The sequence below is a fragment of the Mustelus asterias genome, chromosome 17 (genome assembly GCF_964213995.1).
Source record: "Mustelus asterias chromosome 17, sMusAst1.hap1.1, whole genome shotgun sequence".
In the NCBI taxonomy this organism is placed as follows: domain Eukaryota; kingdom Metazoa; phylum Chordata; class Chondrichthyes; order Carcharhiniformes; family Triakidae; genus Mustelus; species Mustelus asterias.
In genome coordinates this window covers 77,256,084-77,399,290 of record NC_135817.1, presented here as the reverse complement: position 1 = coordinate 77,399,290, position 143,207 = coordinate 77,256,084, and the positions used below count along the sequence as shown (strand labels likewise).

General features: G+C 46.2%; 2 protein-coding genes across 2 annotated transcripts; both read right to left on the bottom strand.

Moving 5' to 3' along the window:
- Positions 1-23,050: 23,050 nt before the first annotated feature.
- On the bottom strand, positions 23,051-99,306 carry LOC144506090 (uncharacterized). The gene is made up of 17 exons (XM_078231906.1): positions 99,302-99,306; positions 96,555-96,745; positions 95,790-95,854; positions 94,485-94,592; positions 90,504-90,561; positions 87,166-88,003; positions 59,948-60,042; positions 57,401-57,658; positions 51,477-51,589; positions 50,302-50,521; positions 47,120-47,257; positions 46,896-47,030; positions 39,506-39,643; positions 30,223-30,303; positions 28,547-28,659; positions 26,850-27,045; positions 23,051-23,286 (listed from the first exon to the last, which is right to left on the bottom strand). The coding sequence occupies exons 1-17, from the start codon at positions 99,304-99,306 to the stop codon at positions 23,051-23,053; spliced, it is 2,988 nt and encodes a 995-aa protein (XP_078088032.1).
- LOC144506232 (uncharacterized) lies at positions 66,584-82,946 on the bottom strand (the record flags this gene model as incomplete). Its single annotated transcript, XM_078232089.1, has 7 exons — positions 66,584-66,628; positions 68,361-68,992; positions 69,337-69,406; positions 69,495-69,601; positions 70,043-70,675; positions 77,869-77,938; positions 82,212-82,946. Coding segments are annotated over 7 exons (2,292 nt in total), but the record flags the coding sequence as incomplete, so codon positions are not given.
- Positions 99,307-143,207: the final 43,901 nt, after the last annotated feature.

Here is a 143,207-nt window from a genome sequence, read left to right as displayed (position 1 = left end):
GGAATTGAACCTGGGTTCCCAGTGAGGGTGGCACGGCCATGGTAGTACAGTGGGTTAGCACACTGCTGCCTCACAGCGCCAGGGACTCGGGTTCGATTCCAGCCTTGGGTCAGTGTGGAGTCTGCACGTTCTCCCCGTGTCTGCTCGTGGGTTTTCTCCGGGTGCTCCGGTTTCCTCCCACACTCTAAGGATGTGAGGCAGCAGTGCTAACCGCTGTGCCATCATGCCACCAGTAAACCTGACTTTGCTCATTCACGGGATGAAGCAAGCATGTGTGCCTTTCCATCACTTTAACTCATTAACTTTGCAAGGTGCTTTTTACTCAATGTAAATCTTACACAAGAGCCTTACACAAGATTTCTTCTGTTTAACATTTCAGCCAGTGAATATAACCATATTTAAATATCATATGAATTTGAAGGTCAATCTAACATAACCAAATAAAATATCCATTGGCAGACTTACCGAAACTTGCAACTATTAAAAGTAAGCTGAAAATCCCTCTTGGCTCCATATTGAAGTGGAGACACTTCCAATATTGACTCCAACTGAGAGCTCCATTAAAAAAAAATCCAATTTAAACTTTTGAAACTGTTTAATGGAACAGAATAATTAATGATGAGGCATTTCAATCTGCATATCATTAAATCTGGCCATTAGAACTTGATTCACTTTCCGTAACTGTGGCAGCTATAGGAAGGTAAGCAGCTCATGAATGACAAGTATTTAGCATTGCGCAATGTCTGTGGTCATGAGGAAATCATTGGTCAGGAAGCCATCGATCATTAACATTCATTACTTTGAACAAATCCTGCAGGATTTTTCCAATGATGGGGATTTTGGGCCCGGCCACCCGAAGAGTCGAATGCAAAGCGTGTGTGAGCTGCAAGGCTTGCAGAATAAGATAAACCAGTTGAGATGGGAAAAGGTTGCTGCTAGGAACAGCCAAAGTGAGGATGCAGCGGAACCTGAAAGGAGTCACTTAGCTTCCATTTTTCAGACGTGTGGAGGAGACCACTCTCTAAAGACGTGCCTGTGGTAGTGTGGCCCCTTTAAGGGGGTGTTTCCCGAGGATCACATGATCAGGCCGGATCCTATGGAGTGCCGAGGTGGGAAGCTGAGCAAATTGAATGCGAGGGCGCGCATCCCGGGTCATAGAATCCCGACAGTGCAGAAGGCGGCCATTGGGCCCATCGAGTCTGCACCAACCACAATCACACCCAAGCCCTTTTCCCATAAACCCACATATTTACTCTGCTAATCCCCCTGACACAAGGGGCAATTTAGCATGGCCAATCAACCTAGCCTACACATCTTTGAACTGTGGGAGGAAACCGGAGCACTCAGAGGAAACCCACGCAAACTCCACATAGACAGTCACCCGAGGCCGGAATTGAACCTGGGTCCCTGTTGCTGTGAGGTAGCAGTGCTAACCATTGGGTCAGGAAGGATCAGCAGTTGGAGCCAGGGAAGAGTAGCGTGCAGTTTCATAGTTATTCTGTCAGGCCTTTTTGTACATATAGTTAATCGTTGCATTAGCAATAAAGCCATTTTGATCTGAAGCCTCATCGAGTCACCATCGACTTGTTACACTGGCGACAAGAAAATTTTTCCAAGTACACGGCTAGAAGGGGAAGAGACTGCAGCATCGAAGATAAGAAAAAACAAGGTGCATTGTTAAAATGCCTTTGATTGGGAAATTAGAATATTTTGTCCCCAAAATAGAAAACTTGGGACAGTGTATTGAGAGACCGTGTTACTTTTAGGTAGCGAATGAGATAACATCTGTACAAAAGGGAATGGTTATTCTGCTCACAGTTTGTGGCCCACTGGCTTACAGTTTGATCAGAAGTTTAACATCACCTGATGTTCCAGACACCTAATCTTCTGATCAGATCATTGAACTGGTTAAGACTGATTTCCACTCATCCATTGTCCCATGCGCTTCATTGTATAGTTGAAGCTGAGCTCAAGAGACTGGAAGATTTGGGTATCATAAAGCCTGTTCAATTCTCAGAATGGGCAGCACGCAGAGTCCCTATCCTAAAACCGGATCGGACTGTAAGAATTTGTGGGGACTAGAAATCGACAGTTCATAGAGGAGCTCAAAAAGACAGATTTTCAAGTTTGCCGACGATACCACCGTGGTGGGTCGGATCTCAAACAATGACGAGACAGAGTACAGAAATGAGATAGAGAATCTGGTGAACTGGTGCGGCAACAATAATCTCCCTGAATGTCAACAAAACGAAGGAGATTGTCATCGACTTCAGGAAGCGTAAAGAAGAACATGCTCCTGTCTACATCAACGGGGACGAAGTAGAAAGGGTCGAGAGCTTCAAGTTTCTAGGTGTCCAGATCACCAACAACTTGTCCTGGTTCCCCCATGCCAACACTATAGTTACGAAAGCCCACCAACGCCTCTACTTTCTCAGAAGACTAAGGAAATTTGACATGTCAGCTACGATTCTCACCAACTTTTACAGATGCAGCTTAAAAAGCATTCTTTCTGGTTGTATCACAGCTTGGTATAGCTCCTGCTCTGCCCAAGACTGCAAGGAACTACAAAAGGTCGTGAATGTAGCCCAATCCATCACGCAGGCCAGCCTCCCATCCATTGACTCTGTCTACACTTCCCGCTGCCTCGGAAAAGCAGCCAGCATAATTAAGGACCCCACGCACCCCGGACATTCTCTCTTCCACCTTCTTCCTTCGGGAAGAAGATACAAAAGTCTGAGGTCACATACCAACCGACTCACGAACAGCTTCTTCCCTGCTGCCGTCAGACTTTTGAATGGACCTACCTCGCATTAAGTTGATCTTTTTCTACACCCTAGCTATGACTGTAACACTACATTCTGCACTCTCTCATTTCCTTCCATATGAATGGTATGTTTTGTCTGTATAGCGCGCAGAAACAATACTTTTCACTGTATGTTAATACATGTGACAATAATAAATCAAATCAAATCAAATCATTCCGAAAATTGAAGTACTCTACGCCAAACCAGCAGGATGTTTAAATTACATCAAGTTAGACCTCAGTCACACTTACCAGCAGTTGGAATTGAGTGGGTAACCATCAACTGGGATTGGTAACCATCAACACTCGTAAGGGTTCATGACAATATGCATGGCTGCCTTTCAGCGTCTCATCAGCCTGTGCCATTTTCCAACATCCAATGGAAAGTTTATTACAAAGCATCCCGAGTGTAGTGATTTATCTCGGCAATGTTTTAATCACCGGAGCCACACCTGAAGAACAAACTCTCTTTCCGAGAGGCTTGCCTAGCCTCGACCCTCCCCATCAAATTTGGAAATATCCTATCCAACTGTGTCCTTAGACAATGTCCCATTAGCAACTCATCCGTGGTCACATTTGGCGTGGTGTTGTAAGATAACAGAAAGCTGGTGATTTGTAGCAGTAGAGGCCTATTGACTTGTTTCTTCATTGAGGCCTTGAAAGTTTGCATGTCACATTCTGCTAACCCGTTTGAGGCTGGGTGGTAAAGTGCTGACCTAACACGGCGAAAGCCATTTGATTCAAATTTCTGACATTCGTCCGCCGTGAAAGATGTCCCATTGTCTGATAATAAGAGCTCCGGGATCGCATGAATGGCAAAGATTTGCCTCAATTTATCAATGGTGGCTGTGGCAAACTTGGAGGAAGCTTTGAAGTGATTTAAAGAAGCAGGGGTTAGGTTTAAGAAGGAGAAATATACTTTCCAAGCAGACGAAGTTGCCTATTTAGGTTTTAGGGTGGATGCAAAAGGTTTGCAGCCTTTGGAAGTAAAAGCCACAAAAAGAGGTTCCACAGCCAACAAACATCTCTGAATTGAAGTCATTTCTCAGAACTATTATGGTAGGTGTGGTGAACCATTGTTGGTTCCCACCAGGTAGTGCTGAGCCATGGTCTGGCCAGTACTATGAGTCTGTATATATGTTACTGTTGGGGTTAGGGTTGGGCTGTTCTACCTGTTAATATAGTTGTTATGGTACACCCCAGTCGGCTCCGCCTCCTGGGAGAGGTATAAAGGTCACTGCTCTGCCTGGTGACCCTTTAGTCTGGGATCGTATACTGTATATGGTAGCTCTGTTATTGTTGGCAATAAAAGCCTTTATTTCCCGAGTACATAACGCCTCTCGTGTGTTATATCGCGCATCAGTAGGTTTCTACAAAATGTATCTACCACCTTAGCCCCATCCACCATGATGTTAAAGAAACATCAATGTTGGAGGTGGGAGAAGACCAGAAAGAGACATTCACAAAAATCAAGCAGGCTCTGCATTTGCTGGCATTATTGGTGCGCTACAATCTAACCAAGCCATCGGTAGTGATGTGCAATTTCATAGAATCCCTACAGTGCAGAAGGAGGCCATTCAGTCCATCAAGTCTATACCGGCCACAATTCCATCCAGGCCCTATCCTCATACATTTATCCTAGCTCGCCCCCCTGACACTACGAGGCAATTTAGCACGGCCAATCCACCTAACCCGCACATCTAACCCGGACTGTGGGAGGAAACCGGAGCACCCGGAGGAAACCCACGCAGACACGGGGAGAACATGCAAACTCCACGCAGTCAGTGATCCAAGCCGGGAATCGAACCAGGTCCCTGGTGCTGTGAGGCAGCCATGCCAACCACTGTGCCACCCCGCAATGCATTACAGTATGGAGTGAGAGCACTGTTGTCCCATAGAACGCCTGATGGAGCAGAAAGGCCAATTGTCTTTTCCTCAAGAACGTTGTCTGATACGGGGAAAAAATATTCCCAAATCGTTAAGGAAAGTGTGACAATCGGACTTGCAGTCAGGAAGTTTCATTGAACATTTCATAGAACATTTCATAGAAATGTTGGTATATTTGGTACATTTGGTATTTTGGTATATTGGTAAAATTGGTACATTTATGGTCGGCACTTTACATTTGTTTCGGACTATAAGCCAGAGCTGTTAAACCTGACCAACAGAGGAGGATGGAGATAACTTGTGAAGATGGGGCGCCATTGTCAGTGGTTAGGGTTATAATTTGCACCAAGGAAGATGGCAGAGCTGCATGACTCACATCCAGGTCAAAGCAGGATGAAATCACGAGCCAGAGGCTATGTGTGATGGTCGGGCTTTGATGCAGAGATAGAGGGGATGGTTAGTCAATGCCCCAGTTGTCAAGCTCAACAGGCCCTGCTGCCACCAACAAATCTGCACCCTTGGAATGGACCACAGAGACCCTGGGTAATAATACATATCAGCTTTACAGGGCTCTTTATGGGCCCTTATGTTTCTGATTGGAGTGGATTCACACTCAAAGTGGCTGGATGTCCAATTGGTGAAGTCCACGAACGCCACAGCCGTCACTGATAAATTGAGAAAAATCTTTGTGTTCATGGGATCCCGGAAATCTTATTATCAGACAATGGGGGTACATCCATCACGATGGAGGAATTTCAGAAATTTGTAAAATGAAATGTCATTCGCCATGTTAGGCCGGCATCTTACTCTCCAGCATCAAACGGGTTCGCGGAAGGACCTTTCCATTTGCCTTCTTAATTACCTGCTGCATCTGCAAACCAACTCCTTGAGATTCTTGCACAAGGGCACCCAGGTCCCTCTGCACAGCAGCATGCTGCAATTTTTTACCATTTAAATAATAGTCCATTTTGCTGTTATTCCTACCAAACTGGATGACCTCACATTTACCAACATTGTACTCCATCTGCCAGATGCTCCCATTGTACTCCCACATGCCTTGGGATACAATGAAAAGTGTTGTTTCTTGCACACTGTACAGACAAAGCAAACCATTCATAGAGTATAGAACATAGAACATAGAAAGCCACAGCACAAACAGGCCCTTCGGCCCACAAGTTGTGCCGATCACATCCCCACCTCTAGGCCTATCTATAGCCCTCAATCCCATTAAATCCCATGTACTCATCCAGAAGTCTCTTAAAAGACCCCAATGAGTTTGCCTCCACCACCACCGACGTCAGCCGATTCCACTCACCCACCACCCTCTGAGTGAAAAACTTACCCCTGACATCTCCTCTGTACCTACCCCCCAGCACCTTAAACCTGTGTCCTCTCGTAGCAACCATTTCAGCCCTTGGAAATAGCCTCTGAGAGTCTACCCTATCCAGACCTCTCAACATCTTGTAAACCTCTATCAGGTCACCTCTCATCCTTCGTCTCTCCAGGGAGAAGAGACCAAGCTCCCTCAACCTATCCTCATAAGGCATGCCCCCCAATCCAGGCAACATCCTTGTAAATCTCCTCTGCACCCTTTCAATGGCTTCAACATCTTTCCTGTAATGAGGTGACCAGAACTGCGCGCAGTACTCCAAGTGGGGTCTAACCAGGGTCCTATAAAGCTGCAGCATTATCTCCCGACTCCTAAACTCAATCCCTCGATTAATGAAGGCCAGTACGCCGTACGCCTTCTTGACCGCATCCTCCACCTGCGAGGCCGATTTAAGAGTCCTATGGACCAGGACCCCAAGGTCCTTCTGATCCTCTACACTGCTAAGAATGGCACCCTTCATATTATACTGCTGCTTCATCCCATTGGATCTGCCAAAATGGATCACCACACACTTATCCGGGTTGAAGTCCATCTGCCACTTCTCCGCCCAGTCTTGCATTCTATCTGTGTCTCGCTGCAACTTCTGACATCCCTCCAAACTATCCACAACACCACCTACCTTGGTGTCGTCAGCAAACTTACCAACCCATCCCTCCACTTCCTCATCCAGGTCATTTATGAAAATGACAAACAGCAAGGGTCCCAGAACAGATCCCTGGGGCACTCCACTGGTCACTGACCTCCATGCAGAGAAAGACCCCTCCACAGCCACTCTCTGCCTTCTGCAGGCAAGCCAGTTCTGGATCCACAAGGCAACAGCCCCTTGGATCCCATGCCCTCTCACTTTCTCAAGAAGTCTTGCATGGGGGACCTTATCGAACGCCTTGCTGAAGTCCATATAGACCACATCCACCGCTCTTCCTTCGTCAATGTGTTTGGTCACATTTTCAAAGAACTCAACCAGGCTCGTAAGGCACGACCTGCCCTTGACAAAGCCGTGCTGACTACTTTTGATCATACTAAACTTCTCTAGATGATCATAAATCCTGTCTCTCAGGATCCTCTCCATCAACTTACCAACCACTGAGGTTAGACTCACCGGTCGGTAATTTCCCGGGCTGTCCCTGTTCCCTTTCTTGAATATAGGGACCACATCTGCAATCCTCCAATCGTCCGGAACCTCTCCCGTCTCCATCGACGATGCAAAGATCATCGCCAAAGGCTCCGCAATCTCCTCCCTCGCCTCCCACAGTAACCTGGGGTACATCCCATCCGGTCCCGGCGACTTACCAACCTTGATGCCATTCAATAGTTCCAACACATCCTCTTTCTTTATGTCCACATGCTCGATCCTTTCTGTCCACCGCAAACCAGCAGTACAACCACCCAGATCCCTTTCCACCGTGAATACCGAGGTAAAGTATTCATTAAGCAGCTCCGCCATTTCTAACGGTTCCGCACAAACTTTTCCCCCTTCACCTTTTAAGGGTCCTATGCCTTCACATCTCATCCCTTTACTCTTGACATATTTGTAGAAAGCCTTGGGATTCTCCTTAATCTTACCCGCCAAGGCCTTCTCATGACCCCTTCTCGCTCTCCTAATTTCCTTCTTAAGCTCCTTCCTACATCCCGTATACTCCTCTAAATCCTTAACACCTCCTAGCTCTCTGAACCTTCTGTACGCCTCTCTTTTCTTATTCACCAGGTTCATCACAACCTTCGTGCACCACGGTTCCCGTACCCTACCAACACCCCCCTGTCTCATCGGAACGTTGTCATGCAGAGCTCCAGACAAACATTCCTTGAAAATCCTCCACTTTCCTTCGGTACTTTTCCCCAAGAATGCCTCCTTCCAATTTACCCGTCTAATTTCCTCCCTGATGACACTGTATTTCCCTTTACTCCAGAGAAACACTTTCCTAGCCTGCCTGATCCTATCTCTTTCCAATGCTATCGTGAAGGAGATAGAATTATGATCGCTATCCCCAAGATGCTCACCCACCGAGTATATAGGGGAGAAGGAGAGGAGAGAGTGCAGAATGTGGTGTTGCAATCATAGCTCAGGTATGGAGAAAGATCAGCTTAATATATGATAGGTCCATTCAAAAGTCTGATGGCAGCAGGGAAGAAGCTGTTCTAAAGTCACTTGGTGTGTGTGCACAGACTTTTGTATCTTTTTCCCGGCGATAGAAGGTGGAAGAGAGAATGTCCGGGGTGCATGGGGCCCTTGATTATGCTGGCTACTTTTCCGAGGCAGCAGGAAGTGTAGACAGAGTCAATGGATGGGAGGCTGGTTTGCGTGATGGGCTGGGCTACATTTATAACGCTTTATAGTTTCTTGCGGTCTTGGTCAGAGCAGGAGTCATACCAAGCTGTGATACATCCAGAAAGCAATTATTGAGCCGCCTTGAGTTATTACACAAACCAATGGATGACTGCAACATTTCTGCTTGACAGTTGCACAGATGAAAGTGGAATGGATTGGTACTTTCGCAGTAAGTAAGGAAAAGGAATGAGCCATCAGCCTCACAAATCCGAATTAATTGGGGTGGCACGGTAGCACAGTGGTTAGCACTGCTGCTTCACAGCTCTAGGGACCTGGGTTCGATTCCCAGCTTGGGTCACTGTCTGTGTGGAGTTTGCACATTCTCCTCATGTCTGCGTGGGTTTCCTCCGGGTGCTCTGGTTTCCTCCCACAGTCCAAAAATGTGCAGGTTAGGTTGATTGGCCATGCTAACATTGCCCCTTAGTGTCCTGAGATGTGTAGGTTAGAGGGATTGGCGGGTAAAAATATGTAGGGATATGGGGGTAGGGCCTGGGTGGGATTGTGGTCGGTGCAGACTCGATGGGCCGAATGGCCTCTTCCTGCACTGTAGGGTTTCTATGATTCTATGATTAATCAGAACTCAGGCCATGGCTAGCCTTTACCTTAATTCCATTTACCCTGTTTTTGATTCCCTTACCTAATAATCATTCTCCACCCTGGAAGTTTAAATTGATGAAGCATTTACAGCCTCTCTACCCTTTCTGTGAGAAAGAGCAGGCGGAATTTTCACCAAATGATAGAGTTCTAATTTTTAGATTGTGACCCCTTGTTCTTGATTCATATCTATTGCCCATTTAGGGTTGTCCCATAAAGTTGGTCATGGGGCCTTCATCTTGTGTTGTTGCTACTTCCACAAGGGCGTTGGGTTGGGAATCCAGGAGTTTGTCCCTTCAATGATTTAGGAATGTGTTACGACGCAGAGGTGATTTATTTTTCCCTCTGTGCGATTTTGGAACCACCTCGTCTCGTAATCTTGTACGAGTGTGTGTGAGGTAGTAAAAAGTTATTGGTTTTGGTAAATTAAAGCAGGATCTGACACTCTCTATCATGAACAAGTCACAGAACTTTATTTTTTAACTGGTGACAACCTTTTAAAAATGAACAAACTGAATATAATCCCAACAGAATGCTGCTCGAATACTACAAGATTCATTCAGCAATAGTAAAGTAACCTCACATATGCAACTTCATAACAAATGATAGTGAGGATCTGTCAATGACAAGAGTGGTGAATGACTTGAAGGGAACTTAAGATGACCGTTTCCCCAGGGACACACCCTTCTCAGTGGTAGAAAAAGCAAGTGAAGCTAAAATCTCGATGAGTGATTGCATAGCAACCCGTTAATTTAACATGCTACTATACAACCACCATTAAGCAGAACTATGACAACCGCTCAATACAGATGATAATTAGGCTGTTATGCATAACGAAACAAATGTCAAAATTAAATAATTGAAAAGAAAAATCTGCCCCACGAAACATGCTGATCTTTCCGGTCAACGAGGACAGAAAATCATGTGGAGAAAACTCCTCTCATTTCCCTGGTTCCTAAACATCGAAACATCCGTTCAAAAATACCGATGATGTGTCGGGGTGACAAAAAGCATCATCAATGTTTTGTCATCCCTACTATTCGAAAACAAACTAAAGCCCTTCAGCTGCTAGGCCAGCCTGTCTGAATCAATCCTTAATCTCTCTCCTGGGGTGGCCACGAGATGCCCTTAAAGACGGCTGGTCTTGTGTTAACAGCACAAATGTGGGATTGGGCAGAGGTATCACCCCATACCATCCCATGTGGTGCAGGTGCACCCACAGTACTGCTAGTGGGGGGAGTTCCAGGATTTTGACCCAGCGACAGTGAAGGAATGGCAACATGTTTCCAAGTGGTTTCAAGAGGGGGATAGGCATAGTTCGGATAAAAAAAGGGAAAGAGGGAAATGGGGAACAGGTGGGGAGGTGGATTTGAGATCAGGGAAAGATCAGCCATGATCTGATTGAATGGCAGAGCAGGCTCGAAGGGTTGAATTTGCCTACTTCTGTTCCTCATTCCTCTGTTCCCAAGTCAGGATGGTGAGTGGCATGGAGGGAAGCAATTCTCCACTTTCTTTTCATAGAATCACAGAAACCCTACAGTGCAGAAAGAGGCCATTTGGCCCATTGAGTCTGCACCGACCACAATCCCACCCAGGCCCTACCCGCATATCCCTACATATTTTACCCGCTAATCCCTCTAATCTACGCATCTCAGGACACTAAGGGGCAATTTTAGCCTGGCCAATCAACCTAACCCACACATCTTTGGACTGTGGGAGGAAACCGGAGCACCCGGAGGAAACCCATGCAGACACGAGGAGAATGTGCAAACTCCACACAGTTTGTGTCAACTATTTTCATGACAGCTCACTGGTACCCTACGCACACCTAAAAGATATTAAAGTTGTCCAGACTCCAGAGCTGCCTTCCATAAAAGGGGCAGATTAATAATTCTAATTCATCTGAATATGACCACACAAAAATATTTAGTTTTTTTCCACTGAGGTAAATTCAATAGTGTTTACCAGCAATCTCCCATATCAAAAATCAAATGCCACTCATTCTCTCAATCCACAACACATTCCGCACCACTATAAATAACAAAATATTCTCAGGGAAACTGCGTGAGCAGTCTTCCCTGTCATTAATGGTGGCTCACCTCATGCTATGAGTAAGCAGATAATCTGAGAACTCTCAACCACCAGAATGTAGAACACGCAGAAGGAAGAGAGGTGATAGTCTCTTGTTCCACACAGCTAATTTTCGCTTTGCAACCCTTGAGAAACCCAGGTGTTAAAGTCGGACTCTACCACGCTGTCAATGTATGAATGCTTACATTCAACTCTTTTCTCTTATTTTTGAACTGAGGCTCTGATTCCCCGGGGAAGGATTGCACGGGCAACGTTAAATTTGGACCATTTAATTACATCTCTTATTGTCAGCGGGCACGCAACCGGTCCACACCTACGCCCGCTAACTAAAATATTAAGCAAGTGCCCAATGGCTATTAGGATGGCAGTGGTTAGCACTGCTGCCTCACAGCGCCAGATTTAATTCCGGCCTCAGGTGACTGTGTGGAGTTTGCACATTTTCCTTGTGTCTACGTGGGTTTCATAGAATCATAGAATCAAAGGAGGCCATTCGGCCCATCGAGACTGCAACGACAAAAATTCGACCCAAGCCCTATCCCTATAACCCCACATATTTATCCTGCTAATCCCCCTGACACTAAGGGACAATTTAGCATGGCCAATCAACCTGACCCGCACATTTTGGACTGTGGGAGGAAACCAAAGCACCTGGAGGAAACCCACGCAGACAGGGGGAGAACGTGCAAACTCCACACAGGCAGTCACCCAAGGCCGGAATGGGTGTTCCCGTTTCCTCCCACACTCCAAAGATTTGAGGGTTAGGTGGATTGGCCATACTAAATTGCCCCTTAGTGTCCCAAGGTGTGTGGGTTCATGGGAATGTGTGGGGTAAACATGTGGTGTTACAGGGATAGGGCCTCGGTAAGGTGATCTGTCAGAGAGTCAGGGCACACCTGATGGGCTGAATGGCCTCCTACTGCACTGTACGATTCTCTGATGTGTGTCCACACTATGTCATGGTCTTCCGGGTGTGACACTCGCCCTCACAGCTGCTGTGAAATTCTACCCTTAAAGAGAAATGAAGCAAGTGTAGAAGGAAATGTACAAGGAAATTCAGAGAAAAAAAAATCTGCCTTCAAAATTCTTTGAAGCATTTCAAGATTTTTGAGGTGCCCTGAATTGCTTTAGAATACAGCGAAGGTGGGGTGTGCGTTAGTACTGTGGTCACTCTGCGCACAGCAGGAATCCCAAAAAGATACTCGATGAAGAACCACTTAATCCATGGGTGCTGGTTAAGAGAATATTGTAGGGAGGGAGTTCCAGGAACTCCAGAGTATTTCTGGACTAATGCCACCAGACCTTCAATGGCCATTTCCACAATCAGACAGGCCTTAGTTCCGCACCTCATCTGAAAGCCAGAATAATTTTCACCACCTTCACTCCACATTCAACGGCAAGCTTGAACTATGTACTCAAGTATACATGTTCCAAAGCAGCAAGATCTGGCAATATCCGGGCTTGGGCCGACAAGTGGCAATTAACATTCGCGGCACACACTGCCAGGCAATGACCATCACACACTGGACGGCATTTTGCAGTCTCGTTTGTCGCGAAACCGTAAAACCCCGCTTGAGGTCAACAAACCTTTCCATGGTCCGATCCGTGCCCGCTCCAGTTCCCGTGGCATGGCCAGCGTCTAAGTTTAAGTTTAGGATTATTTATTAGTGTCACAAGTAAGCTTATGTTAACACTGCAATGAAGTTACTGGGAAAATCGCCTAGTCACAACACTCCGGCGCCTGTTCGGGTACACTGAGGGAGAATTTAGCCTGGCCAATGCAACTAATCAGCACGTCTTTCAGACTGTGGGAGGAAACCGGAGCACCCGGAGGAAACCCACACAGACATGGGGAGAATGTGAAGACTCCATACAGACAGTGACCCAAGCCGGGAATCGAACCCAGGTCCCTGGTGCTGTGAGGCAGCAGTGCTAACCACCATGCCACCATGCCGTAACTGCCCTTGACATCCAATGGTGTAACCATCACTGAATCCCCTACTGTCAATATCCTTGCGGTTACCATTGACCAGAAACTCAACTGGACTCGCCACATAAACACAGTGGCTACAGGAACAGGTCCGACGCTAGGAATACTGTGGCAACTAACTCATCCGGACTCCCCAAAGCCTGTCCTCCATATACAAGGCACAAAACTTGCCTGGATGAGAGCATCTCCAACAACACTCAGCAGCCCGCTTGCTTGGCACCACATCTACAAACATTCAATCCCTCCACCACCGATGCTCAGTAGCAGCAGTGTGTACTATCTACAAGATGCACTGCAGCAATTCACCAAAGATCCTGAGACAGCACCTTCCAAACCCATGACCACTTCCATCTAGAAGGACAAGGGCTGCAGATAAATGGGAACCCCACCACCTGCAAGTTCCCCTCCAAGCCACTCACCACCCTGACTTGGAAATATATCACCGTTCCTTCACAGTCGCTGGGTCAAAATCCTGGAACTCCCTCCCTAACGGCATTGTGGGTCAACCCACAGCACGTGGACTGCAGCAATTTAAGAAGGCAGCTCACCACCACCTTCTCAAGGGCAACTAGGGATGGGCAATAAATGCTGGCCAGCCAGTGACACCCATGTCCCACAAATGAATAAAGAAAATGTAAATATTCCTTTTAATTTATGACCAATTCCTCTCGTACATCTTGTTTCTATACACTACGTAATGTTTTTATATCCTGCTTTGGACAACATGAGTCCATTTTTGTCATAAAAGCAGGAAATTCAGGATAAATTCTGGCAGCACTTGTGGAGAGAGAAACAAAGTTAACATTTCAAGTCCATAAGTGTCTTCTTCAGAGCTAAAGAGAGGACAAAATGTGATGGATTATATTGAGGGAAGGAACAAGTGAAGCAAAATAGAAGGTCAGGGATAGATGGCAGCTCAGAAGAGATTTGACATGAGCACCGAATAAGGAGATTGTTAATTGTAGTGTTAAAGGCTAAAGAAGGGACTAATGGTGCCAAATGGTAAGACGGAAGAATGTGTTAATAGCAGAATCATCATGGGTGGCACAGTGGCACTGTGGTTAGCACTGCTGCCTCACAGCACCAGGGACCCGGGTTCAATTCCGGCCACGGGTGACTGTCTGTGTGGAGTTTGCGTGTTCTCCCCGTGTCTGCGTGGGTTTCCTCCAGGTGCGCCAGTTTCCTCCCACACTCCAAAGATATGCGGGTTAGGCTGATTGGCCATGATAAATTGCCCCTTAGTGTCAGGGTGGGACTGTGGTTGGTGCAGACACTATGGGCTGAATGGCCTCCTTCTGCACTGTAGTGGTTCTCTGATTCAGCAGGGATTGTATGAGAACAGTAACATCAAAACTGAAGATGACTCTATGTGGTATGCGGATAAAAACAGGTTTTAAAAAAGATTGAAATGGAAGAGTGAGCCCATGGTCTGTAGTTGTTGGACTCACTAAGTCCAGAAGGCTGTAGAGTGCTGAATCAGAAGATGAGGTGCTGCTCCTTCAGTTTATGTTGGGCTCCTCTGGAGCATCGCAGCAGGTTCAAGATGGACATGCGGGGATGAGAGCAAGCTGGTGAACTGAAATGGGTAGCAACAGGAAGGTCAGGGTCCTGGACTCAGCGAGGGTGTTCCGCAAAGTGGTCAATCAGTCTGCGTTTAGTGTCTCCAGTGTAGAGGATATCGTATTGTGAACAGCGAATACAGTAGACCAAATTGACGGAGGTGCAAGTGAAAAACTGCTTCACCTGAAAGGAGTGTTTGGAACCTTGCATGGTGAGGAGGGAGAGGATAAAATGGCTGACGTTAGACCGACAGCGATTGCACTGGAAGGTGCTATGGGAATGGGATGAAAGTTTGGGCGTGATGGAAGAGTGGACCAGGATGTCACGAAAGGAATGGTCTCTGCAAAATGCTGACAGGGATGTGAGGGGAAGCTATGTTCAGTCGTGGTATCATACCGGAGTTGGCGGAAATAGTCGAGGAAGATCCTTTGAATGTGGAGCCTGGTGTGTTTAAGAGAGAGGGCAAGATAGACTCTGTCATGGTTCTGGAAGAGAGGGGAGGGGATGAGGGTAGGGATGTGGGAGATGGATCAGACACATTGAGGGCCCTGTCAACCACAGTATCCTGGGAGGGGGGAGTTAGTGGTGGGAACTTGGCTTCGGAAAAAGGAAGACAAGGCAGAAGCTTTGTTTTGGAATGTAGCGTCATTAGAAGAGATGAGATGGAGCTGGAGTGAGCTGGGAGAATGGAAAGCAGCCCTTACAGGATGTGGGGTCTGAGGGGCTGCAGTTGAAGTAGCTGTGGGAGTCGTTGGATTTGTTATTTTTGTAATTTTACAGAGGTTTACATGCTGTTGCAGTTGCACGTTTTGTCAGTCCCATGTTGGTTCAGCACCCACACATTCTTCAGGATCAAGCAGGGGTGGTGAGGGAGGGTGATGAGAGGTCAGTTGGATATGGATGGGCAGGGATTCTGCCTATCTTGCCCAGCAATCTCAGTAGGTTGAGTCACACTTATGGTGCTGGAACAGGTCTTTGTTGCATTCCTATTTTGAACAAGAGATCTTGTAATGTAGGCCTCCATGGAAGGAATGTTTGATATTTGTCTTAATGCTCGGTGGAGGTTGCACAATCACTTCACTTGGCAAAGATCCCAGCTGTGTGGAATCCATCCTTTAGTGGGAGGTGGGGATGTGGTGCGTTATGGCCAGGATGTTGTTGACACACATAAGCCTTTTTTATGTCCAATATGCTCAACCGTTTCTTGACACAATGTGATGCGAGTTAATTTGGCTCAAGAACATAGAAGAGTACACAGCACAGGAACAGGCCCTTCAGCCCACAATGTTGCACTGAACATGATGCCTAATACCTTCTGCCTGCCCTTGGTCCGTATCCCTCTATTTCTTGCATATTCATGGGCTGATCTAAAAGCCCCTTAAACACCCCTATCGTATCTGCCTGCATCACCATGCCTGGCAGCACATTCCAGACACCTACCATTCCCTATGTAAAAAACCTGCCCCTCACACCTCCTTTGAACTTCCCCCCCCTCAACTTAAGTGTATGTCCCCTAGTATTAGACACTTCAACTCTGGGAAAAAGATTCTCGGTGGGATTTTCCAGCCGCGGTCACCCCAAAACCGGAAATTCCCACCCGAGGTCAACGTGTCCGCCCCTTGCCCGCTATAATTCCCATAACGGGCATGTTGGGAAAATTCCTCCCTCTGACTTTCAACCCTATCTATGCCTCTCATAATGTTATAGACTTCTCTCAGGTCTCCCCTCACCCTTCACCACTCCAGAAACAACAACCCTAAATTGTCCAGCCTCTCCTTATAGCTTGTTGTAGGCCAATATCGGGGATCATGTCTTTTATATTTTAATTTGTATGTCCATTCATATTTTATTTAATTTCAGTATAATACATGCAGGACTACATAGAGCAAGTCCAGAGAGTCAGGCCTCACAAGAGGGAAGGAAAGGGCTAATGCAGGCAGCTGGAGGCCCATTCTGCTGACAGATAATGATTAAAGCATGCTATCAACTTCTGATGTGCAGGAGATCGTTTCGAATTATCACGACAATAGGAGAACCAGCATTAAGACAGCCAGAATCCATATAGTCTGGGGAGGGCATAGTATTCTATAAAACACGATCATCTACAGAGGGGGATGACTATTAACACATCACTGCAAATCGGTTGGGCAAATACAGCGCTTTGACATTATAATCAAGTAAACGGAACTGTCCAAGAAACTGATTAACAAAGTTGGACTGAACAATGCAGTCTGCATAACGAGATTAGAAGAACCATTTTGTATCCAACTCGAGGAATTAATATGCTAATGTAAACCTTTGTGACTCAAAAAAGTATAATACCCTGTACCAAACTAACAGAGTAAGAAGTCTCACAACACCAGGCTAAAGCCCAACCTGGTGTTGTGAGACTTCTTACTGTGTTTACCCCAGTCCAACGCCGGCATCTCCACACCAATCTACCAGAGGCAGGGAGGGCTCGCAGGCCACCTGAGATTTCAGGCCGGAGTCCAGTTCTCCCTCATGCATGTGGAATAAAAACTTTTCTTGAAGTTGGATATGGCCTCCAAGGCTTGACTCATTTTATTTCCCTCCTACATAGCTCATACCCTCTAATCCAGGCAGCATCTTGATAAACGTCTTCTGCACCCTCTCCAAAGCCTCCACATCCTTCCTGTAATATGGCAACCAGAATTGAACACGGTGGCACAGTGGTTAGCACTGCTGCCTCACAGCAGCAGGGTCCCAGGTTCAATTCCAGCCTTGGGTCACTGTCTGTGTGGAGTTTGCACGTTCTCCCCGTGTCTATGTGGGTTTCCTCCGGGTGCTCCGGTTTCCTCCCACATTCCAAAGATGTGTGGGTTAGGTTGATTGGCCATGATAAATTGACCCTATTGTCAGGAGATTAGCAGGGTAAATATGTGAGGTTACAAGGATAGGGCTTGGATGGGATTGTAGTTGGTGCTGACTCAATGGGCCGAATGGCCTCCTCCTGCACTGTAGGGATTCTATGATTTCGATGATTTTTATTGTGGTCTGTAAAACATTGAGGTGCATAGATAAGGTAAATAGTCAACATCTTTTCCCAAAGGTAGGAGAGTCTAAAACTAGAGGCCTTAGATTTAAGGTGAGAGGGGAGAGATACAAAAGAGTCCAGAGGAGCACTTTTTCACACAGAGGGTGGTGAGTGTCTGGAACAAGCTGCCAGAGGCAGTAGTAGAGGCGGGTACAATTTTGTCTTTTAAAAAGCATTTAGACAGTTACATGGATAAGATGGGTATAGAGGGATATGAGCCAAACATGGGTAATTGGGACTAGCTTAGTGGTAAAAACTGGCTGGCATGGACAAGTTGGACCAAAGGGCCTGTTTCCATGCTGTAAACCTCTATGACTCTATGACATGGGTGTCACTGGCTAGGCTAGCATTTAGTGCCCGTCCCTAGTTGCCCTTGAGAAGGTGGGGGTGAGTTGCTGTCTTGAATCGCTGCAGTCCACGTGCTGTGGGTTGATCAACAATGCCGTTAGGGAGGGAATTCTGGGATATTGACCCGTGACAGTGAAGGAACAGTGATATATTTCCAAGTCAGGATAGTGAGTGGCTTGGAGGGGAACTTGGAGGGTGGTGGTGTTCCCAGGTATCTGCTGCCCTTGTCCTTCTAGATGGAAGTGGTCGTGGGTTTGGAAGGTGTTGCCCAAGGATCTTTAGTGAATTGCTGCAGTGCATCTTGTAGATAGTACACACGGCTGCTACTGAGCATCGGTGGTGGAGGGAATGGATGTTTGTGGATGTGGCGGAAAAGTAAACCCCGACATGCTAAAAATCTTGCTCCAGGTCTCAGCGATATTCCAGCTATTCTGGCCATCTGGTTGCCAACATTTTATCAATAAAACATACTAGAATAACTGCCCTGATCCCATTCCCTATGTTCCACTGTAATCTTACTTGTTCTCTATTTTCAAATACTTCATTCAGTCCTGTATGTTCTGCCCGAAGGCTGATCCTTGGATCTTTGTGAGCTGATGCTTCATCCTGAGCTGTTTTCCTTGCCGGTTCTTTCTGTCGGTGGTGGTTTGCCATTGTTTGCCACCCTCATGGGAAGGGGACGGAGTCAGACCCTAAGACTACCTCGGGCCTGGAATTGAACCTGCGCTACTGGCACAACCCATCTCTGATTATCCTTGAACTGAGTGGCTTGTTCAGCTATTTCAGTGGGCTGTCAAGTGTCAACCACATTGCTGTGGCTCTGGAGTCACATGAAGGCCAGACTGGGTCAGGACAGCAGATTTCCTCTCCTAAAGGACATTAGTGAACCAGATGGGTTTTTGCAACAGCTAACAATAATTTCATGGTCACCATTACTGAGACTTGCTTTCAATTCCAGATCTTTTTTAATTGAATTTAAATTCCATGAGCAGTTTTCAAGAATAAGAAATTTTACAGAGCAGGCAGCATTCAATGAATCAAGTTATGCAATGTAAGGAGCAATTTCAGAACCATTGGTATGTGCACAACATTGGGCAAGATCTAAGACTTGAGATGATTGGATTTTTTTCACAGGTGGTTGGGCATATGGAATGCTGAGTGATACTGGTTTGCTATCTAATGTTGGATGAGGTGCCCTCTGCTGAAGTTAAACACTGCGAAGAACAGAAGCCAATGGGTGTCAGGGGGATTAGCTGGGGTAAATGCATGGGGTTGTGGGGAGTGCAGACTCAATGGGCCGAATGGCCTCCCTCTGCACTGTAGGGATTCTATGGGATTCAATGAGTTGAATTTCAACCTCTTCTGAGGTGGGCAGGGCAGGTAAAATCGAGCATAATATCAGGCACTCCTGTTTTTGTTTCAGCAATGACAAGGACTACACTCCAGGGATCGCCTGCACCCCCATTTTATGCACTTGAGAATGTGTTACTCAGCCCGCAGGCCCATAAGCCAATTACGGCCCTTAAGTGGCCAGTTCGTGGCCGCACAAGGGCCTCTACCTGCTCCCAGTGCAATTTCTTCCTGCAGCAGCTGGACACCCGTGCCAAGTGTGAAGCCAGGTAACTTCCACAGCTCAGTCTGACAGTAATGGGTAGGGTGAGGGCTTTTCCAGTCCCCTGGGTTCACTGGTGCCCCTCCATAAGATCTTTGACCCCTCTGTTTCTCTAACCCCCCTTCCCCCCCATCCCACAATCCTCCATCCCTACCCCCATCCCCCTCACCGGGAACTCCCAGCTTGCCCGACCCATCATTAACCCCCATCTACTTCAGCGTCCAGCTCTCAGGTTGATCTGCATTGGGTCTGGATGTGTTCCTGACATCGGCCACCGCTCCTGGTAACACCATTTGCTCTTGCACCAGGGAGCTGCCGGTTATTTGATTCCCTGGCAGATCTCCAAGGCTCTCACCACAAGAGACTTAACATCCTACTGAATGTGAAATAGCTACAGGGGAACATTTTGCTCCTGGTGGACTCGCCTGTCATCTTTACACTGGGGAATGGGGACCGGGGGTGAGGGGTGCAGGTGGTGGCCTTTGGTGAGTTAATGCAGTACATTTTGGAGATGGTACACACTGCTGCCACTATAGATCGGTAGTGGAGGGATGGAGGGATTGAATATTTGTGGAAGGGATGCCAACCAAGTGGGCTGCTTTGTCCTGGATGGTGTCAAGCCACTTGAATGTTTTTGGAGCTGCACCCATCCAGACAGAGGGAGAATATTCCATCATATTCATGGCTTAGTTCTTGCAGATGGTGGACGGGCCCTGGGGGGGGCGGGGGGGGGGGGGGGGGGGGGGGATGGGTGTCAGGAGGTGACTTATAGGATTCCTTTTTTTTATTCATTCATGGGACATGGGCATCGCTGGCTGGCCAGCGTTTATTGCCCATCCCTAGTTGCCTGAGGGTATTTGAGAGTCAACCACATTGCTGTGGCTCTGGAGTCACATGTAGGCCACAGGTAAGAACGGCAGATTTCCTTCCCTAAAGGACATTAGTGAACCAGATGGGTTTTTCCGACAATTGACAATGGTTTCTTGGTCATCAGTAGATTCTTAATTCCAGAAAGTTCCTTTTTTATTGAGTTCAAAGTCCACCATCTGCCATGGTGGGATTTGAACCTGGGTCCCCAGAACATGAGCTGACTTTCTGGATTAATAGTCTGGCGATAATCCCACGAGGCCATCGCCTCTCCCTTTAGCCTCTGACCTGCTCTTTTAGTTACAAGTCCAGTTGAGTTTCTGGTCAATGGTAACTCCTTGGATATTGGTAACCAACAATATAATAACCAATATAAGAGAATCAGTTGAGCTTCATTTATGTTTTACTAGAAACATCACAAATTCATAGAATGAATCATGGAAACCCTACAGTGCAGAAAGAGGCCATTTGGCCCAAGGAGTCTGCACCAATCACAATCCCACCCAGGCCCTACCCCAGTATCCCTACATATTTTACCTGCTAATCCCGCTAACCTACGTATCTCAGGGGCAATTTTAGCATGGCCAATCAACCTAACCCACACATCTTTGGACTTAAATTAATATGCAAGGGTCCATTCCCTTCAAACCAAAGGAATATTATAAACCCTTGCACATTTTTTGAAGTATCCAGGACTTGAGGTGCCTCCAGTTCCCCATTGCTTTCTCCAGAGAAAGATATTGGTCAGTCAGGATTGACTTGCCACCCAGTCAGCACCTTTTTCCCTGTAGTATAAAGTGTTGTGATCGTTTGAAATTTGACATTCTTGCATTTGTCCCTGATGAGTGCAAGATGAAAAGTTTCAGCAACATGTCTCCCTTTTCAACAATCACCAATCATTTATTTATTTCAACCCCATTCCCAAACAACATCGCGAGATCTAGGGGGTTAAAAATTGTACGCACGCACGCTTGCGCTCACGCACACATGCTGGTTAGGTGCATTGGCCATGCTAAATTCTCCCTCAGTGTACCCAAACAGGCGCCGGAGTGCGGCGACTAGGGGACTTTCACAATAACTTCATTGCAGTGTTAATGTAAGACTACTTGTGACACTAATAAATAAACTTTAATCCTTCAAACTTTAAACACACACACATCCCTCCTCCACCACCCCCCCTCCCCATCCTCATGTTGTTCTTTTGACTTTTGCAAAGAATTTCTCAAAGGCAAATTTCAAATTTTACAAGAAAAATATATGTGTTTATTTATTGACTAGAATGATGCAATAATTTAGAAAATGCCTAGAAAAATAAGAAATATACAATTTCTTTCAACATCAGAAGGCTTAATCAAAGTATAAAGAATAATCATGCAATCATCTGTCCATAAAGTCCGGCTACAACAGATTTGTGGCCATTGATAGGTTTTCTCTTTGCGTTGTCCTTTCCTTGCATTTCTTTTTCCACTATTCTTCGAGTGTGTGGGGCATCATCCAAATGGCCATCCTTCACAAACAAAGGGGCGGCACGGTGGCACAGTGGTTAACACTGCTGCCTCACAGTGCCAGGGACCTGGGTTCAATTCCAGCCTCAGGCGACTGTCTTTGTGGAGTTTGCACGTTCTCCCCGTGTTTCCTCCAGGTGCTCCAATTTCCTCCCACAGTCCGAAAGACGTGCAGGTTAGGTGGATTGGCCATGCTAAATTGCCCTTTTCTGTCCCAAGATGTGAAGGTTAGAAGGATTAGTGGGCGAAATGCGTGGGGTGACAGGGATAACGGCCTGGGTAAGATGCTCTGTCAGAGAGCGCAGACTAGGTGGGCCGAATGGCCTCCTTCTGCACTGTCGGGATTCCATGATTTTATAGAGTCAGTGGTATATTAAGTAGGGACACCAGGCTAATCCGTAACAAGGCACATCAGTCAAGCCCAATCCTGCCTCACCCTCTCAAGCCCAGGAGAAATGTGCTGCTGTTGACACCATGCCAAATGAGATCAGTGACCTCACTGCATATCAGGGCCAAGTCTGGATTCTGGCTAAGGTTTGATGGTTCAGTGCTAAATCAGGCAATGCACCCACTGACTACAGCTTCACGGGGAGGCAATGCCTTTTGTTTTAGTTTCTGCACATTGTAAGTCACAAATTCCAATTGGAAACACGACAACTGAGAACCATACACACGCAGGGCTATGAGGTATTATTAATGATTAGTTGACTAAATATCGTTCGATACATTCTGCGACCATTTACAGATTAAACACAATAAAGTGGAAGCGCTGAGTACTGTTCAGTACCCTTTGATTTTTTTTTACATTAAGATAAGTGCAATTTTTGCAGCATTACATATTCTGCATAAGATTAGAATTTTCCAGAAGGTTATAATATATTATAAATATTGCATCCAAATCTTGAGAAAACTGGTAAAGTTGTCTACACTTCTACATTAAGGTTTTATGGAAAATATACAAACATACAAACAAGGAACAGGAGGAAGCCATGTGTATATATATATATGTATCTATAGCTATCCAGTTACAGATTTGAATAGCTGATTTGTTTTACAATGTCAGATGTATCTATGCTGTACTTCCTGGATTTTTTCTTTGTATGAATCATTGCCACAACTGCTGCCAGGGTTGTTAGCAGTGCCACACCAATTACAGCACCCAAAACAATCACAGCCACTCTCCAGCCAAGGTTCTCGGTTCCAGGGTTAGACTGCATGGTGGGAGCAGTCTGCGGTTGGATAGTCACAAGTTGTGTTGTACCTGAAACAGATCATGTGACACTATTAAAACAAAACCTATCATAATTTTAGACAGCGCAGTGAAAGAATTGGTGTTACAAAGAATAAAGGAAACACTATTATGTGTGGACCACACAAGGTTGGTTTCCAAGCAACGTAACTCAATATAAGTCAAAATTCATAGAATCCCTACAATATAGCAGGCCATTCAGCCAATTGAGCCTACATCGCCAGCAATCCCACCCAGGCCCGATTCCCATAACCTCACATATTTACCCCGCTAATCGTCCTGACGCCAAGGCAATTCTGCATGGCCAGTCAACCTAACCTGCACACCTTTGGAGTGTGGGAGGAAACAGGAGCACCCAGAGGAATCCCAGCAGATGCGGGGAGAATGTGATCTATGATCATGGGTTACAGAAAATGCTTCATCATTCATATGTTTCAGTGTTTAAAAAAGGAGGTAGACAAAAGGCGGGTAACTATAGGTCGGTTAGCTTAACTTCTGTAGCAGGGAAAATGCTTGAATCTGTCATCAAGGAAGAAATAGCGAGACATCTGGATATAAATTGTCCCATTGGGAAGACGCAGCATGGGTTCATGAAGGGCAGGTCATGTTTGACTAATTTGGTGGCATTCTTTGAGCACATTACATGTGCAGTTGACAATGGGGAACCTGGGGATGTGGTGTATTTGGATTTCCAGAAGGCATTTGACAAGGTGCCGCACCAAAGACTGCTACATAAGATAAAGGTGCACGGTGTTACGGGCAATGTATTAGCATGGATAGAGGATTGGTTAACTAACAGAAAGCAAAGAGTGGGGGTAAATGGGTGTTTTTCTGGTTGGCGATCAGTGACCAGTGGTGTGCCTCAGGGATCAGTGTTAGGACCACAATTGTTTACGATTTACATAGGTGATTTGGAGTTGGGGACCAAGTGTAGTGTGTCAAAATTCGCAGATGACACTGAGATGGTGGCAGAGCAAAGTGTGCAGAGGACGTTGAAAGTTTGCAAAGGGATATAGATAGTCTAAGTGAGTGGGCGAGGGTCTGGCAGATGGTGTACAATGTTGGTAAATGTGAGGTCATCCATTTTTGTAGGAATAACAGCAAAATGGATTATTATTTAAACGGTAAAAAATTGCAGCATGCTGCTGTGCAGAGGGACCTGGGTGTCCTTGTGCAAGAATCTCAAGGAGTTGGTTTGCAGGTGCAGCAGGTAATTAAGAAGGCAAATGGTAGCACAGTGGTTAGCACTGCTGCTTCACAGCTCCAGGGGCCTGGGTTCGATTCCCGGCTTGGGTCACTGTCTGTGTGGAGTTTGCACATTCTCCTCGTGTCTGCGTGGGTTTCCTCCGGGTGCTCCGGTTTCCTCCCACAGTCCAAAGATGTGCGGGTTAGGTTGATTGGCTATGCTAAAATTGCCCCTTAGAGTCCTGGGATGCGTAGATTAGAGGGATTAGTGGGTAAAATATGTAAGGATATGGGGGTAGGGCCTGGGTGGGATTGTGGTCGGTGCAGACTCGATGGGCCGAATGGCCTCTTTCTGTACTGTAGGGTTTCTCTTCTCTTCTCTTCTCTGGAATTTTGTCCTTCATTGCAAGAGGGGTGGAGTTTAAAAATAGCGAGGTTATGTTGTCACAGTATGAGGCCACACCTGGAGTACCGTGTACAGTTTTGGTCTCCTTACTTGAGAAAGGATATACTGGCACTGGAGCGGGTGCAGAGGAGATTCACTAGGTTGATTCCAGAGTTGAGAGGGTTGGCTTATGAGGAGAGATTGAGTAGACTGGGGCTATACTCATTGGAATCCAGAAGAATGAGGGGAGATGTTATAGAAACATATAAGATTATGAAGGGAATAGATAAGATAGAAGCAAGGAAACTGGCAGGTGAAACTAGAACTAGGGGCATGGCCTCAAAGTAAGGGGGAGCAGGTTTAGGACTGAGTTGAGGAGGAACTTCTTCACACAAAGGGTTGTGAATCTGTGGAATTCCCTGCCCAGTGAAGCAATTGAGGCTACCTCATTGAATGTTCTTAAGGTAAGGATAGATAAATTTTTGAACAGTAAAGGAATTAAGGGTTATGGTGAGCGGGCGGGTAAGTGGAGCTGAGTTCACGAAAAGATCAGCCATGATCTTGTTGAATGGCAGAACAGGCTCGAGGGACCAGATGGCCTACTCCTGCTTCTAGTTCTTATATATCAGTACAACTGATTTGATTAAAAAATAAACGGCATGGTGGCACAGTGGTTAGCACTGCTGCCTCACAGCTCCAGGGACCTGGATTCAATTCCTGGCTTGGGTCTCTCTGTGCAGTTTGCACGTTCTCCCCGTGACTGCGTGGGTTTCCTCCGGGTGCCCCAGTTTCCTACCACAGTCCAAAGATGTGCGGGTTAGGTTGATTGGCCATGCTAAATTGCCTCTTAGTGTCCGGGGATGCATAGGGGAGAGGGATTAGCGGGGTAAATATGTGGGGTTATGGTGATAGGGCCTGGGTGGGATTGTTGCCGGTGCAGACACGATGGGCCAAATGGCCTCCTTCTGTACTGTAGGGATTCTATAATTCATATTCTTCTATGAATGTGTAAACTCCACACAGACAGTCGCCTAAGGCTGGATTTGAACCCGGGTCCCTGGCGCTGTGAAGCAGCAATGCTAACTGCTGTGCCACCATGCTGCTCGCTACTAGATTGTCTACTAGAAGCTCGGCAAAGGCTAGCCAGGTGATTCTCCACCCTCCCATCCTGCCTCCTCTCCAGCTGACCATGCTGGGATCTGATAAACAATGCTTAACAAAAAGCAAGAAAAGTAATACCCACTCCATCATGTGCCACCATCACAACTAGCTCAGGTCTCACCAAGTAAAGTCATTAGGAAGGTTAATTTCTCTAAATTGCCCATCCTGCCCATGATGATGCCCACTATTGGTGGGGCTGGAGAATCCCACCCTTGGTCTTAATGTCCTGGTGAGGAATGGGTCACGGGGGGATTGGATTGTGACTTCAACACATATTCAAAGTGGATGAGAAATGAATGGAACAGTTTTAGCTCATAAAGAAGAAATAAGGGAGGCAGTCCATGGAAGCACTGACCACAGAAGGTTTACCAGGCTGATTCCGGGCACGGTGGGACTGATGTATGAGGAGAGATTGACTAGGTTAGGATTGTTTTCATGGAGTTCAGACGAATGAGGGGGATCTCATAGAGACTTATAAAATTCTAACAGGACGAGACAGGGTAGATGCAGGGAGGATATTCCTGAGGGTGGGGTGTCCAGTCTGAGGATTCGGGGTAGACCATTTAGGACGGAGCTGAGGAGACATTTCTTCACCCAAAGAGTGGTGGAATTCATTACCACAGGAAGTAGTTGATGCCAAAACATTGAATGCATTCAAGAGGCGGCTGGATATAGCACTTGGGGCGAATGGGATCAAAGGTTATGGGGAAAAAGCAGGATTAGGCTGTTGAGTTGGACGATCAGCCATGATCGTAATGAATGGTGGAGCAGGCTCGAAGGGCCAAGTGGCCTCCTCCTGCTCCTATCTTCTATGTTTCTATAAGTAAATTCTTATAATACTTGCCTGTTATGGAGACGGAGCTGTTCCTATCAAGCGTTTTTATTGCAGCAACAACAGCTTTTAGCAGACTGCTTCTGTTGACATTTGAGGTGTTGTTCAAGGAAGCCAGGAAATGCACCACCACACTTCCATTTCGAAAACCGATGATGGAGATATTGAAACTGTTATCATTGAGATTGGTTTGTGTAGTTGGTACAACCTGAAAACAGAATACAAATATTATTTACTTGCTACCAAGACAGACTTCCAAGTTCCATTCATCGCATCCTTCACCCATCCTCTTATCCGTCCAGTTAGGATTTCATCTATCTATCCACCTACTCATCCATCTATCTACCGACCATCCATTCACCCGGTCATCCATCCATTACTCATCAACCATCCACCAACTGACCCATCCAATACTCACCCATTCAACCAGAAACCCATTCATCAATCTATCTATTCACAAATCTATTCTTCCAAAGCACCCTTCAATCAACCTACCCTTCCAAACACTCAGCCACCCAAGCACCTGCACATAGGATAAGTTGGAAAGGCAGGACACAGAGGATCCAATGAGTCGTGCAATCTGTAGAGAGTGTGAGAGCATGTTTAATGCTCCTTAACTTTTAGAAGGATTAGCGTGCTAACTCATTGAGTATAACAATGGGGATTGTTGCTTTTTTTAATGAAAGGAAGCAAACAAATGTGAGGTTATCCAATCTGGCAGCAAAAATGGAAAGGCACATTACTATCTGAATGGCCATAAATTAGGAGGGGGGAAAGTGGAATGAGACCTGGGTGTCATCGTACACCAGACATTGAAGGCAAACGTGCAAGTGCAGCAGGCGGTAAAAAAGGCGAATGGTATGTTGCCCTTCATAGTGAGAGGATTCGAGTACAGGAGCAGAAATGTGTTGATGCAATTATACAGGGCCTTGGTGAGGCCAGACCAGGAGTATTATGTGCAGTTTCGGTCTCCGAATCTGATGAAGGATGTTCTTGCTATGGAGGGAGTGCAGTGAAGGTTTACTAGACTGATTCGTGGGATGACAGGACTGACGGATGAGGAGAGATTAAGGTTTTCACTGGTGTTCAGAAGAATAATGTGAGGTTTATTTATTAGTGTCACAAGTAAGGCTTACATTAGCACTGCAATGAAGTTACTGTGAAATTCCCCTAGTCGACACACTCCGCCACCTGTTCGGGTCAATGCAACTAACCAGCACGTCTTTGAGGACCGATGGGGAATGGTGGGGGTGGGGCGGGGGGGGGGGGGGGGGGGGGGGGGGGGGGGGGGGGGAGGAGGCGGGTCTCATAGAAACCTAAAAAATTCTAACAGGAATATATGCAGGAAGGATGTTCTCGATGGTGGGGGTATCCAGAACCAGGGTCACAGTCTGGGAATACAGGGTAGACCGCTTAGGACAGAGATGAGGAGAAATTTCCTCACCTAGAGAGTGGTCAGCCTGTGGAATTCTCTACCACAGAAAGTAGCACAGGCTTAAACATTGAATGTTTTCAAGAAAAAGTTAGATATAACTCTTGAGGCAAAGGGGTCAAGGGATATGGGGGGGGAAAGCGGGATCAGGCTATTGAGTTGGATGATCAGCCATGATCAGAATGAATGGCGGAACAGGCTCGAGGGGCCGAATGGCCTCCTCCTTCTCCGATTTTCTATGTTTTCTATTTTTATTATGAAATGCAATGTAACTTACTGTGTTTCTAAAATTGTCAGATAAGTTCCTGTAGGCTTCACTTGCAGGGTTTTTCAGATCACTGGAGAACTTTGTGGATCTCAATGTCGCTTCCATTCGGAGTGCGGTCTTGCCTGTACAAACGGTGACAAACCATTAGCTATTTCAGTGCAATGTACGTTGGATCTGCATTGGAATCAGATAGTCAAACAACAGAGCAAATTGCCCTAACTTTACAAGACATGAATAATTCCACAGCACAGTGAGAAGTTATTCACATGCCAAAAGTTCCAGTGCACCGAGGATAACATTGTCCTAAAATCGTTCCAATTCCAATTCTCTTCCCAAACGATTCTAAAATTATGCCAGTGTCTTAATCTGTTTATGCTTAAATTTCACTTGTCCAAATGAAAGGGCTAATTGATGCAGCCAGAGGAACATTCTATGTTAGACCGGGCGTATAACAAATAAGTAATGATGCTGAAGCTCTTTAACTGTGGGGCTGAAAATGAAGTGTCAATCGAGAAAAGGCACTGGGTTAGCAAACTCAAACTAAGGGTGGCACAGTGGCACAGTGGTTAGCACTACTGCCTCACAGCAGGGACCCCGGTTCGATTCCCGGCTGGTGATCAATGAGTAAATGACAGTGCTTTCTTCCACATTGGTGTCATCAGTGTTTGTTAAATTCTTTGGTAAAAGCAAAATACTGCGGATGCTGGAATCTGAAACAAAAATGGAAAATCTCAGCAGGTCTGTCGGCATCTGTGGAGAGAGAATAGAGCCAATGTTTTGAGTATGGATGACCCTTCGTCAAAGCTTTTTTTTCTCTGGCAAAGTGTCATCCAGTCTCAAAACATTAGCTCTATTCTCTCTCCACAGATGCTGTCAGATCTGCTGGCATTTTCTGTTTTTGTTGCATTGTCAAATTCTTTACTACTGAGGGGTATCGACAAGAACTCACTCCACAGACAGGCTTCAGGGAACATTGGGATCTATTGCAGGTCTTACCCGCTCCCCACTCCAAACAACAACTGCCCTCTCAGGGCGGTTCCCGAGCAGATCACCCCACACCCTGGGTCACCTGACCCATTCCCTTAAAGGCGCTATGCCCCAACATACATAACAAACTTGGGCAGACTGTAGCACGGTGGTTAGCACTGCTGCCTCACAATGCCAGAGACCCAGGTTCAATTCCGGCCTTGGGTCACTGTCTGTGTGGAGTTTGCATGTTCTCTCTGAGTTTGTGTGGGTTTCCTCTGGGTGTCAGTTTCCCCCCACAGTCCAAAGATGTACGGGTTAGGTTGATTGGCCATGCTAAATTGACCATAGTGTCAGGGGGTTGAGCAGGATAAATATGTGGGGTTACGGGAATAGGGCCCGGGTGGGATTGTGGTCGGTGCAGACTCGATGGGCCGAATGGCATTCTTCTGCACTGTGGGGATTCTAAGAGCAGTTGTAATCAACAGTAAGCATGTCTGAGGATCCACACTAACTGATGGTCCACTTCCCCTGATTAGAGCACCCGGTCTGTAATGATATTGAAACCTCACATGGAGGAGCGAGTTTCAATTGCCATTGTTGCTTTAAGTGATTGTGTAATGATCACGTGAAACATTTAGCATTGTAGAGACAATGAGAATGGGAGCTGAAGAGCACCGGGATCGCATGACATATCAGCATAGATAAAATCCACTTACTGTTGCAATTACTGACTGTTGATATCATGCAGTCATTCAAACCACAAATATTTCCAGTATTGCTGAAACAAGTAACAGGATCTGCAGGTAAATGAAAACAAGCATTTTAGTCAATACTGAGCAAGAATTCTGCTCAAGAATCAGTTGATTATAGAATGTTAACACTTCTGCACAAAAAACACTTGTATTATAGAAGTTTACAGCATGGAAACAGGCCCTTTGGCCCAACTGGTCCATGCCACCCTTTTATTAATTAATATACATTTCTGTGCTGAAGGATTGAGTGATGAAGATAGAATCATAGAATCCCTACAGTGCAGAAGGAGGCCATTCAGCCCATCGAGCCTGCACCTACAACGATCCCACCCAAGCCCTATCCCCGTAACCCCATATATTTACCCCACTAATCGCCCTGACACTAAGGGGCAATTTATCATGGCCAATCCACCTAACCCGCACATGTTTGGGCTGTGGGAGGAATCCGGAGCACCCGGAGGAAACCCACGCAGACACTGGGGGAATGTGCAAACTCCACACAGACAGTCACCCAAGGCCAGAATTGAACCCAGGTCCCCTGGCGCTGTGAGGCAGCAGTGCTAACCGCAGTGACACCGTGCCGTTCCTGAGCAAATCTTAACTCAATACTTGAGAAGAACTAAACAATGGAGGACTATATTAGATATGTTAAAAGTAGGAAAGGATAATGCTGGTCACTACTTCACGCTCAGCTTTGACTGGAGGATGCAGGAATGTAGGTTTACACTGAGAAATGTCAAGATGGAGGTTGGTGTCAGGACGTACTCTCTCACACTGGGAGGCTGATTGACACTCAGAATGAGAGTCCGCGGAGCAAGGTGGCGGAAAAAAAATAAGCCTGAGGCAGTTTGGTGCCGCGATGGGACAGACTGCCGATTTTTATGAAAAAGGGAACTTGACGGGCTTTCTGACTTCCCTCCCCCGCAAACTCTCCCATCAGAATGTCACCTCGTGGCTCAGTCAGAATGTGCTGGGTTCGTTCCCATGCCAGGAATTCATGGCCGTGGAAGGACTGTGCACAATGCAGCTCAACAAGTTGATAATCAGCTGCCTGACACCTCCTGCACCTGTTACCCAAGGGTATGTGTGTGCGTGTGAAGATATGAGGCAAACAATCCTTGTGGGCAATTTGACGTTAATGGGTTGGTCAGTGATTCATTTTAAGGCACTAATTATCACATGCATGTTGTGGTAATTACTATCCATGCACATTGCATCACTGGGGGATAAACAGGGGATGAAGTCACTTTGAGGAGATTCTCAGGCCCCTTTGTACACAGAATAGTCAGTCATTCAGGCATACTCATCGGTAGCAGTGTATATACTCCACTCATCTCAGCCTTTCAGCACTTCATTAGTGCTTTAAGTTTCTCTCATGTGCTGGTCTAATTTTATTTTGAAAGCATCCAATTTATTTGCCTCAACCACTTGCTGTGGAAGCTAACTCCACATTTTAACTCTCTCTGAGAAAACAAATTGCTCCTTATTTGGCTCCTGGATTTATTAAAATTGTTTTGTGCCCCCCGCCCCCTTGTAGTTTATTTTATATCAAACTTACATTTTAAAATTCCAGTCTTAGGTATAAAGGGAACCCAATAAACTCATAAAGGCTTGTGACTGTTTTTTTTAATTCATTCGTGGGACATGGGCATCGCTGGCTGGCCAGCATTTATTGCCCATCAGTGGTCGCCCTTGAAGCTGAGTGGCTTGCTAGGCCATTTCAGAGGGCAGTTGAGAGTCAACCATAGGGCAGCACGGCAGCACAGTGGTTAGCACTGCTGCTTCACAGCTCCAGGGTCCCGGGTTCGATTCCCGGCACGGGATGGCACGGCAGCACAGTGGTTAGCACTGCTGCTTCACAGCTCCAGGGACCTGGGTTCGATTCCTGGCTTGGGTCACTGACTGTGTGGAGTTTGCACATTCTCCTCGCGTCTGCGTGGGTTTCCTCCGGGTGCTCCGGTTTCCTCCCACAGTCCAAAGATGTGCGGGTTTAGGTTGATTGGCCATGTTAAAATTGCCCCTTAGTGTCCTGAGATGCGTAGGTTAGAGGGATTAGTGGGTAAAATATGTAGGGATATGGGAGTAGGGTCTGGGTGGGATTGTGGTCGGTGCAGACTTGATGGGCCGAATGACCTCTTTCTGTACTGTAGGGTTTCTATGATTTCTATGATTTCTGTGGCTCAAGAGTCACATATAGGCCAGACCGGGTAAGGACAGCAGATTTTCTTCCCTAAAGGATATTGGTGAATCAGATGGGTTTTTCCGACAATCGACAACAGTTTCATGGTCATCCGTAGATTCTTAATTCCAGGTACTTATTTGTTGAATTCATCTGCCGTGCCGGTATTCACACCCGGGTTCCCAGAACATTAGCTGAGTTCTGGATTAATAGTCCAGCGATAAAACCACTAGGGCATCGCCTTCCTTTGAGAGTGCAGAGTTCTCAGAATCCCCAATGAGGAAGCCGTCATGTATTCAGAATGAATCTGGGTTATATGGGCAAAAACCAACGTTTGACCACATGACTCCACTGGCACAATCAGGTCAAACCTTCAAGTAGCCTATTGAGCTGAAAATAATGGAGCGAGCGCAAGCAAAGTTTGAAGACATTGACCCCAGCTCTGTAACAGGTAGAGGAGCCAGGATTCTCCGATACCACTGCGGACAGTGAGGACGGAGACTTTGGCCAAAACTCCATTCACTGCAGCAGGACTGGAGGATCCCAGACGTGGGTGAGGTCGAAGAATTCCGGCCAGGAAGAAAACTATCATTGTAAGCAAAGAACTACTGCAAGGCTCATTAAAATATGAGGGTTAATTTTCTGACTAAGTGTCCCGAGCAGGGAGATTTATGTGGGAGGCCGTTTGAGAAATTTGGGTGTATGCATGCACGTAATTTTTAAACAATTATAAATCAAGAGTCAGAAAATCAAATATTTAATATGAACCCTTAGTAGGCACGTGAACAAAGTGATCCGAGTAGAATATTAGAATCATAGAATACAGTGGAGAAGGAGGCCAGTCGGCCCATTGAGTCTGCACTGACAACAATCCCACCCAGGCCCTATCCCCGTAACCCCACATATTTACCCTACTAATGCCCTGGCACTAAAGGACGATTTAGCATGGCCAATCAACCTAATCTGCACATCTTTGGTAAGAATGTTTTGTACTTCTGTGGGATAAAGAACATTGGAAATCAAGGCTGAGAATCTCACTCCATAAATCTGGAGTGATGGGAGCTAGGGCACTCTGCCACTGCCAGAAATAGGCCTTTAATTATCTCAAGTGACTGCCCATCTCCTTTTGGAGGGCAGCTGATCTGCCTCCATCTCGGGGAAACTTCCCCAGCACTGGAACTGCATCAGGAGCCATCCAACATATCTCCCCTCTATTATCCCAAACTGCTGCCTCCTAGATCCTCACCGTGGGACCGGGAAAATGCTGCCCATTGAGTATTCCTGCACTAATATCCCAAGGCATCAATCCCTGCAACTGAAACTATTGGCTAACCTTAGTGTAACCAGTTGCAGAATGCTAGGCACATACCTGTAGGGGAATATGGCTGATTTTACATTTACTCAAACTTCATATATTCGAATCTTAGAATCATAGAAACCCTACAGCACAGAAAGAGGCCATTCAGCCCATCGAGTCTGCACTGACCACAATCCCACCCAGGCCCTACCCCCATATCCCTACATATTTACCCACTAATCCCTCTAACCTACACATCCCAGGACACTAAGGGCAATTTTAACATGGCCAATCAACCTAACCCGCACATCTTTGGACTGTGGGAGGAAACCAGAGCACCCGGAGGAAACCCACGCAGACACGAGGGGAATGTGCAAACTCCACACAGACAGTGACCCAAGCCGGGAATCGAACCCAGGTCCCTGGATCTGTGAAGCAGCAGTGCTAACCACTGTGCTACCGTGCCGCCCCCACTATGCTACCGTGCCGCCCGTATGTCTGTGATGTAGGAAGAAGGGAAGGGAAGAAGCAAAACTCAGTCCATTACACACTTGATTTGATAAATCTGGACATTAAATTTCAAACATTAACCTGGCAGGTTAAGCAAGTAATGGTTGAGGTACAGAACAATAATCAGAATGCTGCATCATGTTGTTTCTACAACATGCTAACGAATACATGGTAATGGAAGGACATGCTAAAAGAATTAATCAAATTATTAAAGACAACGCAGTTGATGGTGGGAAACAGCAGAATAGAACCTTATGTCGAGTTTATGGGAATTGAATGATAGAGCAACTGAGAGAGAATGTAGAACAGGCTAATCAGGTGAAAATCCCATCTTGAATTAGTAACGTACAATTAGGTTATCTAAGTCGTGGATAAAGATATCCTAATGTGTTTCAATGTCAGCTCTGATGATTGACCAAGGTTTGCTTTGAGAATAATTGTGGTGGAACATAATATAAGGCTTCAGGATGAATAGTAGGGTTTCCAATGATTCCAATGGATGCAATGGAATGGAAAGTATCAGAGGTTCAAGCCATTGCTATCGCTATGGATGGTCAATGGGTGGGATGTGATAAATATTTTACCTTATGTTGTGGAAAGCGAGGAGAATTTGGTGGGGACTACTTTAAGGGAATGCCAACAATCAGAAAGGATAATTGTCCATATTCAATATATTCAAATGAATAGGCTTCTTGTGGTTTTAAAGTTGATGACAATTTAGTTAAGTTAAGAAGTTTAGTTAAGTTAAGCTACAGTTAAGAAAGCCCACCAACACCTCTGCTTCCTCAGGAGGCTAAGAAAATTTGTCATGTCTGCTACGATTCTCACCAACGTTAACAGATGCACCATAGAAAGCATTCTTTCTGGCTGTATCACAGCTTGGTATGGCTCCTGCTCTGCCCAAGAGCACAAAAAACTATAAAGGGTCCATCACGCAAACCAGACTCCCATCCATTGACTCTGTCTACACTTCCCGCTGCCTCAGAAAAGCAGCCAGCATAGTCAAGGACGCCACGCACCCCGGACATACTGGGCCCGATTTTACCATCAAGTTTCTTTTCGGGTGCGATCCATGCCCGCCTCCACGCCGGTTCCCCCTTTACCAAGGCCCGAAAATGGCCGCGATTGGGACCATGCCCCAAATGGCCCCAATCGGCCATTTAAATGCATTTGCGTGCATTTAAGTTGACCTAATGGGCTGCACACCCAACTTTACCGGCAATTCACTAGCGTTAACACCTCGTTCACCCATCCAGAATCGGCGCGAAACAGACATGCTACATAGAAGTCCGATTTGGGAGCTCCAGTTAATGAGGAGGTAAGAGCCTAGCGTCCGACGGCTCTCTGCTTGAGATCAGTTGGCGGGGGGGGGGGGGCGGGGGGGGGCGGGGGAAGGTGGGTCTGCTGCCTCTCTGCTTGCAATCATTGGAGGGGAGAAGGGGGAGTCCGCTGCCACTCTGCCTGAGATCGGTGGAGGGAAAAGGGGGAGGGGCCCGTGATCGGCCTGGGTAGCAGGAGAGTGGGGGGGTAAGGGGATCAGTAATGTTATGGGTGTGGGGCAATGTCTGTGGGGACTGGGGGGAGGCATTACCCAGCCTGGGAGGGATGTGGCAGCGGAGCAGCATTCTATCTTTTTTTTGGCGCATGTGCAGATCGGAGCTGCTGGATTTTGGGCACGATAAGCCCCGCCCACAGGCTTGTACAGCGTGATTCGCAATCACTGATATTTTTTCAGGCAGAGTGTGTATGAGGGTGCCTCAGAATGGGTCTAAAAATCGGATCTGTAACACTCCCAGTTTCAAGTCCACCTAGCACTTGGAATCAAAATGATAAAATAGGGCCCACTGCCTTCCACCTTCTTCCGTCGGGGAAAAGATACAAAAATCTGAGGTCACATACCAACCAACCCAAGAACAGCTTCTTCTCTGCTGCCATCAGACTTTTGAATGGCCCTACCTCGCATTAAGTTGATCTGTCTCTACACCCTAGCTATGACTGTAACACTACATTCTGCACTCTCTCCTTTCCTTCTCTATGAATGGTATGCTTTGTCTGTATAGTGCGCAAGAAACAATACTTTTCACTTCAAAACGCTTCAAAACCATTCTTCTGACCCTCAGGGCAGATTTTAATGACAGCTAATTCACTTGCCATTCATTAATATTTTCCTTCATATGTTGGTGCCTTTCACAAGACCCAGAACAGGAGCTATCTGGTTGGTATTTTGGGAATGTCAAAGTGGCATGGAAGCTTTTCAGATTTGGGATTGGTCCCAAAATGCAATCCAAAGAAAAAAACCCTCTCCCACCCAAATTCCCAAGACCACACTGCCTTTCATTTTCCACGCTGTACAATCATTCCTGCTTTGAACCACTTAGACCTTTACCTCTGCACTGTGTTCCTGGCTTTTCCGGATTGGTATCTATAATTCCCTGGAAACATCTACATGAGAAAGCTCCTGGAGTGTTCGTGCAGATGGATAAATCAGAGCACGTGTTGTTCCCAGTCTGACACTCGTCAAAGTCTGAAACAAGAATTAGATTAGAATTGTCATTTGGAATAAAAGTTTTTGACCCAATAATTTTAAGTCCTGTTAAAAGCAAGCCATGTCCTATTTTCACAAATATCTCCAGGCAATGCTTTTATCTTCGAACCCAGCATTATCCCGACAGGTATATGTTTCATTCAACATTATACTGGTTCCTTTGCCTAAACAGCCAGATGATCCTGTGTCTGTTCATCACCACCCTGCTATAGTAAGCAATTAATTAACTAATATGTACACATTTTTTTACATAAGTACACTGAGGAAACCATTGAGGATCTCTCATAACCCCTACATTCACCATGGCAAATCCATCCAACCTACACATCCCAGGACTCTAAGGGGCAATTTTTAACCTGGCCAATCAACCTAACCCGCACATCTTTGGACTGTGGGAGGAAACCAGAGCACCCGGAGGAAACCCACGCAGACACGAGGGGAATGTGCAAACTCCACACAGACAGTGACCCAAGCCGGGAATCGAACCCAGGTCCCTGGATCTGTGAAGCAGCAGTGCTAACCACTGTGCTACCGTGCCGCCCGTATGTCTGTGAAAATGATGTAGGAAGAAGGGAAGAAGCAAAACTCAGTCCATTACACACTTGATTTGATAAATTTGGACATTAAACTTCAAACATTAACCTGGCAGGTTAAGCAAGTAATGGTTGAGGTAAAGAACAATAATCAGAATGCTGCATCATGTTGTTTCTACAACACGCTAACGAATACATGGTAATGGAAGGACATGCTAAAAGAATTAATCAAATTATTAAAGACAACGCAGTTGATGATGAGAAACAGCAGAATAGAACCTTATGTCGAGTTTATGGGAATTGAATGATAGAGCAACTGAGAGAGAATGTAGAACAGGCTAATCAGGTGAAAATCCCATCTTGAATTAGTAACGTACAATTAGATTATCTAAGTCGTGGATAAAGATATCCTAATGTGTTTCAATGTCAGCTCTGATGATTGACCAAGGTTTGCTTTGAGAATAATTGTGGTGGAATATAATATAAGGCTTCAGGATGAACAGTAGGGATTCCAATGATTCCAATGGATGCAATGGAATGGAAAGTATCAGAGGTTCAAGCCATTGCTATCGCTATGGATGGTTAATGGGTGGGATGTGATAAATATTTTACCCTATGTTGTAGAAAGCGAGGAGAATTTGGTGGGGACTACTTTAAGGGAATGCCAACAATCAAAAAGGATAATTGTCCATATTCAAAATATTCAAATGAACAGGCTTCTTGTGGTTTTAAAGTTGATGACAATTTAGTTAAGTTAAGAAGTTTAGTTAAGTTAAGCTACAGTTAAGAAAGCCCACCAACACCTCTGCTTCCTCAGGAGGCTAAGAAAATTTGTCATGTCTGCTACGATTCTCACCAACGTTAACAGATGCACCATAGAAAGCATTCTTTCTGGCTGTATCGCAGCTTGGTATGGCTCCTGCTCTGCCCAAGAGCACAAAAAACTATAAAGGGTCCATCACGCAAACCAAACTCCCATCCATTGACTCTGTCTACACTTCCCGCTGCCTCAGAAAAGCAGCCAGCATAGTCAAGGACGCCACGCACCCCGGACATACTGGGCCCGATTTTACCATCAAGTTTCTTTTCGGGTGCGATCCATGCCCGCCTCCACGCCGGTTCCCCCTTTACCAAGGCCCGAAAATGGCCGCGATTGGGACCATGCCCCAAATGGGCACGACGGCCATTTAAATGCATTTGCGTGCATTTAAGTTGACCTAATGGGCTGCACACCCAACTTTACCGGCAATTCACCAGCGTTAACACCTCGTTCACCCATCCAGAATCGGCGCGAAACAGACATGCTACATAGAAGTCCGATTTGGGAGCTCCAGTTAATAAGGAGGTAAGAGCCTAGCGTCCGACGGCTCTCTGCTTGAGATCAGTTGGCGGGGGGGGGGGGGGGGGAGAGGTGGGTCTGCTGCCTCTCTGCTTGCAATCATTGGAGGGAAGAAGGGGGAGTCCACTGCCACTCTGCCTGAGATCGGTGGAGGGAAAAATTCGTGAATTCGGAATCGCTGATTTTTTTTCAGGCAGAGTGTGTATGAGGGTGGCTCAGAGTGGGTCTAAAAATCGGATCTGTAACACTCCCAGTTTCAAGTCCACCCAGCACTTGGAATCAAAATGATAAAATAGGGCCCACTGCCTTCCACCTTCTTCCGTCGGGAAAAAGATACAAAAGTCTGAGGTCACGTACCAACCAACTCAAGAACAGCTTCTTCTCTGCTGCCATCAGACTTTTGAATGGCCCTACCTCGCATTAAGTTGATCTGTCTCTACACCCTAGCTATGACAGTAACACTACATTCTGCACTCTCTCCTTTCCTTCTCTATGAATGGTATGCTTTGTCTGTATAGTACGCAAGAAACAATACTTTTCACTTCAAAACGCTTCAAAACCATTCTTCTGACCCTCAGGGCAGATTTTAATGACAGCTAATTCACTTGCCATTCATTAATATTTTCCTTCATATGTTGGTGCCTTTCACAAGACCCAGAACAGGAGCTATCTGGTTGGTATTTTGGGAATGTCAAAGTGGCATGGAAGCTTTTCAGATTTGGGATTGGTCCCAAAATGCAATCCAAAGAAAAAAACCCTCCCCCACCCAAATTCCCAAGACCACACTGCCTTTCATTTTCCACGCTGTACAATCATTCCTGCTTTGAACCACTTAGACCTTTACCTCTGCACTGTGTTCCTGGCTTTTCCGGATTGGTATCTATAATTCCCTGGAAACATCTACATGAGAAAGCTCCTGGAGTGTTCGTGCAGATGGATAAATCAGAGCACGTGTTGTTCCCAGTCTGACACTCGTCAATGTCTGAAACAAGAATTAGATTAGAATTGTCATTTGGAATAAAAGTTTTGGACCCAGTAATTTTAAGTCCTGTTAAAAGCAAGCCATGTCCTATTTTCACAAATATCTCCAGGCAATGCTTTTATCTCCGAACCCAGCATTATCCCGACAGGTATATATTTCATTCAACATTATACTGGTTCCTTTGCCTAAACAGCCAGATGATCCTGTGTCTGTTCATCACCACCCTGCTATAGTAAGCAATTAATTAACTAATATGTACACATTTTTTTACATAAGTACACTGAGGAAACCATTGAGGATCTCTCATAACGCCTACATTCACCATGGCAAATCCATCCAACCTACACATCCCAGGACACTAAGGCGCAATTTAGCATGGCCAATCCACCTAACCTGCATATCTTTGAACTGTGGGAAGAAACCGGAGCACCCGGAGGAAACCCACGTACGCACAGCAAAGACATGCAAACTCCACATAGACAGTCACCCGAGGTCGGAATTGAACCTGGGTCCCTGGCACTGTGAGGCAGCACTGCTAACCACTGTGCTACCATGCCGCCCAAGCAGCTTTCCTTTTGTAATGGACATTCATCTTTGATTTTCAGAAAATCTCCTCATAATACAAAAATTGCAAACCCATTCTGGCAGCTGTTTCAAGTTTGACCGAGGGATTTGGGCAGCTCAAAATTTACTATCTGTTGTGGCGTAACGATCAGCAAGATTCATTTTGAAACATTTTCACATTCCGTAAACCACTCCTGGTTTAATCAGTTCAGATCTTTACCTGTGCACTGTGTTCCTGGCTTTTCCAGATTAATATCTGTAGTTCCTCCTAAACAATGACACGAGAAACTTCCTGGAATGTTTGTGCAGACAGCTAAATCAGAGCATGTGTTGTTTCCAGTTTGACACTCGTCAATGTCTGAAACAAGAATTAGGTAAAACTGTCACTCGGAATAAAAGTTACTTTAGCCAATGATTAAAAATCATGTTCTGTAGAAGAGTCATTTTCAATTAGACCAGAATTCTCCGGCCATTCATGTCCTAACATCACTGCCAGAGAGAACAGAGAATGTGGCGCTCAGCCAAATCTCAATTCACTGCAGCAGGACTGGATAATCCCAGTTGCGGGCGAGATCAGAGAATCTGACCCATTAACTCTGGCCGGAATACTCCAAACTGGCCGTAATTCTCCAATCTCGCCCACAGCTGGAACTTTCTGGTCTCACTGCAGGGAATGAAGATTTGGCTGAGTGCCAAATTCTCCATCCTCACTGACAGTGGTAGCGGAGGCATGAGAGATTGGAGAATTCCGGCCTCTGTTTCTCTTTCCACAGATGCAGCCAAACATGTTGAGATTTTGTGCCACTATCTGTTTTTATTTCAGACCTTCAGCATCTGCGGGATTTTGCTTTTATTCTAGAGTAATAGCGACTCAATGATGCTCAAGCTGGACTCTATCAGGAACAATCATCTCGAGACCTCACTACAGCTTTGGTCCAAACTTGGACATGTTAAGGAACATGAATGTATTTAGTGCAACACCAAGGCTGGGAACTCCAAATTCAGCGACCCATAACTTCCTGGTTTCCCAGTGTCACTGGGGGGGGGGGGGGGGGGGGGGCGGGGAACACCAGTGATGTGCTGGGGAATCTCTAGGATGTTCCCATGTAAAGGTTTACCCAGCAATTGTCCAGAAGTGCTAACATCTTCTGGACAATTACACTGGGCTGGGAACCATCCGACCAGAAGCGATTTAAATTGCTAACTCCAGATGGTTCTGCCAGTTTTACCCTGATAATTACTCTGAAAGAGTTAGGAAAAATGTCAATTCCAACTATTTAAACACCCCAACCAATCTCGCACAGGACGCACTGCACACACACAAACCCCCCCCCCAGCCGACTCCCTCACCACCCCTTCCCACACACGAACCCCCCCTCTGGTCCGGTCTGACTCGGCCCAAACCCCCTTATAATCCGATCTGACCTGACACACCCACCGATCTTCCTGACCCCACCCACTCCTGATTCCCTCCTAAACTCCTCCACCTTCCCCCCCCCCAACCGCCCCCCCCCTAAACACCCCCCCCCCCCCCCCCCCACCCCCCACCCCCTGCCTCCACAGGGAACAGTAAGCTCAGAAGAAGCCCTGGAGATCCAAGAAGGCAACTGAAGGTTGGCGATTCTGCGGTGTGGGCTATTGGGGAATCGGTATTCCTTTGGCGCAGCAGTGCTCTGCTTGGCATGGCCAAAGGGCTGAAATCGTGCTTGTCAAGGTGATGTTTGAGTGTACTCTGGAATGAAGGAACCAGGAGCAAATTTTGGGGAGAATTCCAAGGTGAGATCTTTGAAAGTGAAGATTGGAAACACTTGTGAGTGAAACAGAGGGCCTTTAGGGGAGACGATGGTCTAGTGGTATTATCGCTAGACTATTAATCCAGAAACTCAGCTAATGTTCTGGAGACCCGGGTTCGAATCCCGCCATGGCAAATGGTGGAATTTGAATTTAATAAAATAAATCTGGAATTAAGAATCTACTGATGGCCATGAAGCCATTGTCGATTGTCAGAAAAAGCCATCTCGTTCATTAATGTCCTTTAGGGAAGGAAATTTGCCATCCTCCCCTGGTCTGGCCTACATGTGACTTCAGAGCCACAGCAATGTGGTTGACTCTCAACTGCCCTCGGGCAACTAGGAATGGCCAGCCAGCAATGCCCATGTCCCACGAATGAATTTTTAAAAAAATTCTCCGACCTCGCCCGCAGCTGGGATTCTACCATCCTGCTGTAATGAATGGAGATTTGGCTGTGCGCCAAATTCTCCATTCTTACTGGCTCTGACTGGCAGTGGTGCCAGGGCACGAACAGCTGGGGAATGGCGGCCAGAGATTTAGGGATTCTGATTGACTCACAATGTGGCTAATGTCTATGTGGGTAGTTAAAAAATCCATGGAATCTATGCTGATCACATCTGTTATTTATTCTGAAGTACGATGTGTCCACCCACAGCTTCCCTGTTACTTCACATCTCATCGCTATCTTACGAAGAGTTTAGAAGAATGCGGGGGAGATTTAATTGAGGTATATAAGATGATGAAGGGGATTCACAGGGTGGACGTAGAGAGGATGTTTCCTCTTGTGGGACAATCTAGAACAAGAGCTCATAGTTTTAGGATAAGGGGTAGAAGATTTAAAATAGAGATGAGGAGAAATTACTTCTCTCAAAGGATTGTGAGTCTGTGGAATTTGCTACATCAGAATGTGGCGGATGACAGGACATTGAATAAATCTGAGGAGGGGGTGGACAGGTTTTTAATTAGTAACGGATTGAAGGGTTATGGAGAACGGGCAGGGAAATGGAGTTGAGGCCAAGATGAGATCAGCCATGATGGTATTAAATGGTGAAGTAGGCTCGAGGGGCTGAATTGCCCACTCCTGCCCCTAGCTTTTATGTTCTTATGTGCTTAAATTAAACCTTTGATGCTTCCAGCAGAGGGTGGGTTGAATAACAACATGGAGCCAGTCACCCCTCCTCACTCGGGTTTGTGACAATTAGGAGTATATCCCAAACAGACGTGACAAATCGAGGGATCCTGCCCAGATTGATAACTTTTGGGGAACCCCACCCGGGGCTGGTCATAATAGTTTGTAACTCTAATTTTAACTGTGTGACTATAATCCTGTGTGTTTGAGCTTTCTTTCCTTCGTGTAGTAGCTTGGCTCCACCAGTTAAGGACAAATTATAGACATTCATTAATGAATAGCAACTAAGTACAGGATGATGAAGATTCAATGCTTCCAGACGTGACTCTAGGGTCTAACTACTGGGCCAAGCCTAGACAAGTTGGAGTGAAGCCTCAACTCAGTTCCCAATTGCTCAGCATGGGTCATGTGACCATTTCAGAAGATCACCCATCAAAGGGGCCAGACACCGCATCAACATTTAATTCTTAAAATCCCAAAAGCTTTGCTGGACCTCCTGATGCTGAAATCAGCATGCTTTCCTCTCATTTTCAGAATACAAAGAAAAGGTTATGGCTCAAAAGTCAAGTTTCCCTGTCGCATTTAGTTTGCTCAGCAATTCATGTCTGCTGTGGACATGACAGCAGCAAGACCTGGACAACATTTAGTCTTGGGCTAGTAAATGGGAAGTAACATTTATGCCACACGAGTACCAGGCAGTGACCAGCTCCAACAAGAGAGAATTTAACCATCGCTGTGTGATGTTCAACGGCATTACCATCTCTGAATTCCCAATCAACAACATCCTGGGGGTCACCGTTCACCAGACACATCATTGGACCATGGCAACAAGAGCAGGTCAGAGGCTAGGAACTCTGCGGTGAGCAACTCACCTCCTGAGTTTCTGAATCCTGTCCACCTTGTACAAGGCGCAAGTCAGGAATGTAATGGAATATTACACACTTGCTAATAAGTGCAGCTCCAACACTGAAAAAGTTCGCCAGTATCCAAGAGAAAGCAGCCTGATTGAATGACATCTCATCTATCTCATTGTACATTCACTGACTCCACCATTGGTGCAGAGTAATAGCAGTGCTCTCTACTAGATGCATTGCAGCAATTTGCCAAGATTCCTTCACCAGCCCCTTCCAAACCTGCGACCTCTACTACCTAGAAGGACAAGGACACTGGAGACAAAGAAACACAACCATCTGAAACTTCCTTCAAGTCATATGCCATCTTAGAAATCCTGCTGTGCAGAAGGAGACCATTCGGCCAATCAAGTCTGCACTGACCACAGTCCCATCCATCCCATTTACCCTAGCTAGTCCCCCTGACATTAAGGGGCGATTTAGCATGGCCAATCCACCTAACCCGCACATCTTTGGACTATGGGAGGAAACCGGAGCACCTGGAGGAAACCCATGCAGACACGGGGAGAATGTGCAAACTCCACACAGGCAGTGACCCGAGGCTGGGAATCGACCTGGGTCCTTGGCCCTGTGAAGCAGCAGTGAGGCGGAATTTTCCCAAAATTTCTCCGAGTGTCAGATCCAAGCTGAAAACCATCGCGTCTCTCTCCAGAAATACAGCCAAGTTTTCACTCCAAATTTCCTGGCATTTGGTGCGCAGAGAATCTGGGGGCGTGGTTTGCGCCAAGGCCAGCTTGACAGAGGTTGGGATGTCATCTTTAAAGGACACCCCAATCTCTGCTATAATTAATGCCCCTCCCATCCCCACTCCCCCCACACCCCCCACGGACATGGAGGAGCCCCCCCCTCAAGCATTGGGGCAATGAAACCACCACCACCATGTAGGCATCGAGGCATTTCCCCTAACCCATGAAGCGAGCATTGGGAATTTCCCACACAGGCATCATCTTACCCTCCACCCCACCCCCCACAACCCCAAGACCACCCCCTCCTCAGGGGCTTCATTTTCCCTCTTCCCCAAGGCATCACCACCCCCAAGTCTCACAGGTATTGCCTTCCCCCTTCTCGTGCATCAGCCCTCCCCTCTCCCACCAGCCCCAACACAAATGAGGCTCCCCAAAGGGACCATCGCTGGCTTTGCTAACCTTGATTTGATTTGATTTGATTTATAATTGTCACATGTATTAGTATACAGTGAAAAGTATTGACTTCAGGAAGCGTAAAGGAGAACATGCCCCTGTCTACATCAATGGGGACGATGTAGAAAGGGTCAAGACCTTCAGGTTTTTAGGTGTCCAGATCACCAACAACCTGTCCTGGTCCCCCCATGCCGACACTATAGTTAAGAAAGCCCAGCAACGCTTCTACTTTCTCAGAAGACTAAGGAAATTTAGCATGTCAGCTACGATTCTCACCGACTTCTACAGATGCATCACAGAAAACATTCTTTCTGGTTATATCACAGCTTGGTATGGCTCCTGCTCTGCCCAAGACCGCAAGGAACTACAAAAAGTTATGAATGTAGCCCAATCCATCACTCAAACCATCCTCCCATCCATTGACTCTGTCTACACTTCCCACTGCCTCGGCAAAGCAGCCAGCATAATTAAGGACCCCACGCACCCCGGACATTCCCTCTTCCACCTTCTTCCGTCGGGAAAAAGATACAAAAGTCTGAGGTCACGTACCAACTGACTCAAGTACAGCTTCTTCCCTGCTGCCATCAGACTTTTCAATGGACCTCCCTCGCATTAAGTTGACCTTTCTCTGCACTCTAGCTATGACTGTAACACTACATTCTGCACTCTCTCATTTCCTTCTCTATGAATGGTATGCTTTGTCTGTATAGCGCGCAAGAAACAATACTTTTCACTGTGTCCCAATACATGTGACAATAATAAATCAAATCAAATCAAATCAAAAACCGAAATCACGTCGGCGCAAATCCTCTTTTGTTCTACTTCTCTAGATTGAATGGCCATTACATGGGATTTGGGCTCGTTGCTAGCATGGCCGCGAGATCACCTTTCCAGAACTCCATCCTGAGTAGCACTGTGGGTGCACCTTCACCACATCCACTGCAACTGTTCAGGAAAGCGACTCTCCACCACATTCACAGGGGCAATAAATGCTGGCCTAGCCACTGATGTTTAATCCCCTGAAAAAGTGTTTTCAAAGCCAGGAAATAGTTTTATAATAGTGGGCGACACGGTGGCACAGTGGTAAGCACTGCTGCCTCACCGCGCCAGAGACCCGGGTTCGATTCCCAGCTTGGGTCACTGTCTGTGTGGAGTTTGCACGTTCTCCCCGTGTCTGCACGAGTTTCCCCCGGGTGCCCTGGTTTCCTCCCACAGTCCAAAGATGTGCGGATTATGTGGATTGGCCATGCTAAATTGCCCCTTAGTGTCAGGGGGACTAGCTCGGGTAAGTGCATGGGGTTGTGGGGATAGGGCCTGGGTGGGATTGTGGTCAGTGCAGACTCGATGGGCCGAATGGCCTCCTTCTGCACTGTAGAATTCTATGATTCTATAATCAAGCAGGAAAATATTTCAGGCTCTGGGAATAGTGACTGGGACTAATTGGAGAATCTTTCATAGAGCCAGCACAGATGTTATGGCTGAATGGCCACGTTCTGCCTTGAAAATGTCCATGACTTTATAATATTCGTCTTGACATTCCTCTGTTAGTTTTAGCAAGTCATTTATCCATTTAGCTGAAACAGGTGCTTTAAAATGGCGCTGAGATCAATCTAAGTTGAACATGTTTTTACACACCCACATCACCAATGCTCATGTCGAAACATTTTCACCTTCCTTACTTTCTCACCACTCCTGCATTAAACAGTTCAGCTCTTTACCTGTGCACTGTGTTCCTGGGTTTGCCAGATTAGTATCTGTAGTTCCTTCCAAACAACGACACGAGAAATTCCCTGGAGTGTTTGTGCAGACAGCTAAATCAGAGCATGTATTCCTAGCCTGACACTCGTCAATGTCTGAAACAAGAATTAAATCACAGCTATCAGGGTAAATGTAACTTTAATCCAATAATTTAAAGCAATATCAAACTCAAACAATGTCCTACCTTCACATGTCCTTCCAGGTACATTGGGGCTTGTGTCGTTGAACCCAGTGTTACACTGACAGGTGTACGTTGCGTTCAATCTGATACAAGTTCCATTACCTGAACAGTCATTCTGCCCTGACTGGCAGCTGTCTTTGTCTGTAATAAAGAGGAAAGATCTGTGTTAGAAAAGGGATTCCTTTGGAAATTATTGACTTAAAATGATTTTAAAGATTAATACATTTCAGTAAGGGGCAAATGCCCCAGAATTAGCCCAGGCCACAACCGTGTTGTTCCAGTTCAGCTACAACACTGGCATCAACCTGATAATGTACAACGTTGCCCAGGGATGGCACGGTGGCGCAGTGGTTAGCACTGCTGCCTCACAGCTCCAGGGACCCGGTTCGATTCCCAGCTTCGGTCACTGTCTGTGTGGAGTTTGCACATTCTCCCCGTGTCTGCGTGGGTTTCCTCCAGGTGCTCCGGTTTCCTCCCACAGTCCAAAGATGAGTGGGTTAGGTGCATTGGTCATGCTAAATTGCCTCTTTGTGTCCCAGGATGTGTAGGTTAGAGGGATTAGCGGAGTAAATATGTGGGGATATGGGGATAGGGCCTGGGCGTGATTGTTGTCAGTGTAGACCCGATGGGGCGAATGGCCTCCCTCCTGTAGGGATTCTATGATCTTCTATGTAGCAATTCTATGAAGTCTGCCCAGCCTCAATCTAGTACAGACATGTAGCACCATCCTTGTTCAGAATACAAGAGAAAGCAGATCATCTGATTGTTCAACCACCTCCATCTTATCACCGGCTAACTCTCTCTTTATTTTGCTGTTGCAGTTTCGGACGATTGATCAGCTAACCGGAGGAATAGTTGTCACAAAATATCCCAATCCTCAGGGGTGGTGGAAACTAGCGGCCAGAATTTTGCCATCCCACCCGCAACGGGAATTGGAGTGGGCGAGGGAAGGAGCATGGAAAGGTCCGTTGGCCTCGGGATGGATTTCACGCTTTCGGGATGAGCGAGGCTGGAAAATCCTGCCCAACATGTCAGGACAAAAGACAAGGCTGAAAGGTTGCAACCATCTTCAACCAAAAATAGCAAGTGGATGGTCCATGTCAGCCTCCTCCTGAGATCCTGATTGTCATAAATGCCAGACTTCAGTCAATTCCATTCACTCAAGAAAGAGCTCAAGGTACTGGATGCTGCAAAGGCTTTGGGCCTGACAACATTCCTGCAGTACATAGTATTGAAGACTTATTGCCCCAGAACTAGCTCAGGCCACAACCATGTTGTTCCAGTTCAGCTACAACAGTGGCATCTACTTGATAATGTACAATATTGCCCAGGGGTGGCACAGTGGTGAGCACTGCTGCCTCATAGCGCCAGGGACTCAGGTTCGATTCCCGGCTTGGGTCACTGGCTGTGCGGAGTTTGCACATTCTCCCCGTGTCTGCGTGGGTTTCCTCCCACAGTCTGAAAGACGTGCTGGTTAGGTGCATTGGCCATGCTAAATTCTCCCTCAGTGTACCTGCCGGAGTGTGGCAGCGAGGGGATTTTCACAGTAGCTTCACTGCAGTGTTAACGTAAGCCTACTTGTGACACTAATAATTACATTGAAAGGTATGTCCTGTTCCAAAAAAAGCAGGACAAATTTAACCCAGGTAACAACCGCCCAATCAGTCTACTCTCAATCATCAGGAAAGTGCTGGAAGGCGCTGTGAACACTGCCATCTAGTGGCCATCACTCAGCAATATGTTCTCACTGACACTCAATTTGGGTTCTCCCAGGGACACTCAGCTTCAGAACAAACATAGACACAGAACTGATTTCCAGAGGTGACGTGAGAAGAACCGTCTCTGATATCAAGGCAGCTTTTGACTCAGTGTGGCATCATGGAGACTTGGCAAAATTGGCTCACTAGGAATCAGGGGAAAAAACTACTTAAAGTCATGCCTAACAAAAAGGAGGATCATAGAATAGAATCCATACAGTACAGAAGGAGGCCATTTGGCCATCGAGTCTGTACAAACCACAATCCCACCAGGCCCTATTCCCGTAACCCCGTACATTTACCCTGCTAATGCGCCTGACAATGGGGTCAATTTAGCATGGCCAATCCACCTAACCTGTAGATCTTTGGACTGTGGGAGGAAACCAGAGCACCCGGAGGAAACCCATGCAGACATGGGGAGAACATGCAAACACTGCACAGACAGTGGCCCGAGGCCGGAATTGAACTTGGGTCCCTGGCACTGTGAGGCAGCAGTGCTAACCACTGTGCCATCGTGCTGCCCAGGATGGTTGTGCTTGTTGGACATCAATCGTCTCAGTCACAGGGAGTCACAGCAGGAGTTCCTCAGGGTGGTATCTTGGGCCCAACCATCTTCGACTGCTTCATCAAAGACCTTACCTTCATTAGATGGTCAGAATTGGAGATGTTCGCTGATAATTGCACCAGGTTCAGTATCATTCACTAAGCTTCTGATTCTGAAGCAGTCCATGCTCATACACAGCAAGACATGGACAAAATTCAGGCTTGGGCTGGTTAGGGACAAGTAAGTCTTTTACCACACAAACGCCAGACAGTGACCATCTCTACCTGATGTTCAATGGCATTACAGTTGATGAATTCCCCATCATCAATAGCCATGGGGTTACGATTAATCAGAAATTTAACTGGGCCAGTCGTATAAATACTACAGCTCATAAACTTAAATGCTGCCAATTCTGTGTGAGTAACTTGCCTCCAGACTCCCTAAAGCCTGTCCACCTTCTACAAGGCACAAGCCAGGAATGTGACGAAATGCTCTCCATTTTCTGAGATGAGTGCAGTTCCAAAAACTCTCAAGAAGTTCAGCTTCATCCAGGACAAAGCTCAATCAGCACTTTCGTCCACCCCCAAGGCATTTCATGGAGGCACAATCAGACAAAATTGGATACCGAGGCAAAGAGGGCAATGTTAAGTGGAGTGATAAAAATGCCATCGGAGTTGGGTTTAATGGATAATGGTAAATAACGTGAACAAGTGGATGGGATGGGGAAATTTCGGTGGAAATTCCAAAGTGGGACACTATTGATGGGGACAACAGAATGGGTTGATCAAAAGGTAAAGAGGCAAGGAGACACGTTTCATTGTACCACTCAGATATACCTGCTAACATTTAACATTGGTTGAAAGATCTGTTGTCAAATACCTTACCTGTTATAGTAGTGTTTTCAAGATCAATGTCAAACTCTTTACTCTTGGTTAAGGAATCGGCAAATGCTTCTTTGGCTTCACTCAAAGTGACATTTTCTTCGATTGACAACACAATGTCAAAATCTACACGCACACTCCCTGGCGTGATGCTATTTATGACAATTCTCAATCTTCCGGTGTTGTACAAATTTATGAGTCTTTGGACTAATCTGCTTAGCAGCTGAAATGAAACACAGTTATTCAGTGACTCGAGAGTTTCCTCTGCTATTCTGCTCCTTCCCAACCTTGACAGAATTGCCGTTGGTTATGCCTTTCCCCACCCATCAGCTTTTTCACGTGTTCATGGGATGCGGGCCGGGCCTTATTGCCCACCTCTGAGGGCATTTAAGAGTCAACCACATTGCTGTGGGTCTGAAGTCACATGTCAGCCAGATTTCCTTCCCTATGGGGCATTAGTGAACCATGATGGGTTTTTATGGCAATGATTTCATGATCATCATTCATTTTGACTTTTAATTCCAGGTTTTTATTGAATTCGAATTTCACCATCTGCAGCGGTGGGATTCGAACCTAGAGCAATACCCTGATGTCTGTGGATTACTAGCCCAGCCACAATACCACTACGCCACTGCTTCCCCTTGTGAGATGCATTGTCGACCCATGGACAACATGGTGGCACAGTGGTTAGCATGCTGCTTCACAGTGCCAGGGACCAAGGTTCAATTCCTTGCTTGGGTCACTATCTGTGCAGAGTCTGCACATTCTCCTTGCGTCTGCGTGGGTTTCCTCCAGTTTCCTCACATAGTCTGAAAGACGTGCTGGTTAGGTGCATTGGCCATGTTAAATTCTCCCTCAGTGTACCCGAACAGGCGCCGGAGTGTGGCGACTAGGGGATTTTCACAGTTCATTGTAGCGTTAATGTAAGCCTACTTGTGACACTAATAAATAAATAAAAATAAAATAAGCCTTCAGTGCCCATTAACATGGGAGGAGAGAGCAACCAGAGTGTTTAAATAAACTGAGTATTCATCATCACTTCATCCAGACCACGCAAACAATGGCTCTTTAACATCCACAAGAACAAATTAACACATATCAGATGCTTCGCTTTTGTTAGTTAGTCATTGCACCATTTTTATTCCACATACAAGAGCTAATGATGAGAGAAGACTTACATCTTTAATGAAATTATCCACAAATGTTTTGTACAGTTGACTGTCTCTGTTTCTGAAATCTGGGAAGAAAGCCTTGTTTTGGATCCTTGTTCTTGCTTTCAACACTTTGGCAACTTTGGACAGTGAAAAGAAAACATGTTGAGTAAAATGCAAAGTGTACATATACAATACTCCTGTTATCGAGCAGCTGTGTGGACATGGCGATCGAGATAATGCACCATGGCTTCCTAGAGTCAGAATGAAGAAAAATGGAAAAATCCATTTTCAGGGGGCTTAATGAAAGGAAGGTATTAATCCGAGTGAAGACAGTCCTTTGAACTGGAGCTGTAAACTCGACTACTGGAGATCAGATTTTGCAGTACTCAGGTGGCATGTGTTCTCCAAGTACCTCAAAGGAAGGGAAAATGGATGCATTTTCCAGGATTTCCAAGGGCGTACCCCACCCATGCATAGAACAAAGAACAAAGAAAATTACAGCGCAGGAACAGGCCCTTCGGCCCTCCAAGCCTGCACCAACCAAGCTGCCCGACTGAACTAAAACCCCCTACCCTTCCGGTGATCATATCCCTCCATTCCCATGTCACCATGTCTTATTTGGGATTTGAACCCGGGGCCTTCAAATTATGAGACTGATGCATTGCCTATTGTGCTAAGAAAACATCTAACATGTGGGTGAAGAGAGTTAGCATGCTTTTGGCTTTTGTATGCGAGTTCTCATCTTCTGCCCACACCGCTGGCTGCCAACAATGCCCAAAAGAGAGCCAACTGCATAAATCTGTTCCTGCCAGTACACAACCTCGCCATCAGCGGCAAGTGGCACAGTGGCACAGTGGTTAGCACTGCTGCCTCACAGCGCCAGGGACCCGAGTTCGATTCCCAGCTTGGGTTACTGTCTGTGTGGAGTCGGCACGTTCTTCCCATGTCTGCGTGGGTTTCCTCCGGGTGCTCCGGTTTCCTCCAACACTCCAAAGATGTGTAGATTAGGTGGATTGGGCATGCTAAATTGCCCCTTAGTGTCCAAAGATATGTGGGTTAGGGGGATTAGCGGGGTAAATGCGTGGGGGTTACAGGCATAGGACCTGGGTAAGATGCCCTGTCAGAGAGTTGGTGCAGACTCAATGGGCCGAATGGTCTTCTGCACTGTAGGATTCTATGATCTATCAGCCAGTCCTCAGCTGCATTTCCTCACAGCAACATACAGAAATTGGTACACCAGGATAAAGCTGCAGAGGAACTCGGAGAAGGTTTAGCCCCCAGACATGCTGAGTTACTGATAGATGGGCACACCCTGGCACCCATGAACCAAACTCCCAGCTACCGGCGAATGGCTATTGTGGCTATCTCAAGAGGGATGAAGGCTAAGGGAGTAGATCTTGAGATGAAATCTGGAGTGGAGGCCCAAGGTGGATCCAAGTCTAAATGTGTTCTCTTTCTGCTAATCCCTGCAGCCAAGCCCATGCCAAACTTTGTTGATTGCTAGGGTGGGAGACCTGAGTCACACCAGGCAATGCTTAATGCAGTGTTGACTACCACGGTACAAACCATCAGCCTGGCTGCCATAACCCCACACATGCTCATTGTATATGTGTTGGCAGTGCTGTGTCCACGCGACAGAGTTTCAATTTTGGTGGGGTTGGAATTCTAGAGAGATCAGTTAACTTACTCTGATGCACCAAAATTGCTCTATGTTCTAAGGAACATGAAAACTACCATCTTCAACCCCACTACAAGCGGCTTACCTTTGCCACTGATTACATACGAACATATATACATAGGAACAGACAAACTAGGAACTGGAGTACACCATTTGGCCTTCCGAGCTCGCTCCGCCTTTCAATAAGATCTTGACCAAACTGATTGTTGCTTAAACTCCACATTCTGCCCACACCCCGATAAATTCTTGACTAACAAGGGAGTCAGGGGTTATCAACCTCTGCGATAAAAATATTCAATAATCCCACTTCCACCGGTCTCTGGAGAAGAGCGTTCCAAAGATTCAACACCCTCTGAGAGGAAAAGCGTCTTCTCATCTCCATCTTCAATTGGAGACTCCTTATTTTTCAGCTGTGTCCCCTAGTTCCAGTCTCTCCCACAAGAGGAAACACCCTCTCAGAATCTACCTTGTCAAGACCCCTCAGGAGCTTCTGCTTTTTGATTGATGAGATCAAAAAACAAAGAAAATTACAGCACAGGAACAGGCCCTTCGGGCCTCCAAGCCTGCGCTGAACATGCTGCCCGACTGAACTAAAACCCCCTACCCTTCCAGGGACCATATCCCTCTATTCCCATCTTATTCATGTATTTGTCAAGGCGCCCCATAAAAGTCACCATCATATCTGCTTCCACTACCTCTCCCGGCAGCAAGTTCCAGGCACCCACCACCGTCTGTGTAAAACACTTGCCTCGTACATCTCCTTTAAACCTTTCCCCCTCGCACCTTAAACCTATGCCCCCTAGTAATTGACTCTTCCACCCTGTGAAAAAGCTTCTGACTATCCATTCTGTCCATGCCCCTCATAATCTTGTAGACTTCTATCAGGTCGCCCCGCAACCTCTGCCGTTCCACTGAGAACAAATCAGGTTTCTCCAACCTCTCTTCATAGCTAATGCCCTCCATACCAGACAACATTCTGGGTAAATCTTTTCTGTACCCTCTCCAAAGCCTCCACCTCTCAATCTTTTAAATTCCAATGGATGCAGGCCGAACCTGTCCAACCTTCCCTCTTAAGGTAACACCCTCACCCTCCCAGACATCGGCCGAGTTTTGACTTTTCGTTTTCATTCTTGATTTCCATTCCTCTTAACCTTCCCTCCTTTCTGCATCGACCCTCACCTCAAAAAACCCTTCCAAGTTCAAAGCTACAAATTTTGGTTCATAAAGTTTCCACAAGTGTTACAAATAGGACCAGTTACTGACAGCAGCGAGAGCAGACAAGTGTCTTCCTCTTGGAAGAGGACCCAAACCAATTTGTAACTGGCTCACTCTGGAGTCTGACTGCGCCAATTGGGGAGGCAGAGGGAATATTGTCATAAATCATGAATGACTATGATCCAACTTCTTGCCCATTAAAACTTCTTGACGTTGCGGATTTTTATATTGCATGGATCTTGTAAGGGATGGAGTGTCCCTGTATTGTACAGTGTGATTGTACATCTCACCTCCTTATTGGATATTCACTGTCCCACCCAGCAGAAAATGGCCTCAGCCATTTCTCAAAACACACAAGCAAGCAAAGTCTGAATGAATTTGAAAGGTCAATTCAAGTAGCAGGGTGCAGGGGATCGAGCCTCCTGGTATGGACCATCATCAACCGTTCAAACCACAAAGAGGCAAATGAAGAGGAAACACATGGGTGCCATTCAACTTGGGATCTGAAAGCTTGAAAACTGTGGAGTGAAACATAGTCAACGCTATATATAGAAATACCACATCATTGAAATTTTATAAAGGAATGTTAGGCAAAGGAAGGTCCCATCAGCATTATTTTACATAGGAACATAGGAATCAGGAGTGAGAGTAGACAATCCAGCCCTTTGAGCCCGCTCTGCCATTCTATATGATCATGGTTGATCTCCATCTCATCCTAACTCCAATTCGCTGCCTTTTCCCCATAGCTCTTCATCCCGCTTTTGATCAAATATCTTTCTACCTCTTTCTTGAATCCATTGATTGATTCTGCATCAACTGCACTCTGGGGCAGTGAGTTCCACAAATTCACAGACCTCTGAGAGAAGGAACTGCTCATTATCTCTGTCTTGAACCTCCCCCCTCTTACTCTACAACTATGACCTCTTGTCCTGGACTGTTCTAGAAGGGGGAACATTTAGTTAACATTTACTTTATCAATCCCGTTGAGTATTTTATACACGTCAATCCCCCCTCATTCTTCTGCACTCCAGCGAGTACAAGCCCAAGCTACTCAAGCGCTCCTCATACGACAGCCCCTTCAAACCTGGAATCAATCTAGTGAACCTCTCCTGAACCGCCTCCGGTGCCACCACACCCTTCCTCAAAGAAGGTGACCAAAACTGAACACAACACTCCAAGTGTGGTCTCGCCAATGCCTTATACAATTGTAACAACACTTCTCTACTTTTATAATCTAGACCCTTTGCAATAAATACCAAGATTCCATTTGCCTTCCTTATAACATTCTGTACCTGCATACCCACTTTGAGGCTCATGCACACAGACACCCAGATCCCTCTGCACAGACGCTTTTTGAATCTGTTTCCCATTTAAATAGCAATTTGCCCTTTTATTTTTCTGGTCAAAATGGATTACCTCTCAATTATCCATATTAAATTCCATCTGCCAGATTCTGGCCCATTCCCCTTTCCTGTCAATATCCATTTGTAAACATTTTATTTCCTCATCATAGCCTGCTTTCCCACCTGTTTCCATGTCATCAGCAAATTCCGCTATGTTGTACTCTGTCCCTGCTTGTAGACCATTGATATCGATTGTAAATAGTTGAGGTCCGAGAACGAAACCCTGCGGGACCCCACTAGTTACAGATCGCCAACTGGAGAAGGACCCATTTATCCCAACCCTCTGCTTTCTATCAGTCAGCCAATCCTCAATCCAAGCCACTACTCTACCCCAAACCCCTGGGATCTAACCTTCTCGATCAGTCTCTTGTGTGACACCTTATCAAATGCCTTCGAGAAATCCAGATAGATCACACCCACAGGATCCCCATTATCTACCTTGCTGGTCACATCCTCAAAGAACTCTAGTAGGTTTGTCAAACAATACTTGCCCTTCACAAAGCCGTGCTGACATTGGTAAATTGAGTTTTGCTTTTCCAGATACTCAGTCACCTCCTCCTCCTTAATGATTGACTCTGGCAACTTTCCCACCACAGAGATCAAGCTGATTAATCTACAGTTTCTCACTTTTTGCAACTCTCCTTTCTTGAATAAGGGCGTCACATTAGTGTGTTTTCAGTCCACTGGTACCTTTCTAGAATCCAAGGAGTTTTGGAATATCATAACTAATGCATCCACTGCTGTCACCTCCTTCAACACCCTAGGGTGTAGGCCATCAAGTCCTGGAGACTTACGCTACATTTAAACCCTTCAGTTTACTGAGTACTTTCTCCCTTTCTCTTTGCCTCCTCTTTCCAATAGAATGAGTCCGCAAGGGGATGAACGGTGTGTAGAACCATTGGTTTGTAGGGTATGAGGTCAGATAGAGGGAAGCTCAAAGAAGCACAGATCACCATGACATCGCTGACAAGAAACATCGAAACAAAGAAGCAGGAGGAGGCCATTTGGCCCTTCGAGCCTGCTCTGCCAATTATCTTGATCATGGCTGATTATCAAATTCAATATCCTGATCCCTCCTTCCCCTCATATCTCTTGATCCCTTTAGCCCCAAGAGCTATATCTAATTTCTTCTTGAAATCACTCAATGTTTTGGCCTCAACTACTTTTTGTGGTAGTGAATCCCACAGCCTTCACCACTCTCCAGGTGAAGGATTTTCTGCTCACCTCAGCCCTAAAATGTTTATCCCCTTATCCTCAAACTATGATCCCTAGTTCAGGACTCCCCCACCATTGGGAACATTCTTTCTGAATCTACCCTGTCTAACCCTGTTAGAATTTTATAAGTTTCTAAGAGATCCCCTCTCACTCTTCCAAACTCCAGTGAATATAATCCTGTCCAACCTTAGTCTCTCCTCCTATGACAGACCTGCCATCCCAGGAATCAGCCTGGTAAACCTTCGCTGAACTCCCTCTATAGCAAGGACATCCTTCCTCAGAAAAAAGGAGCGAAAACGGCTGGGATTAGCTGATGGAGTCAGCGGCAAGTCCTCCTTTTTTTTTCACAGTCACTGGCACTTTACAAGGATAAGCCAGGTATAAATCAGGAGAGCAAGTCATGTTTTGTTATTCAGATCCTAATTCCGAAGACTTACTTGTCCGGATTCTTTTTAGTATCGTCCGTTCTTGTTTGCAAGTTTTCACCGATACAACAACTCGATATTCGACATCAGGAAGAAGTTGCCTGAACACTGCCTTTTTTGCGGCAGTTGAAAAGGTCATCACTTTAATATCAGCGCGGAAGAGGGTGACTTCATAATGACCTACAGTCAATCCCCTATTCACATTCCAGGAAATTGAAATTTCTTCACTCCTCACACGAATCAAATTAATGCGAACGAACCTGATTGGAACTGAGAAGCATAAACATTGATTTACGAATGAGCATTTGTTGACTTCTTACTTTGAAAAGAAAGATTTCAATTTACTTGTTAGCTTGAAACATCCCTGCAAATTATCTAAATAGTTTCACATGATTTTTCATTGTAGTGCCTATTGCAATGGAGGCAAATCATAGAAACCCTACAGTGCAGAAGGAGGCCACCTGGCCCATCGAGTCTGCACCGACAACTATCCCACCCAGGCCCTATCCCCGTAACCCCACACCTCTCCCCCCCACTCCACTAATCCCTCTAACCTACACATTCCAGGGCACAAAGGGTGCGTGAGCAGCACGGTGGCATAGTGGTCAGCACTGCTGCCTCACAACGCCAGAGAACGCTGAAAGTCTGCAAAGGGATGTAGATAGTGTAAGTGAGTGGGCGAGGGTCTGGCAGATGGAGTACAATGTTGGTAAATGTGAGGTCATCCATTTTGGTAGGAAGAACAGCAAAATGGACTATTATTTAAACCGTAAAAAATTGCAGCATGCTGCTGTGCAGAGGGACCTGGGCGTCCTCGTGCAGGAATCTCAAGGAGTTGGTTTGCAGGTGCAGCAGGTAATTAAGAAGGCAAATGGAATTTTGTCCTTCATTGCTAGAGGGATGGAGTTTAAAAACAGCGAGATTATGTTGCAGCTGTATAAGGTGCTGGTGAGGTCACACCTGGACTACTGTGTACAGTTTTGGTCTCCTTACTTGAGAAAGGATATACTGACACAGAAGGGGGGTGCAGAGGAGATTCACTAGGTTGATTCCGGAGTTGAGAGGGTTGGCTTATGAGGAGAGATTGAGTAGACTGGGGCTATACTCATTGGAATTCAGAAGAATAATGGGAGATCTTATAGAAACATATAAGATTATGAAGGGAATAGATAAGATAGAAGCAGGGAAGTTGTTTCCACTGGCAGGTGAAACTAGAACTAGGGGCATAGCCTCAAAATCAGGGGAAGCAGATTTAGGACTGAGTTGAGGAGGAACTTCTTCACACAAAGGGTTGTGAATCTGTGGAATTCCCTGCCCAGTGAAGCAGTTGAGGCTACCTCATTGAATGTTTTTAAGGCAAGGATAGATAAATGTTTGAACAGTAAAGGAATTAAGGGTTATGGTGAGTGGGCGGTTAAGTGGAGCTGAGTCCACAAAACGATCAGCCATGATCTTATTGAATGGGGGAGCAGGCTCGAGGGGCCAGATGGCCTACTCCTGCTCCTAGTTCTTATGTTCTTATGACCCGGGTTCGATTCCCGGCTTAGGTCATTGTCTGTGTGGAGTCTGTACATTCTCCCTGTGTCTGCGTGAGTTTCTTCCGGTTTCTTATCGCAATCCAAAGATGTGCATGTTAGGTGAATTGGCCATGCTAAATTCTCCCTCAGTGTACCCAAACAGGTGCCGGAGTGTGGCGAGTTGGGGATTTTGCCAGTAACTTCATCGCAGTGTGAATGCAAGCCTACTTGTGACTAATAAATAAACTTTAAACTTCGCACGGCCAATGCATCTAACCCGCACATCTTTGGACTGTGGGAGAAAACCGGAGCACCCGTAGGAAACCCACGCAGACACGGGGAGAATGTGCAAACTCCGCACAGACAGTGACCCAAGCTGGGAATCGAACCCAGGTCCCGGGAGCTGTGAGGCAGCAGTGCCACTGTGATGGATATATTGGGCAGAGCAAGATTCCATGCAAAGAATGGACAATAAATCTGTTTTTCTCATGAAGGAGAAAATACTGGCCAGGGCACAGGGGAGCTTTAAGTTAAAGTTTATTTATTAGTGTCACATGTAGGCTCTCTTAACACTTACATTAACTGGAGTACTCCCACAGTCCAAAAGATGTGCTGGTTAGCTGCATCGGCCATGCTAAAATTCTCCCTCAGTGTACCCGAACAGGCGCCAGAGTGTAGCGACTAGGGGATTTTCACAGTAACTCCATTGCAGTGTTGATGAAAGCCGACTTGTGACACTAATAAATAAACTTCAACTTTAAACTTAACTTGGCTGGAATTTGCTGGCTGTTCATGCCAGCAGGATTCTCCAGTCCCGCTGCAGTGAACGGAGATTTGGCTGAGCACCAAATTTTCCATCCTCGCTGGCAGCCGCGGCGGTGCGCGAATGGTCAGAAAAGTCCAAACTTTAATTCTTATGAATTCCCTTCGAATATTGATCTCCAACTGGGGGACAGGCATTAATATCATCGCTAGAAAACCCTTGCTTGCAATCAATGAAAAGTAAAGATATATTGAGTGTGATAGCAGTTACGTTACTTACCACAGGGAGCCAGAGAAGTCGTGGTAGATATGGTCATGGTAGTAGTGGAAGGAGGAGTTGTAGGGGGCGCGGTCGTTGGTGTTGTAGTTTTTGGTGTGGAGGTTAGTGTTGTAGTTCCTGGTGTGGTGGGTTTTTCTGTAGTTACTGCTGTGGTGGTTAGGGTTGTTGTTTCTAGTGTGGTCTTTAGAGTTGTAGTTTCTGGTGTGGAGGTTAGTGTTGTAGTTTCTGGTGTGGAGGTTAGTGTTGTAGATTCTGGTGTGGAGGTTAGTGTTGTAGTTTCTGGTGTGGAGGTTAGTGTTGTAGTTTCTGGTGTAGAGGTTAGTGTTGTATTTTCTGGTGTGGAGGTTAGTGCTGTAGTTCCTTGGGCGGAGTTTAGTTTTGTAGATTCTGGTGTGGAGGTTAGTGTTGTAGATTCTGCTGTGGAGGTTAGTGTTGTAGTTTCTGGTGCGGAGGTTAGTGTTGTAGATTCTGCGGTGGAGGTTAGTGTTGTAGTTTCTGGTGTGGAGGTTAGTGTTGTAGTTTCTGGTGTGGAGGTTAGTGTTGGAGATTCTGCGGTGGAGGTTAGTGTTGTAGATTCTGCGGTGGAGGTTAGTGTTGTAGTTCCTGGTGTGGTGGGTTTTTCTGTAGTTACTGCTGTGGTGGTTAGGGTTGTTGTTTCTAGTGTGGTCTTTAGAGTTGTAGTTTCTGGTGTGGAGGTTAGTATTGTAGTTTCTGGTGTGGAGGTTAGTGTTGTAGTTTCTGGTGTGGAGGTTAGTGTTGTAGTTTTTGGTGTGGAGGTTAGTGTTGTAGTTTCTGCGGTGGAGGTTAGTGTTGTAGTTTCTGGTGTGGAGGTTAGTGTTGTAGTTTCTGGTGTGGAGGTTAGTGTTGTATTTTCTGGTGTGGAGGTTAGTGCTGTAGTTCCTTGGGCGGAGTTTAGTTTTGTAGATTCTGGTGTGGAGGTTAGTGTTGTAGATTCTGCTGTGGAGGTTAGTGTTGTAGTTTCTGGTGCGGAGGTTAGTGTTGTAGATTCTGCGGTGGAGGTTAGTGTTGTAGTTTCTGGTGTGGAGGTTAGTGTTGTAGTTTCTGGTGTGGAGGTTAGTGTTGTAGATTCTGCGGTGGAGGTTAGTGTTGTAGATTCTGGTGTGGAGGTTAGTGTTGTAGTTTCTGGCGTGGAGGTTAGAGTTGTAGTTTCTGGTGTGGAGGTTAGGGTTGTAGATTCTGCGGTGGAGGTTAGTGTTGTAGTTTCTGGTGTGGAGGTTAGTGTTGTAGTTTCTGCGGTGGAGGTTAGTGTTGTAGTTTCTGGTGCAGAGGTTAGTGTTGTAGTTTCTGGTGTGGAGGTTAGTGTTGTAGATTCTGGTGCAGAGGTTAGTGTTGTAGTTTCTGGTGTGGGGGTTAGTGTTGTAGATTCTGGTGCAGAGGTTAGTGTTGTAGTTTTTGGTGTGGAGGTAAGTGTTGTAGATTCTGGTGTGGAGGTTAGTGTTGTAGTTTTTGGTGCGGAGGTTAGTGTTGTAGATTCCGGTGCGGAGGTTAGTGTTGTAGTTTCTGGTGTGGAGGTTAGTGTTGTAAATTCTGGTGCAGAGGTTAGTGTTGTAGTTTCTGGTGTGGAGGTTAGTGTTGTAGATTCTGGTGCGGAGGTTAGAGTTGTAGATTCTGGTGTGGAGGTTAGTGTTGTAGATTCTGGTGCGGAGGTAAGTGTTGTAGATTCTCGTGCGGACATTAGTGTTGTATGTTGTGGTGTGATGTTTCGTGTTGTAGTTTCCGGTGTGGAGGTTAATGTTGTCGTTTCTGGTGTGGAGGTTAGTGTTGTAGATTCCGGTGTGGAGGTCAGTGTTGTAGATTCTGGTGTGGAGGTTAGTGGTGTAGATTCTGGTGCAGAGGTTAGTGTTGTAGATTCTGGTGCAGAGGTTAGTGTTGTAGATTCTGGTGTGGAGATTAGTGTTGTAGTTTCTGGTGTGGAGGCTAGTGTTGTAGATTCGGGTGTGGAGATTAGTGTTGTAGTTTCTGGTGTGGAGGTTAGTGTTGTAGATTCGGGTGTGGAGATTAGTGTTGTAGTTTCTGGTGTGGCGGTTAGTGGTGTAGTTTCTGATGCGGAGGTTAGTGTTGTAGTTTCTGGTGCGGAGGTCTGTGTTCTAGTTTCTGGTGTGATGGTGAGTGTTGTAGTTTCTGGTGTGGAGGTTAGTGCTGTAGATTCTGGGGTGAAGGTTAGTGTTGTAGATTCTGGTGTGGAGGTTAGTGTTGTAGATTCTGGTGTGGAGGTTAGTGTTGTAGATTCTGGTGCGGAGCTTAGTGTTGCAGTCTCTGGTGCGGAGGTTCGTGTTGTAGATTCTGGTGCGGAGGTTAGTGTTGTAGATTCTGGTGCGGAGGTTAGTGTTGCAGATTCTGGTGCAGAGGTTAGTGTTGTAGATTCTGGTGTGGAGGTTAGTGTTGTAGATTCTGGTGCGGAGGTTCGTGTTGTAGATTCTGGTGTGGAGGTTAGTGTTGTAGTTTCTGGTGTGGAGGTTAGTGTTGTAGGTTCTGGTGTGGAGGTTAGTGTTGTAGATTCTGGTGCAGAGGTTAGTGTTGTAGATTCTGGTGTGGAGGTTAGTGTTGTAGATTCTGGTGCAGAGGTTAGTGTTGTAGATTCTGGTGTGGAGGTTAGTGTTGTAGATTCTGGTGCAGAGGTTAGTGTTGTCGAATCTGGTGTGGAGGTTAGTGTTGTAGGTTCTGGTGCAGAGGTTAGTGTTGTCGAATCTGGTGTGGAGGTTAGTGTTGTAGATTCTGGTGTGGAGGTTAGTGTTGTAGATTCTGGAGCGGAGGTTAGTGTTGTAGATTCTGGAGTGGAGGTTAGTGTTGTAGATTCTGGTGCGGAGGTTACTGTTGTAGATTCTGGTGCGGAGGTTAGTGTTGTAGATTCTGGAGTGGAGGTTAGTGTTGTAGTTTCTGGTGCGGAGGTTAGTGTTGTAGATTCAGGTGCGGAGCTTAGTGTTGTAGATTCTGGTGCGGAGGTTAGTGTTGTAGATTCTGGTGCAGAGGTTAGTGTTGTAGATTCTGGTGCGGAGGTTCGTGTTGTAGATTCTGGTGCGGAGGTTCGTGTTGTAGATTCTGGTGTGGAGGTTAGTGTTGTAGTTTCTGGTGTGGAGGTTAGTGTTGTAGGTTCTGGTGTGGAGGTTAGTGTTGTAGATTCTGGTGCAGAGGTTAGTGTTGTAGATTCTGGTGCAGAGGTTAGTGTTGTAGATTCTGGTGTGGAGGTTAGTGTTGTAGATTCTGGTGCAGAGGTTAGTGTTGTCGAATCTGGTGTGGAGGTTAGTGTTGTAGGTTCTGGTGCAGAGGTTAGTGCTGTAGATTCTGGTGTGGAGGTTAGTGTTGTCGATTCTGGTGCGGAGGTTAGTGTTGTAGATTCTGGAGCGGAGGTTAGTGTTGTAGATTCTGGTGCGGAGGTTAGTGTTCTAGATTCTGGAGCGGAGGTTAGTGTTGTAGATTCTGGTGTGGAGGTTAGTGTTGAAGATTCTGGTGCGGAGGTGAGTGTTGTAGATTCTGGGGCGGAGGTTAGTGTTGTAGTTTTTGGTGCCGAGGTTAGTGTTGTAGATTCTGGTGTGGAGGTTAGTGTTGTAGATTCTGGTGTGGAGGTTAGTGTTGTAGTTTCTGCGGTGGAGGTTAGTGTTGTAGATTCTGGAGCGGAGTTTAGTGTTGTAGATTCTGGTGCGGAGGTTAGTGTTGTAGATTCTGGTGCGGAGGTTAGTGTTGTAGAATCTGGTGTGGAGGTTAGTGTTGTAGTTTCTGCGGTGGAGGTTAGTGTTGTAGATTCTGGAGCGGAGGTTAGTGTTGTAGATTCTGGAGCGGAGGTTAGTGTTGTAGATTCTGGAGCGAAGTTTATTGTTGTAGATTCTGGTGTGGAGGTTAGTGTTGTAGATTCTGGAGCGGAGGTTAGTGTTGTAGATTCTGGTGCGGAGGTTAGTGTTGAAGATTCTGGTGCGGAGGTTAGTGTTGTAGATTCTGGAGCGGAGGTTAGTGTTGTAGATTCTGGTGTGGAGGTTAGTGTTGAAGATTCTGGTGCGGAGGTGAGTGTTGTAGCTTCTGGCACGGAGGTTAGTGTTGTAGATTCCGGTGCGGAGTTGAGTGTTGTAGATTCTGGTGCGGAGGTTAGTGTTGTAGATTCTGGTGTGGATGTTAGTGTTGTAGATTCTGGTGTGGAGGTGAGTGTTGTAGATTCTGGGGCGGAGGTTTGTGTTGTAGATTCTGGTGTGGAGGTTAGTGTTGTCGTTACGGGTGTGGTGGTTAGTGTTGTAGATTCTCGTGCGGACGTTAGTGTCGTATGTTGTGGTGTGGTGGTTCGTGTTGGAGATTCTGGTGCGGAGGTTAGTGTTGTAGATTCTGGTGTGGATGTTAGTGTTGTAGATTCTGGTGTGGAGGTTAGTGTTGTAGATTCTGGTGTGGAGGTTAGTGTTGTAGATTCTGGTGTGGAGGTTAGTGTTGTAGATTCTGGTGCGGAGCTTAGTGTTGCAGTCTCTGGTGCGGAGGTTAGTGTTGTAGATTCTGGTGCGGAGGTTAGTGTTGTAGATTCTGGTGCGGAGGTTAGTGTTGTAGATTCTGGTGCAGAGGTTAGTGTTGTAGATTCTGGTGTGGAGGTTAGTGTTGTAGATTCTGGTGCGGAGGTTCGTGTTGTAGATTCTGGTGTGGAGGTTAGTGTTGTAGTTTCTGGTGTGGAGGTTAGTGTTGTAGGTTCTGGTGTGGAGGTTAGTGTTGTAGATTCTGGTGCAGAGGTTAGTGTTGTAGATTCTGGTGTGGAGGTTAGTGTTGTAGATTCTGGTGCAGAGGTTAGTGTTGTAGATTCTGGTGTGGAGGTTAGTGTTGTAGATTCTGGTGCAGAGGTTAGTGTTGTCGAATCTGGTGTGGAGGTTAGTGTTGTAGGTTCTGGTGCAGAGGTTAGTGTTGTCGAATCTGGTGTGGAGGTTAGTGTTGTAGATTCTGGTGTGGAGGTTAGTGTTGTAGATTCTGGAGCGGAGGTTAGTGTTGTAGATTCTGGAGTGGAGGTTAGTGTTGTAGATTCTGGTGCGGAGGTTAGTGTTGTAGATTCTGGTGCGGAGGTTAGTGTTGTAGATTCTGGAGTGGAGGTTAGTGTTGTAGTTTCTGGTGCGGAGGTTAGTGTTGTAGATTCAGGTGCGGAGCTTAGTGTTGTAGATTCTGGTGCGGAGGTTAGTGTTGTAGATTCTGGTGCAGAGGTTAGTGTTGTAGATTCTGGTGCGGAGGTTCGTGTTGTAGATTCTGGTGTGGAGGTTCGTGTTGTAGATTCTGGTGCGGAGGTTCGTGTTGTAGATTCTGGTGTGGAGGTTAGTGTTGTAGTTTCTGGTGTGGAGGTTAGTGTTGTAGGTTCTGGTGTGGAGGTTAGTGTTGTAGATTCTGGTGCAGAGGTTAGTGTTGTAGATTCTGGTGCAGAGGTTAGTGTTGTCGAATCTGGTGTGGAGGTTAGTGTTGTAGGTTCTGGTGCAGAGGTTAGTGCTGTAGATTCTGGTGTGGAGGTTAGTGTTGTCGATTCTGGTGCGGAGGTTAGTGTTGTAGATTCTGGAGCTGAGGTTAGTGTTGTAGATTCTGGTGCGGAGGTTAGTGTTCTAGATTCTGGAGCGGAGGTTAGTGTTGTAGATTCTGGTGTGGAGGTTAGTGTTGAAGATTCTGGTGCGGAGGTGAGTGTTGTAGATTCTGGGGCGGAGGTTAGTGTTGTAGTTTTTGGTGCCGAGGTTAGTGTTGTAGATTCTGGTGTGGAGGTTAGTGTTGTAGATTCTGGTGTGGAGGTTAGTGTTGTAGTTTCTGCGGTGGAGGTTAGTGTTGTAGATTCTGGAGCGGAGTTTAGTGTTGTAGATTCTGGTGCGGAGGTTAGTGTTGTAGATTCTGGTGCGGAGGTTAGTGTTGTAGAATCTGGTGTGGAGGTTAGTGTTGTAGTTTCTGCGGTGGAGGTTAGTGTTGTAGATTCTGGAGCGGAGGTTAGTGTTGTAGATTCTGGAGCGGAGGTTAGTGTTGTAGATTCTGGAGCGAAGTTTATTGTTGTAGATTCTGGTGTGGAGGTTAGTGTTGTAGATTCTGGAGCGGAGGTTAGTGTTGTAGATTCTGGTGCGGAGGTTAGTGTTGAAGATTCTGGTGCGGAGGTTAGTGTTGTAGATTCTGGAGCGGAGGTTAGTGTTGTAGATTCTGGTGTGGAGGTTAGTGTTGAAGATTCTGGTGCGGAGGTGAGTGTTGTAGCTTCTGGCACGGAGGTTAGTGTTGTAGATTCCGGTGCGGAGTTGAGTGTTGTAGATTCTGGTGCGGAGGTTAGTGTTGTAGATTCTGGTGTGGATGTTAGTGTTGTAGATTCTGGTGTGGAGGTGAGTGTTGTAGATTCTGGGGCGGAGGTTTGTGTTGTAGATTCTGGTGTGGAGGTTAGTGTTGTCGTTACGGGTGTGGTGGTTAGTGTTGTAGATTCTCGTGCGGACGTTAGTGTCGTATGTTGTGGTGTGGTGGTTCGTGTTGGAGATTCTGGTGCGGAGGTTAGTGTTGTAGATTCTGGTGTGGATGTTAGTGTTGTAGATTCTGGTGTGGAGGTTAGTGTTGTAGATTCTGGTGTGGAGGTTAGTGTTGTAGATTCTGGTGTGGAGGTTAGTGTTGTAGATTCTGGTGTGGAGGTTAGTGTTGTAGGTTCTGGTGCGGACGTTAGTGTTGCAGATTCTGTTGCGGAGGTGAGTCTTGTAGGTTCTGCTGCGGAAGTTAGTGTTGTAGATTCTGGTGTGGATGTTATTGCTGTAGATTCTGGAGTGGAGGTTAGTGTTGTAGTTTCTGGTGCGGAGGTTAGTGTTGTAGATTCTGGTGCGGAGGTTCGTGTCGTTGATTCTGGTGCGGAGGTTCGTGTTGTAGATTCTGGTGCGGAGGTTAGTGTTGTAGATTCTGGTGCGGAGGTTAGTGTTGTAGATTCTGGAGCGGAGGTTAGTGTTGTAGATTCTGGGGCGGAGGTTCGTGTTGTAGATTCTGGTGTGGAGGTTAGTGTTGTAGTTTCTGGTGCCGAGGTTAGTGTTGTAGATTCTGGTGTGGAGGTTAGTGTTGTAGATTCTGGTGTGGAGGTTAGTGTTGTAGTTTCTGCGGTGGAGGTTAGTGTTGTAGATTCTGGAGCGGAGGTTAGTGTTGTAGATTCTGGTGCGGAGGTTAGTGTTGTAGATTCTGGTGCGGAGGTTAGTGTTGTAGAATCTGGTGTGGAGGTTAGTGTTGTAGATTCTGGTGTGGAGGTTAGTGTTGTAGTTTCTGCGGTGGAGGTTAGTGTTGTAGATTCTGGAGCGGAGGTTAGTGTTGTAGATTCTGGAGCGGAGGTTAGTGTTGTAGATTCTGGAGCGGAGGTTATTGTTGTAGATTCTGGTGTGGAGGTTAGTGTTGTAGATTCTGGAGCGGAGGTTAGTGTTGTAGATTCTGGTGTGGAGGTTAGTGTTGAAGATTCTGGTGCGGAGGTTAGTGTTGTAGATTCTGGTGCGGAGGTTAGTGTTGTAGATTCTGGAGCGGAGGTTAGTGTTGTAGATTCTGGTGTGGAGGTTAGTGTTGAAGATTCTGGTGCGGAGGTGAGTGTTGTAGCTTCTGGCGCGGAGGTTAGTGTTGTAGATTCCGGTGCGGAGTTGAGTGTTGTAGATTCTGGTGCGGAGGTTAGTGTTGTAGATTCTGGTGTGGATGTTAGTGTTGTAGATTCTGGTGTGGAGGTGAGTGTTGTAGATTCTGGGGCGGAGGTTTGTGTTGTAGATTCTGGTGTGGAGGTTAGTGTTGTCGTTACGGGTGTGGTGGTTAGTGTTGTAGATTCTCGTGCGGACGTTAGTGTCGTATGTTGTGGTGTGGTGGTTCGTGTTGGAGATTCTGGTGCGGAGGTTAGTGTTGTAGATTCTGGTGTGGATGTTAGTGTTGTAGATTCTGGTGTGGAGGTTAGTGTTGTAGATTCTGGTGTGGAGGTTAGTGTTGTAGATTCTGGTGTGGAGGTTAGTGCTGTCGATTCTGGTGTGGAGGTTAGTGTTGTAGGTTCTGGTGCGGACGTTAGTGTTGCAGATTCTGTTGCGGAGGTGAGACTTGTAGGTTCTGCTGCGGAAGTTAGTGTTGTAGATTCTGGTGTGGATGTTAGTGCTGTAGATTCTGGAGTGGAGGTTAGTGTTGTAGTTTCTGGTGCGGAGGTTAGTGTTGTAGATTCTGGTGCGGAGGTTAGTGTTGTAGATTCTGGTGCGGAGGTTAGTGTTGTAGATTCTGGTGCGGAGGTTCGTGTTGTAGATTCTGGTGCGGAGGTTAGTGTTGTAGTTTCTGGTGTGGAGATTAGTGTTGGAGATTCTGGTGTGGAGGTTCTTGTTGTAGATTCTGCTGCGGACGTTAGTGTTGTAGATTCTGGGGTGGAGGTTAGTGTTGTAGATTCTGGTGCGGAGGTTCTTGTTGTAGATTCTGGGGTGGAGGTTAGTGTTGTAGATTCTGGTGCGGAGGTAAGTGTTGTAGATTCTGGGGTGGAGGTTAGTGTTGTAGATTCTGGTGTGGAGGTTAGTGTTGTAGATTCTGGTGCGGAGGTAAGTGTTGTAGATTCTGGGGTGGAGGTTAGTGTTGTAGATTCTGGTGTGGAGGTTAGTGTTGTAGTTTCTGGTGTGGATGTTAGTGTTGTAGATTCTGGTGCGGAGGTTAGTGTTGTAGATTCTGGTGTGGAGGTTTTTGTTGTAGTTTCTGGTGTGGATGTTAGTGTTGTAGATTCTGGTGTGGAGGTTTGTGTTGTAGATTCGGGTGTGGAGGTTAGTGTTGTAGATTCTGGTGCGGATGTTAGCTTTGTAGTTTCTGTTGCGGAGGTTAGTGTTGTAGTTTCTGGTGTGGAGGTTAGTGTTGTAGATTCTGGTGCGGATTTTAGTGTTGTAGATTCTGGTGTGGAAGTTAGTGTTGTAGATTCTGGTGCGGAGGTTAGTGTTGTAGATTCTGGTGTGGAGGTTTTTGTTGTAGTTTCTGGTGTGGATGTTAGTGTTGTAGATTCTCGTGTGGAGGTTAGTGTTGTAGATTCTGGTGTGGAGGTTAGTGTTGTAGTTTCTGGTGTGGATGTTCGTGTTGTAGATTCTGGTGCGGAGGTTAGTGCTGTAGATTCTGGTGTGGAGGTTAGTGTTGTAGTTTCTGGTGTGGATGTTAGTGTTGTAGATTCTGGTGCGGAGGTTAGTGTTGTAGATTCTGTTGTGGAGGTTAGTGTTGTAGATTCTGGTGCGGAGGTTAGTGTTGTAGTTTCTGGTGTGGAGGTTAGTGCTGTAGATTCTGGTGCAGAGGTTGGTGTTGTAGATACTGGTGCGGAGGTTAGTGTTGCAGTTTCTGGTGTGGAGGTTAGTGCTGTAGATTCTGGTGCGGAGGTTAGTGTTGTAGATACTGGTGCGGAGGTTAGTGTTGTAGTTTCTGGTGTGGAGGTTAGTGTTGTAGATTCTGGTGCGGACGTTCGTGTTGTATGTTCTGGTGTGGTGGATCGTGTTTTTGATTCTGGTGCGGAGGATTGTGTTGTAGATTCTGGTGTGGATGTTAGTGTTGTAGATTCTCGTGTGGAGGTTAGTGTTGTAGATTCTGGTGCGGAATTTAGTGTTGTTGATTCTGGTGCGGATTTTAGTGTTGTAGATTCTGGTGTGGAGGTTAGTGTTGTAGATTCTGGTGTGGAGGTTAGTGTTGTAGATTCTGGTGTGGAGGTTAGTGTTGTAGATTCTGGTGCGGATTTTAGTGTTGTAGATTCTGGTGCGGAATTTAGTGTTGTTGATTCTGGTGCGGAGATGAGTGTTGTAGATTCTGGTGTGGAGGTTAGTGTTGTAGATTCTGGTGCGGAGGTTAGTGTTGTAGATTCTGGTGTGGAGGTTAGTGTTGTAGATTCTGGTGTGGAGGTTAGTGTTGTAGATTCTGGTGTGGAGGTTAGTGTTGTAGTTTCTGGTGCGGAGGTCAGTGTTGTAGATTCTGTTGTGGAGGATAGTGTTGTAGATTCTTGTGCGGATGTTACTGTTGTAGATTCTGGTGCGGAGGTTTGTGTTGTAGATTCTGGTGTGGAGGTCAGTGTTGTAGATTCTGCTGCGGCGGTTAGTGTTGTAGTTTCTGGTGCGGAGGTCAGTGTTCTAGTGTCTGGTGTGGAGGTTAGTGTTGTAGATTCTGATGCAAAAGTTAGTGTTGTAGATTCTGGTGTGGATGTAAGTGTTGTAGATTCTGGTGTGCATGTAAGTGTTGTAGATTCTGGTGCGGAGGTTCGTGTTGTAGGTTCTGGTGTGGATGTTAGTGTTGTAGATTCTGGTGCGGAAGTTAGTGTTGTAGATTCTGGTGCGGAGGTTAGTGTTGTAGATTCTGGTGCGGAGGTTAGTGTTGTAGATTCTGGTGCGGAGGTTCGTGTTGTAGATTCTGGTGCGGAGGTTAGTGTTGTAGTTTCTGGTGTGGAGGTTAGTGTTGGAGATTCTGGTGTGGAGGTTCTTGTTGTAGATTCTGCTGCGGACGTTAGTGTTGTAGATTCTGGGGTGGAGGTTAGTGTTGTAGATTCTGGTGCGGAGGTTCTTGTTGTAGATTCTGGGGTGGAGGTTAGTGTTGTAGATTCTGGTGCGGAGGTAAGTGTTGTAGATTCTGGGGTGGAGGTTAGTGTTGTAGATTCTGGTGTGGAGGTTAGTGTTGTAGATTCTGGTGCGGAGGTAAGTGTTGTAGATTCTGGGGTGGAGGTTAGTGTTGTAGATTCTGGTGTGGAGGTTAGTGTTGTAGTTTCTGGTGTGGATGTTAGTGTTGTAGATTCTGGTGCGGAGGTTAGTGTTGTAGATTCTGGTGTGGAGGTTTTTGTTGTAGTTTCTGGTGTGGATGTTAGTGTTGTAGATTCTGGTGTGGAGGTTTGTGTTGTAGATTCGGGTGTGGAGGTTAGTGTTGTAGATTCTGGTGCGGATGTTAGCTTTGTAGTTTCTGTTGCGGAGGTTAGTGTTGTAGTTTCTGGTGTGGAGGTTAGTGTTGTAGATTCTGGTGCGGATTTTAGTGTTGTAGATTCTGGTGTGGAAGTTAGTGTTGTAGATTCTGGTGCGGAGGTTAGTGTTGTAGATTCTGGTGTGGAGGTTTTTGTTGTAGTTTCTGGTGTGGATGTTAGTGTTGGAGATTCTCGTGTGGAGGTTAGTGTTGTAGATTCTGGTGTGGAGGTTAGTGTTGTAGTTTCTGGTGTGGATGTTCGTGTTGTAGATTCTGGTGCGGAGGTTAGTGCTGTAGATTCTGGTGTGGAGGTTAGTGTTGTAGTTTCTGGTGTGGATGTTAGTGTTGTAGATTCTGGTGCGGAGGTTAGTGTTGTAGATTCTGTTGTGGAGGTTAGTGTTGTAGATTCTGGTGCGGAGGTTAGTGTTGTAGTTTCTGGTGTGGAGGTTAGTGCTGTAGATTCTGGTGCAGAGGTTGGTGTTGTAGATACTGGTGCGGAGGTTAGTGTTGCAGTTTCTGGTGTGGAGGTTAGTGCTGTAGATTCTGGTGCGGAGGTTAGTGTTGTAGATACTGGTGCGGAGGTTAGTGTTGTAGTTTCTGGTGTGGAGGTTAGTGTTGTAGATTCTGGTGCGGACGTTCGTGTTGTATGTTCTGGTGTGGTGGATCGTGTTTTTGATTCTGGTGCGGAGGATTGTGTTGTAGATTCTGGTGTGGATGTTAGTGTTGTAGATTCTCGTGTGGAGGTTAGTGTTGTAGATTCTGGTGCGGAATTTAGTGTTGTTGATTCTGGTGCGGATTTTAGTGTTGTAGATTCTGGTGTGGAGGTTAGTGTTGTAGATTCTGGTGTGGAGGTTAGTGTTGTAGATTCTGGTGTGGAGGTTAGTGTTGTAGATTCTGGTGCGGATTTTAGTGTTGTAGATTCTGGTGCGGAATTTAGTGTTGTTGATTCTGGTGCGGAGATGAGTGTTGTAGATTCTGGTGTGGAGGTTAGTGTTGTAGATTCTGGTGCGGAGGTTAGTGTTGTAGATTCTGGTGTGGAGGTTAGTGTTGTAGATTCTGGTGTGGAGGTTAGTGTTGTAGATTCTGGTGTGGAGGTTAGTGTTGTAGTTTCTGGTGCGGAGGTCAGTGTTGTAGATTCTGTTGTGGAGGATAGTGTTGTAGATTCTTGTGCGGATGTTACTGTTGTAGATTCTGGTGCGGAGGTTTGTGTTGTAGATTCTGGTGTGGAGGTCAGTGTTGTAGATTCTGCTGCGGCGGTTAGTGTTGTAGTTTCTGGTGCGGAGGTCAGTGTTCTAGTGTCTGGTGTGGAGGTTAGTGTTGTAGATTCTGATGCAAAAGTTAGTGTTGTAGATTCTGGTGTGGATGTAAGTGTTGTAGATTCTGGTGTGCATGTAAGTGTTGTAGATTCTGGTGCGGAGGTTCGTGTTGTAGGTTCTGGTGTGGATGTTAGTGTTGTAGATTCTGGTGCGGAAGTTAGTGTTGTAGATTCTGGTGCGGAGGTTAGTGTTGTAGATTCTGGTGCGGATGTTAGTGTTGTAGATTCTGGTGTGGATGTTAGTGTTGTAGATTCTGGTGTGGGTGTTAGTGTTGTAGATTCTGGTGCGGAGGTCAGTGTTGTAGATTCTGGTGTGGAGGTTAGTGTTGTAGATTCTGTTGTGGATGTTAGTGTTGTAGATTCTGGTGCGGACGTTAGTGTTGTAGATTCTGGTGTGGAGTTTAGTTTTGTAGTTTCTGTTGCGGAGGTTAGTGTTGTAGATTCTGGTGTGGAGGATAGTGTCCTAGATTCTGGTGTGGATGTTATTGTTGTAGATTCTGCTGTGGATGTTAGTGTTGTAGATTCTGGTGCGGAGGTTAGTGTCGTAGATTCTGGTGCGGATGTTCGTGTTGTAGATTCTGGTGTGGAGGATAGTGTCGTAGATTCTGGTGCGGATGTTAGTGTTGTAGATTGTGGTTCAGAGGTTAGGGATGTAGATTCTGGTGCGGAGGTTAGTGTTGTAGATTCTGGTGTGAAGGATAGTGTTGTAGATCCTGGTGTGGAGGTTAGTGTTGTAGACCCTGGTGTGGAGGTTAGTGTTGTAGATTCTGGTGCGGAGGTTAGTGTTGTAGATTCTGGTGTAGAAGTTAATGTTGTAGTTTCTGGTGCGGAGGTCAGTGTTCTATTTTCTTGTGCGGAGTTTACTGTTGTAGATTCTGGTGCGGAGGTTAGTGTTGTAGATTCTGGTGCAGAGGGTAGTGTTGTAGATTCTGGTGCGGAGGTTAGTATTGTAGTTTCTGGTGTGGAGGTTAGTGTTGTAGATTCTGGTGCGGAGGTTAGTGTTGTAGATTCTGGTGTGGATGTGAGTGTTTTATGTTGTGGTGTGGTGCTTCGTGTTGTAGATTCAGGTGCGGAGTTTAGTGTTGGAGATACTGGGGAGGAGGTTAGTGTTGTAGATTCTGGTGTGGAGGTTCGTGTTGTAGATTCTGCTGTGGAGGTTAGTGTTGTAGATTCTGCTGCGGAGGTTAGTGTTGTAGATTCTGCTGCGGAGGTTAGTGTTGTAGTTTCTGTTGCGGAGGTTAGTGTTGTAGATTCTGGTGCGGATGTTCGAGTTGTAGTTTCTGGTGCGGAGATTAATGTTGTAGATTCTGGTGCGGAGGTTAGTGTTGTAGATTCTGGTGCGGAGGTTAGTGTTGTAGATTCTGGTGCGGAGATTAGTGTTCTAGATTCTGGTGTGGAGGTTTGTTTTGTAGATTCTGGTGTGGAGGATAGTGTTGTAGATTCTGGTGTGGTGGTTAGTGTTGTAGTTTCTGTTGCGGAGGTTAGTGTTGTAGATTCTGGTGCGGACGTTCGAGTTATAGTTTCTGGTGCGGAGATTAGTGTTGTAGATTCTGGTGCGGAGGTTAGTGTTTTAGATACTGGTGTGGAGGTTAGTGTTGTAGATTCTGGTGCGGAGGTTCGTGTTGTAGATTCTGGTGCGCTGGTTAGTGTTGTAGATTCTGGTGTGGAGGTTAGTGTTGTAGATTCTGGTGCGGAGGTTCGTGTTGTAGATTCTGGTGCGGACGTTAGTGTTGTAGATTCTGGTGTGGAGTTTAGTTTTGTAGTTTCTGTTGCGGAGGTTAGTGTTGTAGATTCTGGTGTGGAGGATAGTGTCCTAGATTCTGGTGTGGATGTTACTGTTGTAGATTCTGCTGTGGATGTTAGTGTTGTAGATTCTGGTGCGGAGGTTAGTGTCGTAGATTCTGGTGCGGATGTTAGTGTTGTAGATTCTGGTGTGGAGGATAGTGTCGTAGATTCTGGTGCGGATGTTAGTGTTGTAGATTGTGGTTCAGAGGTTAGGGATGTAGATTCTGGTGCGGAGGTTAGTGTTGTAGATTCTGGTGTGAAGGATAGTGTTGTAGATCCTGGTGTGGAGGTTAGTGTTGTAGATTCTGGAGTGGAGGTTAGTGTTGTAGATTCTGGTGTAGAAGTTAATGTTGTAGTTTCTGGTGCGGAGGGCAGTGTTCTATTTTCTTGTGCGGAGTTTACTGTTGTAGATTCTGGTGCGGAGGTTAGTGTTGTAGATTCTGGTGCAGAGGTTAGTGTTGTAGATTCTGGTGCGGAGGTTAGTATTGTAGATTCTGGTGTGGAGGTTAGTGTTGTAGATTCTGGTGCGGAGGTTAGTGTTGTAGATTCTGGTGTGGATGTGAGTGTTTTATGTTGTGGTGTGGTGCTTCGTGTTGTAGATTCAGGTGCGGAGTTTAGTGTTGGAGATACTGGGGAGGAGGTTAGTGTTGTAGATTCTGGTGTGGAGGTTCGTGTTGTAGATTCTGCTGTGGAGGTTAGTGTTGTAGATTCTGGTGCGGAGGTTAGTGTTGTAGATTCTGGTGCGGAGGTTAGTGTTGTAGTTTCTGTTGCGGAGGTTCGTGTTGTAGATTCTGGTGCGGATGTTCGAGTTGTAGTTTCTGGTGCGGAGATTAGTGTTGTAGATTCTGGTGCGGAGGTTAGTGTTGTAGATTCTGGTGCGGAGGTTAGTGTTCTAGATTCTGGTGTGGAGGTTTGTTTTGTAGATTCTGGTGTGGAGGATAGTGTTGTAGATTCTGGTGTGGTGGTTAGTGTTGTAGTTTCTGTTGCGGAGGTTAGTGTTGTAGATTCTGGTGCGGAGGTTCGAGTTATAGTTTCTGGTGCGGTGGTTAGTGTTGTAGATTCTGGTGTGGAGGTTAGTGTTGTAGATTCTGGTGCGGAGGTTAGTGTTGTAGATTCTGGTGCGGAGGTGAGTGTTGTAGATTCTGGTGCGGAGGTTAGTGTTGTAGATTCTGGTGCGGAGGTTAGTGTTGTAGATTCTGGTGCGGAGGTTCGTGGTGTAGATTCTGGTGCGGTGGTTAGTGTTGTAGATTCTGGTGCGGTGGTTAGTGTTGTAGATTCTGGTGCGGAGGTTCGAGTTATAGTTTCTGGTGCCGAGGTTAGTGCTGTAGATTCTGGTGTGGAGGTTAGTGTTGTAGATTCTGGTGCGGAGGTTCGTGTTGTAGATTCTGGTGCGGAGGTTCGTGTTGTAGATTCTGGTGCGGTGGTTAGTGTTGTAGATTCTGGTGCGGAGGTTAGTGTTGTAGATTCTGGTGTGGAGGTTAGTGTTGTAGATTCTGGTGTGGAGGTTAATGTTGTAGATTCTGTTGTGGATGTTAGTGTTGTAGATTCTGGTGCAGAGGTTAGGGTTGTAGATTCTGGTGCGGAGGTTAGTGTTGTAGATTCTGGTGTGGAGGTTTTTGTTGGAGATTCTGGTGTGGAGGTGAGTGTTGTAGATTCTGGTGTGGAGGTTGGGGATGTAGATTCTGGTGAGGAGGTTTGTGTTGTAGATTCTGGTGTGGAGGTGAGTGTTGTAGATTCTGGTGTGGAGGTTAGTGTTGTAGATTCTGGTGTGGAGGTTAGTGTTGTAGATTCTGGTGCGGAGGTTAGTGTTGTAGATTCTGGTGTGGAGGTTAGTGTTGTAGATTCTGGTGTGGAGGTTAGTGTTGTAGATTCTGGTGTGGAGGTGAGTGTTGTAGATTCTGGTGTGGAGGTTTGTGTTGTAGATTCTGGTGTGGAGGTGAGTGTTGTAGATTCTGGTGTGGAGGTTAGTGTTGTAGATTCTGGTGCGGAGGTTAGTGTTGTAGATTCTGGTGCGGAGGTTTGTGTTGTAGATTCTGGTGCAGAAGTTAGTGTTGTAGATTCTGTTGTGGATGTTAGTGTTGTAGATTCTGGTGCAGAGGTTAGGGTTGTAGATTCTCGTGCGGAGGTTAGTGTTGTAGATTCTGGTGTGGAGGTTTGTGTTGTAGATTCTGGTGTGGAGGTTAGTGTTGTAGATTCTGGTGCAGAGGTTAGGGATGTAGATTCTGGTGAGGAGGTTAGTGTTGTAGATTCTGGTGCAGAGGTTAGGGTTGTAGATTCTGGTGCGGAGGTTAGTGTTGTAGATTCTGGTTCGGAGGTTTGTGTTGTAGATTCTGGTGTGGAGGTTAGTGTTGTAGATCCTGCTGCGGAGGTTAGTGTTGTAGCTTCTGCTGTGGAGGATAGTGTTGTAGATTCTGGTGCGGTGGTTCGTGTTGTAGATTCTGGTGCGGATTTTAGTGTTGTAGATTCTGGTGCGGTGGTTAGTGTTGGAGATTCTGGTGCGGAGGTAAGTGTTGTAGATTCTGGGGCGGAGGTTCGTGTTGTAGTTTCTGTTGCGGAGGTTAGTGTTGTAGTATCTGTTGCGGAGGTGAGTGTTGTAGTTTCTGTTGAGGATTTTAGTGTTGTAGGTTCTGGTGTGGAGGTTAGTGTTGTAGATTCTGGTGCGGTGGTTAGTGTTGTAGATTCTGGTGCGGAGGTTAGTGTTGTAGATTCTGGTGTGGCTGTTAGTGTTGTAGATTCTGGTGCGGAGGTTAGTGTTGTGGATTCTGGTGTGGAGGTTAGTGTTGTAGTTTCTGGTGCGGTGGTTAGTGTTGGAGATTCTGGTGCGGAGGTTAGTGTTGTGGATTCTGGTGTGGAGGTTCGTGTTGTGGATTCTGGTGCAGAGGTTTGTGTTGTAGATTCTGGTGCGGAGGTTAGTGTTGTAGGTTCTGGTGTGGAGGTTAGTGTTGTAGATTCTGGTGCCGAGGTTTGTGTTGTGGATTCTGGTGCGGAGGTTAGTGTTGTGGATTCTGGTGTGGAGGTTTGTGTTGTAGTTTCTGGTGCGGTGGTTAGTGTTGGAGATTCTGGTGCGGAGGTTAGTGTTGGAGATTCTGGTGCGGAGTTTAGTGTTGTAGCTTCTGCTGTGGAGGATAGTGTTGTAGATTCTGCTGCGGTGGTGAGTGTTGTAGATTCTGGTGCGGAGGTTAGTGGTGTAGATTCTGGTGCGGAGGTTAGTGTTCTAGATTCTGGTGCAGAGGTTAGTGTTGTAGTTTCTGGTGTGGATGTACGTGTTGTAGATTCTGGTGCGGAGGTTAGTGTTGTAGATCCTGCTGCGGAGGTTAGTGTTGTAGATTCTGGTGTGGACGTGAGTGTTTTATGGTGTGGTGTGGTGGTTCGTGTTGTAGATTCTGGTGTGGAGGTTAGTGTTGTAGATTCTGGTGCGGAGTTTAGTGTTGGAGATACTGGGGAGGAGGTTAGTGTTGCAGATTCTCGTGCAGACGTTCGTGTTGTATGTTCTGGTGTGGTGGTTCGTGTTGTAGATTCTCGTGTGGAGGTTAGTGTTGTAGATTCTGGTGCGGTGGTTCGTGTTGTAGATTCTGGTGTGGTGGTTAGTGTTGTAGATTCTGGTGCGGAGGTTAGTGCTGTAGATTCTGGTGTGGAGGTTCGTGTTGTAGATTCTGCTGTGGAGGTTAGTGTTGTAGATTCTGGTGCGGAGGTTAGTGTTGTAGATTCTGGTGTGGAGGTTAGTGTTGTAGATTCTGGTGCGGAGGTTAGTGTTGTAGATCCTGCTGCGGAGGTTAGTGTTGTAGATTCTGGTGTGGACGTGAGTGTTTTATGTTGTGGTGTGGTGCTTCGTGTTGTAGATTCAGGTGCGGAGGTTAGTGTTGTAGATACTGGTGCGGAGGTTAGTGTTCTAGATACTGGTGCGGAGGTTAGTGTTGTAGTTTCTGGTCTGGAAGTTAGTGTTGTAGATTCTGGTGCCGACGTTCGTGTTGTATGTTGTGGTGTGGTGGTTCGTGTTGTTGATTCTGGTGCGGAGGATTGTGTTGTAGTTTCTGGTGTGGAGGTGAGTGTTGTAGATTCTGGTGTGGACGTTTGTGTTGTAGATTCTGGTGCGGACGTTAGCTTTGTCGTTTCTGTTGCGGAGGTTAGTGTTGTAGATTCTGGTGTGGATTTTAGTGTTGTAGATTCTGGTGTGGAGGTTAGTGTTGTAGATTCTGGTGTGGAGGTTAGTGTTGTAGATTCTGGTGTGGAGGTTAGTGTTGTAGATTCTGGTGCGGAGGTCAGTGTTGTAGATTCTGGTGCGGAAGTTAGTGTTTTAGATTCTGGTGCGGAGGTTAGTGTTGTAGATTCTGGTGCGGAGGATAGTGTTGGAGATTCTGGTGCGGAAGTTAGTGTTGTAGATTCTGGTGCGGAGGTTAGTGTTGTCGATTCTGGTGTGGAGGTTAGTGTTGTAGTTTCTGATGTGGAGGTTAGTGTTGTAGATTCTGGTGCGGAGGTTAGTGTTGTAGATTCTGGTGCGGAGGGCAGTGTTGTAGATTCTGGTGCAGAAGTTAATGTTGTAGATTCTGGTGAGGAAGTTAGTGTTGTAGATTCTGGTGTGGAGGTTAGTGTTGTTGATTCTGGTGTAGAAGTTAATGTTGTAGATTCTGGTGCGGATTTTAGTGTTGTAGATTCTGGTGCGGTGGTTAGTGTTGGAGATTCTGGTGCGGAGGTTAGTGTTGTAGATTCTGGTGCGGATTTTAGTGTTGTAGGTTCTGATGCGGAGGTTAGTGTTGTAGCTTCTGCTGTGGAGGATAGTGTTGTAGATTCTGCTGCGGTGGTGAGTGTTGTAGATTCTGGTGTGGAGGTTAGTGGTGTAGATTCAGGTGCGGCCGTTAGTGTTGTAGTTTCTCGTGCGGTGGTTAGTGTTGGAGATTCTGGTGCGGTGGTTAGTGTTGTAGATTCTGGCGTGGAGGGTTGTGTTGTAGATTCTGGTGCGGAGGTAATTGTTGTAGATTCTGGGGCGGAGGTTAGTGTTGTAGTTTCTGTTGCGGAGGTTAGTGTTGTAGTATCTGTTGCGGAGGTGAGTGTTGTAGTTTCTGTTGAGGATTTTAGTGTTGTAGGTTCTGGTGTGGAGGTTAGTGTTGTAGATTCTGGTGCGGAGGTTAGTGTTGTAGATTCTGGTGCGGAGGTTAGTGTTTTGGATTCTGGAGTGGAGGTTAGTGTTGTAGTTTCTGGTGCGGTGGTTAGTGTTGGAGATTCTGGTGCGGAGGTTAGTGTCGAGGATTCTGGTGTGGAGGTTAGTGTTGTGGATTCTGGTGCAGAGGTTTGTGTTGTAGATTCTGGTGCGGATTTTAGTGTTGTAGGTTCTGATGCGGAGGTTAGTGTCGTAGCTTCTGCTGTGGAGGATAGTGTTGTAGATTCTGCTGCGGCCGTTAGTGTTGTAGTTTCTGGTGCGGTGGTTAGTGTTGGAGATTCTGGTGCGGTGGTTAGTGTTGTAGATTCTGGTGTGGAGGTTTGTGTTGTAGATTCTGGTGCGGAGGTAAGTGTTGTAGATTCTGGGGCGGAGGTTAGTGTTGTAGTTTCTGTTGCGGAGGTGAGTGTTGTAGTTTCTGTTGAGGATTTTAGTGTTGTAGGTTCTGGTGTGGAGGTTAGTGTTGTAGATTCTGGTGCGGAGGTTAGTGTTGTAGATTCTGGTGCGGAGGTTAGTGTTGTAGGTTCTGGTGTGGATGTTAGTGTTGTAGATTCTGGTGCGGAGGTTAGTGTTTTGGATTCTGGTGTGGAGGTTAGTGTTGTAGTTTCTGGTGCGGTGGTTAGTGTTGGAGATTCTGGTGCGGAGGTTAGTGTCGAGGATTCTGGTGTGGAGGTTAGTGTTGTGGATTCTGGTGCAGAGGTTTGTGTTGTAGATTCTGGTGCGGAGGTTAGTGTTGTAGGTTCTGGTGTGGAGGTTAGTGTTGTAGATTCTGGTGCGGAGGTTAGTGTTGTGGATTCTGGTGCGGATGTTAGTGTTGTGGATTCTGGTGTGGAGGTTTGTGTTGTAGTTTCTGGTGCGGTGGTTAGTGTTGGAGATTCTGGTGCAGAGGTTAGTGTTGTGGATTCTGGTGTGGAGGTTTGTGTTGTAGATTCTGGTGCGGAGGTTAGTGTTGTAGTTTCTGGTGCGGTGGTTAGTGTTGGAGATTCTGGTGCGGAGTTTAGTGTTGTAGCTTCTGCTGTGGAGGATAGTGTTGTAGATTCTGCTGCGGTGGTGAGTGTTGTAGATTCTGGTGCGGAGGTTAGTGGTGTCGATTCTGGTGCGGAGGTTAGTGTTCTAGATTCTGGTGCAGAGGTTAGTGTTGTAGTTTCTGGTGTGGATGTACGTGTTGTAGATTCTGGTGCGGAGCTTAGTGTTGTAGATCCTGCTGCGGAGGTTAGTATTGTAGATTCTGCTGCGGAGGTTAGTGTTGTAGATTCTGGTGCGGTGGTTCGTGTTGTAGATTCTGGTGTGGATGTCAGTGTTGTAGATTCTGGTGTGGAGGTTAGTGTTGTAGATTCTGGTGCGGTGGTTCGTGTTGTAGATTCTGGTGTGGTGGTTAGTGCTGTAGATTCTGGTGTGGAGGTTCGTGTTGTAGATTCTGGTGCGGAGGTTTGTGTTGTAGATTCTGGTGCAGAGGTTCGTATTGTTGATTCTGGTGTGGTGTTTAGTGTTGTAGAATCTGGTGCGGACGTTAGTGTTGTATGTTGTGGTGTGGTAGTTCGTGTTGTAGATTCTGGGGCGGAGGTTAGTGTTGTAGTTTCTGTTGCGGAGGTTAGTGTTGTAGTATCTGTTGCGGAGGTGAGTGTTGTAGTTTCTGTTGAGGATTTTAGTGTTGTAGGTTCTGGTGTGGACGTTAGTGTTGTAGATTCTGGTGCGGAGGTTAGTGTTGTAGATTCTGGTGCGGAGGTGAGTGTTGTAGATTCTGGTGTGGATGTTAGTGTTGTAGATTCTAGTGCGGAGGTTAGTGTTGTGGATTCTGGTGTGAAGGTTAGTGTTGTAGTTTCTGGTGCGGTGGTTAGTGTTGGAGATTCTGGTGCGGAGGTTAGTGTTGTGGATTCTGGTGTGGAGGTTAGTGTTGTGGATTCTGGTGCAGAGGTTTGTGTTGTAGATTCTGGTGCGGAGGTTAGTGTTGTAGGTTCTGGTGTGGAGGTTAGTGTTGTAGATTCTGGTGCGGAGGTTAGTGTTGTGGATTCTGGTGCGGAGGTTAGTGTTGTGGATTCTGGTGTGGAGGTTTGTGTTGTAGTTTCTGGTGCGGTGGTTTGTGTTGGAGATTCTGGTGCGGAGGTTAGTGTTGTGGATTCTGGTGTGGAGGTTTGTGTTGTAGATTCTGGTGCGGAGGTTAGTGTTGTAGTTTCTGGTGTAGATGTTAGTGTTGTAGATTCTGGTGTAGAAGTTAATGTTGTAGATTCTGGTGCGGAGGTCAGTGTTATAGATTCTGGTGTAGAAGTTAATGTTGTAGATTCTGGTGCGGAGATGAGTGTTGTAGTTTCTGGTGCGGAGGGTAGTGTTGTAGATTCCGGTGTAGAAGTTAATGTTGTAGATTCTGGTGCGGAGATGAGTGTTGTAGTTTCTGGTGCGGAGGTCAGTGTTGTAGATTCTGGTGTAGAAGTTAATGTTGTAGATTCTGGTGCGGAGGTTCGCGTACTAGATTCTGGTGTGGAGGTTAGTGTTGTAGATTCTGGTGCGGAGGTCAGTGTTGTAGATTCTGGTGCGGAGGTTCGTGTTGTAGATTCTGGTGTAGAAGTTAATGTTGTAGATGCTGGTGCGGAGGTCAGTGTTGTAGATTCTGGTGCGGAGGTTCGTGTTGTAGATTCTGGTGTAGAAGTTAATGTTGTAGATTCTGGTGCGGAGATTAGTGTTGTAGATTCTGGTGCGGAGGTCAGTGTTGTAGATTCTGGTGTAGAAGTTAATGTTGTAGATTCTGGTGCGGAGGTTAGTGTTGTAGATTCTGGTGTGGAGGTTAGTGTTGTGGATTCTGGTGCAGAGGTTTGTGTTGTAGATTCTGGTGCGGTGGTTAGTGTTGTAGATTCTGGTGTGGAGGTTAGTGTTGTAGATTCTGGTGTAGAAGTTAATGTTGTAGATTCTGGTGCGGAGGTCAGTGTTGTAGATTCTGGTGCGGAGGTTCGTGTTGTAGATTCTGGTGTAGAAGTTAATGTTGTCGATTCTGCTGCGGAGGTTAGTGTTGTAGATTCTGGTGCGGCCGTTAGTGTTGTAGTTTCTGGTGCGGTGGTTAGTGTTGGAGATTCTGGTGCGGTGGTTAGTGTTGTAGATTCTGGTGCGGAGGTTAGTGTTGTAGTTTCTGGTGTGGAGGTTTGTGTTGTAGATTCTGTTGCGGAGGTAAGTGTTGTCGATTCTGGGGCGGAGGTTAGTGTTGTAGTTTCTGTTGCGGAGGTTAGTGTTGTAGTATCTGTTGCGGAGGTTAGTGTTGTAGTTTCTGTTGAGGATTTAAGTGTTGTAGGTTCTGGTGTGGAGGTTAGTGTTGTAGATTCTGGTGCGGAAATTAGTGTTGTAGATTCTGGTGCGGAGGTTAGTGTTGTAGATTCTGGTGTGGATGTTAGTGTTGTAGATTCTGGTGTGGAGGTTAGTGTTGTAGATTCTGGTGCGGAGGTTAGTGTTGTGGATTCTGGTGCGGAGGTTATTGTTGTTGATTCTGGTGTGGAGGTTAGTGTTGTAGATTCTGGTGCGGAGGTTAGTGTTGTGGATTCTGGTGTGGAGGTTAGTGTTGTAGTTTCTGGTGCGGTGGCTAGTGTTGGAGATTCTGGTGTGGAGGTTAGTGTTGTGGATTCTGGTGTGGAGGTTAGTGTTGTGGATTCTGGTGCAGAGGTTTGTGTTGTAGATTCTGGTGCGGTGGTTAGTGTTGTAGATTCTGGTGTGGAGGTTAGTGTTGTGGTTTCTGGTGCGGAGGTTAGGGTTGTGGATTCTGGTGTGGAGGTTTGTGTTGTAGATTCTGGTGCGGAGGTTAGTGTTGTGGTTTCTGGTGCGGAGGTTAGGGTTGTGGATTCTGGTGTGGAGGTTTGTGTTGTAGATTCTGGTGCGGAGGTTAGTGTTGTAGATTCTGGTGCGGTGGTTAGTGTTGGAGATTCTGGTGCGGAGGTTAGTGTTGTGGATTCTGGTGTGGAGGTTTGTGTTGTAGATTCTGGTGCGGAGGTTAGTGTTGTAGTTTCTGGTGCGGTGGTGAGTGTTGTAGATTCTGCTGCGGTGGTGAGTGTTGTAGATTCTGGTGTGGAGGTTAGTGTTGTAGATTCTGGTGTGGAGGTTAGTGTTGTAGATTCTGGGGTGGAGGTTAGTGTTGTAGTTTCTGGTGTGGATATTAGTGTTGTAGATTCTGGTGTGGAGGTTTGTGTTGTAGATTCTGGTGCGGAGGTTAGTGTTGTAGATTCTGGTGTAGAAGTTAATGTTGTAGTTTCTGGTGCGGAGGTTACTGTTCTCGATTCTGGTGCAGAGGTTAGTATTGTAGTTTCTGGTGTGGATGTAGGTGTTGTAGATTCTCGTGTGGAGGTTTGTGTTGTAGATTCTGGTGCGGAGGTTACTGTTGTAGATTCTGGTGCGGAGGTTATTGTTGTAGATTCTGGGGCGGAGGTTAGTGTTGTAGATTCTGGAGCGGAGGTTAGTGTTGTAGATTCTGGAGCGGAGGTTAGTGTTGTAGATTCTGGTGCGGAGGTTAGTGTTGTAGATTCAGGAGCGGAGGTTAGTGTTGTAGATTCTGAAGCAGAGGTTAGTGCTGTAGATTCTGGTGCGGAGATTCGTGTAGATTCTGTTGCGTACGTTTGTGTTGTATGTTGTGGTGTGGTGGTTAGTGTTGGAGATTTTGGTGCGGTGGTTCGTGTTGTCGATTCTGGTGCGGAGGTTTGTGTTGTAGATTCTGGTGTGGATGTTAGTGTTGTAGATTCTGGCGCGGAGGTTAGTGTTGTAGATTCTGGTGTGGATGTTAGTGTTGTAGTTTCTGGTGTGGATGTTAGTGTTTTAGATTTTGGTGCGGAGGTTAGTGTTGGAGATTCTGGGGTGGAGGTTCGTGTTGTAGATTCTGGTGTGGAGGTTAGTGTTCTAGATTCTGGTGCGGAGGTCAGTGTTGTAGATTCTGGCGCGGAGGTTAGTGTTGTAGATTCTGGGCTGGAGGTTAGTGTTCTAGATTCTGGTGCGGAGGTTAGTGTTGTAGATTCAGGTGCGGAGGTTTGTGTTGTAGATTCTGGTGTGGAGGTTAGTGTTGTAGTTTCTGGTGTGGAGTTTCGTGTTGTAGATTCTGGTGCGGAGGTTAGTGTTGTCGATTCTGGTTTAGAAGTTAATGTTGTAGTTTCTGGTGCGGAGGTTAGTGTTGTAGATTCTCGTGCGGAGGTTAGTGTTGTAGATTCTGGGGCGGAGGTTACTGTTGTAGATTCTGGGGCGGTGGTTAGTGTTGTAGATTCTGATGCGGAGGTTAGTGTTGTAGATTCTGGTGCGGAGGTTAGTGTTGTAGATTCTGGTGCGGAGGTTAGTGTTGTAGATTCAGGAGCGGAGGTTAGTGTAGTAGATTCAGGGGCGGAGGTTAGTGTTGTAGATTCTGGTGCGGACGTTAGTGTTGTAGATTCTGGGGCGGAGGTTCGTGTTGTAGATTCTGGTGCGGAGGTTAGTGTTGTAGATTCTGGGGTGGAGGTTAGTTTTGTAGATTCTGGTGTGGAGGTTAGTGTTGTAGATTCTGTTGTGGTGTTTAGTGTTGTAGAATCTGGTGTGGATGTTAGTGTTGTAGATTCTGGTGTGGATGTTAGTGTTGTAGATTCTGGTGTGGAGGTTAGTGTTGTAGATTCTGGTGCGGAGGTTAGTGTTGTAGATTCTGGTGCGGAGGTTAGTGTTGTAGATTCTGGTGTGAATGTTAGTGTTGTAGTTTCTGGTGCGGAGGTTCGTGTTGTAGATTCTGGTGCGGAGGTTAGTGTTGTAGATTCTGGTGCGGAGGTTCGTGTTGTAGATTCTGATGCAGAGGTTAGCGTTCTAGATTCTGGTGCGGAGGTTAGTGTTGTAGATTCTGGTGCCGAGGTTCGTGTTGTAGATTCTGGTGCGGAGGTTTGTGTTGTAGATTCTGGTGCAGAGGTTCGTATTGTTGATTCTGGTGTGGTGTTTAGTGTTGTAGAATCTGGTGCGGACGTTAGTGTTGTATGTTGTGGTGTGGTAGTTCGTGTTGTAGATTCTGGTGTGGAGGTTAGTGTTGTAGTTTCTGGTGTGGATGTTAGTGTTGTAGATTCTGGTGTGGATGTTAGTGTTGTAGTTTCTGGTGTGGATGTTAGTGTTTTAGATTCTGGTGTGGAGGTTAGTGTTGTAGATTCTGGTGTGGATGTTAGTGTTGTAGTTTCTGGTGTGGATGTTAGTGTTTTAGATTCTGGTGTGGAGGTTAGTGTTGTAGATTCTGGTGCGGAGGTTAGTGTTGTAGATTCTGGTGCGGAGGTTAGTGTTGTGGATTCTGGTGCAGAAGTTAGTGTTGTAGATTCTGGTGTGGAGGTTAGTGTTGTGGATTCTGGTGCAGAAGTTAGTGTTGTAGATTCTGGTGCGGAGGTTAGTGTTGTAGATTCTGGTGCGGAGGTTAGTGTTGTAGATTCTGGTGTGGATGTTAGTGTTGTAGATTCTGGTGCGGAGGTTAGTGTTGTGGATTCTGGTGCAGAAGTTAGTGTTGTAGATTCTGGTGCGGAGGTTCGTGTTGTAGATTCTGGTGTGGAGGTTAGTGTTGTAGATTCTGGTGTGGAGGTTAGTGTTGTAGATTCTGGGGTGGAGGTTAGTGTTGTAGATTCTGGTGTGGAGGTTAGTGTTGTAGATTCTGGTGCGGAGGTTAGTGTTGTAGTTTCTGGTGCGGAGGTTAGTGTTGTAGATTCTGCGGTGGAGGTTAGTGTTGTAGTTTCTGGTGTGGAGGTTAGTGTTGTAGTTTCTGGTGTGGAGGTTAGTGTTGTAGATTCTGGTGTGGAGGTTAGTGTTGTAGTTTCTGGTGTGGAGGTTAGTGTTGTAGATTCTGCGGTGGAGGTTAGTGTTGTAGTTTCTGGTGTGGAGGTTAGTGTTGTAGATTCTGCGGTGGAGGTTAGTGTTGTAGTTTCTGGTGTGGAGGTTAGTGTTGTAGATTCTGGTGTGGAGGTTAGTGTTGTAGATTCTGGTGTGGAGGTTAGTGTTGTAGATTCTGGTGCGGAGGTTCGTGTTGTAGATTCTGGTGTGGAGGTTAGTGTTGTAGTTTCTGCTGTGGAGGTTAGTGTTGTAGTTTCTGGTGCGGCGGTTAGTGTTGTAGATTCTGGTGTGGATATTAGTGTTGTAGATTCTGGTGCGGAGGTTTGTGTTGTAGATTCTGGTGTGGAGGTTAGTGTTGTAGATTCTGGTGTGGAGGTTAGTGTTGTAGTTTCTGGTGTGGATATTAGTGTTGTAGATTCTGGTGCGGAGGTTTGTGTTGTAGATTCTGGTGTGGAGGTTAGTGTTGTAGATTCTGGTGTGGAGGTTAGTGTTGTAGATTCTGGTGTGGAGGTTAGTGTTGTAGATTCTGGTGTGGAGGTTAGTGTTGTAGATTCTGGTGTGGAGGTTAGTGTTGTAGTTTCTGGTGTGGAGGTTAGTGTTGTAGATTCTGGTGTGGAGGTTAGTGTTGTAGATTCTGGTGTGGAGGTTAGTGTTGTAGTTTCTGGTGTGGAGGTTTGTGTTGTAGATTCTGGTGCGGTGGTTAGTGTTGTAGATTCTGGTGCGGTGGTTAGTGTTGTAGATTCTGGTGCGGTGGTTAGTGTTGTAGATTCTGGTGTGGAGGTTTGTGTTGTAGATTCTGGTGCGGTGGTTAGTGTTGTAGATTCTGGTGCGGTGGTTAGTGTTGTAGATTCTGGTGCGGAGGTTAGTGTTGTAGTTTCTGGTGCGGAGGTTACTGTTCTCGATTCTGGTGCAGAGGTTAGTGTTGTAGTTTCTGGTGCGGAGGTTACTGTTCTCGATTCTGGTGCAGAGGTTAGTGTTGTAGTTTCTGGTGTGGATGTAGGTGTTGTAGATTCTCGTGTGGAGGTTTGTGTTGTAGATTCTGGTGCGGAGGTTACTGTTGTAGATTCTGGTGCGGAGGTGAGTGTTGTAGATTCTGGTGCGGAGGTTAGTGTTGTAGATTCAGGAGCGGAGGTTAGTGTTGTAGATTCAGGAGCGGAGGTTAGTGTTGTAGATTCTGATGCAGAGGTTAGTGCTGTAGATTCTGGTGCGGAGATTCGTGTAGATTCTGTTGCGTACGTTAGTGTTGTATGTTGTGGTGTGGTGGTTAGTGTTGGAGATTCTGGTGCGGTGGTTCGTGTTGTCGATTCTGGTGCGGAGGTTTGTGTTGTAGATTCTGGTGTGGAGGTTAGTGTTGTAGTTTCTGGTGTGGAGGTTAGTGTTGTAGTTTCTGGTGTGGATGTTAGTGTTTTAGATTCTGGTGTGGAGGTTAGTGTTGTAGTTTCTGGTGTGGAGGTTAGTGTTGTAGATTCTGGTGCGGAAGTTCGTGTTGTAGATTCTGGTGCGGCGGTTAGTGTTGTAGATTCTGGTGTGGAGGTTAGTGTTGTAGATTCTGGTGTGGAGGTTAGTGTTGTAGATTCTGGTGTGGAGGTTAGTGTTGTAGATTCTGGTGCGGCGGTTAGTGTTGTAGATTCTGGTGTGGAGGTTAGTGTTGTAGATTCTGGTGTGGATATTAGTGTTGTAGTTTCTGGTGCGGAAGTTCGTGTTGTAGATTCTGGTGCGGAGGTTAGTGTTGTAGATTCTGGTGCGGAAGTTCGTGTTGTAGATTCTGGTGCGGCGGTTAGTGTTGTAGATTCTGGTGTGGAGGTTAGTGTTGTAGTTTCTGGTGTGGATGTTAGTGTTGTAGTTTCTGGTGTGGATGTTAGTGTTTTAGATTCTGGTGTCGAGGTTAGTGTTGTAGATTCTGGTGCGGATGTTAGTGTTGTAGATTCTGGTGCGGCGGTTAGTGTTGTAGATTCTGGTGCGGATGTTAGTGTTGTAGATTCTGGTGCGGCGGTTAGTGTTGTAGATTCTGGTGTGGAGGTTAGTGTTGTAGTTTCTGGTGTGGATGTTAGTGTTTTAGATTCTGGTGTGGAGGTTAGTGTTGTAGATTCTGGTGTGGAGGTTAGTGTTGTAGTTTCTGGTGCGGAGGTTAGTGTTGTAGATTCTGGTGTGGAGGTTAGTGTTGTAGTTTCTGGTGCGGATGTTAGTGTTTTAGATTCTGGTGTGGATGTTAGTGTTTTAGATTCTGGTGTGGAGGTTAGTGTTGTAGATTCTGGTGTGGAGGTTAGTGTTGTAGTTTCTGGTGCGGAGGTTAGTGTTGCAGATTCTGGTGTGGAGGTTAGTGTAGTAGATTCAGGGGCGGGGGTTAGTGTTGTAGATTCTGGTGCGGACGTTAGTGTTGTAGATTCTGGGGCGGAGGTTCGTGTTGTAGATTCTGGTGCGGAGGTTAGTGTTGTAGATTCTGGGGTGGAGGTTAGTTTTGTTGATTCTGGTGTGGAGGTTAGTGTTGTAGATTCTGTTGTGGTGTTTAGTGTTGTAGAATCTGGTGTGGATGTTAGTGTTGTAGATTCTGGTGTGGATGTTAGTGTTGTAGATTCTGGTGTGGAGGTTAGTGTTGTAGATTCTGGTGCGGAGGTTAGTGTTGTAGATTCTGGTGCGGAGGTTAGTGTTGTAGATTCTGGTGTGAATGTTAGTGTTGTAGTTTCTGGTGCGGAGGTTCGTGTTGTAGATTCTGGTGCGGAGGTTAGTGTTGTAGATTCTGGTGCGGAGGTTCGTGTTGTAGATTCTGATGCAGAGGTTAGCGTTCTAGATTCTGGTGCGGAGGTTAGTGTTGTAGATTCTGGTGCCGAGGTTCGTGTTGTAGATTCTGGTGCGGAGGTTTGTGTTGTAGATTCTGGTGCAGAGGTTCGTATTGTTGATTCTGGTGTGGTGTTTAGTGTTGTAGAATCTGGTGCGGACGTTAGTGTTGTATGTTGTGGTGTGGTAGTTCGTGTTGTAGATTCTGGTGTGGAGGTTAGTGTTGTAGTTTCTGGTGTGGATGTTAGTGTTGTAGATTCTGGTGTGGATGTTAGTGTTGTAGTTTCTGGTGTGGATGTTAGTGTTTTAGATTCTGGTGTGGAGGTTAGTGTTGTAGATTCTGGTGCGGAGGTTAGTGTTGTAGATTCTGGTGCGGAGGTTAGTGTTGTGGATTCTGGTGCAGAAGTTAGTGTTGTAGATTCTGGTGTGGAGGTTAGTGTTGTGGATTCTGGTGCAGAAGTTAGTGTTGTAGATTCTGGTGTGGATGTTAGTGTTGTAGATTCTGGTGTGGATGTTAGTGTTTTAGATTCTGGTGTGGAGGTTAGTGTTGTAGATTCTGGTGTGGATGTTAGTGTTGTAGTTTCTGGTGTGGATGTTAGTGTTTTAGATTCTGGTGTGGAGGTTAGTGTTGTAGATTCTGGTGTGGATGTTAGTGTTGTAGTTTCTGGTGTGGATGTTAGTGTTTTAGATTCTGGTGTGGAGGTTAGTGTTGTAGATTCTGGTGTGGATGTTAGTGTTGTAGTTTCTGGTGTGGATGTTAGTGTTTTAGATTCTGGTGTGGAGGTTAGTGTTGTAGATTCTGGTGCGGAGGTTAGTGTTGTAGATTCTGGTGCGGAGGTTAGTGTTGTGGATTCTGGTGCAGAAGTTAGTGTTGTAGATTCTGGTGTGGAGGTTAGTGTTGTGGATTCTGGTGCAGAAGTTAGTGTTGTAGATTCTGGTGTGGATGTTAATGTTGTAGTTTCTGGTGTGGAGGTTAGTGTTGTAGATTCTGGTGTGGAGGTTAGTGTTGTAGATTCTGGTGCGGAGGTTAGTGTTGTAGATTCTGGTGTGGAGGTTAGTGTTGTAGTTTCTGGTGTGGAGGTTAGTGTTGTAGATTCTGCGGTGGAGTTTAGTGTTGTAGTTTCTGGTGTGGAGGTTAGTGTTGTAGATTCTGCGGTGGAGGTTAGTGTTGTAGTTTCTGGTGTGGAGGTTAGTGTTGTAGATTCTGGTGTGGAGGTTAGTGTTGTAGATTCTGGTGTGGAGGTTAGTGTTGTAGATTCTGGTGCGGAAGTTCGTGTTGTAGATTCTGGTGTGGATGTTAGTGTTGTAGATTCTGGTGTGGAGGTTAGTGTTGTAGTTTCTGCTGTGGAGGTTAGTGTTGTAGTTTCTGGTGCGGCGGTTAGTGTTGTAGATTCTGGTGTGGAGGTTAGTGTTGTAGTTTCTGGTGTGGATATTAGTGTTGTAGATTCTGGTGCGGAGGTTTGTGTTGTAGATTCTGGTGTGGAGGTTAGTGTTGTAGATTCTGGTGTGGAGGTTAGTGTTGTAGATTCTGGTGTGGAGGTTAGTGTTGTAGATTCTGGTGTGGAGGTTAGTGTTGTAGTTTCTGGTGTGGAGGTTAGTGTTGTAGATTCTGGTGTGGAGGTTAGTGTTGTAGATTCTGGTGTGGAGGTTAGTGTTGTAGTTTCTGGTGTGGAGGTTTGTGTTGTAGATTCTGGTGCGGTGGTTAGTGTTGTAGATTCTGGTGCGGTGGTTAGTGTTGTAGATTCTGGTGCGGTGGTTAGTGTTGTAGATTCTGGTGTGGAGGTTTGTGTTGTAGATTCTGGTGCGGTGGTTAGTGTTGTAGATTCTGGTGCGGTGGTTAGTGTTGTAGATTCTGGTGTGGAGGTTAGTGTTGTAGTTTCTGGTGCGGAGGTTACTGTTCTCGATTCTGGTGCAGAGGTTAGTGTTGTAGTTTCTGGTGCGGAGGTTACTGTTCTCGATTCTGGTGCAGAGGTTAGTGTTGTAGTTTCTGGTGTGGATGTAGGTGTTGTAGATTCTCGTGTGGAGGTTTGTGTTGTAGATTCTGGTGCGGAGGTTACTGTTGTAGATTCTGGTGCGGAGGTGAGTGTTGTAGATTCTGGTGCGGAGGTTAGTGTTGTAGATTCAGGAGCGGAGGTTAGTGTTGTAGATTCAGGAGCGGAGGTTAGTGTTGTAGATTCTGATGCAGAGGTTAGTGCTGTAGATTCTGGTGCGGAGATTCGTGTAGATTCTGTTGCGTACGTTAGTGTTGTATGTTGTGGTGTGGTGGTTAGTGTTGGAGATTCTGGTGCGGTGGTTCGTGTTGTCGATTCTGGTGCGGAGGTTTGTGTTGTAGATTCTGGTGTGGAGGTTAGTGTTGTAGTTTCTGGTGTGGAGGTTAGTGTTGTAGTTTCTGGTGTGGATGTTAGTGTTTTAGATTCTGGTGTGGAGGTTAGTGTTGTAGTTTCTGGTGTGGAGGTTAGTGTTGTAGATTCTGGTGCGGACGTTCGTGTTGTAGATTCTGGTGCGGCGGTTAGTGTTGTAGATTCTGGTGTGGAGGTTAGTGTTGTAGATTCTGGTGTGGAGGTTAGTGTTGTAGATTCTGGTGTGGAGGTTAGTGTTGTAGATTCTGGTGCGGCGGTTAGTGTTGTAGATTCTGGTGTGGAGGTTAGTGTTGTAGATTCTGGTGTGGATATTAGTGTTGTAGTTTCTGGTGCGGAAGTTCGTGTTGTAGATTCTGGTGCGGAGGTTAGTGTTGTAGATTCTGGTGCGGAAGTTCGTGTTGTAGATTCTGGTGCGGCGGTTAGTGTTGTAGATTCTGGTGTGGAGGTTAGTTTTGTAGTTTCTGGTGTGGATGTTAGTGTTGTAGTTTCTGGTGTGGATGTTAGTGTTTTAGATTCTGGTGTCGAGGTTAGTGTTGTAGATTCTGGTGCGGATGTTAGTGTTGTAGATTCTGGTGCGGCGGTTAGTGTTGTAGATTCTGGTGCGGATGTTAGTGTTGTAGATTCTGGTGCGGCGGTTAGTGTTGTAGATTCTGGTGTGGAGGTTAGTGTTGTAGTTTCTGGTGTGGATGTTAGTGTTTTAGATTCTGGTGTGGAGGTTAGTGTTGTAGATTCTGGTGTGGAGGTTAGTGTTGTAGTTTCTGGTGCGGAGGTTAGTGTTGTAGATTCTGGTGTGGAGGTTAGTGTTGTAGTTTCTGGTGCGGATGTTAGTGTTTTTGATTCTGGTGTGGATGTTAGTGTTTTAGATTCTGGTGTGGAGGTTAGTGTTGTAGATTCTGGTGTGGAGGTTAGTGTTGTAGTTTCTGGTGCGGAGGTTAGTGTTGTAGATTCTGGTGTGGAGGTTAGTGTTGTAGATTCTGGTGCGGAGGTTAGTGTTGTAGATTCTGGTGCGGCGGTTAGTGTTGTAGATTCTGGTGTGGATGTTAGTGTTGTAGATTCTGGTGCGGAAGTTCGTGTTGTAGATTCTGGTGTGGAGGTTAGTGTTGTAGTTTCTGGTGCGGAAGTTCGTGTTGTAGATTCTGGTGCGGCGGTTAGTGTTGTAGATTCTGGTGTGGAGGTTAGTGTTGTAGTTTCTGGTGTGGATGTTAGTGTTTTAGATTCTGGTGTGGAGGTTAGTGTTGTAGATTCTGGTGTGGATGTTAGTGTTTTAGATTCTGGTGTGGATGTTAGTCTTTTAGATTCTGGTGTGGAGGTTAGTGTTGTAGATTCTGGTGTGGAGGTTAGTGTTGTAGTTTCTGGTGTGGATGTTAGTGTTGTAGATTCTGGTGTGGAGGTTAGTGTTGTAGATTCTGGTGTGGAGGTTAGTGTTGTAGTTTCTGGTGTGGATGTTAGTGTTTTAGATTCTGGTGTGGAGGTTAGTGTTGTAGATTCTGGGGTGGTGGTTAGTGTTGTAGATTCTGGTGTGGAGGTTAGTGTTGTAGATTCTGGTGCGGAGGTTAGTGTTGTAGTTTCTGGTGCGGCGGTTAGTGTTGTAGATTCTGGTGTGGAGGTTAGTGTTGTAGATTCTGGTGTGGAGGTTAGTGTTGTAGTTTCTAGTGTGGATATTAGTGTTGTAGATTCTGGTGTGGAGGTTTGTGTTGTAGATTCTGGTGCGGTGGTTAGTGTTGTAGATTCTGGTGTGGAGGTTCGTGTTGTAGATTCTGGTGCGGAGGTTAGTGTTGTAGATTCTGGTGTAGAAGTTAATGTTGTAGTTTCTGGTGCGGAGGTTACTGTTCTCGATTCTGGTGCAGAGGTTAGTGTTGTAGTTTCTGGTGTGGATGTAGGTGTTGTAGATTCTCGTGTGGAGGTTTGTGTTGTAGATTCTGGTGCGGAGGTTACTGTTGTAGATTCTGGGGCGGAGGTTAGTGTTGTAGATTCTGGTGCGGAGGTTAGTGTTGTAGATTCAGGAGCGGAGGTTAGTGTTGTAGATTCTGATGCAGAGGTTAGTGCTGTAGATTCTGGTGCGGAGATTCGTGTAGATTCTGTTGCGTACGTTAGTGTTGTATGTTGTGGTGTGGTGGTTAGTGTTGGAGATTCTGGTGCGGTGGTTCGTGTTGTCGATTCTGGTGCGGAGGTTTGTGTTGTAGATTCTGGTGTGGAGGTTAGTGTTGTCGATTCTGGGGTGGAGGTTAGTGTTGTAGATTCTGGTGTGGAGGTTAGTGTTGTGGATTCTGGTGCAGAAGTTAGTGTTGTAGTTTCTGGTGTGGATGTTAGTGTTGTAGATTCTGGTGTGGATATTAGTGTTGTAGATTCTGGTGTGGAGGTTAGTGTTGTAGATTCTGGTGTGGAGGTTAGTGTTGTAGATTCTGGTGTGGATGTTAGTGTTGTAGATTCTGTTGTGGAGGTTATTGTTGTAGATTCTGGTGTGGAGGTTAGTGTTGTAGATTCTGGTGCGGAGGTTGGTGCTGTCGATTCTGGTGTGGTGGTTAGTGTTGTAGATTCTGGTGCGGAGGTTAGTGCTGTAGATTCTGGGGTGGAGGTTAGTGTTGTAGATTCTGGTGTGGAGGTTAGTGTTGTAGATTCTGGTGCGGAGGTTAGTGTTGTAGTTTCTGGTGCGGCGGTTAGTGTTGTAGATTCTGGTGTGGAGGTTAGTGTTGTAGATTCTGGTGTGGATGTTAGTGTTGTAGTTTCTGGTGTGGATATTAGTGTTGTAGATTCTGGTGTGGAGGTTTGTGTTGTAGATTCTGGTGCGGTGGTTAGTGTTGTAGATTCTGGTGTGGAGGTTCGTGTTGTAGATTCTGGTGCGGAGGTTACTGTTGTCGATTCTGGTGCAGAGGTTAGTGTTGTAGTTTCTGGTGTGGATGTAGGTGTTGTAGATTCTCGTGTGGAGGTTTGTGTTGTAGATTCTGGTGCGGAGTTTACTGTTGTAGATTCTGGTGCGGAGGTTAGTGTTGTAGATTCTGGGGCGGAGGTTAGTGTTGTAGATTCTGGTGCGGAGGTTAGTGTTGTAGTTTCTGGTGCGGAGGTTAGTGTTGTAGATTCTGGTGTGGAGGTTAGTGTTGTAGCTTCTGGTGTGGAGGTTAGTGTTGTAGATTCTGGTGTGGATGTTAGTGTTGTAGATTCTGGTGCGGAGGTTCGTGTTGTAGATTCTGGTGTGGAGGTTAGTGTTGTAGATTCTGGTGTGGAGGTTAGTGTTGTAGATTCTGGTGTGGAGGTTAGTGTTGTCGATTCTGGTGTGGAGGTTAGTGTTGTAGATTCTGGTGTGGAGGTTCGTGTTGTAGATTCTGCGGTTGAGGTTAGTGTTGTAGATTCTGGTGTGGAGGTTAGTGTTGTCGATTCTGGGGTGGAGGTTAGTGTTGTCGATTCTGGGGTGGAGGTTAGTGTTGTAGATTCTGGTGTGGAGGTTCGTGTTGTAGATTCTGGTGTGGAGGTTAGTGTTGTAGATTCTGGTGTGGAGGTTAGTGTTGTAGATTCTGGTGCGGAGGTTAGTGTTGTAGATTCTGGTGTGGAGGTTAGTGTTGTCGATTCTGGTGTGGAGGTTTGTGTTGTAGATTCTGGTGTGGATGTTAGTGTTGTAGATTCTGGTGCGGAAGTTCGTGTTGTAGATTCTGGTGCGGCGGTTAGTGTTGTAGATTCTGGTGTGGAGGTTAGTGTTGTAGATTCAGGTGTGGAGGTTAGTGTTGTAGATTCTGGTGTGGAGGTTAGTGTTGTAGATTCTGGTGTGGAGGTTAGTGTTGTAGATTCTGGTGTGGAGGTTAGTGTTGTAGATTCTGGTGTGGAGGTTAGTGTTGTAGATTCTGGTGTGGATGTTAGTGTTGTAGTTTCTGGTGTGGATGTTAGTGTTTTAGATTCTGGTGTGGAGGTTAGTGTTGTAGATTCTGGTGCGGAGGTTCGTGTTGTGGATTCTGGTGCAGAAGTTAGTGTTGTAGTTTCTGGTGTGGATGTTAGTGTTGTAGATTCTGGTGTGGATGTTAGTGTTGTAGATTCTGGTGTGGATGTTAGTGTTGTAGATTCTGGTGTGGATGTTAGTGTTGTAGATTCTGGTGTGGAGGTTAGTGTTGTAGATTCTGGTGTGGATATTAGTGTTGTAGATTCTGGTGTGGACGTTAGTGTTGTGGATTCTGGTGCAGAAGTTAGTGTTGTAGTTTCTGGTGTGGATGTTAGTGTTGTAGATTCTGGTGTGGATGTTAGTGTTGTAGATTCTGGTGTGGATGTTAGTGTTGTAGATTCTGGTGTGGATGTTAGTGTTGTAGATTCTGGTGTGGAGGTTAGTGTTGTAGATTCTGGTGTGGATATTAGTGTTGTAGATTCTGGTGTGGAGGTTAGTGTTGTAGATTCTGGTGCGGAGGTTGGTGCTGTAGATTCTGGTGTGGTGGTTAGTGTTGTAGATTCTGGTGCGGAGGTTAGTGCTGTAGATTCTGGGGTGGAGGTTAGTGTTGTAGATTCTGGTGTGGAGGTTAGTGTTGTAGTTTCTGGTGCGGCGGTTAGTGTTGTAGATTCTGGTGTGGAGGTTAGTGTTGTAGATTCTGGTGCGGAGGTTGGTGCTGTAGATTCTGGTGTGGAGGTTAGTGTTGTAGATTCTGGTGCGGAGGTTAGTGTTGTAGATTCTGGTGCGGAGGTTAGTGCTGTAGATTCTGGGGTGGAGGTTAGTGTTGTAGATTCTGGTGTGGAGGTTAGTGTTGTAGTTTCTGGTGTGGAGGTTAGTTTTGTAGTTTCTGGTGCGGAGGTTAGTGTTGTAGATTCTGTTGTGGAGGTTAGTGTTGTAGTTTCTGGTGCGGAGGTTAGTGTTGTAGATTCTGGTGCGGAGGTTAGTGTTGTAGTTTCTGGTGCGGAGGTTAGTGTTGTAGATTCTGGTGTGGAGGTTAGTGTTGTCGTTTCTGGTGCGGAGGTTCGTGTTGTAGATTCTGGTGCGGAGGTTAGTGTTGTAGATTCTGGTGTGGATGTTAGTGTTGTAGATTCTGGTGCGGAGGTTAGTGTTGTAGATTCTGGTGCGGAGGTTAGTGTTGTAGATTCTGGTGTGGAGGTTAGTGTTGTAGATTCTGGTGCGGAGGTTAGTGTTGTAGATTCTGGTGTGGAGGTTAGTGTTGTAGATTCTGGTGTGGATGTTAGTGTTGTAGATTCTGGTGCGGAGGTTAGTGTTGTAGATTCTGGTGCGGAGGTTAGTGTTGTAGATTCTGGTGTGGAGGTTAGTGTTGTAGATTCTGGTGCGGAGGTTAGTGTTGTAGATTCTGGTGCGTACTTTAGTGTTGTCGTTTGTGGTGCGGAGGTTAGTGTTGTATTTTTTGTTGTAGTCCCTTTGGGTGTAGTGTCTTGTGTGGTAGTTTGTGTTGTTTCTCCTACAGTAGTGACTTCTTGTGTAATTTCTGATTTGGTGGTAAGGGTTGACTTTTCCAACATGGTCTCTGCAGTTGTCCTCTCGGTTGAATTAATTTTGATTGTAGTTTCTGGAGTGGTGTTCTGTGTTGTAATTCCTAATGTGCTTGTTGCTGATGCTGTTTCTGTGGTAATTATAGTTGTAGATTCTGGTGTGTTGGGTATTGATTTTGTTACTGTTGTAGTTTTTACACTTGTACTTCCTGTCTTGGTGGTTACGGCTGTTGCTCCTGATATGATAGGTTGTGTTGAATTTTGCGGTTTGGTTGTTAGCATCATAGTTTCTGCTTCGGTAGTTGATGTTGTTGTTTCTGGTGTTGTGATGTGTGTACTTTCCGGTGTACTGTTTGAGGATATCATTTCTCCTGCTGCAGTTTCTGGTGTGGTTGTATTATTAGTAACTACTGCTGAGCTAGCTACTGATGTTTTTGTTATGTTTGTTGCTGCCATAGTCGTCCTTGATATCACTGCTGTTGTGGGACTGCCATTTGAACCGGCCAGATCTGCTATGAATGTAAAAGTAGATATCTTGTAAATTTTTGATTAATTTAACCCATATTATTTAGCTTTATCGTTTGTTGTGGCCGTTTTGCCACATCACATAGAGCATAGAGTCATAGAAGTTTACAGAATGGAAACAGGCCCTTCGGCCCAACTTGTCCATGCCGCCCTTTTTTTTTAAACCACCAATTACCCGCATTTGGCCCATATCCCTCTATTCCCATCTTACCCATGTAACTGTCTAAATGCTTTTTAAAAGAAAAAATTGTACCCGCCTCTACTACTACCTCTGGCAACTTGTTCCAGACACTCACCACCCTCTGTGTGAAAAAATTGCCCCTCTGGACACTTTTGTATCTCTCCTCTCTCACCTTAAACCTATGCCCTCTAGATTTAGACTCCCTACCTTTTGGTAAAGATATTGACTATCTCGCTGATCTATGCCCCTCATTATTTTATAGACCTCTATAAGATCACCCCTCAGCCTTCCACACTCCAGAGAAAAAAGGTCCCAGTCTATCCAGCCTCTCCTTATAACTCAAACCATCAAGTCCTGGTAGCATCCTAATAAATCTTTTCTGCACTCTTTCTAGTTGAATAATATCCTTTCTATAATAGAGTGACCAGAACTGTACACAGTTTTCCAAGTGTGGCCTTACAAAAATTGGCAAACTTTGCTGTAAGTTTCACCATGAATGTTATCTCCTCTTTGCTGGGTAATCAGGGGAGAGTGCTGAGTTCGGGCTGCCTCTTTCCCACTTGCAAAAAGTTGAGAAATCTAATGGATTCATTTCCTCAGCTTTCTCTCACGCATTTCCTGGTGGCCTAAATGGCATGGTTTGAAGCATGTCTGCTTCCCCAGTGCATCTATCTGAGAAAGGTCGCATGATATGTGAGCGTTTGGACGAAGACTGTTCAAAAACCTATATATTCCATGGTGGAGCAGCGAGGTTCGAGACATCTTATTCCTCTAACAGACAACAAAAGATTTGTGGTTGAATTTTATCACTGAACCTCAGCTATTCCAGATGGCCCAGCCCTATCTTGATCCCAACTAAATTTCCTGAATTGCTGTCAATAGTGGGCTGGGTTCCTGGTAGCAACTCTGGGTAGTAGCAGGTTGGCATGTAGAAGCATAGAAAATAAGAGCAGGAGAAGGCTATTCAGCCCTTGGAACAGGCTCCACCATTCAATATGTGCCTGGCTGTTCGTCCAACTGAATAACCTGATCCCGCTTTCCCCCCATATCACTTTATCCCTTTCACGCCAAGAGTTGTATCTCACTCCTTCCTGAAAACACACAGGGCGGGGTTTTAAAAGCCTCGCTCATCCCAAAACCGTAAAATCCCCACCCGAGGTCAACGGACTTTTCCATTGTCCGCCCCTCACCCGTTCCGATTCCTGGTGGGACGGTGTAATTCCGGCCACAATGTTTTGGCCTCAACTGCTTTCCATGGTAGAGAATTCTGCAGGCCCAGTGGTAGCTTGTGGGAGTCACGGGGTTTACTGTGAAAATTGGTTGATGCTTTAACAGCAGAAATGGAGACCATGGACCTTATTTTACCATTTTGATTCTGAGTGCTGGGCGGACTTGAAACTGGGAGTGTTTCAGATCCAACTTTATGACCCGTTCTCAGGCGCCCCCATACTCACTCTGCCTGAAAAACTATCAGCAATTCCAAATCACGCTGCACAAGCCTGTGGGTGGGGCTTAATGTGTCCGAAACCCTGCAGCTCCGATCGGCACCTCCAACTGCGCAGAAAAAAAAATGATAGATTGCGGCTCTCCTGCCACACCGCTCCCACGCTGGATGATGTCTCCCCTGGCCCCCACAGGCATTGCCTCACCCCCACAATATTACTGAACCCCTTATCCCCCCACCCCTCCGCCACCCAGACCGATCACGTGCCCCTCCTCCTTTCTCCCGAACGATTCGGCAGAGTGGCAGCGGACCCCCCTTCCCCCTCACTGATCTCAAGCAGAGTGGCAGCGGACCCCCCTTCCCCCTCACTGATCTCAAGCAGAGTGGCAGCGGACCCCCCTTCCCCCTCACTGATCTCAAGCAGAGTGGCAGCGGACCCCCCTTCCCCCTCACTGACCTCAAGCAGAGTGGCAGCGGACCCCCCTTTCCCCCTCACTGATCTCAAGCAGAGAGCCGTCAGACGCTCGGCACTTACCTCCTCACTAACCTGAGCACCCGAATCTTGTGGATCATGTCTGTTTTGCGCCGATTCTGGATGGGCGAACGCAGTGCTAAAGGGGGAAGTGCCGGTAGGGTTGGGTGTGCAACCCATTAAGTCAATTAAAATGCATGCAAATACATTTAAATGGCCCGTTTCGGGCACGGTCCCGATTGTGGTCATTTTCGGGCCTCGGTAAAGGGGGAACCGGAGCGGAGGCAGGTGCAGATCGCACAACTCACCTCATGCCCGACTCTACCAAGTTTTCGCGCCCGAAAACGGGCGCAACCTGATGGTAAAATCGGGCCCAGAGAAGTCAAGGGAGGGGGTCTGAGATGAACCAGCTGAAGGCAAGAGAAGGTTGGAAATTTAAAGCAAAGTTGATTAAATTTTCCATTTCTGGACGAAAGCAGGAAACAGCAGTGACCCAGTCATCAACGGGCATGATAAAGGAATGAGGTTGATGTTTAGCAGTGGGAAGGAAGGATGTTCCACACAAAGGCTGATATAGCAGGTACCCAGAGAACACCTTTTACTTGGAAGAATTGAGTGGAGATGAAAGAAAAGATGTTCAGTGTGAGAGGAAGGAGGTGGAGAATGAAGATCGAGTGAGGCATCACTCAAGGAAGAAGTGGAGAGCTCTCTGCCACCGCCTCGGTTCATCTCTGGCTGAAACCCTCAACTTAAACCTGACTATCTTGATGCACTTGTGAACAACCTCCTCATACACTGCCCTCTGTAAATCTGAGATCATTCAAAGCCCTGTTCCCCAAGTCCTAGCTCGCACTAAATGCCATTCAGTTAAAGTTTATTTATTAGTCACCAGTAAGGCTTACATTATCACTGCAATTAAGTTGCTGTGAAATTCCCCAGTCATAGAGTCATAGAGGTTTACCGCATGGAAACAGGCCCTTCGGCCCAACTTGTCCATGCCGACCTTTTTTTTAAACCCCTAAGCTAGTCCCAATTGCCCGCATTTGGCCCATATCCCTCCATACCCATCTTACCCATGTAACTGTCTAAACGCTTTTTAAAAGACAAATTTGTACCCACCTCTCCTACTACCTCTGGCAGATTGTTCCAGACACTCACCACCCTCTGTGTGAAAAAATTGCCCCTCTGGACACTTTTGTATCTCTCCCCTCTCACCTTAAATATATGCCCTCTAGTTTTAGACTCCCCTACCTTTGGGAAAAGATATTGGCTATCTAACTGATCTATGCCCCTCATTAGTTGCCACACTTCGGCGCCTGTTCGGGTCAATGCACCTAACCAGCACGTCTTTCAGACTGTGGGAGGAAACCAGAGCACCTGGAGGAAACCCACACAGACACGGGGAGAACGTGCAGACTCCACACAGACAGTGACCCAAGCCGGGAATCGAACCCGGGTCCCTGGCGCTGTGAGGTATCAGTAGCTAACCACTGCACTACCATGCCGTCCAAATATCCCTATGCTCACTAATCTACACTGTTAAACAATTTGAAAATTCTTATCCTCGTTTTCAAAACTCGCCATTCCCACCCCTCCCTACCTCAGAGCCTCCTCCAGCCCAACAGCATTCAGAGATATCTACGCCCCTTGAACAAAGAACAAAGAACAATACAGCACAGGAACAGGCCCTTCGGCCCTCCAAGCCCGCGCCGCTCCCCAGTCCAGGATTGAATCCTGAATCCAGGATCCCCGCCCAATTTTCCAGCCTATCTACATCCTAATATCCTATCCACCGAGCTGTCCCTCACAGCTACGATGCTTTGTTCATCACAACCTATTAACTCACCCCCACCCCCCCCATTCCAGACCATGTGATCTCCAGGGAGAGGCGAAAACCCAGAGTGAAAACCCCAGGGCCAATATGGGGAAAAAAAAATCTGGGAAATTCCTCTCCGACCCCCTGAGGCGATCGAAACGAGTCCAGGAGATCACACTGGCCCTGATCGGAAAATGCTTCCCAATCCTATTCATTTCCACTTCTGCTTTACGAACACCATCTGAATTCCCTGCGCCCGAGACAGATTCCCAACTATCCGCAGTCTCGCTCTGTACTGGCACCAGCAAGATGATCATAGAATGAAGCCTTGAAACGAGAAACAAAGAACAATTAGCCCGCGCCGCTCCCTGGTCCAAACTAGACCACTCTTTTGTATCCCTCCATTCCCACTCCGTTCATATAGCTGTCTAGCTAAGTCTTAAACGTTCCCAGTGTGTCCGCCTCCACCACCTTGCCCGGCAACACATTCCAGGCCCCCACGACCCTCTGTGTAAAATATGTCCTTCTGATATCTGTGTTAAACCTCCCCCCCTTCACCTTGAACCTATGACCCCTCGTGAACGTCACCACCGACCCGGGGAAAAGCTTCCCACCGTTCACCCTATCCATGCCTTTCATAATTTTATACACCTCTATTAAGTCTCCCCTCATCCTCCATCTTTCCAAGGAGAACAACCCCAGTTTCCCCAATCTCTCCTCATAACCAAGCCCCTCCATACCAGGCAACATCCTGGTAAACCGCCTCTGTGCTCTCTCCAAAGCCTCCACGTCCTTCTGGTAGTGTGGCGACCAGAACTGGACGCAGTATTCCAAATGCGGCCGAACCAACGTTCCATACATCTGCAACATCAGACCCCAACTTGACCTTTCCTGATTTTAATCCATCTACCATTGGCTGTCATTCAGCTCCCCAGGGTCTAAGCTCTGGAATCCTTTTCCTAAAACTCTTCGCCTCTTTATCAATGTTCACTCCTTTAAAACACTCTTTAAAACCTACCTCTTTAACCTGATCAGCTGCTTTCCTATCCCCCCATATCATTCAATGTCAACATTTGTTTGATAATTGGGCGGCACGGTGGCACAGTGGTTAGCACTGCTACTTCGCAGTGCCAGGGTTCGATTCCCGACTTGGGTCACTGTCTCTGCGGGGTCTACACATTCTCCCTGTGTCTGTGTGGGTTTCCTCCCACAGTCCAAAGGTTTTTTAAAAAGTTTATTTATTCGTCACAAGTAAGGCTTATATCAACACCGCAAGGAAGTTACTGTGAAATTCCCCTAGTCGTCACAGTCCGGCACCTGTTCGGGTCAATGCACCCTAACCAGCACGTCTTTCAGACTGTGGGAGGAAACCGGAGCACCCGCAGGAAACCCACGCAGACACAGGGAGGACGTAGAAACTCCACACAGACAGTGACCCAAGCCGTGAATCGAACCCGTGTCCCTGGCGCTGTGAAGCAGCAGTGCTAACCACTGTGCTACCATGCCGCCCCGGTGTGTGGGTTAGGTGGATTGGCCATGCTAAATTGCTCCTTAGTGTCAGGGGGACTAGCTAGGGTAGATTCGTGGGGTTACGGGGTTAAGACCTGGGTGGGATTGTGGTCAGTGCAGACTCGATGGGCCGAATGGCCTCCTTTTGCACTGTAGGGATTCTATGAATTGTTATGTGTTTAAAATGGTGTGTCTCTGCTGGTAAAACATCACGTGGCCTGTCGTGACATAAGTAGAGGGATTTGCGGGATTTTGAGGCTCTTCCATCTTCGACCTGGAAGAAGATACATCTCCTTAAAACCACGCTTCGTGTTTCACTTAAACCCACAGGTGTGGCACCTCCTTACTTTTCTCTTTAACGTAATTCCCTGTCGATACGTAACAATAATGCTTCAGTAAAAAATGCCTTTTGCATTAACAGTTCTTTACAAATGCAAGATGTTGGGTGGGATTATCCAGCCGCGCTCGCCCCAAGACCGGAAAATCCCGCCTGAGGTCAACGGACATTTGCATGGTCCGTATCCCGCCCGCTATGATTCCCGTGGCGGGAGGGATGGGAAAATTCTGCCTGTTGTTATTGTTGAAATGATTCTGCAGCCATGTTTTGATTGTTGAGTTTGTGAAACATTGAAAATCCACAGAAATGGCAGAGTTGTAAATGACAGGAAGAAGAGAGAAACACCTGAAAACCTCCACTATTGTTAATTGAGATGTAGGACGGTCCTTGTTTCTCAAGAGGGAAAGAAATAATGTCCTGCGTTAGTGCTCTGCAATCTTGCACTGCCATCTGTTGGAGAGAAAACACCCTGCACTGTCTTCAGCTGGGCGCGTTCAAATTCTAATGCAACGTTTAAAATCAAAATCTCCTGATTCAGAGTAACTAATAATACCAGCTACGGTAAGCTGACATAAAAAGTTTGGACTGATATCTAAAGGTGCAAGTTAACTGGTGTCTTCCAAGGCACGATAAACTATAAAGGAGGAAAAATGTGTCGACATGAAGAGATTGCCAAGTGCTGCTTTATGAGATACGTCTCTGTCTCAGCATCAATCATGTTCGGAATAGGTTTGGCACTCTTTACCTCCTTCCCCGCTTTCCGTACAATCACACCAGCAGCACAAAAGGAGACCATTCAGCCCATCGAGTGCATGCCAGCTCTCTGCAGTGCGATCCAGTTGTTCCTAATCCCCTATTCCATCCTATTCCATTTGGGGCGGCACGGTGGCGCAGTGGTTAGCACAGCTGCCTCACAGCACCAGGGACCCGGGTTCGATTCCCGACTTGAGTCACTGTCTGTGTGAAGTTTGCACGTTCTCCCTGTGTCTGCGCGGGTTTCCTCCAGATGCTCCGGTATCTTCCCACACTCCAAAGGTGTGCGGGTTAGGTGGATTGGCCATGCTAAACTGCCCCTTAATGTCAGGGGGGATAGCTAGGGTAAAAGCATGGGAGTTATGGGAATAGGGCTTGGGTGGGATTGTGGTCGGTGCAGACTCAATGGGCCGAATGGCCTCCTTCTGCACTGTAGAATTCTATAAGAAATGTGGGCAGGTCAGGTAGAAAGAGGTCATGTTTCATGTTGTCATGATCTTGCACACCTAGCGTGTGTTGTTTCAGAAAAGGTTTGTTTGCCAGTAGAACCATTTTATTTCTTTGCAATTCATTGAGGAACAAAATTACCCACGGGCACTGACTGAATAAATGTGACTGAACGAACGTTAATTAATACTTTTGAAACATCCTTCCAGCGATTAGGACATCTCGTGATATTTTAAAGGGAGCCTGACAGAAAGTCATTAGCGGCGGTGACCAAAGTCCAAATGGCAGATTTAGAAAGACCATGAGGCGTAGGAGCAGAGGTAGGCCATTCGGCCCATTGAATCTGCTGAACATAGGGAAAAAGATGGTGAAACAGTCATGTTGGGAAACTAGATTCCAGAATGTGAGGGTGCAGTGACTGAACAGAGTGAGAGCAGCGCATTGTACCATGGACAACCAATCTCCCAGCAATTGCAAATCATGAAAGGGGCATTTGCAAACTTCTCCCAATATTCGCTCATAAATTTGGAAGTAGAATTCCAATTATTGAATGATTAATTTTACTTAATGCCTTCATTAACTGTACACCATGATGGTGAATGTCACAGGGTAAAGTCTATGCTGGAACAGAGCGCACCAAACGGAACAAGCCACTTAGCAATTTGTTTTAATGTCCCCTCAGGGGACTAAGAAATTCTAGAACATTCATTATTCTTCCCAAGGTTTCAAGACAGCATATTGTGACGTATTGTAGCCAAGCAGGTCTAGCTTTTGATATTGATAGGAATTACAAAATTCACATCATACAAATTCCTTTTAGACCAGGGTGATGGAATAGTTAAATATATTGGATATTGAACAATCAAATGTGTACAATGTTTGGCATAGAAACATATGGGACATGCTTGCTGTGAGCGGCACTCAGTAAATCTCTCTCAAGCATTCTCATCCTGGTAACCATTCTGGTTTTACAACTTCATGAAAGTTACTTTTCATTTGACTAAAAACCTCTCGAATGTGTAAGTTCTTACGTGCCCTGAGGTGTTCAAAGCACCTCTTCTCTCAGAGAATGCTATCACTGCTTCTCGGTTCTTTGGCACCTACCTCGAATGTACTTTGTTTTACTCTGCCCTTAAGATGCTATGGTTGACAATGATGCTGCTTCTGCTCTTATCTCTCATTGGAAGTGGAGTTTCTCCAACACCACGGTTTACCAGGATGTTGCCTGGTATGGAGGGCATTAGCTATGAGGAGGGATTGAATAAACTGGGATTGTTCTCCCTGGAAAAACAGAGGCTGATAGAAGTTTATAAAATTATGAGGGGCATAGGTAAGGTGGAAGCTTTTTCCCAGGGCAGAAATGACAATCCCAAGGGGGCAAAAGTTCAAGGTAGAAATAATGTAGGGAGGAGCTATACGATAAATGGCAGAACCATTAAGGGTGTAGATATGCAGAGGGACCTGGGCGTGCAAGTCCACAGATCCTTGAAGGTGACGTCACAGGTGGAGAAGGTGGTGAAGAAGGCATATGGTATGCTTGCCTTTATAGGACGGGGCATAGAGTATAAAAGTTGGGGTCTGATGTTGCAGATGTATAGAACGTTGGTTCGGCCGCATTTGAAATACTGCGTCCAGTTCTGGTTGCCACACTACCAGAAGGACGTGGAGGCTTTGGAGAGAGTACAGAGGAGGTTTACCAGGATGTTACCTGGTATGGAGGGGCTTGGTTATGAGGAGAGATTGGGTAAACTGGGATTGTTCTCCCTGGAAAGACAGAGGATGAGGGGAGACTTAATAGAGGTGTATAAAATTATGAAAGGCATAGATAGGGTGAACGGTGGGAAGCTTTTCCCCAGGTCGGTGGTGACGTTCACGAGGGGTCATAGGTTCAAGGTGAAGGGGGGGAAGTTTAACACAGATATCAGAAGGACATATTTTTCATGGAGGGTGGTGGGGGCCTGGAGTGCGCTGCCAGGCAAGGTGGTGGAGGCGGACACACTGGGAACGTTTAAGACTTATCTAGACAGCCATATGAACGGAGTGGGAATGGAGGGATACAAAAGAATGGTCTAGTTTGGACCAGGGAGCGACACGGGCTTGGAGGGCCGAAGGGCCTGTTCCTGTGCTGTATTGTTCTTTGTTCTTTGTAAGGGGGGGGAAAGGTTCAGTGGAGATGTGCAGGGGATGTTTTTTACACAGAGGGTGGTGGGGGTCTGGAATGCACTGCCAAGTGAGGCACATAAATTAGCAACATATAAAACTTACCTGGATGGACACATGAACAGGCAGGGAATAGAGGGATAGAGGTGGTTGGTCTAGGAAAGACAATGTGATCGGTCTAGGAAAGACAATGTGATCGGTGCAGCCTTGGTGGGCCGAAGAGCCTGTTCTTGTGCTGGACTGTTCTTTATTCACCATGATGAAGGCTGGCAGCAGGAAAGTGCAGCTGAAGGTGAGTGAAGAGCTAGGCAGGTGAATGCCTTCCAAAGAGTTGGCAATCACCTTTCCAGGAGTGAGAGAATGCCATTGAGAAAAGCAAGGCTTTGAACAGCAGCCTCTCACCTGGCCATGACTGCAGCTCTTCAGTGAAACTGGTCAAAGCTTTTCCAGCTTGGTAGTTTCACTGAAGATATTCTTCCCACTGTGCACTCAGCTCGGTGACCCTGACGAGCTGATGACAGATGAGACAGTAGGTGGCCAGGCCGGGGAACCCAGAATCTAGATTTAATGAAGCATTTAATTGATCTTTTAATTGCTTTCCTTGGTTATCCATGAAATTCAAGGGGGAATGCCATTAGCCTCAAAAGGTTTTTGTTTCTTCATTTGACAGGATGTGGGCATCACTGGCTAGGCCAGGATTTATTGTCCATCCCTAGTTGCCCTTCAGCAGGTGAAACCTGTAAGAGGGTTCTGATGAGGTGTCCCTTTGTTCTGGGGGAGGTGGAGAGTTATTGGAGGTCACATTACCCATTAGGCCACTCGCGGAGGGGCAATTGTTTGGCAGTTGGTGTTGACAGCTGGAGTCATGGAGTTCAGAAGCATTCTTATCTCTGTCCTGTATATAGTTGTTACCCCAAATAAAGCAGATTAAATCTCTTGGTACTGAGATGTCTCCTCAAGAACTACTCCACAGCCAGGCATCAGGGAACACAGATCTTTATTCAGTCTACTCGCTCCACGCCCCAAATATTGACTGCCCACTCAGGGCGGTTCCTGACCAGCTCACCCCATACCCTAGGTCACATGACCCATTCCCTTAAAGGGGCTACACCCCAACATTTGATTTGATTTATTATTGTCGCATGTATTGGAATACTGTGAAAAGTATTGTTTCTTGCGTGCTGTACAGACAGAACATACCGTTCATAGAGAAAGAAAAGAGAGAGTGCAGTGTAGTGTTATAGTCATTGTTAGGGTGCAGAGAAAGATTAACTCAATACGAGGTAGGTCCATTCAGAAGTCTGGTGGCAGCAGGGAAGAAGCTGTTCTTGAGTCGGTTGGTACGTGACCTGAGACTTTCGTATCTTTTTCACGACGGAAGAAGGTGGGAGAGAGAATGTCTGGGGTGAGTGGGATCCTTAATTATGCATACATAACAAACCCTTTATTAGTTTATCTGCCAAGTTGTTCGTCTTTACCTCGCAGTTATTAAGTGTAGGGTCTTGACCTGTAGTCAATTTCACGGGTTTTAACATCCCACACATGTACAAACCCACTGTCCCTTACCTGGGAAAAATCTCCCCTTCAGCGCAATGCTGAGGGAATCCTGAAATTGATCAGAGAAACACTATCTGGTCATTGTTGCATTGCTATATGTGGCACCTTGCTGTGCACAAATTGGTTGTTACACTTCCTGCATTGCAATAATGCCTACACAAACAAAAGAGTTGATTATAAAATGTTTTGTGATGTCCTGAGATCATGAAAGATTTTTATAAATTCATGTCTTTCCTTTTGTCCATATCTTCCTGCCATTTCTTCCAATCTTCCTCCTAAGTTCTCCCTAACCTGCTATCATCATTAAACTTCAAAACCATTCCTCTTATACCTTTTTCCAAATCCTCTTGGAATACTGATGCGCCCCAGGACCATTCGCAATTCTGATCTCTCCTATTCACAGTTTATATGCTGCTACTTAGAATCATAGAATCGCTAGAGTGCAGAAAGCGGCTATTTGGCCCACCGAGCCTGCACCGACAACAATCCCACGCAGGCCCTATCCCCATAACCCCACGTATTGCTGGTCCCCCTGATTCTAAAGGGCAATTGAACATGGCCAATCAACCTAACCAGCAGGTCTTTGGACTGTGGGAGGAAATCGGAGCACCTGGAGAAAACTCACGCAGACACGGGGAGACTCCACACAGACAGTGACCCAAGGCCGGAATTGAACCCTGGTCCCTTGCATTGCGAGGCAGCCGTGCTAACCACTGTGCCACCGTGCCACCCACTTGTCCATTGTCATTTAGAAGTGTGGGGTTAGGATCCACACATATGTCAATGTCACTCAGCTCCTTCCTTTGCTGCTTCCAAAGAACCCATCATCTCCGCATGCCCATTCAACATTGCCCTGACTGAGCCTTAACTTCCTCCAATTAAATTACAGCAGACCAATGCTATATCATAGAATGACACCAAGGTGTAGAGGATTAAATCATGAGGACAGGTTGCATCAACTTGACATGTATTCCCTTGTATATAAAAGACTGGAGGAATAATCTAATTGAGTTATTGAGTGTATTAAAATAATTTTTTTGATTTGATTTGATTTATTAGTGTCACATGTATTAGCATACAGTGAAAAGTATTGTTTCTTGCGCGCTCTACAGACAAAGCATACCATTCATAGAGAAGGAAAGGAGGGAGTGCAGAATGTAGTGTTACAGTCATAGCTAGGGTGTAGAGAAAGATCAACTTAATGATAGGATAGATAATAATAAACTATTCCGTCTGATGGAAGAATCAAAATGAGGGGGCATAAAATTGGAAGGGCATCAAGAAATAACCTTTCACACTAAGGATCATAGCAATCTGGAATGTTCTCCTCCCCCAGAAGGCTCTCCACACTGGAGCTTTCAAGACAGACGTTGACAGATTTGGGTGAGGATATAAGGTTATCAAAAGATATGGAGCTGAGTTGAGTGAATAAAGTTGAGGGGCAGAGCAGCCATGACCTAACTGAATGGTGGAACGGGTTAGAGGTGCTAATGGTGCTACTCCTGCAGACACCCCCAGCTTTTCAAAATACTTCTGTGCCTCCACACTTGCCACCCCTCACCTTTCTAATCTTAGACTGACCTTAGCTTTTCAGGTCCATAGTGAACACTGTCCTCTCCCTGTTATTTCCAAGCTCCACACTAAACAAAGGCAAATGTAGCCCAGTTGCTCAAGTGTTAGCATCAGTATTTCTCATAGAGCCAACACAATTGGCTCCTCTCCATGTCACTATTGGGCTGTAACTTAACATCTGATGAGTTTAATCCTGAACTTGATTTCTTTTTTAAATCACTCTTTTGCTTTCTCATAATTTTAAGTGCTCAATATGGAGGAAAGCAGATCATTTTTGACATATCACTTAACGTTCAACATTTTTTTGCTATTCATTCATGGGACATGGGCATCGCTGGCCGGCCAGCTTTTATTGCCCCTCCCTAGTTGCCCGAGGGCAGTTGAGAGTCAACCACATTGCTGTGGCTCTGGAGTCACATGTAGGCCAGACCGGGTAAAGACGGTAGATTTCCTTCCCTAAAGGACATTAGTGAACCAGATGGGTTTTTCCGACAATCGACAATGGTTTCATGGTCATCGGTAGATTCTTCATTCCAGATATTTTTAACTGAATTCAAATCCCACCATCTGCCGTGGCGGGATTCGAACCCGGATCCCCAGAACATTAGTTGAATTCCTGGATTAACAGTCTGGCAATAATACCACTAGTCCATCACCTGGACTTGACAATCAACAATGAATCATCCCATAATTTTTTTATCTGATGAAGATACACTACATCCTCAAAGAGAATGTCTCCAATGCCCGTCTATAATTAGTTACTACTTGTAAAGTTTGTCATATTTTGTTACATTTTCTTTGTTGCAAGAGGTGAGACATCCACCAATTAGTGGGATGTTCCATTCAATTAGCATATTGGCACTACTTCATGCTATGTGTGACCGTAAGGACCCAGTAAAGGCATTGGCATAATACTTTTATCCCAACAGGTGTGATGAGACAATGAACATTGTCAGAATATCTACTGTTAATAGTCATCACCGTGAGGTCAATCTTGCCCCATCTGTCATTCACACATAGACACTTGCCAATAAAATATCTGCATAGCATTTGAGGGAATTGGCAGCATGTAACTTGTGCTGGGGCCTCAACTAGTTACTGTACTTGTTAATAACTTAGCTGATGGATAGAGAGAGAGACATTGTCAAATTTGATGATGGCACAATGATAGAATCATAGAAATCATAGAAACCCTACAGTGCAGAAGGAGGCCATTCGGCCCATCGAATCTGCACCGACCACAATCCCACCCAGGCCCTACCTCCACATATTTTACCCGCTAATCCCTCTAACCTACGCATCCCAGGACTCTAAGGGGCAATTTTTTTAACCTGGCCAATCAACCTAACCCGCACATCTTTGGACTGTGGGAGGAAACCGGAGCACCTGGAGGAAACCCACGCAGACACGAGGAGAATGTGCAAACTCCACACAGACAGTGACCCGAGCCAGGAATCGAACCCGGGACCCTGGAGCTGTGAAGCAGCAGTGCTAACCACTGTGCTACTGTGCCGATAATTGAAATTGAGATCAGAGCAAGTGGAAACATAACATTACAAAGAGATATTGAAAGGTTAAATGAATGGTCGAAGCTAAAGCAAATGGATTGCAAAGTGGGTAAATGAGAGGTAATACACTTTGGGCTTAAAAAAGGTAGAACTTTCTAAATGGTATATAAAGTTAGAAGCAGTGGAGGTTCAAAGGGATTTGGAGGGTCCAGTTACATGGATCATTTAAAATGTCAGGAACAGGTGCGGAAATTAATCCAAAAGGTCTAATGCCACATTCCAAGGATGTGCGGGTTGATTAGGTTGATTTGCTGTGCTAAATTGCCCCTTGGTGTCAGGGGGATTAGTAGGGTAAACATATGGGGTTACGAGGATAGGACCATGGTGGGATTGTACTTGGTGCAGGCTCGATGGGCCGAATGGCCTCCTTCTACACTGCAGGAATTCAATTCTATTCTATTCTATTCAATGAATGCTGGTCTTTATATCTCGAGGAATAGAATACAAGTTGGGTGGAGGTCATGCTGCAATTATATAAAGCTCTGGTTAGCCCACACCTGAAGCACTGCAAGCAGTTCTGGGCACAAGGATATGCTGGCCTTGGAACAAGTGGTCAAATGGAGCAAGTGAACAAGTGGAGCATTGGAACAAGTGAACAAGTGGAGTTTTCTTCATCGATCTTCAATTTTAAGTTATTTCTTATTTATATATTAATGACTTAGGCGAGGCCAACATTCTACTGAGATACTTCAAAAACAAATGGTTGGAAAATGTCTTGAGATGTCCTGAGGATGTGATGGGGCACTATTTAACTGTGATTTCTTTTTATTTAGCGCTTCACAAACACTTGTGTTACATTAGAAACATGAGGAATTTTAGATAAATACTTCCATTTCTTATTAGTAAGAGAGAAAATTTCTCAGCCCTTTCTAAGCTGCACCTGCTTATAAAACAAAATATAATGCGGGGATGTCGGCATTGGACTGGGGTGGGCACAGTAAGAAGTCTCACAACACCAGACTGAAGTCCAACAGGTTTATTTGGAATCATGAATTTTCGGAGCCCTGCTCCTTCCCCAGGTGAGGCTGACATTCCGAAAGCTCGTGAAAACAAAATACCTTAAGCGAAAAGATTTCTTCATCGATCTTCATCTTTCAGTTATTTCTTATTTATATATTAATGACCTGCCACACACGGCAAAACATTGACAAACTACTTACTAAAAAACTGTCCATGTCAAATTGTACACTTCAGAAAGGATCTCTGAAGGGAGTATTTCACTATTGACCAATATACTCTTGGAAAGGATTTGAAAACTCAACCTTTACTGTCAGATTAATGAATCTTTATCTTACTCTATCCTATGAACTGCTCTAAAACTCCTCACCGCCAAATTCACTGAAGCGACTGATGGGTTTATCAATCCCATTGGCACCATTGAGAGGACAAGAAAGGTTTGACCCATCACGGAATGCCTCACCATAATTGCCTCTGTCTGGTGAAGGTCTATGTGGCATGGTGAAGCCAGAGGGAGAGTCATCGCTTGGCTGCTGTCGCACGCTACCTCACAGCCAGCTGAAGAGAAACAGTGTCAGAGGGATGAGAGCAGAACATTCAGCCAACGCCTCACACACAAGAGGCTGGTGACTCAGGAAAGGATAAAAGGACAAAATACAGAGCATTTTATACGTGAGAAACAACAAACAAAAGCAGAATTTGAAATGTATCATAATATTTTCACCCCAACACAACACTAAACAATAAAATTACCTTATCATTAATAATTAATCAGACAAAACATTCAAGCATCAATATTATAAGCTGAGCCAAGTATATATTCCGCAGTGAAAAAGTCTTCCTTCCCACTGCGTGCTAAAAGAATAATCCCGAGTTAAATATATTAAAGGTTTATGACTTTTGAAATAAAACAGATAACAGAAAACTTACAGAAAAATGCAGCTACTAAAATGAAGCAGGGAAGTACCCTGAGTTCCATAATGAGACAGCCAGAGCCTATCATTGACTTGGAGTCCTCACTGTAACTGAGTGCTCACTGCTTCAACCCTTATTTAAATAGCCTTGTGAATTGTTTTATCAGGTTTTTGTTTAAAATGACTGTTTATGAGGAGGTGCTTAAAGATGAAGTGAGAGAACCTGTTCCCAAAGCCTTGTGGAATAACTGGACTGGTGCAGCATTCCTTAGAGGTTGCCCTCAGACATTGCACGAGATTTAATTGGAATCTTGAAATGCAAAGACGTTTTCAGATTTATTATAATTCAGGTGGCTCGGAGGTGCTGGAGTACATATTTCCTGAAATTGCACGTCCTTTGTGATAAACTCAATTTATTAATGAAACTTAATTACATGGGAAACATGGAAATGTTGGTTGGGATTTTTTGCATCCTGCCCCATCCCCACCCCATACCCACATCACAAGGAAGGCATTTCACCAGAGGGCACCAGCAGGCTCTTGCAGTCCTGCCGAGTCTTGGCATTTTGCATGGCTCACCCAGCCCGCCACCAGGGATCCCGCTGCAGGGGCCGCCTTCGGTGGGGTCGAAAGATCCTGCCAGGAGGAAGGGCCGCAAAACCCCGCCCATAGAAAATAGGAACAAGAGTAGGCCATTCAGCCCATAGAGCCTACTCCACTATTCAATGTGATCATGGCTAATCCCCCACCTCAAGAGTTCCAGCGCTCTTCCCATATCCTTTGATACTTTTAGCGTCAAGAAATCTCTCTATTTCCTCCTTAAGTATATTCAATGACTTGGCCTCCACAGCCTTCTGTGGTAGAGAAATTTATAAGATTCACCACCCTCTGAGTGAAGAAACGTCTCCTCATCTCAGTGCTAACTGGCCTACCCCATATCCTGAGACAGTGACACCTTGTTCTAGATCCCCAGCGAGAGGAAGCAACATCCTTTCATCCAGTCTGTTTGGTCCTGTCAGAATTTTATGTTTCAATTAAATCCTCTATCATTCTTCTAAACTCCAGTGAATGCAAGCCTAGTCGACCCAATCTCTCCCCATTTGACAATCCTCCTATCCCAGGAATCAATCTGGCGAATCTTTGCTGCACTCCCCCTGTGGCAAATATATTTTTTGTTAGATAAGGAGATGAAAACTGCACACAATACTCTAATGTGGTCTCACCAAGGGCCTGTACAGTTGCAGTAAGACATCCTTTCTCCTATACCTATAAGTTATCTTGCAATGAAGGCCAACACACCATTTGCCTTCCTAACTGCTTGCTGCACCTACACGTTTGCTTTCAATGACTGGTTACACCATGGAATATTTTTTCACTGAATCCTGAAGGTTCTGTTTGCAATTATGAAGATAATTTTCATTGAAAATTGCATCCTAACTAAAAATTGGTCGTGTTCAATGGCAACCTCAGATGAATTTTTCATCAGTATGCTTCCACTTGACGATATCGTCTGAAAACACAGCGGTGGTTTTCACAAGTATGTTGATGACACCCAGCTCCACCTCACCCCCATCAGGTCTCTCAATCCTCCATCAGCCTCTGCCCCAAACTTCATTTCCTGGCTACCAACTCTATCACTTTATCTGTCAACTGTAAGAGATTAAGTAAGTTGATTCACAACCTTAGTTTCAAATTTAACCCTGAGATGATCTTCCAGTCTCATATTTGTGTCATCATGTTCCACCTCCATAACATCACCCTTCACCCGCCCCCACCAACTCAGCAAAGTGAGGAAGAGATATCAGTGGCACAGTGTTTAGCACTGCTGCCTCACAGCGCCAGGGACCACGGCTCGATTCCTGGCTTGGGTTACTGTCAGTGCGGAGTCTGCACATTCTCCCCGTGTCTGCGTGGGTTTCCTCCAGGTGCTCCGGTTTCCTCCCACAGTCCAAAGATATGCGGGTTAGGTGGATTGGCCATGCTAAATTGCCCCTTAGGGTTAGGGGGACTAGCTGTGGTAAATGCATGGGGTTATGGGGATAGGGCGGGATTATGGGTGGGAATATTGTCAGTGCAGTATGGCCTCCTTCTGCACTGTAGGATTTTATGATTGTCACAAGTGGCACTTACTCAGGAATAACATGCTCACTGGAGCTCAATTTGGGTTCCGCCAGGGCCTTTCAGTTCTTAACCTCATCACAGCCTTGGATCAAACATGGACAAAAGAGCTGAACTCCAGAGGTGAGGTGAGAGTCACTGCCCTTGACATCAAGGCTGTATTTGACAGCGTATGGAGGAGACCTAGCAAAACTGGAGTCAATGGGACTCAGAGGGAAAACTCTCGGCTGGTTGGAGTCATACCTGGCACGAAGGAAGTTGGTTGTGGTGGTTGGAGGTCAATCATCTCAGCTCCACGTCATCACTGCAGGAGTTCCTCAGGGCAGTGTCCGAGGCCCAACCATCTTCAGCTGCTTCATCAATGACCTTCCTTCCATCATAAGGTCAGAAGTGGGAATGTTCACCGATGCTTGCACAATGCTCAGCACCAATTGTGACTCCACAGGTTATTAAACAGTCCGTGTCCAGATGCAGCAAGACATGGACAATATCCAGGCTTGGGCTGACAAGTGGCAAGTAACGTTCACGCCACACATGTGGCGGGCAGTGACCATCACCAACAATACACAAGATGTGTGACATCATTCAGAACAAAACTACCTGCTTGACTGGCACCCAATTCACAAACATAGACTTCCCTCACCAGCGGCGAACTGAGGCAGCAGTGTGTACCATCTGCAAGATACACTGCAGGAACTCACTGAGCCTCCTTCAACAGCCCCATCCAAATCCATGACCACTGCCATCGGTTGGTACGTGACCTCAGACTTTTGTATCTTTTTCCCGATGGAAGAGAGAATATCCGGGATGCGTGGGGTCCTTAATTATGCTGGCTGCTTTACCGAGGCAGCGGGAGGTGTAGACAAAGTCAATGGATGGGAGGCTGGTTTGCGTGATGGATTGGGCTTCATTCACGACCTTTTGTTGTTCCTTGCGGTCTTGGGCAGAGCAGGAGCCCATACCGAGCTGTGATACAACCAGAAAGAATGCTTTCTATGGTTCATCTGTAAAAGTGGTGAGAGTCGTAGCTAACATGCCAAATTTCCTTAGTCTTCTGAGAAAGTAGAGGTGTTAGTGGGCTTTCTTAACTATAGTATCGGTATGGGGGGACCAGGACAGGTTGTTGGTGATCTGGACAACTAAAAACTTGAAGCTCTCGACCCTTTCTACTTCGGCCCCGTTGATGTAGACAGGGGCGTGTTCTTCTTTATGCTTCCTGAAGTCGATGACAATCTCCTTCGTTTTGTTGACATTGAGGGAGAGATTATTGTTGCCGCACCGCATCCTAATTCTCGATATCTGTATGTTATGTATATCCAATGAATCATTTATTGTTCAGACCAAAGCAATGTCTCAGCAATCCTTCCCAAGCCAGCCACAACCAACATACTATGGCAGTGTGCTGTCATTTTGGACATGCCACCGAGGCCCAGACCTTATTATTGTAAAGAACCAGACATGAAAAGTTGATGGGAGAGATTGTCCAGCTGCGTCTTTCCCGCAGGCCGGAGGTGGCGTGTTGTTTGCTAACGGTGGGATTCTCTGGTCCCATCACTATCAATAGGAATTCCCGCTGACATCAGCCCAGACGGGCGGGAAACCCGCGGGCGGGGGTGTGTTGCCGACGGGATTGGAGAACAGCCGGAGAATGTCTTTTTTATAAATCGGTGTAGCTATTAACATTTTCAGAGAAGCTGGAGAAATGCTGGGTGACAATGAGAGATTGCATACTGTAATAAGTCCTCAGAGGCAGAAGTCCCTTCATCAAAAACCTTTTATTTACAAGTCTGACAACAGCATACAGAGCGCTTTCCTCCTACACTAAGGGCCCGATTTTACTATTACATTGCGCCCGTTTTTGGGGCGAAAACTTGGTAAAGTCGGGCATGAGGCGATTAGCGCGATCTGCGCCCGCGTCCACGCAGATTCCCACTTTGCCAAGGCCCAAAAATGGCCGTGATCAGAACCACCCCTGAAACGGGTACAACGTCAATTTAAATACATTTAGAACAAAGAATTTAAATTGACTTAATGAGCATGACGCCCAATCTTACCTGCATTTCCCACTTTACCATCACGTTCGCCCGTCCAGATTCGACGTGAAACAGACATGCTCGGCAAAGGTCTATTTCAGACGCTCCAGCTTCTGAAGAGGTAAGTTCAGAGCTTCCAGTGGCTCTCTAACTCAGATTGGTGGTCGGGAAGGGGAGGTGGTGGGGTGGGGGGGGGGGGGGGGGGGGGGGGCAGATTGCTCTCTAGTTGGCAGGGGGGAGGAGGGAGGCCAGATGGTTCTCTGGTGAGGGGGAGGAGGGAGGTAGAGCCAGATTGTTCTCTTGTGAGGATGGAGGGAGGGGAGGAGGGAGGCAGGCCAGATAGATCTCTGATGGTGGGGGGCGGGGGGCAGAGGCAGGGGCAGAGGGTTCTGCTGCCACTCTGTGGGCAATCGGTGGGGTGGGGAAGAAGCGCAGAGGGTTGCGATCGGTCTGGGTAGCAGGGGAGAGTGGATGGATAAGGGGGACAGTTATGTTGTGGGGTGGGACGATATCTGTGGGGGCCACCGCACCCAGGCTGCTTTATCCACTTTTTGTGGCCCAGGAGCGGTGACGGGGGAATCTTTTTTTTTACTGCGCATGCGCAGTTGAAGGCTCCGATCGGAGCAGCAGCGTTTCGGGCGTGATAAGCCCCGCCCACAGCGCGATTCAGATTCGTGACTTCTTTTCAGGCTAAGTGCGTATGGGGGCCCGAAGAACAGGTTTCCAAATCGGATCTGAATTGCGCCCAGTTCAGCACTTAGAATCAAAATGGAAAAATCGCCCCCTAAGAGCTCCAGAGGAACTGACACACCTGGTTAAGTACAAAGCAAGAGGCTCCCGGATTGGCCCATCAATTTGGCCCATAATCAGGGAATTCACATTCTAACAGGCCCACCTCAATTGCCTGATTAAAGTCATTGCACAATGAGTAAGAAGATCCACAATATTTATGAGAATCTTTTTCAACAATTATTGGTTACATCGTTACGACCAGCAGAATAACTTGCCTTGAGCGAGTGAACAACTTTCACTATTTCATCTCGATCAGTAGGAGTTAAAAAAGAATGAGTAAGTACAAAGCTCAATAAGGAAATGTTTAAAATCTTTTTTTACTCTGTGGAGAATTCGTTACATCCAGTGTTTATCAAATAATGACTAAAGTAATTAGTAAAGTTAAAGTTTATTTATTAGTGACAAGTAAGGATTACATTAACACTGCAATGAAGTTACTGTGAAAATCCCCTAGTCTTTCTTCCAAGATGGCTTCGGAGTGAGGCGACTTCTTGCAAGCTGTGCCCAGCATATCATCTAATTCTATCCTTTATTTTCGTTCTATGCTTCTAAAACTTCATTCTAACTCTTTTAAACTTTTTAACAATGCTTTAATGCAATTTCTTGCATTAAGTTGATCTTTCTCTGCACCCTAGCTATGATTGTAACACTACATTCTGCACTCTCTCACTTCCTTCTCTATGAACGGTATGTTTTATCTGTACAGCGGGCAAGAAACAATACTTCTCACTGTATGTTAATACATGTGACAATACTAAATCAAATCAAGTCAAATCAAATAGTCACCACACTCCGGCGCCTGCTCGGATCAATGTACCTAACCGGCACGTCTTTTAAACTGTGGGAGGAAACTGGAGCACCCGGAGGAAACCCATGCAGACACGTGCAGACTCCGCACAGACAGTGACCCAAGCCCAGGAATCGAACCCAGTGCTAACCACTGTGCCACCGTGCCGCCCATGCAGCTTCTTTCAGTAATTTACTTTGAATTGTCAAAAGCTGTGATTTGAATTTTACAGCCCCTCCAGCTGGCAAGATCTTCTGGTCCCACTGATGGCGGCAACACCATGTGATGGGTTGGCTGGCGGCGCAGTGGGCAAACAACGCAAATGTCCATTGACGTCGGCGGGGACTGGAAGACCCTGCTGTCAGCCAATTACAAGCCGCCCCCGCTGCCAGAAAAGCTCAGCAGGTCTGGCAGCAGCTGTGGAGAGAGAAAGAGAACTCACGTTTCGAGTCCATATGACCCTTCAACAGAACCTTCTACAGTTCTTTAGATGAGTGATAAACTTCCTTGTTGCTGAACCTGTTTTGACTTGCCCAGTACATCATTCAGAGTTTCCCATGTTCCAGACATTGTACCGTTGGGATTTTCTAATTTATTTGTAAAATATAGATTCTTTGAAACGCTGATAATATTTGTGAGCTCATTCCTATAGTGGTTATAATTTTCCAAATAAGATGTTTTTGGATCTTGCAAGTTTAATTTATAGAGTGTGTTTCTTGTCTTAATTGGTTTTAATAACTCAGTTGGATAAATCCCCACTCTTCCTTTCATCACCCTTTTCCTATTTAAATGCCTTTAGAAGACTTTTGGATTCTGTTAGCTGCCAGTCTCTTCTCATACTTTCTCTTGGCTTCTTTCATTTGCTTTCCCAATTCCTCTCTGAGCCTTCAATGCTCAGCTTCTTTCTCATCTAACATCTGTTGCAAGTATATAGTTTCTGCTCCATCTTAATCTCTATCGCTTTTGTCATCCAGATCTAGATTTGTTTGCCCTACCTTTCTCTTTCATGGGAATATATCTTGACTGCATCCAAACTATCTCTTCTTTGATGGCAGCCCTGTGTTTTGTTATAGGTTTGCCTGCCAATTTTTGACTCCAATTTATTCTTGCCCCCATTGAGGTTGCTTTTCTTCCAGATAATTATTATTACTCTGGACTGTTCCTTTTTCATCCCCATACCTATCCTAATAGAACCATTCAATAGCATCATAGATTCCTTACAGTGCAGAAGGAGGCCATTCGGCCTGCACTGACTCTCCAACAGAGGATCCCACCCAGGCCCTTTCACATAACCCCATGTATTTACCCTGCTAATGCACCTAGCCTACACATCATTGGACACTAAGGGGCAATTTAATATGGCTAATCCACCTAACTTGCACATCTTTGGAATGTGGGAGGAAACCGGAGCACCCAGAGGAAACCCATGCAGACACAAGGAAAACGTGCAAACTCTGCACGGACACTGTCCCAAGAATGAAATTGAACCCATTATGATACAATGATCACTTTCCCCTAAATATTTCGCTACTGACACTTGATCCACTTTGCCTACCTTAATTACAAAAGTCCAGTACAGGAATGCCTCCCGTCAAGTTTATTAATGATCAACATTTTTAAACTTACTTTTAAATTCATAAGTGGACAATACTGATAGAAGGGTGTAACATTGGTCTCATCTGTGTCAACAAAATCAAATGTCATTGCAAAATGATCTGCCCAAATAACTAATCCACATATTTCATCCCAGATGAGTCATAACGTGAAAATCCACATCACGGCAAGTCAAGCCTGTCCATATATGTTGAAAACATTGCCATCAGCATTTTGGTAGCTAAATTGAGGAGGAAACCTCCCAAGAAAAAAATTCTTTCCAATGTTGGATGCTATGGTTCAGGTTAGAAACTCCAAAGTGTTTTATGGAGCCCACCTGAATCCGACGTTTTGCATCTTGAATTGGGCTAAAATAAGCATGAGATGGTTCACTTCAGTATGACTCAAAAGACCCACTGGGGAGCTTTCATCAAACAAAGTTTATTTAAGGATATAGTTAACATTTATAGTAAGCAAAGTAGCAAGAACTTTTATCAATTTCAAACAAGACGAGGAACAATCACTAGAATATATAACCCTTAATGAATATTAAGGGTTATACATTGGGGGTAAATACGTGGGGTAAATGGATGTTTTTCTGGTTGGCGATCAGTGACTAGTGGTGTGCCTCAGGGATCAGTGTTGGGACTGCAATTGTTTACGATTTACATAGATGATTTGGAGTTGGGGACCAAGTGTAATGTGTCAAAATTCACAGATGATGCTAAGATGAGTGGCAGAGCAAAGTGTGCAGAGGACGCTGAAAGTCTGCAAAGGGATATAGATAGTCTAAGTGAGTGGGCTAGGGTCTGGCAGATGGAGTACAATGTTGGTAAATGTGAGGTCATCCATTTTGGTAGGAATAACAGCAAAATGGACTGTTATTTAAATGGTAAAAAATTGCAGCATGCTGCTGTGCAGAGGGACCTGGATGTCCTTGTGCAGGAATCTCAAGGAGTTGGTTTGCAGGTGCAGCAAGTAATTAAGAAGGCAAATGGAATTTTGTCCTTTATTGCTAGAGGGATGGAGATTAAAAACAGGGAGGTTATGTTGCAGCTGTATAAGGTGCTGGTGAGGCCACACCTGGAGTACTGTGTACAGTTTTGGTCTCCTTACTTGAGAAAGGATGTACTGGCACTGGAGGGGGTGCAGAGGAGATTCATTAGGTTGATTCCGGAGTTGAGAGAGTTGGCTTTTGAGGAGAGACTGAGTAGACTGGGGCCATACTCATTGGAATTCAGAAGAATGAGGGGAGATCTTATAGAAACATATAAAATTATGAAGGGAATAAATAAGATAGAAGCAGGGTAGTTGTTTCCACTGGCAGGTGAAACTAGAACTATGGGGCATAGCCTCAAAATCAGGGGAAGCAGATTTAGGAATGAGTTGAGGAGGAACTTCTTCACACAAAGGGTTGTAAATCTGTGGAATTCCCTGCCCAGTGAAGCAGTTGAGGCTACCTCATTGAATGTTTTTTAGGCAAGGATAGATACATTTTTGAACAGTAAAGGAATTAACGGTTATGGTGAGCGGGCGGGTAAGTGGAGCTGAGTCCACGAAAAGATCATCCATGATCTTATTGAATGGCAGAGCAGGCTTGAGGGGCCAGATGGACTACTCCTGCTCCTAGTTCTTATGTCCCTATGTTCTTGTATAAACTGTCCCAATCAAAACCAACCTCCGTAGACAAAAGAGTCCTTTCACAGATTTAACACAGCACAGATTAATGGGATTGAGGCCGTTATTTGAATTCTGCAGTCAAATGTTCTTGAGGCTCAGAACAGTTTGAAGATAAGACTCTTTATGCAAGATGGCAAACAAGATGTGCTTTCAACTAACTGGTGAAAACAGAGAGAGGACTTCTTTCAGCTATGCTTCTAACAATACAGCTGAAACAAAACTGAAACATGACCTCTTGTCAACTGACCTGCACACATTGTTTATAGAATCTCTACAGTGCAGAAGGAGACCATTTGGCCCATTGAGTCTGCACTGACCACAATCCCACCCAGGCCCCATCCCCATGCATTTACCCTAGCTAGCCCCCCTGATACTAAGGGGCAATTTAACATGGACAATCCACCCTAACCCACACATCTTTGGAGTGTGGGAGGAAACCGGAGCACCCGGAGGAAACCCACGCAGACACGGGGAGAATGTGCAAACTCCACACAGACAGTGACCCAAGCCGGGAATCGAACCCGTGTCCCTGATACTGTGAGGCAGCAGTGCTAACCACTGTGCCACCGTGCCTCTTACAGGATTTGAACTCTGGACCTCTCACAAACTCCCGAATTTCAATATGCAAAGTGAGAACTATACCCCGAGACCAATGAGCCTCCCACAATGACATCAGCTTAAGGCTGTGATCATGATTAAAGATAAAAACCTTTCTTAAAGGGACACTAACGTCACAATGGATGCTAGCTGTGATTTTTAAAATCTTTTTGATTTACCTGTCTAGCCATCAAATGTTGCCTGTCTCAGCATTTGCCACCTTTCCCAATGGTATTACTCAGGCTTTAGAGATCTCAGCCCTCAGATTGTCAGATGTTTCAAGATGCCCTGAATATTAGGTCTGGCAGGAGGCTGCCTCCGATCAAGCTGTTGATTGAGTCCTGCTTCCTACAACTAGGGTCTTGGGGTCCACACTTACCACATTGCCCCCATGCCCACGATAGAATTCAATCCATTATCTTCAGCTTCACTACAAACTCCATTCACTAGGCAGGGGGTGGCACAGTGGTTGGCGCTGCTGCCTCACAGCGCCAGGGTCCAGGTTCGATTCCCAGCTTGGGTCACTGTCAGTGTGGAGTCTGCACGTTCTCCCCGTGTCTGCGTGGGTTTCCTCCGGGTGCTCCGGATTCCTCCCACAGTCTGAAAGATGTGCTGATTAGGTACATTGTCCATGCTAAATTCTCCCTCAGTGTACCCGAACAGGCGCAGGAGCGTGGCGACTAGGGGATCTACACAGCAACTTCATTGCAGTGTTAATGTAAGCCTACTTGTGACACTAATAAACTTTAAATGAACTCTATCCCTGACCCTGGACAACAGTCTGTCGTTGCGATCAGGCTGTGCACAACCTTGGTGCCATATTTAACTTTGAGATGGCCTTCTGACTACATATCCGTGACATGTAACTAGTAGAGTTGACCGAGGAGAACCAGTGGATGTGGGTTACTTAGGCTTCCAGAAGGCTTTCGACAAGGTCTCAACTAGCAAATTACTATGTAAAGTTAAAGCGCATGGAATTGTCGGTAGTGTCTTGAGATGGATAGAAAGTTGGTTAGCAGATAGGAAGTAAAGAGTTGGCATAAATGGGTCTTTTTCTGATTGGCAGTCAGTGACTAGTGGAGTTCCACAGGGATCTGTGCTAGAACCCCGACTGTTCACAATATATATTCATGATTTGGAAGAGGGAACTGAATGCATTATCTCCAAATTTGCAGATGATACAAAATTGGTCGGGAGGGTGAGTTGTGAGGAGGATGCAGAGATGTTTCAGCGTGATTTGGACAGGCTGAGTGTGTGGGCATATGCATAACAGATGTAGTATAATGTGGATAAATGTGAGGTTATCCACTTTGGTAGCAATAATAGGAAGACAGAATATTAATTGAATGGGTGTAAATTGAGAGAGGTGGATACTCAATGAGATCTTGTAGTCCTCATGCATCAGTCACTGAAAGTAAGCGATCAGGTACACCAGGCAGTAAAAGGCAAATGGTATGTTGGCCTTCATAGCGAGAGGATTTGAGTATAGGAATAGGGATGTTTTGCTGCAATTGTACAAGGTATTGGTGACGTCACACCTGTAGTATTATGTGCAGTTTTGGTGTCCTTATCTGAGGAAGGATGCCCTTGCTATAGAGGGAGTACAGCAAAGGTTTACCAGGCTGATTCCTGGGATGGCTAGTCTGTCATATGAAGAGGAACTAAGTCAGTTGGGATTATATTCACTGGACTTTAGAAGAGTGAGAGCGGATCTCATAGAAACTTATATAGTTCTAACAGGGTTAGACAGGGTAGATTCAGAAAGAATGTTCCCGATGGTGGGGGAGTCCAGAACTTGGGGTCATTGTTTGAGGATAAGGGGTAAACCTTTCAGAACTGAGGTGAGGAGAGATTTCTTCACCCAGAGGGTGGTGAATGTGTGGAATTCGCTACCACAGAAAGTAGTTGAGGCCAACACATTGTCTGATTTCAAGAAGAAATTAGATAAAGAGATTAAGGGATAAGGGAGGGATCAGGATATTGAATTTGATGATCAGCCATGATCATATTGAATGGCGGAGCAGGCTCGAGGACACACTGGCATTACGGGGAGAGATTAGCTCTAATGCATCAGATTGAACTGGTTGGAGACCTTTAGGCTAAGTGCAGAGGGAGGATTGTACAAAGTCATCAATTGATACAGTGAAGTCTTCTAAGAATGACTTGGGAAAATAAGGAAAGCCAAAGCTATGAGTTAAGTTGACACCGATGCTACTCTGAAGTATTTTAGAGTGAGACCAATTCCATGCTCCCTATTGGAAAAGGTAGAGTCAGAACGAGAACACCTGGAAAACTGGCACCATAAGACGCGTACAGTTCGTAGAGTTGACCACATCTGTGTCCCTGTCCTTAAGCCGGATAAGTCGGTCCGACTTTGTGGAGACTATACGTTATGGTCAATAGGGTTTCTAAGCTTGAAAGATACCCCTTGCCCCGGATCGAAGACCTGTAGGCCCGTTTAACTAGGAGCCAAACAGTTTCAAAGTTGGACATGAGCCATGCTTATCACCAACTTGGACGAGCCCTCCCGAAATTACATGACAATTAATAAGCACAAATCCCTAACCTGGAGAGAGGGTGAAGTCCCAACAAGAGATCCAAAAGAAGAACCATCATTCTGTAAGGACAGACAGCACATCTAAAACCGGTAACCCAGTCCATATGAGGAAGTTCGGGGGCAGCCTCAGTTAGGACCCTGGGATCATGACAGAGAAAACAGAGCCTATGCCTTATAAGGTCCAAGTGCAGAGAAAAGTTGTCAAGAAACCCTGAACCATTTCAGGACAAGAGCGCCTGTGCCAATATAAGCTTCATTCCCAGCCATGGGGAGGACCAATGAGAGTGTCAAGTCTCAAATGTAAGTTGACTCCACAACTGCCCCTCTGGGTGATGAGGACATTGATTCCGAAATTAGTTTGAATTTCTATTGAGGACATTGTCAACTGGAATGCCTGAATAACAAAGACACCTTTGTCAGACTCCTTTTATTAATTAACCATTAACCAAAAAAAACTCATCCCCAAACTCCATGGCCTGGGTCTTGGCTCCTCCCTCCGTGACTGGATCCTGGACTTCCTAACCCACAGACCGCAATCATTTGATTGAGATTTTTGAAGGGGTAACCAAGAAGGTAGATGAGGTTAGTGCAGTTGATGTTGTCTACATGGACTTTATCAAGGCCTTTGACAAGGTACCGCATGGTAGGTTGTTGCATAAGGTTGAATCTCACGGGATCCAGGGTGAGGTAGATAAATGGATACAAAATTGGCTTGATGACAGAAGCCAGAGGGTGGTTGTAGAGAGTTGTTTTTCAAACTTGAGACCTGTGACCAGCAGTGTGCCTCAGGAATCGGTGCTGGGACCACTGTTATTTGTCATTTATATTAATGATTTGGATGAGAATATAGGGGGCATGGTTAGTACGTTTGCAGATGACACCAAGATTGGTGGCATAGTGGACAGTGAGGAAGGTTATCTCAGATTGCAATGGGATCTTGATCAATTGGGCCAGTGGGCTGGCGAATGGCAGATGGAGTTTAATTTAGATAAATGTGAGGTGATGCATTTTGGTAGATTGAACCAGGGCAGGACTTACTCAGTTAATGGTAGGGTGTTGGGGAGAGTTACAGAACAAAGAGATTGAGGGGTACAGGTTCATAGCTCCTTGAAAGTAAAGTCACAAGTGGATAGAGTGGTGAAGAAGGCATTCAGCATGCTTGGTTTCATTGGTCAGAACATTGAATACAGGAGTTGGGACGTCTTGTTGAAGTTGTACAAGACATTGGTAAGGCCACACTTGGAATACTGTGTACAGTTCTGGTCACCCTATTATAGAAAGGATATTATTAAACTAGAAAGAGTGCAGAAAAGATTTACTAGGATGCTACCGAGACTTGATGGATTGAGTTATAAGGAGAGGCTGGATAGACTGGGAGTTTTTTCTCTGGAGCATAGAAGGCTGAGGGGTGATCTTATAGAGGTCTATAAAATAATGAGGGGCATAGATCAGCTAGATAGTCAATATCTTTTCCGAAAGGTAGGGGAATCTAAAACTAGAGGGCATAGGTTTAAGGTGAGAGGGGAGAGATACAAAGGATCCAGATGGCCAATTTTTTCACACAGAGGGTGGTGAGTGTCTGGAACAAGCTGCCAGAGGTAGCTGTAGAGGCGGGTACAATTTTGTCTTTTAAAAAGCGTTAGACAGTTACATGGGTAAGATGGTATAGAGGGATATGGGCCAAATGCGGGCAATTGGAACTAGCTTTGGGGTTTAAAAAACAAGGGCGGCATGGACAAGTTGAGCTGAAGGGCCTGTTTCCATGCGGTAAACCTCTATGGCTCTATGACTCAGTAATAGGCAACAACACCTCCTCCATGATCATCCTCAAAACCGGTGCCCCACAAGGCTGTGTCCTGAGTCCCTTACTATACTCCTTATACATTTATGACTGTGTGACCAAATTCCCCTCCAACTCGATCTTCAACTTTGCTGATGACACCATCGTAGTGGGTCGGATCACAAACAATGATGAGACATAGTACAGGAAAGAGATAAAGAATCTGGTGAAAAGGTGTGATGATAATAATCTCGCCCTCAATGTCAGTAAAATGAAAGAGATGGTCATCGACTTCAGGAAGCTTAGTTGAGGACACACCCTCTTTACATTAATGGGGATGAAGTGGAAATGGTCGAGAGCTTTAAGTTTTTAGGTGTCCAGGTCCCAACAACCTGTCCTGGTCCCTTCATGCCAACAGTATGGTTAATAAAGCCCACCAACACCTCTACTTTCTCGGGAGGCTAAAGAACTTTGGCATGTCGGCTACGACTCTGACCAACCTTTACAGATGCACCATAGAAAGCATTCTTTCTGGTTGTATCACAGCTTGGTATGGCTCCTGCTCTGTCCAATACCTTAGAAAGTAGAATAAAATGAGAGAAATAGGAATATTGTCTATTATAAAAAGTGCATTCTAACAGATTATTTTACAAATACCTTATAAAATCCCAATGGTAGTACGTCTGAAACATGGTAAATTCTGAATGATTTACTGGGCAAGTGTGGTGAACCATCGTTGGCTCCCACTAGATAGTACTGAGCCAGGGTCTGGCCAGTACTACAAGTATGTATATATGTTGCTGTTGGGGTTAGGGATGGGTTGTTCTACTTGTTGCTGTTGGGGTTAGGGTTGGGCTGTTACACCTTGTATTATAGTTATTGTGGTACATCCCAGTCGGGCTCCGCCTCCTGGGAGAGGTATAAAGGTCACTGCTCTGTCTGGGACCCCTCAGTCTGGGATCGTGTATATAATTAGTAGCTTCGTTGTAACAGCAAATAAAAGCCTTTATTTCCTGAGCATCTCAAGCCTCGTGAGTGATAACGCGCATCAATTTTATTTGCTGTTAAGTAAACTCTCGTCGAAAAAAAAACGATACAGAGAGTATGGAGCAGATATTGAAACCTGAACGTCTTACACTGGATCCACGTGCGGCGGGCGCCTCAAACACCTTCGACCACTGGTTGAAGTGTTTTGAGGACTACCTGGCAGCCTCCGCAGCGGTCACCACAGATGATGACAGACTCCGGGTCCTCCATGCGAGGGTAAGCGACACCGTCTACCTCGCAATCCGTGCGGCCACCGACTACACAAAGGCCCTCGAGCTTCTTAAGAAGCGTTACATTAAACCGCCAAACGAAATGCATGCTCGATACCTCTTAGCCACTCGACGACGGCAGCCCAGCGAAACGACGGAAGAATACGCGAACGAGCTCCTACAGCTAGCCAGGGGCTGTAACTGCAAAGCAGTGTCGGCAGATCAGAATATGAACGACCTCGCTCGAGATGCGTTTGTGGCGGGAATCGGATCATCTTACATCCGACTCAGACTACTGGAGCAAGGTAATCTTGACCTCACTAAGTCGATAGAACTAGCGGATACGTTGGAGACGGCCTCCAAAAGCTAGTATTGTATCCTGAAGACCACGTGGAGACAACGTGGCAGGAGCAGTCGCTGATCCCTCCTCGTCCCTCGGGTTCAAAAAGCTGCGTGATGGCGTGCCCACACTCGGGCCTGACGACGGCAGCAGCTCTGGGCGGCCCGCGGTGTTACTTCTGTGGGGGAGCGAAGCATACTCGGCAACGGTGTCCCGCTAAAGCTGTGTTGTGCTCCGCCTGCGGTAAGAAGGGGCACTATTTGAAAGTATGCCGATCTAAACCTGCTTCTAGAACAGCAGTGCGGCCTGCGATTCCTCGGAGCTCGGTTCTTTGTCGTCGGCATCGTCGAGGGTTTCGTCCACGTGCGAGGCCAGGACCACGCCATTACAGTCGACGGAGTCGGAGATGCGTGACCACCAGGGGTCGCTGAGTTTGGCGCCATCACCCACGTGCGACCTATGGGAGCGGCCATGTTGGTCAGCACCGAACGCGAACGACCAGCAGGAGTCATCCTCGTCAATCTCAGCTGCCTGCAGTGGCGCTCTTGAACCAACGGTGGCGTCGATCATCCTGGACCAGGCCAAGCCTCATAGACTCGACAAGTCTATGATGGACATTCAGGTAAACAACCACTTGATTTATTGTCTGTTTGACAGCGGGAGCACTGAGAGTTTTATCCACCCAGACGCTGTGAAGCGGTGTGGACTCCAGATTCAACCTGTTAAACAGACAATTTCTATGGCATCAAGGTCCCGGTCTGTCACCGTGCTAGGGAGTTGCGTGGTAACTTTAACGGTGCAAGGCATGGTTTACGAGCGCTTCAAGCTCCTGGTGTTGCCACACCTTTGCGCGCCAATACTTCTCGGACTAAACTTCATGGTCCACTTGAAGAGTGTAACCCTACAGTACGGTGGGCCACTCCCTCCGCTTTCAGTGGGAGAACAGCAGCTTCCAAATTGCCCAACGCGCCCCGCCTGTAGCCTCTCGACGCTGAAGATTACCACACCCTCCCTGTTCCAGAATCTTGTGCCAGGCTGCAAGCCCATTGCGACTAAGAGTAGGCGTTACAGCGCTGAGGATCGGATCTTCATTCGATCTGAAGTTCAGCGGCTCCTCAAGGAAAGGATCATACAACCTAGCGCTAGTCCGTGGAGAGCGCAGGTCGTGGTGGTCAAGAGTGGGAACAAACCCCGGATGGTCATTGACTATAGTCAGACCATTAATAGATACACGCAGCTGGATGCGTATCCCCTCCCGCGCATATCTGACATGGTCAATCAGATTGCGCAGTACCGGGTGTTCTCCACCATAGACCTCAAATCTGCCTACCACCAACTCCCCATTCGCCCAGAGGACCGACAATACACGGTTTTTGAGGCGGATGGTCGCTTGTATCACTTTCTCAGGGTTCCCTTTGGTGTCACCAATGGGGTCTCGGTCTTCCAGCATGCTATGGACCGAATGGTGGACCAGAACGGGCTGCAGGCTACCTTCCCGTACCTGGATAACGTTACCATCTGCGGCCATGACCAGCAGGACCACGACACAAATCTCCTGAATTTCCTACGCACTGCATCTCGCCTGAACCTGACCTACAACAGGGAGAAGTGTGTATTTCGTACGCGCCGTTTAGCCATCCTCGGATACGTGGTGGAAAACGGGGTCATTGGCCCTGATCCAGATCGTATGCGTCCCCTCTTTGAACTTCCCCTGCCCACGAGTGCAAAAGCACTGAGAAGATGCTTAGGCTTCTTCTCTTATTATGCACAGTGGGTTCCCAATTATGCGGACAAAGCCCGTCCGCTCATCAAGTCCACTTCTTTTCCCCTAACACCAGAGGCTCGATTGGCCTTTGATAAACTAAAAGCCGACATCACGAAAGCTACGATGCACGCTGTTGATCCCCTTTCAGGTGGAGAGCGATGCATCTGATTTCGCCCTGGCCGTCACACTTAACCAGGCGGGCAGGCCCGTCGCCTTTTTTTCCCGCACCCTCCAAGGCCCCGAAATTCGGCATTCAGTGGTGGAAATGGAGGCCCAGGCCATTGTGGAGGCCGTCAGGCATTGGTGCCATTACTTGGCGGGAAAACGGTTCACCCTGATCACGGACCAGCGGTCCGTGGCGTTCATGTTTAATAACACGCTGAGGGGCAAGATCAAGAACGACAAGATCTTGCGGTGGAGAATTGAACTCTCCACCTATAATTATGACATCATGTATCGTCCAGGGAAACTCAATGAGCCCTCGGATGCCCTCTCGCGTGGAACATGCGCCAGTATACAGGAGGACCGTTTGCAGGCTCTCCATAATGACCTATGCCATCCTGGGGTCACTCGGCTCTACCACTTTGTAAAAGCCCGCAATCTGCCCTACTCGGTGGAGGATGTCAGGTCCATAACAAGAAGCTGTCGGGTATGCACGGAATGCAAACCGCACTTTTACCGACCTGACCGGGCACAATTAGTCAAGGCCGCTCGTCCCTTCGAAAGACTGAGTGTCGACTTTAAGGGCCCCCTTCCCTCAACAGATCGGAATGTGTACTTCCTCAACATCATTGACGAGTACTCGAGATTCCCTTTTGTTATTCCCTGCTCTGATACATCCACTGCCACAGTTATCAAGGCATTCCGTGATCTTTTCACCCTGTTCGGGTACCCCAGCTACATTCACAGCAACAGGGGCTCATCGTTCATGAGCGATGACTTGAGGCAATACCTGCTCTCATACGGGATTGCCTCTAGTAGAACCACGAGCTACAACCCTAGGGGTAACGGACAGGTGGAACGTGAGAATGCTACAGTCTGGAAGGCTGTCTTACTGGTGTTGAAGTCAAAAAGCCTTCCAGTCTCCCGTTGGCAAGAGGTGCTCCCTGATGCACTCCATTCCATACGCTCACTCCTGTGTACGGCAACCAACGCTACTCCCCATGAGAGGCTGTTTTCATTCCCTCGGAAGTCTCCCTCTGGGACCTCATTACCGTCTTGGTTGATGTACTCAGGACCTGTCCTCCTGCGGCGGCATGTTAGGGCCCGCAAGTCCGACCCGTTGGTCGAACAGGTCCATCTCCTCCACGCCAACCCTCAGTATGCCTATGTGGCATACCCTGACGGGCAAGAGGACACGGTCTCGATCCGAGACCTGGCGCCAGCAGGGGACGTAGAAACCCCTGTCGCTCCCATACCCCCTATTAGAAACCCCCTAATTATTGTTTCCCCTCCGGACACGGCGCAGGCAGCATCGGGACCATTACTTAACCCTTTTACTCCTGTGTACAGCTTGCCTGAGTCCAGAGGATGGTCGCCACTTCAGGGCGTGTCGGAACTCAACGGAGTACCATCACCTCGGGGTCAACCGGCCCGTGAGACTGTGGAGGAACAGTTGGACATCGCCTTGGGGAGAACGCCACCGCGGGTGCCTACTCCGGTGTCATCGCCGGTATTGAGGAGGTCACAACGACGGTGCGGTCCCCCTGACCATCTGAACTTATAGACTGATGACAAATCATTCTGTTTTTTTTGTACCCCGCCGGCCTTTGTCTTCAAAGGAGGGGTGAATGTGGTGAACCATCGTTGGTTCCCACTAGGTAGTACTGAGCCAGGGTCTGGCCAGTACTACAAGTATGTATATATGTTGCTGTTGGAGTTAGGGATGGGTTGTTCTACTTGTTGCTGTTGGGGTTAGGGTTGGGCTGTTACACCTTGTATTATAGTTATTGTGGTACATCCCAGTCAGGCTCCGCCTCCTGGGAGAGGCATAAAGGTCACTGCTCTGTCTGGGACCACTCAGTCTGGGATCGTGTATATAATTAGTAGCTTCGTTGTAACAGCAAATAAAAGCCTTTATTTCCTGAGCATCTCAAGCCTCGTGAGTGATAACGCGCATCAGCGAGTCAAAACAGATTCAGCAACAACAAACATGTACATAAAGGTACAAATTATGACAATTCAAAATAAATCGTTATTTGATATGACAAGGTCTCCACAGAGTACAAAAGATATTAAAGGTTTCCTTACTGATTCATCTGCTTACTCATTCATTTTTAACGTCTACTGACCAAGGTGAAATAATGAAAGTTGTTCATTCACTCAAGGCAAGTTAAAGTAAAGTTTATTTATTAGTGTCACATGTGGGCTTACATTAACACTGCAATGAAGTTACTGTGAAAATCCCCTAGTCGCCACACTCCGGTGCCTGTTCGGGTAGACTGAGGGAGAATTTAGCATGGCCAATGCACCGAACTAGCATGTCTTTTGGACTGTGGGAGGAAACCGGAGCACCCAGAGGAAACCCACGCAGACATGGGGAGAACGTGCAGACTCCACACAGACAGTGATCCAAGCGGGAATCGAACCTGGGGCCCTGGTGTTGTGAGGCAGCATGCTAACCACTGTGACACCATGCCCCCCCCCCGTGCCACCATGTAAGTAACCATGCCACCCTTAAGTAACCAATAATTGTTGAAAAAGTTGTACGTCAAATCTTCCGTCCCACCCGTGACAATTCCTGTGATGGGCAGGACCAAAACATTTATCCCAATATTTTAATTTGATCTGATTTATTATTGTCACATGTATTAGTATACAGTGAAAAGTATTGTTTCTTGCGTGCTTTACAGACAAAGCATACCGTACATGGAGAAGGAAAGGAGAGGATGCAGAATGTAGTGTCACTCTCACAGCTCGGGTGTAAGACCATAAGACCATAAGACATAGGAGCGGAAGTAAGGCCATTCGGCCCATCGAGTCCACTCCACCATTCAATCATGGTTGATTTCAACTCCATTTACCCGCTCTCTCCCCATAGCCCTTAATTCCTCGAGAAATCAAGAATTTATCAATTTCTGTCTTGAAGACGCTCAACGTCTCGGCCTCCACAGCCCTCTGTGGCAATGAATTCCACAGACCCACCACTCTCTGGCTGAAGAAATTTCTCCTCATCTCTGTTCTAAAGTGACTCCCTTTTATTCTAAGGCTGTGCCCCCGCGTCCTAGTCTCCCCTGTTAATGGAAACAACTTCCCTACGTCCATCCTATCTAAGCCGTTCATTATCTTGTAAGTTTCTATCAGATCTCCCCTCAACCTCCTAAACTCCAATGAATATAATCCCACGATCCTCAGACGTTCATCGTATGTCAGGCCTACCATTCCTGGGATCATCCGTGTGAATCTCCGCTGGACCCGCTCCAGTGCCAGTATGTCCTTCCTGAGGTGTGGGGCCCAAAATTGCTCACAGTACTCCAAATGGGGCCTAACCAGTGCTTTATAAAGCCTCAGAAGTACATCCCTGCTTTTGTATTCCAAGCCTCTTGAGATAAATGACAACATTACATTTGCTTTCTTAATTACGGACTCAACCTGCAAGTTTACCTTTAGAGAAAGATCAACTTAATATGAGGCATTGTTCGAGAGTTTAAAAGAGTTAGAGTTTCAAAAGCATCAAACGAGAGTAAAAGATAGAATTGGAGAATATGCTGGACACAGCTCGCAAGTAACCTCATTGCAGTGTTAATGTAAGCCTACTTGTGAAAATTAATAAGTTGAAAGGGTCAATTACTAGGGGGCATAGGTTTAAGGTGCGAGGGGCAATGTTTAAAGGAGATGTATGAGACAAATCTTTTACACAGAAGGTGGTGGGTGCCTGGAACTTGCTGCTGGGGGAGGCAGTGGAAGCAGATACGATAGTGACTTTTAAGAGGCGTCGGGACAAATACATGAATAGGTTGGAAATGGAGGGATATGGTCCCCAGAAGAGTAGGGGGTTTTAGCTCAATCGGGCAGCATGGTTGGTGCAGGCTTGGAGGGCTGAAGGGCCTATTCCTGTGCTGTAATTATCTTTGTTCTAAATAAAACTTTAAAAAGAAGTCACCGCACTCTGGCACCATCTTAATTGTGGCCTAACCAGGATTTCATCAAGGTTCAGCATAACTTCCCTGCCTTTGTACTTAATGACTCTTAAGTCAATGACTCTCAAGAAGCTCAAGACACCATTGACTTTGCTAATTGCTCACTCAGTAAGCCCAACCCACGTCAAAAGGTTACCTCCAATTCTGTGCATTCTTATCCTTTGCTAATGATTGCCAAAGCTCCTTTGCAACTAATTTACCACGTAGATTCCTCATCTCTAAAACATTCCCAAAAGAAAAACAGACATTGTATGGATGCAACCTGAATGTGCTGATTATTAACATCCATGTTTTGCGATAGAAGGAGGCAAAACAAATGATTTGTGCGATTAGTTGTGTGTAAATAGTGGACAGGTATCTGTGAATCATCAGCAAACATTCTGGTTTTCTGTTGTCAGTTTTGCCTGTGAAGACTGATTCAGTGAGATATTACTGCTTAATCCCTTTTGTGTTGCCACATCATTGTCTCCTTTAAGTTCCTCTTTGGATTTCAAATTTCTGCAAACTTTTTTGGTCAAAAAAAAATAAAACACTGCGGATGCTGGAAATCTGAAATGAAACAGTAAAGGCTGGATAAACTCATCAGGTCTGGCAGCATCTGTGGAGAGATAAACATAGTCAACGGGCGGGAAACTGTAAAATCCCGCCTGAGGCCAATGGGCCTTCCCATGCTTCGCTCCTCGCCCCGCTCCGATTCCCGTGGCGGGCAGTGCGGTAAAATTCCAGCCAATGTTACAAGTCTCATATGAGCCTTCTACAGATGAATTTGATTATTGTCACGTGTATTAGCATACAGTGAAAAGTATTGTTTCTTGCGCGCTTTACAGACAAAGCATACCGTACATAGAGAAGGAAAGGAGAGAGTGCAGAATGTAGTGTTACAGTCAGAGCTAGAACTGAAGAAGGATGGAAATGTGATGAATTACATGTTTGGAGGAGGTCGGGGGGAGGAGGGGAGTGAGGCAGAATGGAAAGTCGATGATAGGTCAAAGTTAAGGAGAGATTCACAAAGATGTCATGGACGTCAGAGGAAAAGGTTGTACTGGCGCCAATAGGGACTGAAGAATATTAATAGTGGCAAAGGCAGGATAGCAGAATAAAGGTCAGTAGTTGGCAACCTCCATAATACTACATTAGTTGGCTCATCGCCCACATGCGTCTGAGAAGTTGGAACTATTTCAACATTATAGTCATTATATAAATGTATTGTGTTGTTTAACCTCTGCTGTGACGCTATATATTTTACTTAGCTTGGCTTACATAAAATTTGCAGCACAGAAACAGGCCCAACAAGTCATTGTTTATTCTCTATGCAAGCCTCCTCCCTCCTTACTCAATGACATTATATCAATATAGAATCATAGAATCCTACAATGCAAAAGGAGGCCATTCGGCCCATCGAGTATGCATCAACCACAATCCCCCCCAAGCCCTATCCCCATAACCCCATACATTTACCCTAGCTAACTCCCCTGAGACTAAGGGGCAATTTAGCATGACCAATCCACCTAAATTGCACATCCTTTGACTGTGGGAAGAAACCAGAGCATCCGGAGGAAACCCACGCAGACACGGGAAGAATGTGCAGACTCCACACAGACAGTCACCCAAGCCGGGAATCGAACCCAGGTCTCTGGTGCTGTTAGTCTCCTGTTTCCTGCTCCCTTATAAATATGTACTTGAGCATCTCCTTAGGAAGCCAGAAAATCATTACGGCACAGAAGGAGGCATTCAGCCTATCGGGTGGGTCCCTGTCACCTCCTGTAGAACAATCCAATCAGTCAAAGAACAAAGAACAAAGAACAATACAGCACAGGAACAGGCCCTTCGGCCCTCCAAGCCCGCGCCGCTCCCCGGTCCAGGATTGAATCCTGAATCCAGGATCCCCGCCCAATTTTCCAGCCTATCTACATACCAATATCCTATCCACCGAGCTGTCCCTCACAGCTATGATGCTTTGTTCATTACAACCTATTAACTTACCCCCACCCCCCCATTCCAGACCATGTGATCTCCAGGGAGAGGCGAAAACCCAGAGTGAAAAACCCCAGGGCCAATATGGGGAAAAAAAAAAAAATCTGGGAAATTCCTCTCCGACCCCCTGAGGCGATCGAAACGAGTCCAGGAGATCACAATGGCCCCGATCGGAAAATGCTTCCCAACCCTAGTCATTTCCACTTCCACGAACACCATATGAATTCCCTGCCCCCGAGACAGGTTCCCAACTATCCGCAGTCTCACTCTGTACTGGCACCAGCAAGATGATAGTAGAATGAAGCCTTGAAACGAGAAACCAGGAACAATTAGCCCGCGCCGCTCCCTGGTCCAAACTAGACCACTCTTTTGTATCCCTCCATTCCCACTCCGTTCATATAGCTGTCTAGATAAGTCTTAAACGTTCCCAGTGTGTCCGCCTCCACCACCTTGCCCGGCAACACATTCCAGGCCCCCACGACCCTCTGTGTGAAATATGTCCTTCTAATATCTGTGTTAAACCTCCCCCCCTTCACCTTGAACCTATGACCCCTCGTGAACGTCACCACCGACCCGGGGAAAAGCTTCCCACCGTTCACCCTATCTATGCCTTTCATAATTTTATACACCTCTATTAAGTCTCCCCTCATCCTCCGTCTTTCCAAGGAGAACAACCCCAGTTTCCCCAATCTCTCCTCATAACCAAGCCCCTCCATACCAGGCAACATCCTGGTAAACCTCCTCTGTACTCTCTCCAAAGCCTCCACGTCCTTCTGGTAGTGTGGCGACCAGAACTGGACGCAGTATTCCAAATGCGGCCGAACCAACGTTCTATACATCTGCAACATCAGACCCCAACTTTTATACTCTATGCCCCGTCCTATAAAGGCAAGCATGCCATATGCCTTCTTCACCACCTTCTCCACCTGTGACGTCACCTTCAAAGATCTGTGGACTTGCACACCCAGGTCCCTCTGCGTCTCTACACCCTTTATGGTTCTTCCATTTATCGTGTAGCTCCTCCCTACATTATTCCCACCAAAATGCATCACTTCGCATTTATCAGGATTGAACTCCATCTGCCATTTCCTTGCCCAAATTTCCAGCCTATCTATATCCTTCTGTAGCCTCTGACAATGTTCCTCACTATCTGCAAGTCCTGCCAGTTTTGTGTCGTCCGCAAACTTACTGATCACCCCAGTTACTCCTTCTTCCAGATCATTTATATAAATCACAAACAGCAGAGGTCCCAATACAGAGCCCTGCGGTACACCACTAGTCACAGGCCTCCAGCCGGAAAAAGACCCTTCCACTACCACCCTCTGTCTTCTATGACCAAGCCAGTTCTCCACCCATCTAGCCACCTCCCCCTTTATCCCATGGGATCCAACCTTTTTCACTAGCCTACCATGAGGGACTTTGTCAAACGCTTTACTAAAGTCCATTTAGACAACATCCACGGCCCTTCCTTCGTCAACCATTTTGGTCACTTCTTCAAAAAACACCACCAGGTTCGTGAGGCATGACCTCCCTCTCACAAAACCATGTTGACTATCGTTAATGAGTTTATTCCTTTCTAAATGCGCATACATCCTATCTTTAAGAATCTTCTCCAACAACTTCCCCACCACGGACGTCAAGCTCACCGGCCTATAATTACCCGGGTTATCCTTCCTACCCTTCTTAAATAACGGGACCACATTAGCTATCCTCCAATCCTCTGGGACCTCACCTGTGTCCAGTGACGAGACAAAGATTTGCGTCAGAGGCCCAACAATTTCACCTCTCGTCTCCCTGAGCAGCCTTGGATAGATTCCATCAGGCCCTGGGGATTTGTCAGTCTTTATATTCTCTAACAAACCTAACACTTCCTCCTTTGTAATGGAGATTTTCTCCAACGGTTCAACACTCCCCTCCGAGACACTCCCAGTCAACACATCCCTCTCCTTAGTGAATACCGACGCAAAGTATTCATTTAGGATCTCCCCTACCTCTTTGGGCTCCAAGCATAAGTCCCCACTTTTGTCCCTGAGAGGTCCGATTTTTTCCCTTACAACCCTTTTGTTCCTAACGTATGAATAAAATGCCTTGGGATTCTCCTTAATCCTGTCCGCCAAGAACATTTCGTGACCCCTTTTTGCTCTTCTAATTCCCCGTTTGAGTATTTTCCTACTTTCATTATACTCCTCCAGAGCTCCCTCCGTTTTTAGCTGCTTGGACCTAACATACGCCTCTCTTTTCCTTTTGACCAGTCCCTCAATTTCCCTGGTTATCCACGGTTCTCTAATCCTACCCTTCCTATCCTTCTTTTTTACAGGCACATGCTTGTCCTGTAGCCCTAACAACCGTTCCTTAAAAGACTGCCACATACCAGATGTGGATTTACCCTCAAACAGCCTCTCCCAATCAAGAGCTGCCAATTTCTGCCTGATCCCAATAAAGTTAGCCTTCCCCCAATCCAACACCTTACCCTTGGGACACCACTCATCCTTTTCCATCACTATCCTAAAGCTAACAGAATTGTGGTCACTATTTGCCACATGTTCCCCGACCAAAACTTTGAAGACCTGACCGGGCTCATTCCCCAGCACCAGGTCCAGTATAGCCCCCTCTCTAGTTGGGCTGTCCACATATTGTTCCAACGAACCCTCCTGTACACATTTTACAAATGCCTCCCCATCCAGAGTCCCTGCCCTCAGCGATTTCCAGTCTATACCAGGGAAATTGAAGTCTCCCACTACAACAACCCTATATTTCCTGCACCTATCCAGTATCTCCTGACATATCCATTCTTCCACTTCCCTTGGGCTGTTGGGGGGCCTGTAGTACACCCCCAACATAGTGACTGCGCCTTTCCTGTTTCTAAGCTCCACCCAGAGTGACTCGCTACACGACTCCTCCGAATTGTCCTCCCTCTGCACCGCTGTAATATGCTCTCCAACCAATACCGCTACTCCCCCACCTCTTTTGGCCCCTCCTCTGTCTCGCCTAAAACACTTGTACCCTGGAATATTCAGCTGCCAGTCCTGTCCCTCTTTCAACCAAGTCTCCGTCACCGCAACCACATCCAAATTCCTCGTGCGCATTAAGGCCCCAAGTTCGTCTGTTTTACCTGCTACGCTCCTTGCATTGAAGTATAAGCACTCCAGACCCCCAGGCTCAGTGAGGTCGTCCTCCCCCAGAGTGCTCTTCTTCTTTGCCAGCCTTGTCCCAGCCCCAAGCTCGTCCCCAGCCACCACACTTATAGACCTAATTCGTTATATCCCTGTCACCTTGCAACTTTATTTCCCTTGGGCAACGAGTTCCAGGTTATAATTTCCTATCTACAATAATTCTCCCTCACATTCCCTCAACGTCTCTTGGCTAAACCTCAAACCTGTGTCCTGTAGACCTTGTACCATCAATTAATAAAAACAGCTTACCATTGTCTACCTTATGTCACCATGCCAGCTGATGTTACCACTGGACAGTCAGGTCTCAGAACGGAACCCAGGCTCAATAGGCCACAACGTTTATTTTTTGTTTCGAGACGTGGATGAACAGAGTCGCAGAGGACTACCGATTAACCTTTAACAAAAGAATGTAACATTTATTATAATGTGGAGATGCCGGCGTTGGACTGGGGTAAACACAGTAAGAAGTTTAACAACACCAGGTTAAAGTCCAACAGGTTTATTTGGTAGCAAAAGCCACACAAGCTTTCGAGGCTCTGAGCTCCTTCTTCACTCACCTGAAGAAGGGGCTCTGAGCCCCTTCTTCACTCACCTGAAGAAGGGGCTCAGAGCCTCGAAAGCTTGTGTGGCTTTTGCTACCAAATAAACCTGTTGGACTTTAACCTGGTGTTGTTAAACTTCTTACTACATTTATTATACACAAATATATTGACTATCATACAATACTCCTTCATCCCACCTATATCTTCACAGACGTACACAGAGTTTTAAAGATAACACAAGTTTACAAAATATATTTATACTATAATGTTCTCAGTCAATACATGGTCCCTGTAAAACAACTTTGCTCAGGCACACCACACTCTGAAACTATGCAACAAATGCCACTCAATACAACTTATGTGGATTTCTCAACAAATCCATCCCCCCATCTCCCTCTGGCCTCCCCAAATGCTTGGCACCCTGTGAACCAGCTGGTCTCACTGGAACTCTGACTTTCACACAAGTGTCTCTGAACTCCATTCTCAAAAGGACATGCCTTGGAACCTTCTCCCAAACAATGTTCTCTCTCGGGTGCCTTAACCAATGATCCACTTCCAGGATTTCAATCTCTCCTTTTAGTGTTCCTCTGCTTTGGATTGTCATGGGCATTCAAGCTTCCACACAATCTCTCAGGTACTCAGGCATGCCGGCAGAATACAACGGCTTCACAGACTGTATTAAGATGTTACCAAACTTCACATTTACCTCGGGTATCTGGTTTCCCACTTTAAATCTGGTTGCTGCAGCTGTCTAGCTCTGCTTTTTAATTTTAGCTTCACCCAATAGGACCCTTGTTCAACTCCTTGTTCCTTTAACTTAACTGTCTTCCTGAGGCATTCTTTTGTTCCAGCGACAGTGAAGGAATGGCGATACGTTTCCACATTAAGATGGTGTATGTCTTGGGGAGGAATATGAAGGCTTTTTGGCTAAGATCAAATATTAGATCAAGCCCAAGATGGAGTGCAATGTTTCTTTCCAGCTTAGATCTTGTTTGTCTCTTCTGTGAGGACCTTGAATTGGATCCAATTTGAATTTGGTTTTTGAAGCAAGCTAGGGATGGATTTGGGTTTTTGCCTGGTCCATTCTGAGCATTGGCTTTCTACCTTTAAGAATGGATTAATGTTTAAAAAAAAATTGAAAGTGGTGGCCTTCTCATACCTCTGCCGCCCTTGTCCTTCTCGGTGGCAGAGGTCAGAAGGAGTAGCAGGGTAAATAATGGGATTAAGGGGATATGGCCTGGGTGGGATTGTGGTCGGTGCAGGCACAATGGGCTGAATGGTCTCCTTCTGTACTGCAGGGATTCTATGACCCTCAAAGAATCTTTCAATTTTGATTTGTTTATTTGCAGAATGTTTCAGTCAGTCATTCAAAAGGAAAATGAAAGCTTTTGGTTCATAGTTTCACTTCTGTGTTTGCTTTCCCGTTTTGTCAGAATAGATATTGAGGAGAAAGAGTGAGCAGCTGCTGTCATTGTTACTGCAAACTCTTTATCTTGTCAGAGAGAAATGGAAACTAAATCCTTTAAAACCTGTCAGCAAAATGGGTGTGTGCCTTTTGTGAAATGTAGCATGATCCAGTTTTCAGTCTAAGCTGCATTGTTTTGTTTATTAACTTAGGGGATGTGGACATCACTGGTTAGGCCAGCATCTATTGCCCATCCCTAATTGCCCTTGAGAAGGTGGTGGCGAGCTGCCCTCTTGAACCCGCTGCATCCATATGGTGTAGGTACACCCACAGTGCTGTTGGGGAGGGAACTCCAGGATTTTGACCCAGCCAGCAGTGAAGGAGCGGCGATATATTTCCAAGTCAGAATGGCGACTTGGAGGGGAATTTGTAAGTGGTGGTGTTCCCACTTGTCTGCTCCCCTTGTCCTTCTAGATGGTAGGGGTGGTGGATTTGGAAGGTGCTGTCTAAGGAACCTTTCTGAGTTGCTGCAGTGCATTCTGTAGATGGTATACACTCCTGCTACTATTCATTGGTGATTCAGGGATTGGATGTTTGTGGATGGGGTGCCAATCAAGTGGGCTGCTTTGTCCTGGATGGTATCAAGCTTTTTGAGTCCTGTCGATGCTGCACTCATCCAGGCAAGTGGGGAGTATTCCATCACACTCCTGACTTGTGCCTTGTAGATGGTGGACAGGTTTTGGGGAGTCAGGAGGTGAGTTACTCTCTATAGTTACGAACATACGAACATATGAATTAGGAGTCTTTCGAGCCTGCTCTGCCATTCAATGAGATCAAAGCTGATCTGATTGTTACTTCAACTCCACATTCCTGATCCCCTTTCACCCTGTGGTTAATCAAGAATCTATCTGGTTCTGCCTAAAAAGACTTTGCTTCCATTGCCTTTTGAGGAAGAGAGTTTCAGAGACTCACGGTCCTCTGCGGGAAAGAATTTTTCCTCATCTCCGTCTGAAATGAGTAACCCTTGATTTTTAAACAGTGACCCCAATGTATAAATTCTCCATCAAGCGGAAACATCCTTTCCACATCCACCCTGCCAGGATCCTAATTGTACTTGTTTTAAACTCACATAGCAGTGAGGTACAATTCTTACCACCACCGGTGCAAATCTCAGAATTTCTCTCTGTGTCACACATTCAGGACAATGAGGTTAAGCAGGGGAAGATTTAAAAGGTCAATGCTTGGGTTGCCAGGTTTATACAAGAGGGATAGTTTCACATTTTTGAGGCAGTCTTTATTTTGATTTGATTTATTATTGTCACATGGATTGGGATACAGTGACAAGTATTGTTTCTTGTGCACTACACAGACAAAGCATACCGTTCATAGAGTACATAGGGGAAAAGGAAAGGAGCGGGTGCAGAATGTAGTGTTACAGTCATAGTTAGGGTGTAGAGAAACATCAACTTAATATAAGGTAGGCCCATTCAAAATTCTGATGGCAGTTGGAAAGAAGCTGTTCTTGAGTCGGTTGGTACGTGACCTCACACTCTTGTATCTTTTTCCCGACAGAAGATAAAAAAAGAGTGTGTTCGGAGTGCGTGAGGATTTTTGGAATGAAACAGAGGGATGGAAGGATTGAAATAAAGTTGTTTTTATGGAATGTGGCCACCGCTGTCAAGGCCAGCATTTGTCACCCATCCCTAATGACCCTTGAACTGAATGGCTTACGATGCCATTTCAGAGGGTAGTTAAGAGTCAACCACATTGTTGTGGATCTGAAGTCACATGTAGGCCAGACCAGGTGAGGACGGCAGATTTGATCATCCAGCAGGAGCAATACTCCAGTTTCAAGCAATAACATTTCAGAAAGTAAATCAAAGAAAAAGATTTAATAATAAAGAAACTCCATTACTCCAACACTTGGGGCCACACCCTGGGCCATACAAGCCCCCACAATTCCCATCTGCTTCTTATTTATACCGGGCCAGCTGGTCAGCTGACCACCACATCATTTTGCCATTGGTTACAAGGTTTACCGGGTCAGCTGACCCTCACAGCATGTTACCATTGATTACAGTATACCAAATCCA

Excerpts from the sequence above, each read along its gene's own strand:
- LOC144506090 (XM_078231906.1), bottom strand. Across the intron at positions 95,855-96,554 it reads CAAGTGTAAAAACTACAACA|AATCTACAACACTAACCTCC; the intron begins GTAACAAAATCA and ends CCTCCACACCAG. Across the intron at positions 30,304-39,505 it reads GCCAGGAACACAGTGCAGAG|ATCCTGTTACTTGTTTCAGC; the intron begins GTAAAGGTCTAA and ends ATTTACCTGCAG.